The 121,664-nt window shown below is 46.8% G+C and overlaps 1 protein-coding gene, 2 long non-coding RNA genes and 1 other non-coding gene across 5 annotated transcripts; 3 read left to right on the forward strand and 1 right to left on the reverse strand.

Annotated features, from left to right (window-relative positions):
- The first annotated feature begins 32,304 nt into the window (after nt 1-32,304).
- Nucleotides 32,305-111,525, forward strand: LOC1273196 (dendritic arbor reduction protein 1). Of its 2 annotated transcripts, XM_061642922.1 has the most exons (6): nt 32,305-33,500; nt 39,557-40,657; nt 40,764-41,201; nt 48,811-48,927; nt 99,000-99,734; nt 103,389-111,525. In XM_061642922.1, the coding sequence occupies exons 2-6, from the start codon at nt 40,195-40,197 to the stop codon at nt 105,080-105,082; spliced, it is 3,447 nt and encodes a 1,148-aa protein (XP_061498906.1). In that variant the 5' UTR covers nt 32,305-33,500; nt 39,557-40,194; the 3' UTR covers nt 105,083-111,525. The 2 variants fall into 2 exon arrangements, with proteins under 2 accessions (XP_061498906.1, XP_061498907.1); XM_061642923.1 differs by lacking the exon at nt 48,811-48,927.
- Nucleotides 81,127-82,036, forward strand: LOC133391190 (uncharacterized). Its single transcript, XR_009764671.1, has 3 exons — nt 81,127-81,406; nt 81,503-81,568; nt 81,639-82,036. It is a non-coding gene; the product is annotated as an uncharacterized LOC133391190 (long non-coding RNA).
- LOC133391191 (uncharacterized) lies at nt 82,368-83,281 on the reverse strand. Its single transcript, XR_009764672.1, has 3 exons — nt 82,998-83,281; nt 82,836-82,901; nt 82,368-82,765 (listed from the first exon to the last, which is right to left on the reverse strand). It is a non-coding gene; the product is annotated as an uncharacterized LOC133391191 (long non-coding RNA).
- Nucleotides 111,526-119,056: 7,531 nt separating the features above from the next.
- Trnag-ucc (transfer RNA glycine (anticodon UCC)) lies at nt 119,057-119,128 on the forward strand. Its single transcript has one exon. It is a non-coding gene; the product is annotated as a tRNA-Gly (tRNA).
- Nucleotides 119,129-121,664: the final 2,536 nt, after the last annotated feature.

A 121,664-nucleotide genomic window follows, 5' to 3' on the forward strand; every position in this document is an offset into this window, starting at 1 on the left:
GACCGTATATAAATCCTACCTGCTGGGGTGTTGCCGCAGGGTGACTTTTGCGTGATTGGTACCGGGACACGTGTTGGGGCGCGTCGTTGTGTTTTTTTCTTCTTCTCAGCTTTGCCCGGCAGCAAAATTTTCGGCTGTGACTGTCAATCGGTTTTCTATGCTTCGGTGTCAAGCTTTTATGTTCCGTGGCGGCGAACGTGACGATGCTGCCGAAGGATTAATTAGTGAATTTGAAAACTCGTGTGCTTTCAGTGTTATTTTGATGCTTCTCGTTTCTTTTTTTAATGATGAATTTGACCATTTTTTCTACTCATTTACCCGCCCGCTTATGCATATTCAAGCTGGGAGAAGCTGACAGCGATGGACGCTGCGTTGTTGTTTTGCTACCAGTGCGCTAAAGCCTACAAAATACGCGTGAAACTGTTGGAAATGGCGCGAGCGGGGAAGACGCAAACACACAGGGAGCTTGTGCGATTAATTATCACCACCGTACCGATAAATGGTACGAGATTAAAAACTCTTTTAACCGATAAATTTGAACACGGGATGCAACTGGTCCGGCCGTTTACCAGGCCTTTGAGCTAAATCGATCCCGAAGAGCGAACATAAAGCCTATCAATAGAGGTTTATTTGATGCTTAAACATTGTTATGAGTTTGGATCGTAGTACATTGAAGCTCCAAATTCGAGATCTCGTAAAAGTTGGACGATGGTTTCGATAAGAAAATGAAAATGACGATGCTCGGCAATGCTGAAAGCTCGCCGCCGTGCTTAGTCCGGCTGTCGATGGGTTATTTATAGTTTTTCGCTTAATTCGATTACTTTGTAGTTTGAACCGGGTTGGAGTAGATAAAAGAAGGGTAAATTAGGTGATCTAGGATCTTTGATGAGGGATTGGAAACTGAAGTACACAAAAAGAGCTCTACGGTTTGATGAAACATTGTTTTTAGCGGAGGTTTATTCCTAGAAAATTTCATATCATAGCTGCTTGGAGAAGTGCTTCGCGAGTCATCAACAAAGGATGATTTATCCCAAGGGTCTGGTAGAAAGAATAAAACGATGGCTGAAATGATTTGAAATGATCATAAAATTATCGATCTTTTCTATGATTGGCAACATTGTGACACAAAATATAACACATAAATCAAATTCAGAAGAAAGGGACGAACGATAATATTCTTGTGTGACATCAAACAATAAATGATAATATTTGATCGCCACCAAAACAATATGGGAATCGCTGCAGAGATCGATTTTTGCCAACCCGGTAATGCTACACGCCACCAATCAGCTTCCATTGGAAGAGCTGTCACCAATCAGGTTCGAGCGAAGGGAAAACAATCTTCTCCAGCATGTTTGGCGTGTAAAGTGTCACACACTGCAGCAATCACCGATCCGTAGCGGGTCCGGTCGATTCAACGCACTCGATCGAGTGGAGTGCAAAATGGCTAACACGGGACGCACGCTGAACATTGGCACGGGGACTAAGGGGGCTAAGTGCCATTCAATGATGTATGTTGTTGTCGGTTTGTTTTTGTCTTGTTATTGCTTCCTGATGATTGGTGGTAGCCCTCGTTTGGAGGGCCTAGTACATCTGTCAAGCAGTCGCGCCAGTACGTTCTGGCTCGATCGGTCGTCTTCGTTGCTTGGTCGTTGTTGCGACTGCTGCACTGTCGCTTCCTCGCTTGACCATGGACGGTGCACGCTGGTGCGACAGACGTGGCCACAGACTGCGGTGCCGTTTGCTGGACATTTATCTTTCGTTCGACGAGAAGTTGGCAATCGGTCTAGTTGCCGTTGCCGTGTAAGCGACGCGACGAGAGTTTTGCACATGATCGTCGCTCGCTCTCGCGAGGGAAGTGTTGAAAGGAACGAAGCGGAATGTTCTTTTTTATGCTCAGAATACACTCGTGCGATGGGACTGATTTAGATCGTACTAGGTTGATTCATTGGAATTGAAGAATGTGTAAGATAGGATTAATTTATTGCATTAGGATTCCTTGGCTAAGACAAACGATCTTACTTAGAGAGAACGCAAAAACGATAGTTCAATTGATAGCTAAAACTAAAAATTGTGAAGCTCTGAAAGCAGTTTTCCTCCTCACTTTCTAAATTTCATTACATTTCCCTCGTTATAGCATTAGAATCAATTGAGAATGTTGTAGCTTCATCTACTGCCGTTAAAGAGGTATCTGCTTCCGCACCAACAAAGCCAACTCCAGTGGGCAGTATGAAACGGAAAAAAGGGCAACAGAGAGTGCGAGCGAGAAAGAGCAGAGCAAGAAGACCAACCTCTTGGCGTGGTACTTGAGCGTACAACTATCAACTTGATCGGTCCGTGCCCCGTTGTAGACCACCGGTTCGGTAGCAGCGATAGCCTGACGTAGTGCTGTAGCAGCCCAAGCATCAGCCACCGGCCCTCATCAACATCATCAACATCGTCATCATCGCCCTCTTCATGGCCGGCAACATCCGTGCCCAGCCCTTTTTGTCATCCGTCACTTCCATAATACACATGCAGCGGCCCGAACCATCCACCAGCCGCTCAGCGTCCAGCATTGGCCAGCGATCGGTGCCTTAGTTCGGTAGCTTATGTAAACAGAACGGTGTACGCGGGCCTCCCCCCCATGCCGCACAATGTGGTAAAAGCCGCATCGTAGCTAAACGATGACTTGGCCGCTTTTTATTTTGGAAAACACTCTCCTGAACCGCCAGCTCAACAAGCCAGCAAACGGATGAACGTGCTAGACTTCATGACGATGCAGTTGTCCACCGTCCATATCCTCCTGCGGCATCTCGTGCTCCAGTGCTGTACGGGTCATTGGCGGACCGCACCCACCGTAAGAAGAAGAATGCAGGAGGAGTTAAGGGAGGATGGGGGCAAACTCACGATGTCTACGTTGAACCGTTCTTCTCCTACAACGGCAGCAACAAAACAAAACAAAACAAAAAAAGGCGCATAACATCATCCGTCATCGCGCGAACAGCCCATTCCTGCACCCTATCGTTTATGCTTCGCCTTTCCCCCCTCCCGTACCATGACACCGTGTTGCATTTTGGGGGTTGCTGCGGGCCTTGTCGCGTAACACTCGAGCTGAAGAATTTCGAATGTAAACACGGGACGCAGCGCGTTTTAACGATATTTTTGTTCTCCTGGATGATTTCGGTTTCGCTTATATACGTATATTTCAGTTTTTCGGAAGCTTCTCAGTTAGGTAGAGTGCATGTCAGTGGGATTATTTCGCCGCGACGTGACGTACCCTGTATTTAGTGTCCCGCGAGCTCACCCCACCCGGGTAGCGGGCGCCAAGAAGGAAAGGGATGCAATTTCGGTATCAGCACGGTGATGCGCGTGATATTTGGTAGCGCTCGGTGAGTTTATTGTACACGCGAACCGCTTGGCCGTCCACTAATGCGATGGACTCGCAGCGCTGGGGAGCTTGTTTGTGTTTTGGCTGCATTTCTTTGACATTGCCTGCTGTCAAATGTTGCTGGCGGCAGCTGCTCGCGCCATGGGCTGCTCGGGAGAAGGTGGCTGAAAAATACGGTACAATGCATTAGATCCGCTAAAGATAGCTTGAAGGTGGCTGGCGGGAGTCAGATTTCATAAGGTATGGCTGGCGGGAGCTGACTTGTCGGTATGATTTATAACCATTTGCATTCAGTTTAATTTATTTTAAACTTTGTTTCGGTAAAGTTTGACCCTTTACTTGAAAACATGTAACAAGCATACACTAAACATAGCTGCGCTAAGGGTAGCATAAAATAATCTTTATTTATAAAACGACAACTCGAAATCATTAAACGATTACACCACAATTCCAGCCAGTTGTTGTTGCTGATTGAACCATTTAAACGCTTTCTGCCATGATGAGAGATGTAGTTTTCATCGCAACTCACCCATTTAATTTCCGATTACCGATTCCGGGTGGTGCAGTCGAACGGGTTGAAATACGGCACCCGAGGCACGCCGCCTTCGCCATTGCAGCGTTCGGGCGAGCGAGTATTTATATCTCCGGCCGGGTTCGACGATATTATTAGACCTCTAATGTGACGTGACAAGGGGACATAATTCATCTTCTTCGCGCGATGCCTTCCGGAAATAAATCAATTCATCTCCCTCGGTCCATCCATTCCCCTTTTCCTTTTCTTTTTCATTCGATTGCAATCTTTCAATGCATCTGGATTGCTTCATTCTACTATTTGCTACAGTTTTTGCGTTTGCTGTCCTGCTGCCAAACGAAGATCGTACTTTCATCCGGAGGCAGCATCAGAAGCCTGTACGCTCAGATGCTCAGAATACGAATATTCATAATTCTGTTCGCTGGAAGCTGTATAGTTTCGTCCAGCAAACAAATCATCTTTCTGATGGCCACTGATACCTCAGTACCCTTCCGGGTGGCTACGATTCATTTGCCCGGACCCACGGCAATACCCTCCCCAGATGCGCAGTGCAATTATTTCCGCTGCCAAGCTGCCCTGCTTGAGCGGGAGAGATTGGACTTCATTTTGCCTGCTCCCTACTGCTGACTCATTACAGGTACACGGTGAAATGCTTTTCAGGTTGTCATTAAATAAAGAAAATAATTCAAAAAGTTCTATCATAATCATAACTTACGCAAAGTACGATGCCACTCCCGGGAGTGCAGCGGGAGCGATCCACTCGATCGCTCGCCGAAACGGTGCAAAGCAGGTACGCTGCCCCGCTTATTGCTTACTTCCAGCAGGGCGAACTAAAAAGTGCCGACAAAACGTAACGAACCTCGGAACCCGATCCTCGGAACCGTAAATCGAGATCAAAAAAACACACACACACACAGCGCGAGACAAACGAGGCTGCAATGATCAGCAGAGTCGTCCCCCCCGGTTGGGACGTGATGTCTTTACGGTAAGCATCGCTCCAACCGGGTCCCAAGCGGGTTTAGACGAGAGCGTTTTCCAGACTCCGCTGCCGCTGGCTTAAATCTACACCCAAAGCTTTTAATTAATTTAAAATAAATAAGAGCATTATTAAAAATCATTTAATTTATTTATCTCCCGCAGACGATCGTACGATCGGGGCAGTTGCGTTTGCGATGCTGAGCCTCCAAAACTCATAACACGGATCCACGCTGACAGATTGGAGAGAAGCGTTCGGTCCGACCGGAAAGCTTTATTTCAAAAGATCATTCTCAATCGAGGCGAGGCGAGGGATGCCACTGCTGGACGATAAGAACATAACGACACAAGGCTAGCAGAGAGCTACCAGCCGATTCCAGCATCGTAGTAGCACGAAACGCACGGCATTTGCGTGATACGGGTGACCAATTTAATGGATGACTTTAATTGCTTCATTTTAACCAAATTCCATTGACACTCCACCTGCGAAACCTGGTATCGAGCGTCTCTCGTGTCAGCCTCAGAAACACTCCTTTCGAGAAGGGGCATCACTTTGAGCGGACTCGTTCCATATTTCTAGTCACGCGGTACCGATGTACAGACGATTATTCGATCATTCTAGGGCACACACACACACGGCAAGGTGGATGGCAGGGTCTCAGGAGCTACTGATAGACGCGCTGCCCCCCGGGGGTGACACATAGCTCGAAATGGTAGACCGATACCGATAAGCAGTTAATTGTTTTAATCTGTAACTTTATTGATAATGAATGCGTCTAAGTGATTCTTCTGCCTCACCGGACCACCTCCACCTCTGTTCTACTTTCGTCCCCAGTGCTTTTCAACATTGCCGACAAAGAAACCTCCCCCCGGTCCCAATAAAAAAAAAAAAAAAACAAAACCAATCCAAAACTAATCGTGCTCAAATTAGTGCTTGGTCTCAGTTTGAGCTGCGATCGGCTTTCCTTCTCTTTGCTTTTTTTTTGGACTTTTTGTATGCAAGCATCCGCATACACACAAACGACCAGACACCTGGACACACAACGGTACGACATTCCGATGCAAAATCACATTAAGTGAAGCGCTACCGGCCGGCTACCGGCAGGCAGGCTTAAACACAGGCGGCTTCCTAATCGGTTTGTGGCGCCTTAGCACTAATAAAGTCATTGAATTTTCTTCCCATTCTTTCTTTCGAAACACTCCTGGGCGGATTGTTTGGCTCGCTCCACTGCACCGGAATGGCGTAAAATTAAAGATTATTGGGGTACGGTAAACATGAAAATAACTCAAAGGCGATTATGTTTGCTGAAAGGAATTTAATATTTCATGCATATTACGTCATCATGGAAATGTTTATTGATTTGGGCCGATAGAGTGTATTGCAGTGTGCTATCCTAGTAAATATTTGATTTTAAAAGATAAAATACAATATTTAAAACACAACAATTTTGACTTTTGATAATGATTCTTCAAAATATGCATTAAATTTCAAATGAGGGCATGTTTGTGAATATTAACGACAACCCTCTGTTGTATACATTTAATGCTTGATTATGGTTGCTTTTACTTCGGCTAACCAACAATGCTTCATTTTTCGTCCCTGAACAAAGCGATGATTCATCAGTCACCGGTTACGGGTGACTTTGCTCGTTCCCTGCATCCGTATCCTGCACGTTTCGGTTGCTGTGATCAGAAACGAAAAAACGTGTTTCACTTCTTGATCGTTACTTTCCTTCACGCAATTTACGCAACGTCCATAGTCCCAAACAAACGCACATACATTGCTGAACAAACCCCTTTTGAGAGGTATCAGCCTGGTAAGACCAATAACTGCGGCTCCCAATCCCGTTCCATCGAGGGTAACGAATCTGACAGCTCGTGTAAAGTGTCACCATCGCTCCACAACCTTCCTGCCCGAAACTCGAAACTAAAAGTGCATCCGCAATGCCAGCGTGGCACGACGGATCGACGGAATCGACGCTCCTGGACGCTGCTAACGAACCGGAAACTGGGCAGGGCAATGCGGACGGTGGCAGATTTTTGCTACCACTTCAGCGTCATTCAAGACCACTGCAGGATAACAGAACAAGAAGCTGCAATCGTACCGCCAGTTGTTGGTACGTGCTTCACGCGGTCCAGGCTGAGCGACGAATCGCAGAACGTGCTGATAGTACGAGAGCGACAGGAGATCTCCTTCTTTTTAAAATAAGGCATCTTATGCCACCGGTTCCGTTGGGCAAAGTACGCGTACACGGGAAACCTGCGTGTGGCTTCTGCTTGACGAGGGCGAGGCAGCGAAACTGGCAGTATAAATTGCGTGTGATGACAAACGACATCTCGTTGCGTTCCGGTGCTACGTGCTGGTTAGCCGATTGTTAGCCACCAGATTGCGTTTTGTAGCGGGGCTTACAGTCCGCACTCATCGTCACCTTTCGTCACAGACACGAACACACACACACAGCCACATGCACACAGACAGAAGCGAGGTAACGTTCGTTCCGGACAGCATTAATCATGAAGGGATGTTTCACAGATCGCGAACCGAACACAATGCATGAAAGCGTATTGAAAGACATGTAATCTCGAACTATCCAACCTGACTGCTGCACAGCTGGCTTTTGTGGAAAAGACATTATACAAAAATAAGTCCCATTTAAGTCAATATTTTAAACAAACGTTGCTTATTAGATCATTAATACAATGTGAACAAATCGAATCATACCCATACCTGTTCATATATTACGAAAAGCAAGTGGTATTTATTCTTTCCTTGCCCAACCCCTGTCCCGTTCCCGGGGAGAAGATTGGCCGACTAGACCTCTTCCACCATCACGAGATCCTAATGTATCGCCCACGCGAAAAGCCAATCGCCAGGGCGATGTGTGGCGATCGACCCAAACTCCCAATGCCGGGGACAACACCTGGCGCACTGGGGGCAGGAATAGTTTACGTGTCCGTTGACGTGTGGCACCACATGACAAATAGTACATGTCTGTGCGTTCGGTACGGCGTCCTGCCTTACACGTAAGTACGGGCCTTGCACCCAAAAGGGCTATCAATTAACTAATAACAAATTACACATTAACCATCAATACGCGGCCGGGTGACGTGATCGAAATTTACCAATCGTAGGAGAGCAGGAATAACAGCAACAAAAAAGAGTCGAACCCGTCTAGGCAACGTTACTCCATGTTTACACTACTCTAGCCGACAGCACGGGGTGGAAAATGGCTAATGCAAAATACCTGCTCGGTGTCTGGGTGCCTTTGCTTCAGCAGTCACGCAGGTTCAATTCACTTCGCTCGAAGTTAAAACGTCGATTAGACAAGTAACATTGGATTACAATTAAGTGGGCATGCGAACGGAGAATTTATTGCAAGTGCTTTAAGAATTGTATACATTCTTATCTTTCAACTATTTCATAGTGAAAAAAATACAGAAAATGCCACTTCCGGTTGTATAACGCTTTAGAAGAATTGCTCCGACTTTAACGGATGATCACAGCGTAATCGATTAATGCGCATGAAGTGAGGTGAAAACCTCTTTCAGCTTTATATTAAAAAAACATACATACTGTCCAAAAGCGTATCCACTGCCATCCCCAATGTCCCACTGTCAGTCGCTGTCCAAGATAGGGAAATACCCCGAGCCGATTCTGATAAATGGACCAAATTCATCTTCATTTGGGCAATCTTTCCGTATGCTCGTGTTAGTGGCACGCACACACATTCACTTTCCACTGTCTTTTCCTTCCTCCCGCCAGAGCAGCTAGGTCGGTATCTTGGCATTCACTTTGTGTCGCCCCAAATTCCAACTCCGAAATGCGCGAAGAGCCAATGCGAGAAAGATGCCATCCATGCCTTTCAGTCGTCGTTCTCGGTCGATCGGTCGGTCTCGGCAACTCTGCTCGCTTATCTAAGAGCGAAGCGTACGGCTTTTTGGGATCATTTTTCTTTGCATAAAAAAACACACACCGAAACATTCATTCCCATTCACCCCTTGCTCGGTCGATGGAAACTACGCATAGTTGGTCGTATCTTAAGCGCTGACCAGTTTAAAGTAAGAGATCTTCTTTTGATGGTGATGAGGGCTATAAAGGCAAAATAGTACGGCGATAGTGTTGAAAGTAGACTGGCCGAATGGGTTGTAAAATTATTAAACCGTTTATTGCACAGGTGACGTAAAAGGTCTTAAATTGTCTGATGTGTTTATTGCAATCCGGGTGTAAAATGAAGCAACATATGATGAATATTTAAATCTCAATGAAGTTAACAATTCTTATAATGGTTTGCTTGCTTTGACTAACTCAATTCACAAACATGATTAACGTTGTTAAAATAGAGTTTTCTATTAGCTCGTGTTGAAGATTTTAAACAAACATCAAGCTAAAAAACAACAACCGTTGATCGAACCACCCAATTAACGATCCCGCGAGCTCAATTGCGCAAATGTGCCGATAACGCGTGTCTAAACACAACATAACAAATGAGCCTCCGGGCAGCCGTATACGCATTTATGACACGTTGCGATCGGATCGGATACGACACGCGTAACGCGCCCGTGTAAATCGTGCAACGCTGAGATTGAGGCAAAAAATGCTAACCATCCCGCCTCCTTCTGCGAACGTAACCCCATACACGACATGTCTTCTTGTTCCTGGAAATCGGACGCTTCAATCGGAAAAGGTTGTTGTTTCTTTTCTTCTTCTTTTTTCAAGCTCACATGAGCCATTGCCAACATGAACGGGCCAGGGTTGGGACTTGAAGGATTGCCGACGTCCGCCTGACGTCCGTTGCGGTGCGGACAAATCTCCCCCGGAGGGCCGCATAACGATCGGACCACATGTGATAGCCGAACGGTGAAGCGTGTAGCCATCAATTATTCGTGATTAAATATCAATTTATCATTATTTTTACCTACGCTTTGCCGGCCACATCACTCACATACACACACACACACACACACGCTCAGATCGGTCGATGGTGGAGCGATCCCTAATGAACAGCACATAATCCACGATCCACGCAGTTTGAGCTGTGCGTCAGATTTCAGCCGCTAGTTGAGTGAGCGGAGCGAAAATCTGCCGTTTGCCCATCAAACTTCCCTGCAGACACACATACGCATACTTGGGAATGGCCTTCATCTACGTACAGCCCCGTACAGCATTTAGGGCGGGTGACGAAAGGCAAATTATACGCGCTAATGCAGGGAGCGATCCCCTGCATTAACAGGCACTGGCGCGTGCTACTGGTGCCGTGGTGCAAAATGGGAACGCGTAATCGATGCTCGGTAAGGCAGCCTGCGGTGGGATTTCCTTTTGCGGGTTTGCTCTGGTCATTATTATTTGGTCCAACCTTAACGGCAGAAGCCAACTGACCGTCCCTACCGATGGGCGGATTGAAGTGTGCGCGAACTTTTGACGCTTCACGGCTCACCAATGCAGTGTACGCACCGGGTTAGGTCTGCTGGAAGAAGGTGTTAAACACTTTATTAAATCGTCCGCGAGAGTTGATAATCAGTTCCAGCTTAGCTCGCAACGCTCAACAGAACCACCTTTGTTACAGTCGATTGGAGTGGTACAGGTTGTGAGGATTAAGGCAAATATGGTTTAAAAAAAAAAAACCATCCTTGGGTCGTGTCTGCCTTTCTGTGGAGTACTTGGTGCGTTCATCTCACAGGACAATAGTCCACATAAAGCTTCTATTTCTATCGACTATCACTCTAACAGTCTGCATTGGATATTCCCATTCCGCGCGTTGAATATTGATCAAGTAGGGTTAATAAAATCCACCATTTAATATTGCTCGTAAACATCGCTGCCGTCTTCTTTCGCTAGTAACCGGTAAGTAATGGTACGATCAGAGCCAAGGACGTATAGATTAGCATATTTTTTGCGGCCTTCTGCCCGGTAACGATACTTTTACGATCATCTGGGCAGCACAAATTTACGATCAAGTAATGAACTTACCGTATCCGGATGTGTAGTGGAATGATTTTTTTAACGATATGCTTCTGTTTTATTAAAATTTCTTGAATTTTCATTTTATTCTAAAATAGTCTATGCCTTACAGCGGCTCAGGAAACGGATTTTATTTCGGATCGATCGACTGCTTCACCTGTGATCTTACGCTTCTTGATCGATAACGTACGCCAAACAGCCTTTAGCATGCTGCAATCACCAAACAGCGCTACCAAAACGATACACGTTTAAATTAACTACACAGCACCAGAATGAAAGCAAAGCGGGGCAATCGAATGCAAACAGTTGCATACACAAATAACGGCCCGATAGCATCGCAGTACCGGGTAAAACTAACCCGGCAGCAGTACTGGTTCGGCTCGCGCTCGCGATTGGAAGCATAAAACCGGTCGGCAGCGGGAAAGCATGGTTAGAACCGTTTAATCGACGATCATCTGCCGAGGGGCAGTTTTGTGTAACACATTAGCGTTTAATCATCGGGCCAGGTTTGCATGCAATAAAACTCTCCGGGCGTTCGATTGAACGTCGCAAACGGTGAGTAAATGCCACCCAGTTAGAGTCGGCGTAAAAAAACGAGGCAACTAAAAGGAGTTACCCAAAATGTGTGCTATTGCCGAGAGAGATTTTCTTATCAGTTTGTATTTAGGACTTTTTTAGTTTTTACTGACCGAGTTGCTAATACTCATAAAATTCACTGCACCGGTGTTGCAGGTTCTAAGGTTGTAGGGTTTTAAACGGCAATTCAAAACACCCCAAACGTGGCTTCCGTGTTGGTTTGTGATTCACTTTTTTCACTCTCCATCGGTTTTGTACCACCATCACTAACACTGAGACTACAGAAAGATCGAGAAGCAAATAAATTGCTCAATTTCCTAAAAACAAGCCAAAACATGCCGATAAATCATATGGAAGGTAATTTTTCACTAATTTACTGCCACCACCGTGACGTGAACTGGCCGAACTTGGACGTTTTAAACCAGGGTAGGACAGGAACTGCTACCATCCGCTGCTACCATGTTATAAGTTACGCATTTGAATTTATTTTTGTCAACGTATTTAATTTTGCTTCTTCGGCTTCGGATCGTACTCATCCTGTTCTGTCGTGGTCGGAAGTGGAATCGGGACAGATCAACGACTTTTCCGGCCACAGGTCAGAGCAAGCTTGTAGAAATTGAAACGGAGAACCGTCTTTTTTTTTCATTCCTAAATTTCCACATTGATCGTAGCGATCTTTCACTTTGATTCCCTTTACTGAACGCACGTGCGCGCAGCTCCGAGGCAAACTGTGTCGAAAACAAAAAATTACGAAACATTTCAAATCAGATAATTGGGTGACTTTTCTGACTGATCTTTAGGGAGTGCGCGCTAGTTTGGTTGATCCCCGAGCCCGAGTGTTTGTGTGCATGATAAATGGCAAACCTATTCCCAAACAAACAAACCAACAGCAACGACAACGAAAAAAAACTCCCCCCTCGACCGTGAAGAGCACACGGGGTACACAAAGTCAACGAAACATACGTGAAATAAAAATAAATAATAAGACAGGTTCCAACAAGTGGCCCTTCGCGCTGGGACGCGTCGCAGTCAATCCGTCATCCGAAATCCCTCTCCCTTTGGCAACACGCGACAACACGCGACACCGTGGCACGTGCTAGCCGGGGGTTGTCGTGGTGCCAATGAATACCGTAGGAAGCGTTCAGCAATCCTCGCCATCATTGCCAACGGTACCTAAGCAGCTCCAACGGGCAGCAAACGGGACAACAAATTGAGACGCGTCAAACACGCGGCGTCAAGCTCGCAAACTCCAACTCGGCTCGAGAGCCAACCGCGAAAGGGCTTCTGCTCCGTTTTGTTGTTCGGCGCACACCACACGGATTGGAGCAGAAGAGCGACTGACTTTCATCATCAATCAACTGTCACGGAGGAAATTAGAATACAATGCACATTATTTCCCCGGGCACAGCGTAATGCATCCAGCATCCCGGACAGGAGGGGATCGGTACGAGTGCGACATCACCTGGCCATGTTCCATGCATCATGTTCCGGGGCGAGCCAGCTTAACTTCTAAAGCACGGTGCTGACAGTTTAGGGCCAACGGAAGACAACGGCCGACGGGGCTTGCAAGGAGTGAATGAAAAAAGAAACAGGAATCCAAAGTAAATGGGCAAATGTAAAGCAAAGCTAATTGGTTGTGTGATTAATTTGTGTAGCATGACCCTCCCGTGCCCGACTGGGCGAGGCGCGATGCCCGTACCGAACCGGTACGCAGTAGGTGCTCCAGAAGATGCGCACCAATTGTTGAGAATGGGACATTGTGTCTCCTGCTGGTCTGCGTGTGCCCTTAGGACTAACAATGGGTGAACGACATGCAATGGGTGCACGAGCGTTTTTTTTTCGATGCCCCGTAAGGCACAAAAGGTAACTCACTATTTTTAGTGCTGCTTGGTTTTGTTGGCGTAAAAGATTGTAAGCTTTAAATCGCTCGGTACGGTGCGATGATAAATTGGAAGTTTCTTTGGTTTGCAATCAGCGTTTTGTGTTGCTTTAGAAATTCGGGATACCGTAAAAGACGTCAGCTTGGCCCACAATGAGGCTGCTAGTTGGTAAGTGCTTGCAGATGACGTAAATCACATCAGTTCATTCCCAACAGAAACCGAAGCAGTGATGCAAAATAAACGCATTATTTACACAATGAGTTATTGAGACTACAGTTTGGTTAAATTATGTTATACTTCAACAACGTATGGAGTTTTCAAATATAAATTTGTTCGAAGGTCTCTCACATAAGTCATACAACAACAAAATACACAAATGAAGCTGAAAAGATGAGTTTGAATGAATTCGAAAACCGAAACAAAACAAAAACAACAAGAGTAAGAACATACAACAAAAAAACAAGCAAAACCAAAATCAAACAAAACGATCCAACAAGTTTGTGGTACATTACCGTAAGGACAACCGCATGTTAAACCATTGCGGCAGACGAGCCGGATGTGCACGTACATACTTCAACCAACAAGCTGGTTGATGGAGGAAAGGTATTTCACTCCACTCGCAGTGCCTCGCTTGTTGCTGCACGTGCCCATGTGAAAGATCCCCTGCAATAAGGCAGAGCACAGGGCATAGGAACCTCACATTCAACGCATCATCTGCAGCTACGATCGCGATCGGAACGCTGGAGCGTTAAAGAACTGCATTCGCAGAACCACGGCAGAACAACGGCTCCGGCAGCAACATGGAAAGCGGCAAACTGGCAGATAAATCTTCTGATTGACTGATTGCACGGTATGTTTACCATATTATGGGTCCTTTCTTTTGCCGTATAAGATCGCGAATGGGCGAAATGATCGCACTTGGGGGTAGGGGAAGCCCACAAAACACAAGACAAACACGAGGGAAGGAATGAGGGCTCTGCTCGTGTGTTTCATGCTTTTCAAAATTTATAATTCATAATAACAATAATTGTTTTCCAAGTGTAATGTACATGGCGGAAGATGGTTTGCGTGGCAGGGTGTGCACAAACACTGTAGCAGCTTTCGTCGTGGAAGACATGGTGGCACAATACCGGAACGGGCTTTAAGCTGTGTGTCTAGTGCGCACTGTAAGGGAACAGACGGCGCAATGAGACTTGCGGTGCAATGGCGAACGATTAACGGTTGGGAAAATTGAATTAAAGTATGTAAGTGAGCGAGGAAGTATGGGATGGCAGTGTCTTGGAGAGTGTCATCATAATGTACCATAATGGAAGATGTACAAAATAAAGAATGAAAGACAGTAATTTATTTCTGAAATGATGCTTTAAACTAGTTAGCTTTGATTTTTTCTGTTAAAAACCATTTCATGTATCTAGTTATATTTACATAACGCATATTTCTAAACTGATATTTTTCAAAAAAACATCAATTTTAAGCATTTGATTGTACTTTTAACAATGTGCATTGGAAATCACTAACGTTTCTGTCTCATACAACCATTATCCGTATCCGTTTCATATGGCATTAGGATAATCCATAGTGTTCGTTTCCCTTGATGTCTATCTCTCTCTATCTCTTTCTCTCTCTCTCTCTGTGTTTAACACTCTTTTTTGCTCTATCTTTTCACCCGAACACTCAGCACCGTAACCACAAACCTGCAAGGGAAGTATAAAATTAAATTAAATAGCGCTATTACCTTAAATGAACTTCAACCCGACCGCGCGTGTCGGTGTGGGTCGGTCACCTACTGGCGGGGGAAGCAAAAAAAACACTTACGGATGCCGCCCTTTCACAGATCACAGATCTGCACCGGCGCGCAATGGGTTGGCGCGTATCGCGGCGGCTTCATCGCTTCTGCAGGCGGCCGGGATTTCCTTTCAAGTGACCCATACTGACCATTACGGTTCGAGTTCGGGATGAGAGAAAGAGAACTGGTGAACGAGAGTGCTAGCAAAAGCGAGCCCGTGCGAACGGGGACCATTAATAGAGCGCGGACAATTTTAAATTGCAGCCGATGGTACCGATATCATCCGGCCCGGTGGATGTACCCCTTGCGACTTTGTATGGCGGCGAGCTTAGTTTTCCTTCCCCTTTCTGCAGGTGTTTTGCATGGCTACCAGTGCCAGATGCAATGATTGTTTGTATTCATTTGCTGCGTTGAAGGACCGTTTCTTTCAGATACCTTATCGGCACGCATTGAGCGGTATTCTGGAGCGCGCCGTCTTCCTGGGTAGTGAATAGTGGGTGCCGTTCTGTGATGCGGGGTGTAAGGAAATTGCACACATAGCCCCACATGCCACCCTCGGTCCCTATCCGAAACAAATGATGCCGCCAGTGTGAGTGGTGTCTTATTGTGTTAGGTCCCTAGACTAACTGCCCGGCTGGATAGACAAGGGAGCCTTTGCCTTTGCCGGTACCGTATCGCGGGAGTGAATTATCTGGCCGCTTTTGGAGTAAGACAAAACCCTTTTCCATCCTTCCGTAACTGGAGCACCAGCAGCACACACAATGGGACATTATTTTCGTGCCCGCTAGCAGCGCAGCCCACAGTGACAGTGTTTCTGCCGAGGCCGCGCCGTTCGGCGTAGATTAAGTCAGTTGCATCGGTGAAGTGCATTCATTTCCCAGGCGGTGTGGACAATGTCACGGGGAAAAAATGGGCGTAAAAGCGTGGCGGTGATGCCTGGCAAGTGTGTGAAAGGAAATGAGATGAGGTTGGTGGGACAGCTGTTCCATCGGTAGAATTTCAATGGACACCGATCGGACGCGTTGCGTTAATTGAGCACCGTAATGAGTGCTAATGCAAGTGCGTTTGTGGCGCTGGCTGCTTAGAGCCAATTAGGGTGGAGCTGGCTGATAATCATGTGTTTGTTTCTTTATGATAGCTCGGCCGAGAGGAAATTGTAAGGCGGCGTTAGCAAAGTAGGACAACCACATTTCTACTGTCAATGTGTTGGATTATCTCACGGTCCCAGAGGGTATCGCATCTATAGGGATATTGTCCATTGGGGCTGACTTAAAACTTTCTCTATCGAAAACCAATTAGCTCTTTCAACCGTTTTCTATAGCACTATGTTAGAAACGCTTTTTTGTTGTACTGTTTGTATTCTTAACGAAAACTTCCGTTTCAGAAATGCAGAACATAATCACATTGCGTCATAATTATTGCTCTTCCCATATTTGAATAAATCTTAAATCAAAGCGCATTGGTATTGAGTAGATTGCACGTCCAACTTAAAAATAATGGCTGTTGAGTCTTAAAACCTCTAATTCCCTACGACATCACATTGACGCTGAACGTAACAAACGAAAATGAAAGAAAAAGAAGAGAAAAAAAACAGAGCCACCGTGTAATCACGCTGGCGCCATCTCCGTGCAGCCTTTGCCACCAGCTCGAAGAACTCGTTCCCAATTCAGTACCCTCGTGGCAAGTGTCAGGTGTCGTGCGACCGCACGACAGGTGTCAAAGTGTCCCGGGGGCCACCGTTTACCCCATCTGGAGAGAGACTGGCGCCGGTGGCCCACACTGTGCAGGCGCTCAAGATCTGATACAATCCGGCGGCTCGCAGCGAGTGCACGGAAAGTCAACGAATTTGTAAAGTGTCACCAGGGCGCTAGCGGAATGGTTAAATGAGAGCCGAAGCGGGCTCCATCTCGCTGGTAGTACCGGTTGTGTAGAAGTCTGCACTGCACCCTCCCGGGACCTCGGGTGATTGGTCTGGGCGCATGGGAGAAAGCTTTTAAGCCGCAAATTAATCATTCTCCCTGTTCGGTTTGGGTTACACAGTGGCTAATGCACGGTGGCAAATGGTCAGTGTAAAACAAGGCCATGTTATGCAAATGCAAAGCACCGGACGGCATAGGATTACGAGCGCTAAACATCGGGCATTGGAGGTCTCTGCGGTTTGCCAGAGGGGGAGTGTAGTCAGTCCAATTGCAGCCAAAGTTCAAAACTTCTCCAATAAGTTTTTATTCCTGAAATGACTTCCCAGTACCAGCTGCATCTTGGTGAAACTTGGTGTCCGGGTCATCCCGAGAAATTCGTTGATCTAATCCATTACACAGATAATGGCATCACTTTACGACAGCCCATTCCCCACTCGGCATGGTAGCATGAACATTATTTGCTGGACGAAAATGAACAACAACAAAAACATTCCTTAAGAAGTCACGCCAAGGCATTTCCCCTTTCGGTCTATTCTCTCCTCACACAAGCCACACAAGTCAGCGTACGAACACATCCCTGCATCGCTTGTCGGCCCCATCTCATCCATCATCAAATCAAAGTTATTCGCTATTTAACACTTTTACGTCTACGTCCCCCTATTCGTCACTGGCCGCTCGAAAGGCACCGCCGAGAGCTGCCATCATCTTAAGGCTTCCCCCTGCGGTCTCCGTTTAATAGACTGTCAAAATGTGTGAGTCAAGACGCTTGGCGTCAGCATTAACGCTGACCCGAACACCACGGCACCAAGACTTGAAGGAGCCCAAATATGAAGTGCGTACGGCGTGCGCTGTTTCCTCACTCCAGCTCAAGAGTGAGAAAACCAAAAGCGAGATTGAAGATTCTGCGAAAGTGTAATAAAACCGCGGTATCGTCAAACGGTTTTGCCTTAGGGAAATAAAAGCAATCCAGTCCAAGCACTCCGTTTTGAAGGGCGGGGAGATGGAGAGGAATAGATTTTTGGGCCGTCCGTACCCGGAAGGGTTGCGGACTGGAAGGTCGAGCCCTACTTCGGCCGGCATGAGTCGTCACAGTAGGGTGTGCGCAGTAGCAGTGTGGACCGCCACTCGTAGCCGGAGCGTCTATAAATAAGCTTCTTGTGTTGCTCATTACACGAGGGAGGCATTTAAGGGCCTTAGATTTCATCCCCTTTCGGGTCACTACCGCGGCCTAAGGGTGACGATTATAAAGCCTCGACAGTAGGTGGGATTGTTTGAGCGAGCGGGTTTTACGATGCGTCAAAAAATTTGCCACCTAAACGATTTCTAGGGGGGCAAACGGGCGATAAGAATGGGGAAGTGAGGGTTGCTGCTGTTCATTTCGATTAACAGCTACCTTGGGCTTAAAGTTACGGTTAGCTCTCGCTATTCCTATTATTGGCTGTGATGTTGTGCTGAAGTAAATAAATTACAAAGACATTTAAAAGTAAGTACTTCAAATAACAATAAATCTGGTACAAGAAGTACGGTGAGCATTCTAAAGTTCAAGTTAATTAAAAACTGCAATGCATCTCTAAGCTAAGCATTGGATTGACGACAATGTATCGTCGTTTGCATACTGCATTTCAAAACATTTTAGAAAAAACTTCTTGAAAAAAAAAATTATGTCTTTGCGTTCAGATAGCTTTGTTGAATTGTTTTGCTATTGGACCAATACTAAGCGTAAAAAATTACAGCTTATGTCATTTAATTAGAAAATCAGTAGGCTTATATTTGCTAAATTATATCCATCGATGAGTGTAAACATTTTCTTAATTTAATTTCCTTTCATATTACACGCTGGTTTTTCCCATTCTGCCATCCGGTGAACGTTAAACTTCCTTCTAGTGAAGTCTTGTCAGCCTTCGTGCATGCCACTTTCATACCCTTTTTTCTTCTTTCTCGTACGTTCTGGTTGAAGAGCACCGAAATTTATGGGTAAACATCATAAACGCTATAAATCTCAATTGATGTCGATTAAGGCACACATGTACATCCGATTTGGATTAAGCGTTGCGCGTGTCTCGTTTAGACAAAGAAGAACAATGGAAGTAAAAAAAAACATACAGACACTTATACAAAGGCGTCTCGCTCCGTATGTACCAAAGAGGAACACGTTCAAATCATTGAAACCGAAACACCAGAAACAATGAGACAGAATGTGCGCGTGCGAGCGGACGGGCGCATCCCCGCCGATTGTTTTTAACTCAATCCTTCCGTTTTCCGCTTCCGGACCCGGCGAGGAGACCGATCTGTTGCTCGTGCGCAGAAGTACGCGCGCTGGGCACGAGCCACACCGGCACGGCACGGCCGATGGCTCTGCACATCATTTGTGCACTCGAGTGATCCGGTTCGCTCATGATCGTTTACGCTTGTTTTTATTGCCCTCTGTCCTCTTACTTTCTCGCGCGTTGGGTGGATGGATGCTGTCAAGAAGACAGGACCGTGTGCCCAGTGTGTGTGTGTTAGTTGAGCAGGGTGAAAGTGAGTGAGAAAATTAATATTTATGGGTTCACTTATCGTTCGACGTTGAGGACGTTTAATAGACAACTGCGCGGCCGCAAGGTGGCTGATTGTGTCAATTGTGCACTCGGTGCGCTCAATGGCAATAGGCAGCCATTTGGTATTGGTTGAATTGTCGTTTTTTTAAAGAATGACAGCAACAAAATAACGATACAAAGAGACAAAAGAAACCGATGGAACGATCTGAGGTGGAATTGGAACAGCCACGAAAGCTCACATGTTGCCATGCTGTTCTGATAATTTTATGCTTAATATCTTGTTAATGAGATTATTATTTAAGATAAAGTCAACGATAATGAAGCTAGCAGGGCAACAGAGACAGAGCGAAAGGAACAGCAAGTCTGAGCCAGCGTAAAACAACGGGGTAAAGAATTTCAAAAAAGGGCTAATGAATATTATGAACATTTTATTGCGGTCTTCGCGGTGCAGCGGCGTTCGCGTGCATGTGCACCGATCAGCAAATGAACGCTCATTACCCACCCCTTAATGAGCATATGTCAATGTGCGCCTCAGCCCTCCTTGCCAACGGTGCATTGTTGCACGGCCAGAGTCGCTTAGGATGTTCCAATTCTGCGACTAAAGAGCAGAGGGCAGAAAGTGAAGCATCGTAGCGGTGTGCGTAAACATTGGCACGATTATATTGGCCAGGTGTGTTGTTGGTGTTGCTGGCCAGGAAAATGCTGCCCTTTAATCATCCACGCGTTGGCCCCCACGGTCGCTCGGGCTCAGCGAGAGCATAAAACGAATCTCGGCAACAAAGCTCGGCAGATGTCTTTTGCGTCCAGTGGGGCCGTGCGCTTGTGAGTGTGTGTGTAAGCTGCGGGGAGGATCGTACGCTTTCATCTCGACCGCTCGAAGCCGAAGTTGTTCGCCGTCCCCGAATATCTATTTATGGTTTCGATAACATTTTAATTGGGACGAATTAATGTCCCACCAACGCCACCAGCCCAGACATTTATCGATTAGCGTCCGAGAAGCGTGCCCATACGCATAATTCCCCTGCGCGATGGCACGTGCATCGTGTTGCATCCCTTAAAACGCTCGGGCTCGGTTGCCTGGGTAGTTTTGTGCTGTGAGCGCACCCCTCCGGTACAAGCGTGTTCATCTGCATACTGATCGACCCGAGAGCGGTTCCTTTTATGCGTGCGGCGTTCCGTTTTGATGGGGACGGTTGGCGTTGTTTCGCTGTCCCGGAATTGTTTGCATTTCTGTCAAACATCAAACTTCGGCGATGACAGGTTAAAGATTTATGCAAAAATGATCTTCCCCGATGAGTGCGTTTTCGTAAAACTGTGCCCGACGGTGCTCTTCACTGGTTAGTGCGGGCGGTCGGCATTTCAAACAAAGTTTCCCTTTTAAAAGGCGACCCTCCATCCCCCCGCTAAAAAAAAAACATTTTGTTCGAATTTGGAACACTGTCGGTCAATTCACATTGATTACCTTTTTTTCATTTCAGAAATGTTTTAGCACGTGAAAGAAAAACGCTTCCATAGGAAAAGCCATAAACCAGTCGCAGTCGCTGCGGAAAGCTACTGAAATGCGCACAAAAAGCTTTAGTATGGGGAGATTGTATGAGTTTGTGATTGTCCAAACCGTACGGTATTGATGGCTCCCGTTGGGTTTATGGCCGCGGGTGCGCTACGGGTTCGGCTCGGGCTTCGGCTCTGCCCTCCCCGGCTTAAGCCCAGTGGGGAGTGTTGAATTTCGCATCTTGCGATCGGGTGCGATTCGGTCCACAATTTGGCATCGATTGTGGCCAATTAAGCGATGATGCGGGCCTTCAGATGGCCACCCCGCCGAGGTGTGCTACTGGAATTTCGCCGTGGCGCTGTTGCATCGGCGCGGAACTTTGGCCAGGTAAGCAGTGGTGGAAGAATTCGATGAATGTGATTTATTGAGCTGCGATCGGGCGAGGGAGCTTTTTGCGAGCGAAATGCTAACCGTCGCGCCCGGAGGGTTCGTTGTGTGGTAGGTTTTTTTTATTTATTTAAATACGACTTCTAACAGAGCTTTCAAGATCGTTGATTAAAATATTTCACCGACGGTAAAAGACACCACGCCGCCATTACGCGTGCCCTGTCCAAACATACAAATCGGTGATTGGGGAGGAGGCGAAAAAGGCTGGACCGGCTTTACCCGTCTGTACGCCTTCCCCCAAAGGGTCGAGCAGAGCGGTCGATTCACTCGATTAGTTGTTGAAACTGGAAATTACCGTACCGATCGAGCGTATCGAGCGTCTGGCTCTTTGCTTCACGGGGGCAAGCGATTAAGGTGGTTGAGTCCTTTCGTAGGGGATGTTCTATTGCAAAGCAAATTATGCTATTTTGTGCATGTATTACTCAGAATGAGACTGCGCAAATAAAGATTTAATAAGATCTGTTCATCTCTATTAGAAATTTTATACCAATTTGTTCACACAAAATAAATTAAATATAGCCAATCAGCACAAATTTGTTCATATATTTAAACGTTAGGTTTTTATATAAAACATATAGTCAAAGTTGAATTCAACTAGTTTCTAACCTAGCGCTTTTAGAACAAAGTTTAATCGTTTTTTGGTTCGTAGATAGTGCACTAGTTAGTATTTAATTTCCATTGAAAAGACAACATGGGTTCAACATAAATAACTGAAAACTTTACTGATTCTAGAACAGTGTAAAACTAACAAACAAATTCATTCAAACATCAGTAGAATCATCCCTTTGCCGTCGTGCGAGTCGCTCCCGAATCACCCGACTTCACAAATCTGCCGATCGATTCAACTGCAAAACTGCACCTACGGTCGCGACGGGACACCGTGCGGTCAATTGGTTCGCTTGGGGTTTTGAGTAATTGCTTAGCCACATGGGACCAGCGGGCGTGCGCGCGCTCGCTCGCACTTACCCGCCCGATCAACTTCGCTGTACCGGGGAGCACGGGACAACGGGAGCAAATTAACGTTCACTTTACTGCTGCCCGCCACTCCAACAGGGCAGCAGGGTCAGTGTTGTGCTAACAAATAGTGCAACATAAGACCTGTACGCGACAGTCAAATATGCAAACCAAGCCTCCCCGTATGGAGTGCAATTGCACTGCCGGGCGAGAGAACAATGTTCTGGGCCGTAACTCCGCCACAGGCCACCCGGCCAAGTGGAATTAAATCGGGAAAAAGTAATGATTTAATCGACGGTAAACTAACGGCGTTGGAGTCATTTTTGGAGACGCAAAAGGTTGGAGAGCAAACAGTGTGGCCCGGGGACGTTGCCCTCCTGTGGAATGGAGCGTATGATTGATGGTATTAATTATCATTGAAATTAAACGGTTTTCAAGAGCAGCAGTGTTTATTGAAATCGGCTGATTTATGCTGCTCAACACTCAATTAACATTCCTGTTATTGTAGACAGGTCGCGATGTATAGCGATTGTTTGAAATATCTATTAGGCACTTTCAAATAGATCAATGCGTTCCAATAACGGTGATTATTTTGATCTGTTCTGAAGACGAACTGTTTGTTGATACGTTCGACTCAAGACAAGTTTGTTGATGCCTTCAATTAGGACAAAACTGTGTTGTCTATCTCACATCGAAACAATAACATCAGTGGGCTTGATAAAACAACCATTCTAATGTGAAACAAGTCTGAGTGAATGGTTGCCTTGATACGAAAGCTTGCAATGAATGAAAATGGTTCAAAATAGGTGTGTTCCTACTTCAAATTTCATTAACTATTCTTCGTGCGACATCAACAACGTTGGCTGCAAAGTACACACTGCTTATTTTTGGTAAAGTGAATGTAAACATCTCGTGCATAATCGAGACAGGCAATTAAGCACATCTTAGAATAATATAAAGCCATACAAAACGATCAGAAAAAGAACTATTTCAAAGAATTACAAGCTTTCGCTAAATCACGCCTAAATTCATTCACCCGTGAGCTATCTATTTCGTTCTTATCACTTTTCCAAGCTTTCCAGGATAAAAAAAAACGATATAAACAGCAAGCCTTTGCAAAGACGAACCAATCACTGTTCGGGACTGTCTCTTAATCACACCTATCGGATTCATCCCTGTCGCCCTGTCAACGGCTGCATCACCTTTACGCTTGCACAATACCTTGGTGCGGATGTTTGCTGGTCGTTGATAGGATCAAAGCGGATGCTGTGCTTATGTTGCTCCGCCGATTTTACTTTGGATTTGTTTTATTTTTCACACCACACACACACACACACACTGAGTGAAGTGATTTGTCGCAAAGCATGCGATGCGAAAGAGAGATGTGGCTAACAAATTCTTTGAATACTTTCGGAAGGGTGGCGCGGCAGGCAAGGTGGTTTGGTTTGTCTTGGACGCAAAGGAAGCCCTCCGCCCATGAAGGCGAATGGAATGGTTTGACGGCGATGCTGAATGGTGTGTAAAAATAAATCAATTCGTAAATGGAGTTTCGATTGGACGATATCCCGTCGGTAATTGAACGATGGTGTGCGATTCGAGCTATTTTCGATTCTTGACATCTACATGGATTGTGAATGTGAATTATTGTGCAGTACAAAAGTTGTTCGTTAGGTAATAAGTTTTAAACTGATATTTGAATATATTTTAGCTAATATTAATCTATTAAACGTTTTGTAGGAAGAGCAGCACTGCAATTTTTTAATGTTTGTATCTATTGAACTACCTAAATTAGATCTTTTGCTCAGGCGATGAGTATTTTTACCACTTGCACTACCTAAGCCAAAAGCGCATATCCTGCAGTCGGCTCACCCTAAAGCGATTCGTTTATTTGTGCCCTACGCTCGAAACGGTGTCACCGGGAGCACCGCAACATATGCAGCGGCGCAATCGCGTGCAACGCATGTTAATTTCGTGCCATATGTTCGCGTACGATCATTCCCGTCGCGCCAAACCCGGAACGTTCCTGGTAACCTGGCCGCGATAGCATTGCGTTGAATAGGTGCTAAGGGGGCATTCTTCAGCACCAGGCACCATCGGATCTTTCGAAACATTTACCATTTACACAGTGACCGTATGCGAACTGGCCGGTCGGGCCACAGTTTGGCAAAAGGGTACAGGAAGCGAGTGTACCGGGTGTCCGCGTACTGCCCCGAAGCTTGTGCGCACCGAGCCGACCGATTGTTGTCTGTTGCAAACAGCACAGCACACCTATCCTCTTGCGGCACTATCCATCGGTGCATCGGTGTGCATTTTTCATCATCTTTCAGCCCGATTTACGCCCCGCGGGTGGGGAGGAATTATAAAGGATAAAAATAGAAGAAAACAAAAAATTGCGCCCTTCCAAAACGCTGGTGTCAAGACAGTGTGTGTCTGTGTGTGTGCTGGGCCTGTCCTGGCCTCGGTGGACAGGCTAGAAAAGCAGTCTGGCACTTACACGTTCATTATTGATTTAGTGCCCTCGAGCGAAATTATGCAAATTATTAAAGATTTTATTACGGCTCTTTCTGTTTCATCTCTTTCCTGTTATGTGCAGCAGCTGCCCCCCGTCCCTACCCTGGCAACTGGCTCCATCAAACCGGTAGAGCTTTTGCCCTCTCCTCTCTCTCTCTCTTTCTCTCTCCGTGCCCAGCGTACACAACTTCTATCGAGCTCGGGTGAAAACTGTTATCTGATTTTGAGTCTAATAACTTACTCCCCCTCCCTCCTAGCTGCTCCACCACAAACTGGGAATGGACGCGGACACGATGCGCGCACATGTAAACAACGACCCTGTGTTCTACGAACGCTGCTTTGACAGTCAGGAAGGAGCGAGAAAGAAATCGGACTAAACCATTGGCCGACGTTGGCCGATGACCGGCACATGCACACATGATCACCGTGATAGACGCTTGGAACCTTGCCAAGACTCTATTCCCCAGGCTGTGCATGCTTCCTCGACCGAAAATTTGCGCTCCGCACATGGGGCCCTTAACAACGGCCGACCCTGCTGGAAGTGGTCTGTGCCGCTACCGGCCTTGGGATTTGTTGCCGTACGGTAGCGCGTTGTCTGCAAGATTGTCGACAATTTCCAGCCAGTGTTTGTGCGTGTGTGTATGTGTGTGTGTGTTTGTTGTGCAAAGCTCGGCCCGGCGGTTGGATTGGCCCAGCGCAGGAAGGCTGGACAATGTTGATTGCAATTTGCATGCAGTGGCTGATTTCGTGGAATTTAATTGCTTGTAATGGACATGTTGGTCGATCCATTTGCTGCTGTGCGGTCGAACGGTGGTTGGATTGCTTGGGCAGGATGGAACTGGGAGAGCATCCGATGAGGAGAGCACAATCATTCGCAGTGCGTTTTCGACTTCACTTTCTCTTCTTATTCTTACCCTGCAGATACTATTTTAATATCGTTTGAATTATGTTGTAAAATGCTTGGTAAAAAAATTATTATTATTAAAGTATTTTATTGTAACTTATTTTTTCCCATACTGAACGGGCAGATGCTTCCCTAGGAATGAGGCATTAATCGTGCTCGTGTACCGCAACACAAATCAAAAACCAAAAACAAAACAGACATGACCTCCCCCGTAGCTGGTCAAAGTGCGTTTCGGGCTCGATTTTGGCGGGATCTGCCGAACACACACACACACACATACACACAGAATGGGGCCGAACCAAAGGGGACTGGCCCGCATTTCACACCCTTGTCGAGAGGGTTTTGCACCGTGCCCCGAACGGGAAGGTTATCGCGTTGCACAATTTCAGCCCGCATTCGTCCCTTCTACCTACTGCCGTGTGTCCTGTTTCTACCGCTGGAAGCTCACGACAAACACTCACCCGCCTAATGTGTGTGCGCACCTGAAGAGTTGAACGTGCGAGCAACGGCGAAAAAGGGGCAACTACCACAACAACAACAACAACAACAGCAACAACATCAACAAAACTATCTCAAGAAATCTCCGCTCTAAAGTGTTGTATGCACGCGTGTAACAACTATGTAATTATTTATAAATTTACCTGTCATTTCGAGTTTTATTGAAAACCAACCATGCAAAGAAGTCATGAAATGTGCACCCGGACGGAAAAGGGGGGTGAGATCGACACTGTCGGGGCGCTGTGGTGCGGTGTGTTTTCGCAGCAATTGCACCAGCAAATTCGCTTGGAACGGAGCAAGAAGAAAACAGAAACAGCCACAGCTATAAACGCTGAAACGGCTTCTGCTGGTGCTGCTGCTGCCGCCTGTGCTGGGAGCTCTGTGGCTCTGTTGCGGCACAAGCTCGTTGACTGTCAAAACCGTTCGCACACTGGGTACTGCTGGGAGGTTGGGAAGGTGGCCGTGCCGGTGACTGGTGGACTGGAGGGTAGGAAGCAGAACGGGTCGATCGAATAAAAAGTCATAAATCATAATGATTTATTAATCAATGATTAATTTATTGGCAAGAAAGCTTTTGTAATATTTAGTTTCATTAAACTCCTTTTTCGTTTCCGATCAAGAGTTTCTGTTGTTGTTGTTATTGCTGCTGTAGTAAAGTGGTGCTAAAAGGGGAGGTGTGGGCTGGATGGGTGGAATCATTATTACGCCTGCTTTCCATTGACACCTAGCAAAACTGGCTGTGTGAATGGGTTTTGTGAGACCTTTTTGGGAAAGTGATTTCAGGAACCATTTTGGCTTCATCCAACATTACAAACAGTTTAATTGTACCATTTAATAGTGTACTCATTTAAACCAAAATTGCTATACATTTTGCTTTTGTCACAATGTGGGGTCTCATTAATTTTGCACCAAAAACCTTCACTGATGCACTGAATTTAACTTCAACCGCAAAAATGCACTCAAACAACACACAGTAATGTTGTTGTAATGCTGCACCCTCTCCTGGGTGTGCAAACAGATTTATAGACCATTTTTGCTGTCGCTGAGTCCTCTAACGTTGTTCTTTTCTGTGATGTTTGTCTCAACAGATCGATGAAGCGCACCTATACGCGCGCTGCAAACACTTCCCTCTGCTTGGCCGGCATGCCGATCAAATAACTTTGTAGCCACCCACAGCAAAATCCTCCCTCCCCGGCCCATTCAATGCTCCTGCGCGGGCCCATGTAAACACACAATACACACACACGCACACATCGACATGGGTACGCATTATCATCGACGTCCCGTGGGTGGAATCGATCTGGGGCCGATAATTAGTTCGATCGACCGAAAAAGGGAAAATCCTGTTTCTCTCGCTAGCGTGGTTGGTAGTGATGGGGCGAGGGGGGGGATAAGTGGGATGGGGACTGGTTGCTTTGCCTAAAATGGATTTTTGTCGGATGAGTGCTGTTTGTGTTAGCTCCACCATTTGCCAGATCGGGTAGGTGTTGTGTGTGAGAGCGAATTCAGTGATTTGTTATGATTTTTTTTCTGCTTTGTTACTTCTACTGCTAGGGCTCGCCAAAGAGCGCCAGAGAGCACGTACACAGTCCCTCTGTTTTGTGAGATTAGTTCAATTGAGATCGATTTAATCGGATTTATTGGAAGGGCGAGTAAACGAATCGCGCGCGTGCTCTACCTCTAGAACGGTCTGTGTGTGTTTTGTCCTGCTTTTCCCAGCTTCCAGCTAGATCGAACGGTTCATCCACCTGCGATTGCTATTGCCAGCGGACCAGGCGGCTAGCAAGCGTTTGCTATTTGCCATTACATCGATCCTTTTGATTGCAGCTGAGTGGGAGGTTCCGAACTGGGCATGTGGGATGCAACCAGGTGGAATAGCTAATAGTGGTGCCGGGTTGAGGATTGATTCGTTTCCGACACATCACTTACTTTGCCACTGTCGTTTTGTTTCTATTTGCGTAAATGGTGGCGTGTTTTAGCCGAGAGGACACTGCGGGTGATCGTTAGACTCCTCCCTTTTTGTGTATTTTTTTCATTCGATTAAATGGTTCTCTGATGTGGGATTGCACAAACAACGAGCGTTTTGAATGGGAGATACTGAAGGGTCGTTTTTACTCTATGCAAGCAAAGCATCAATAACGTAATGCTTAAAAGATCATTGTAAAATTTGTAGAAACCTTAAAAATAACAGTAATGTTATATTTGTACATTGTTTGTTTATTTTTGAACTTTGTTAAAATATTTGAGAAATCTTCTTCTTTGGCTTAACAACCGATGTCGGTCAAGACCTGCCTGTACCCACTTGTGGGCTTGGCTTTCAGTGACTAATTGATTTCCCCCCATAGCAGGATAGTCAGTTCTACGTATGGCGGCGCGGTCTATTTGGGGATTGAACCCATGACGGGCATGTTGTTAAGTCGTACGAGTTGACGACTGTACTACGAGACCGGCTAAAGAATTTGAGAAATACTCCACCATTATTAATAGCTAGTAGATGGTAAAAGCTAACAACTGGAAAAGAACTTTTGATAGAAGAAAAAATACTTATCATTGTTTGAAAGTAGGCTACTCGTAGAAACTAAAACTTCTACATTATCTTTTTAATTTTCACAATAAAACACAGTCTTTAAACCAAACATGTTAACTCAATCTCTAAGGTTGGACATCATTTTAGAGCCATGATGGTAATTTTAATCATTTTTGACATAGTCAGAACTCAAAAGTATAATAATCTTGGTAGTCGTTGAAGGCTGGAAATAACAAAATTGGTAGCATGTCTTTGAACTTTTTTTTGTTTGTTTATTAAATGATTAGTGATTAATCTATCAGTTAATCTACTTTCGAAAAAGTTATACACGCATTTAAATGTTTGATTCAATTATCATAAGCAAAAATCATGTATTTTGAATCGTTTGTAAAAACGTTAAAATTCCAAATGATCATTCCTCTAACTCAGGCTCTTCACAATCAACTGTAAATACAGTGAACCCTCTCTTATTTGACACCTCTCCAATTTGAAAAATCTCTCTTATTTGAACATTTTGCACAGTCCCTTGATTTCCAGTACATTTTTGTTCCTCTAATTTGGAAAACCTCTGAAATCTGTGTCCCTCTTATGTGTGTATGGTGTTGCCATGGTTATTGAATGATGTATGCTCAAATTGGCAATCGTATGCACAGTTTCCTATAGCAACAGTTAAGGCTGCATACTAAATGTTCTGTCTCTTTCTTGTTTGAATGGACCTTTCATTCACTTTCAACCTCTGTAATTTGTAAACCCCTCTTATTCGACAGTCCCATCGCCTCTCAAATAAGAGAGGGTTCACTGTATGACAAGGGGCCGGTAGACACAAGATAACAGGTTGGCTGATAAGTCCCCGGTCTGACGCATAGATGGCGCCGCTAGTATTAAATGCATATTATTTTTATATAATACCAACCTTCAAATGATTTGTGTCAAAATTTGACGTCTGTATGTCAATTAGTTTGTGAGACAGAGCGTCTTTTGTCAAGCAACTTTTGTTATTTTGTTGTTTCACCAAGACAACGCACCGTGCCACAAGTCATTGAGAACGATGGCAAAAAATCATGAATTGGGTTTCGAATTGCTTCCCCACCCACCGTATTCTCCAGATCTGGCCCCCAGCGACTTTTTCTTGTTCTCAGACCTCAAAAGGATGCTCGCAGGGAAAAAATTTGGCTGCAATGAAGAGGTGGTCGCCGAAACTGAGACCTATTTTGAGGCAAAACCGAAGGAGTACTACCAAAATGGTATCAAAAAATTGGAAGGTCGTTATAATCGTTGTATCGCTCTTGCAGGGAACTATGTTGAATAATAAAAACGAATTTTGACAAAAAAATGTGTTTTTCTTTGTTAGACCGGGGACTTATCTGCCAATCTGTTAATCCGACAAAATCTGATGCAAGATGAAAATACTTGTTGTACAAATCCTTGTCAAATCTTGAAATTCCATTGCTAATGTTCTCGAATCTCATTGGTAAAGTAAAGTGCACCTGATACATTACTTTGCAAAGATAACCGATACTTGTATGGCAAAGCATGTTGTACACAGAAAACGATAAATCTTGTTATATTTATCATTCCCAAAACGGAAAAGCCCAACGTCACCGCACCCGTATCCTAAAATGGTTCCCGTTGCTTTTTTAAAAATAGAAACCATACACTATTGTCGGCCAGCGAGGTGCGCAAAGTGCAAGTAATGTTTCACGTGCTGAAAACTCCTAATGTAACGGTAGAGGTATTTATAATTCCTAATTCACCAAATGCGTTCCGCAGCACATGCCGGCCCAGACGCGGCACTCCTGTAATGACGTCAAACAGGTGAATTTCATTCCGATTTACAAAAAGCTTCCGCAAGCGTGCTGGTTGCTATTAAAAGCCGCTCATTCATGCCCGGAAAAGCGCATGGTGGATGGTGCGCGAAGCAACGGCAAAGAGAAGGGGAGAGAGCAACACACAAAAAAGGCACGAGCGAAACATCCATCTTGTGTACCATCAGGCACCGCGCGAACTGTGGAAACGCACCCCGGAGAATACACCTTGCCTGTCACGTGTTGCTCAACCGACCACTTGTTGCCGGTGGCGAAAGCGAAAAAGGCCCTCTCCGAAAGCAACCCGGGTATAAGGGGCTATTTTTAGTCCTTCGGTGGCGGAACTGGAAAAGCGCCACTATTATTTCCAGACACTCCTTCGCGAGCGAACCGTACCGAACGCGTATCAAGGACAGCGCGTCCCCAAGCAAAGTTCCCCGTTGATGACGTTCGCAGCAAAGGGCAGTCACGCAAAACGAACAAACAAAAGGACTCCCGTTCATGGCGCGAGTCGATGGAAACCGCGTGGCAATCGGTGGTTCGGCCCGGGCGAAAGCCATGTGCGTTCCCTCGGCAGTGAGAGGGAAAGTTTAACGTGGTTTGCCCGCGTCGCATGCATCGCATGGGAATCGCGCGTGGAAGCGCGAATTCCAACAGAAGCCGCGTTTGTGTTGGAGCGCGTCAAAGCACGCCGGTTAGCACAACGTGTGGCTTTTTCCCGGTGCAGTCAATGGAGCAGATGCGAGACATGTGACGCGAACGTTTATTCTGTGTGAAATTGCGTTTAAAAATACACTCGCGGTCGGAATTGATGTTATTAGTGAGGTGTGTTGGAAAGACGGGCATGAATCGATGATTATTTCTTTATTTCCAAGGAACCATCCCTACAGGTGTAATAGCTGCCGTTCTTCAAAACCTCAAAATCAAACAACTTTATCGCGCGATATTCTACAAAATGGGCCAAACAGGAAGGTTTCATTCGAATTTGTCAATACTTCCTATTTGAAGTCGACCGCACACAGATACATCTACCGAGCAGGTTGTGTAGCTTACCATGCGTCCTAAAGTCCACTGATGACCTCCTGATGGCGCACCGTTACTATTCTCGGATATCAGACCCATTTACACCCACCCAAGCTCGATGCGACACCCTCCATTCCCAAGTCGCCACGAGTTTGTGACAAATTTTGCGCGCACCTCGGCCGGCATTAGCGTCCTCGGGTGTTTTGAAGGTTTCCCGGACAACTTGCCCCCCCCCCCTTGGATAATCGCCCCACAGTTGACAAAAACGAAGAAGAAGAATGAACCGCTCACACACTCGATAGCGTGTGGCGGTGTCAAACGCTTTGCATCCCACCGTAGGCCGGGACCCGGACCCTGGGCGTGGACAGTGTAGGCCGCTAACATGACCGAAAAAAAAAAGATACCGCAAGGGGACCGCTCCGTGTGGGCCACCAGCCGGGTGAGAGCGTTTCCATCCATCCATCCATCCATCCGCCCGCGTGGACGGGTTGATCAAATTTGGTGCGTCCGGCGTGGCGTAGTGCGGAGGATTTGGTGTGTCTTTGCTCCGGTTTCCCGCGCACGGTACGCTGTCTTCACACTTTCGCTAGGCGCGTCAGTACGGTGCGGCACTGCGCCAGTAGACGCGGCCAAACCGAGCGGCACGGATCGCATCCAGCGGACAGCGTGACATCCAGCAGCTCCACCACTGGCGATGGTTGTAATTGGCGTAATCACGCGCAAGCACACGCATACATCTAGCGCGCGTCGGTCAGCTGTTTCACCGCGGTTTCACGATATCGGACCGGCAATTAATCGTACACTGCCGCACCACACCACAGTGAGCGAGGCGCGAGTGATAAGAACGGATGGAAAGAAAGTGTGTTAGAAGTTGAGTGAATCAATTCCTGGGCGCAGTCTGGGTATACACGCGGTTCGAAATGGGGTCTCGGTTAAGCGATGGAAAATGTGCCGTTTGGATATCAGTGCAGTGCTTGTGTCTGTTTTGAAGCGAGTGGCCTCTAATCCTTTAGTTCATGCTGAGATCACATAATATTGATCGATCAATCGCAGCAGCTAGTGAAATGCTCAGTTTGTCACCTGCTAAGGATGCAGCACAAAACCCTTGCAGCAGCCCTAGTGGGATGAAAAGGTGGTTTTTTAAAATAAGAACCATTTCCCAGTGCAACTCTTCTCACACGATTAAACCCACCGAAAAGCACAAGTAAGCCATGAGTTAGTTCGTTTGGTGTCACCGTATTCGTGTCCGTAGGTTTTGTCAGACCGTCGCGTATTACCCTCCCCGTTCTCGTAAGGGTAGCAGTTAATCATAGCCGCACATCCGGTCGTTGTGTGCTCGCTCGCTGACGCGTTTCTCGCCTTGTGAGATGCGATTATTCGCCAGCTAACAGCGTTCTAAGCACATGCAGTTTTGATGGCGGAGCGATCAGAAAGCTGGCTGCGTGTTTGTTTAGCAACCAAGTATGTGCTGGGTGTGTGTGTTGGCACCAATCCGTGTTTAGTTTGTCTTAGAGAAGTGCATGCATGTAAGTGAAGAATTGAAGTGTCTGTATGCTTGTTTGCGTTTTTTTATTGCGTTAGCGCCGCAAGTGTGTTAGGCATCCGTCAATTATACAAATGTGTGAAAATGTGTTTTTACCGTAGTTGATTCTTTGTGATTAAATATTCTCTAAAATATAGAGCTTAGAGGATAGAGTTATTTTAAGCTAAAACATATCATGCTGTGAGGATAAATCAATAACAACAAAAGTGAAGAAAAACAGAATTAAATATACTCCTTGGAAGAATCGCAACCGTCAATTGTGGTAAGTCAAGATGAAGAGCTAATGTTATTAAAATTCTACCTCTAGCGATGACATTCCCTTTTCACTCACGCTTCGCGTAACACAAATTCTAACCTAGGTACCGTAGGTTTGTACCAAAAATAAATTCACTATAGGTTGCGATCAATGCCTAGAAAAACATGTCTTACAACTCTTTTCCCGTACGTGATCCAAGAATAGGAGTTGTGGCAAACATGTCCCTCACGACGTTGGACACCTTCCGTGTGTGTATGTTTGCACCGGCACATGGTCACCGTTGCTGCACATCCTACACACCACGCCACCTTCCGTTAGGGTAAGCGTAAAAAGGCTCACACCTACGGTTTAAAAATCTACGCCTCTCCACCCAGCAGTGTGCAGGGCAGCAACGGAATCAGCAGTCCATTAGCTTTGATTGGACGAGTAGGAGTAGTACTTTCCGGAAAGTACAAAAAAGTAACAGAAAAAACAGCATATTCTTCCTTCTAATGCATCTTTGGTGTAAGCTTCTTTTTAAACATTCACCCTTAATATCAGCACAGCGCACGCGAAATCAGATACCTCAAGCAGATGGGCTATACGGTGTGAGGGCTTGCTTGTGAGGGTGTATTAAACAATAACGTTCTATCTCATTCTATCCCTCGTAGCGCATCGATTTCGTTCTTTGCGATTATTATGCTAAAGCGCATCAGCACAGCTTCTGCAAACACACTCCCCCAGCTTCTTCTGTTGCTTGCTCAATCGGTTCGATCACTCGAACTTAATTACCCGACTAATACCATAATTCTTTCACCAAACCGTTCATGCTGCCTTCCCCACCTCGTTCGGGCAGGCGCCATCAGGCGTTTTGTGTAATCTGCACTGCAAACTGCACTAATGTGACACCGAGCCCGGGCAGGAGATCAACCTGCGAGGCTGCGAAAGTAAACACACACGCACAAACAAAAACACGACACCCACACGGTGCGGGCAGCACGCGTGCCTACGGTGGCCCACGCATCTTCGTGTACCGAAAATTTGGCGCCCACACAGTGTGTGTGTGTGTGCCACCGTTCGAGATGGAACGGGGAAATGGGGCAAGCAATCGTTTGGGCCCGAAAGGCATCCAGAAAAAAACAAGAATTGGAACCACTATAATAACACCCCAAATAATCGCATCCAACGCGATCCTATCGAAATTGCAGCAGCGTGTGTACAGAGTGCGGGGGGGAAAAGGTGATAAGGATGCGTGACAATGGGTGGGTTGCACCGGCAACACTTTCAGCATTTCTTCGAGCACAATACTAGCAGGCTAGGTGAGTGTGCTTTTAAAAAGGACAGATGGTTTACGGTTGCGTTTAAAAATTCTCTAGAATGAAATACAATAAACTGTTTACGTGTTTATGCTTCTGGAACATCTCTGCCCCCCCTTTCTAGTGTATGTTACCCTTTGTTTGATCCTGTTTGTCTTGTGTTTCCTTATCCTTTTCTACTTCCCTTCACACACAGCCATACTGCACAAGGTGTTTTGCCTTCGTAGCCCTTGCATCGTCTCTTACCATCTAGTAGCCCTGTACCGCTTAGTAAAGGCTGCCGTAGTGCATGCGTGTCCATGTGTGTGTGCGTGTGTGTGTACATGGAGCGTGTAGGCTTTTTGGAAATACGACCGGGGTACTACGAAACACGCTGACAGTGTGCGTGGGCCGCTATTGCCGGAACGTACGTGTGCCCTGTGTTTGCGACGAAGGCGACGACGACTACGACCCACCTAATATCGTCCCACTTGCGTGCTGTACGGTCTCCCACCTAGTGCCCACCCACCAGCGCGCAACCAGAGCGCAAACCGAAAACGCTGGCCCGACGATCTTTTGTCGCCCGTTCTTTACTTCATTTTATGAACAGCGGATTTTCTTCTGGCAGGGGCGTTTGTTTTCGCTCTCTCTCTCCCTTATTGGCCTTTTCCTCTCTTTCTCTCTCTTCATCTCCGGCAGGCACCTTTCAATTGCACCTTTCGCTCACTCGCACACCGCGTTGCGTATTGTTCGCACTGCTCTCGCCAGCTTCTTCACCTTCCCACCATGGACTACCTTTTTTTGTATCCACCACCCACACAGCCCATTGCACGCGGCCCACCCACTCGAAGGCAACTTTGTGCGCTCGTTCGCTCTCGTTCTAACTGCCGCGCGTAGTGGTATGCTCTGACTCTCTCGGTACGTGATTTTAGTAGTGTATACATTTCATGGCAGGGCGCAATTCCGAGCCCCGGTTCCGGGTCCTGGCATCTTCCTTCTATCTTCACACACACTCACACACGCGCATACACATACGCCTCGTATGCGCTACACTACCTACTCAGTATCAGCATGCCGCTTGAGATGTCTTCCCTACCCAGTAGTTAGTTTCTCTCTCTCTCTCTCTATCTATCTCTCTGTCTCTTTCTCTCGCTTCCATGCCGGCCTGCTTCTCGCTTCACACTTTCTTCACGCACTCGCGGCATCCGGTGCCGGTTGCAGCGCGTAAAGAGCGGCACGTTTTCCATCGGCACGCGCTGCTTCATTCACAAGTTTTTGCGCCCATTCGCTCGACGCTCGGAAGGGACGCTCTCTCGCGCGCTACAGGTCCTGCAGGCCTTCCGCACTGCCAGCGAGGCTGCCACCGTAAGGGCTTCCCAAGCTTTACCACCGCACACCGGTTTACTACGCCTAGCTACAAGCTACCGATCGGCCGGTTAGTGGAATGGAATAGTTTTCCACGAGTTTGCCACGAGAAGCAATAGTGTGCACGAGATAGTCGTTGTGTTTGTGCCGTGCCGTGGATGATTGCTGGAGAAGGATTGGTAGTTTTTTGGCGCGTGAAAGTGTCCAGCACGTGGTGATTGGGTTACACAGTGAAAGGTGAAAATAAAAATGTTTGTTTTGTTGCAGTGTCACATTAGTTTGGTTGTGGTTAGGTGTAGCAATCTAAATTAAAATGACGAGTCAAAGTTTATTTGAGGTTGTGAAAAAAATACCCAAAACAAAATTCAAATCAAACAAATTTTAAAATTAAGTCATTGATTAATGCTTACCAATTCTGAACAAGTAACCAAACAAAAAACACTACAAATCATCGGTTAGTCATCTAACATAATTAATCCACTTACAAGATGCCATATCTTTACCGCTACATAGTTATTGTTGCAGGTTTGACAACTTGTACTTTCCTTCCCTTTATACGAAAACGACCAATCTAGAATTTTGATGGCAAAACGGCAAACAAGTTCAACCACCGGGCGCTGCCTACGCACGGGCTTCATTCATAAACTGTTCATCGCTTCTTCGAACCTCCGTTTTGCTCGCACCGTACAGGGGACCAGGCGCCTCCAGCAGCCTCGCACCAGTGGGCTCTGGCCGGTAGCTTGCGAAGAAAGGGGGCTACGGTTAAAAAGCTAAACCCAACCCTCCCAAACCTTCCTACACACAGTGGTGACTAGAAATTTCGAGCCTACTCTAGAGTACGCTAACTCGACCGGCTGCGCACTACTGCCTCAAAATTGGCCCTTAGCTGTTGAGTTGCTTAGGGTTTTTGCTGTACCTCGCCCACGTGTGCTCCTTACCCATTTGCCACCCCATCGAAAGTCCTCGAACGGTTCCACGGATCCACTATTTGGAACACAAAACACACACTGCCTCACTCTCGTATGAAACATTCTGAGTGTAATGCTTGCAAGTACCTTTTTTTTCTCTCTCGTAGCGACCCGTTTGCCACTGCACGTGGAGACTCCTGCCGAAAAATTCCACAACACATACAACAACAAAAATTCTTTTTCTCTTGCTCACACACGCGTCTTAGTGTATAGCGTCTTGGCTGGTTCGGTGCTGCCGAGACGCGCACCTGTTGCTCACTTTCTCCCGCTTTGCTCTAACGCTCGCTAGCCGTCAGTCGTTCGTTGCTCTCAGATTGCCTTCGAAGTCTTACGCTCAGCACAGAGCGTTTCCACGTTTTCCACTTCCCACACTCGCACACATACTACCTGCCTGCTCGGGCTCATGCGGGGCCCCATCTGGTCCCGCGTTTGGCCGCTCCTTATCGGCCGCGACCCTACGCTGCTCTCTTTCGTGCATCGGGCTTGCTCGCTCGGGCCCCAAATCAGTGGCGGCCCTTTCGGTACCGTTATGGGTCGGCCAAATCGTTGCGCATCGATAATACACACGATCTGCACGATAGCGCGTGCCGCATTCCGGCCGCATCAATGGCGAATAGTTCGAACCTCATTCATTAATCGTTCGATTGCCTTCCCGCCGACAGGACACACGGGTCACAATGGGCTTGGGCGTTTGTGTGTGTGAGTGCCTGTGGCCGCGTGGCGGTAAAACAAATAGATTCATCTGGTGAAGGTTAGTGCAGCATTGTTGAAACGTAGGCAAATTGAGTGTATTTAATTATTTATGTACGTGTTTGGTTTTAATCAAATATTAGGTAAAAAAACATATCAAATGAAAAAAAAAACAGTACCCTTGGACGGAAGTGCGTAAATTTGTGATGTTATATTGTGCCAGTGACACGTTTGCCCTCGGCTAACCGAACCAGCCAGTGAAGATCAAGCAGACAGCGTTTGCTTCCGTATGGGTGGGTGAACTTGAACACCATCGCAGTACCGCGTTTGCAAAAGAAAATGATGCTATTTGGTGACGAAATTAGATCGTCCGCACAAACACAACGTACCGCACGGAGCGAATCATCTGGCCCGATGTGCTTGGAGTGCCGTTGCAACAGACGTCACCATCAACAGTGCTGAACAAACAAGTGTCTGTGGTTGTTTTTGAGCCGGATGTTTGTGTGTGTGTGTGTGGTTCGAAGATCAGTAGCGGTCGTACGTGTGTGTTGAGTACATGCTTTGCTGGGTTAATAGCATCGTGAACACACACAGCGAACCCATCCCCTGCCCGTCTTTGGAGCGTCGTGAACCGGGAACCATACTGTTCTTGTTTTCTTTATCTTCTCTTGTCCCGTTCTTCACCACCCACTCCACTCGATCCTTCGCGTTTGACATTTTAAGTTTGGCAGCTTGTGTCGGTTGTGTCGTAACGACGTGTCGCTGTATTTGTTTGCACGATCATCATCATCATCATCATCACCAGCTCATCGTCGCCGTTGCCATCGCACCCGCATACGGATACGAAGCCGTCTACTAAACTACCCCTCCCGCACACAAACACACACACACACACACATCCCAACCGCAATCAGGAAAATTCGTCATCGTCTGAGGTGGCCCTCACATCGCACACACCGAGTTTCCCGCCTGTGCCGCCGCGGCTGTGTGTGAGCTGTGCGGCTGTGAGGGTGTTTTCCTTCCTGCCTGTTCATCTTTCCACCGTTCGCCTTATCCATTTCCTGTAACGCCGATCGCCACCTACCTGATGCGCAAACGGTGCGCAGCTGCTTTCGCGCGGCCAAACGCGGTCCGGAAAGTGTCGGCTACACTGTCGTGGCGAGTCGTGCGGTCGAGATCTCGCGCCCCGGTTCAGTTTGCGAAACGATCCGATTCGGGAACACACCTGAGCCCTGGTTGCTGGTTGCAGCGCTCACCGTCAACGCCGGCAAGCAATACGCGGGCGGAGTGTACAGTGCGATAGGAAGGAAAACACGGCAGAGGGGGTTGCTTTTCCGTGCGATTTTTTTTTTTTTACGAAACAGTCACCATTTTTTCGAACATTCGAACCGACCTGCACCGACAGTTGGCGAAATACTTCATTAAGGCGAGCTACCGTGACGAACGATTCGATTCGAGTGTTGAAATGTTTTATCCGTTGTAAAATGTAGTTTCGTGTTTTATAACGAAAAGAAAACCGATAATTAGAACTAACGAACAAAAAATCAAAGTGAAAAGTGCAAAATAATGTAAAACAGTTTTCAGTCCTTGTAAAGATATTATGAGTGATCTTATTATTTGCTACAACCATCTTCAGTTTCATTTTGTGTTGGTACCGACGGCATTGTAAAACTCACAATGTAAATCATTGATCTTTCAATTGTATCTGCAAAGATCTTAAATACTAAAGGTTCTGATAATCGTTTTGTTTCTCTTTTCGTTACAGACTTATTCTTCTCCCGCCAAATTGCTAGATCGCAGGCCGCCTTTGACAAATATTTTACAAGTGCTTCGAATCCCAGGCGTTAAATTGTGTTCACTGCTGTTCACCTCATTACAATTGCGCCAACCGTTGCCGTTCATACATCAGCCTTAGGCTTATTGAATTCAATGTTCCTCAACGTGATTGAGTACGAAGTGTGTGAAGTGTGTGTTGGTGACTAGGAGCGATTAAAACAGTTATTGTTTGTGGAAAAAGAAAATATCATTTATTCAAGTGCAACAAGTGTGGTGTTGAATATATTGAGAGTAATTATAAAATAGAAAAAAGTGTATACAATTGTATCAAACTAAGCAGAAAAAAAGCTTTGTCATGCCTGCGTAGTTCCAATTACGGTGTATATTGATTAGAATTATCTGCTCAAAGCGTGCTGCTGCGCGTATGTGTTTCCGAGTTCGACATGGTGCGCGTGTGTGTAGTGCCGTCTAGTGTAAGCGTGTAATTGTTCATCGCGCTAATGGAGTGTTTATCATTTTTCGTTGCCTTGTTTTGTCCTTGTTTTGTTTCGTTTTGTTTTTCCGTCGCCCGTTCGATCCGTCCCGTCGCCCCGTGCCGTGCGTGTCAGTGCATCGACGGCAGAGAAAATGTTAGCTATGCGTCGTGAAAGTGAACCCATCTATGGTAGTGCCAGTGCAACGACCAACTACAACAATCTGCTGCATCACCACGGGCAACACCATAACGGTCACCATCTGCAGGCGGTACAGTCGCCGTCAGGACAGTCAGGACATCCCACCAACGGTACTGCGGCCGAACCATCGGTCAGAGCTCATCCAGCCGAGAACGGCACACTCGGGGAGACCGATCCCGGTGGGCTGGGTGCGTTCCAGGGACATCACCAGCAGCAGCACCAACAGCACCAGCAGCAGCAACTGTTGCAGCAACAGCAACAGCTAGCAGATCATCAGCAAACGTTGTCTCATCAACACCATCACCATAGCCACCGGTCAGCGTTGTCCCCAGCAACGACGGTCAGCTTTGGCGGATTGCCCGGCCTCTGCAACGGGTCGTCATCGTACGCCGGGTACACCAGCTTCGGATTGAACTGTACGTTTCCCAATGCCAAGCGTTACCTCCCTACCGCTCAAAGGCCAGTTCTCACCTTCTTCATCCTCCCCTAAAACCCACCCGCTTGTCTCTCTGCTACCAACAGCTTCCAGTTCCGGACGGTCCACACACCCGGCGGCATCCAGTCTCGACGAGTACGTGGACATCCTGCAGGTCCAGCAGCTGCTGCTGGAGAACTCTTCCACTCCGTCCGGCTCCACGAGCAGCTCGACGGTGGCGAGCATAACAACGGCATCCGGTACCTCCACCACCACCACCACCTCCTCCTCCTCATCCTCCAACCCCTCCTCCTCCTCCTCCTCCTCCACCTCCACCTCATCCACAACCATCCCTTCGACGGCGTCCCAACACATCCCGCCCGTGTCCACCGTACCCTTCTTTGCACCCTCGTCCGCTCCCTCCACCTCGACGGCGGCACTTCACGCAAAAAACCGTCCAAAAGTGAATCTTCAGAAAGCGGCCGACTTCTCTGCAGCAGCGGCAGCGGCGGCGGCAGCAGCAGCGGCAGCGAACCAACTGCAAGGTAAGTGTCGCTCGAATCACAGCATCGCGTGCCCGGGCCCATTCTCGGGCACCTCAGGCACATTGGCGGTGCCCACAAAACCAGCCCAGACACGTGTGTTTCCGTCCCGGCAAAGATCGGCGTCACTACTCTGACCGCTTCGGGTTCACGAATGTACCGCGCAAATTGTTGTTTTACGCACGCAACATACCAACTTACCAGCAGTCTTGGAGTGTTTGTCGAGACTTTGCTTACCCCGCACCACTCAACCAAGGCGAGTGTCGGGAAGGCCGGTACGCGGTGGAAGCTGCAGTCCCACCAAGACGCGAGCTCGCCATCGCTTCAGTCACGTCAATTTGTGCTAAATTTATTAATAAAACTAGACACTTTTATCATTAAGTCCATTAGCGTTATCGTTTAATTAAAGCTGTCGTCTTGGTCACTGCGTGTTGCTGCGGCCAAAGTTTTCAGCTGTGTGGCTACAGTTCTTGCCTGTCCGGGGAGGAGCCCCCAAACCCCCAACGCTACCACCAGCGGACGTTCGAGTTGATCTTGTTGGTGTGTGTGTGTGTGTTTTTTTTTCGTTCTTCCTCTTCTCGTCTTTCTTTATCGGACGTGTGACGCGGAGAGCAATTTTTCGCCGATTTGTTACACTCCGGATCAGCCGTACCTAACGCAACTGGGTCGTTGATCGCCACGGCCCGTGATGAACTACACGACAGCGCGCACGACAGGATTGACGAGGGGACGAGGGCTGACTGGGCCACGCTGTCCCGGGCCCGAGGTGTTGCAACATAACTCTATCGGACCGTGCAGCTTGCAGCAGCAGCAGCTGACCGGGGCGATGTAGTGCCTTTCGAGTGCAATTGATCGGAAACATTAGCGTTCGCGCGACAAACGCTCGGTGTGCTGTCTAGTTGTATTTGCGGCCAAATTCTGCCGGTGAGCCACCTTAATTGAGCGGCGTGATTCGTGTGCGATGGCCACAAAGTGTTACTAAGTGATTTGTCTATCAGCGCGTCATGCGCGTGCTTGCGTGCGCCGCGTATCTTCCCGTAGATCGTACCGTGGCGTACATTTGGACCGGGCCGGAATGTTGATCGATCCATTCCATTTGAAAGTTTGCCATTACTACTTGGGATCGAGAGGCGATTCAATTCTTGTTTTTGTTTATTTTTTTTTGCATCCTCCGCAGCATCACTTGCAACACACACACACACACATTATCTAGGCAACCGCAACCGTCTTCCCTGAGATACCTAGAGTGTGACGTTGTGACGGAGTGTTTTGCACACTGAAGAAATGCATTATCGCTGCCCACGAGTTTGTCTATATAATTTAATGTAGTTTCAATGTTTTTGGACTCCGCTGGACTTCGCCGTGCACTTCCAGAGGTTTGTCTGGGTTGAGATTTTTGTCCCGTCCGCACGGTGCACTGGCTTCTTCTGGCCACCATGACTGCCTTGCCTGACCCTGCTGCAGACTGGCCGTCCGTTGAGCAAGCGGGAGACAGCATGCGGGACCTGCCGCCAGGGGACGCCAGACACTCGTCACCTGTTGAATGCGTTGGCATCCTTGGCGCTGATTGCATGTCGCGTGGAATGTTTTATTTCTCCGCTGCTGCACCGTCTGTGTGCCAATGTGTGTGTGTGTACAGTTGTTGTTGCTGTTAATGTTTGCTTAAAATACACACTCTCTTCGCCTAACTGCGGTTGGGTAGAGCGTTGTTGGTTTTTTTTCCTTCTCCTCACTCACTCGCTCGCTTCTTTTCACGCCGAAGGTGCGCAGGCTGCACTTTGCTCCTTTCCGGGCAACTTGCCGTGCCGGGTGGCATCGTCGTGTAGCCACCGTAACCATAGCCCAAAAGATTGCTCGACCGGTGGTTGGTGTTCGATTTTTATTATTTATTAGCAATCTGCAGACAGCCACAGCGCTTTTGGCACGGGACACTCCGAGATCGAAGTGCACAAGCGTCGTCGTGGGCATGATGTGCGAGGTTGCTTGGCAGTGCTCGGTACACCCGTTAGGGCCACGCTCGATATCAGAGTGAGAGAGAATTGCTCATAGATGGGTTTTGATTTATTACCCATGGGCAGCGGAGAGGCTGCCAGCCTGCCAGCCAACCAACCTTGCGAGCGTCACATTTATGCGTGTGTGTAGGATCACTGTCCGATAACCGGAACGCTCGTGGTGAACGAGCGGCTGCAGATGGTCCTTTTTATTGCATAAGCTAACTGGAAAATATCTGTATGGCTAGACATTTTATTCGTCAAATAGTTCAGAATGGCTAAATTACTTTTAAGAGAAGCATAGAATGGTTGAATACTTGATTGAATAATCTTATTTTGGAGTTGGTTTGCAAATGAAGCTTGTATGAAATTTTGACTTTAAGATTGCATTCAATAACAAGCGGCAATGAAAACTCAATCAAAAATGATCGAAGAATTTCATACCAACCAGTCGATCGATATGCTTTCCATTCAAAAATATGTTATTGTTATTATTCACATTTGTGGGTAAGAGTAACATTGACGGAGATTAAATTTCATTCCATTTGAAGCACAAAATTGAATATTTCTGATGTTAGTATTTTAAAATTGGTAATAAAATCAAAATATAGTTACACATTTCAGCTAGTAACTATTTACAACAGAACTCTATTTTAAAGTGTTTAATTTCCTCGAATTACTCAATCCTCAAGCTACTCTTAAAACCTATCTTAGGGCCAATAACACCCTTTCATCATCATCTGATGCTTCGTTTTCGATTCTGTTGCAACCCAAAGTGCATTATTCGCATCCGATGGCACTTGCGTTACCGTGTCACCTCTTTCGCTCTGGTGAACGATCTGCTACGCAACCATAAATTATGCAAACGATCCAAAAATCACCGCACTAAAAATATACTTCCTTACGAGGCAGCGTAGCAAAAAAAACTGCAGTAAAATCAAGAGTGACAAATTAAACACTCAAAGCAGCGTAAAAAAAGAAGATAGGACATTGGGTGGATTGCATTTTTGTCTCCATCTTTTATTTCGCTCATTTACACGCTCCCCTTTCAAAGTGTGTGTGTGTGTCTTGAGTAGCAAAGTGCAACAAAAACGATAAATACGTGTTTCCTGCTCCGTCCTACTTCCTGTCCCCAATCATGAACACGATTGGCACGAAAATGGCATTTCGCGAGCGCCCTGGCCCAAGCACCACGACACACGTCAGCCGAAAACGATGCTGTAGTAATTTATTTTCACGCACGTTAAACTGTCTTCCGCCGTTTGCGAATTGGTCTCGTAAAACGGCAGCAGTTTTAAAACACTATGAGCGTATAAATTGATGCAATGCCGGGCGAAAAAAAACGATCAAATCCTCACCAACAAACAAAGGTGAGCGGGTGATGTTTCGCATCGCCACAGTGTTTGAAGTAAACGCAATTCTTCAAGCTTCGCTCACCGTGGTAATAATCGGGCTGGTACCGTCGGATGCAGGTTTGTTTTAAAGTGTTCAGGAAGTGGAGTCGATTGATGCAACCAGAGGACACATTCCTATCGCGAAATGGCTTCCGTGCGAAGCCATATAAAAACGAAAGCAGGCCATTACAAACGGACGTATAATGAACGATCGTTCGAATAAAATGTTTAACGACCAGCAATTAATCATTCTGTAACACGACCGTGATTCACCAACTCTTTAGGGTAAGCTGCGGTAGCGTCATTGTTGTTATTAATATCGTTTTAAAATCAACTGAAAGCCCATGTAAAAGAAATTTAATGGACTTTGCAAATTCAGTTACTACGATTGCGTATCGTTTTGTTTTATCTGACGTTTTCTGATTGGATCTGATTGGATGCAGAATGTATCCGGTGTCAAAAAGAGATTCTCTGTGTAAATGTTACATACATATGTAAGTAGTCTATGATGCCGTCGGAAAATCAATCATTTCAATTGGTTTCACGCTATTTATTTAAAAGTGATTTTATTTTTTAGATGTACTTACTGCTACTTGTTCGACGATATTCTAAATTTCGTATTACATACGATCGTATCAATTCGATCAGTCAGTCATGAACAAATTCAAACTGCATTTAATTCAATTGCGTTTTTCATACGATGTGCGATTTCCAATAATTATAAAATGTAAGTTATGAAATAAAGAAGCTAAAAAATTGCAAATGTTATTACGTTATTAAATTCAAATCATTGTGATAGTACGCCCAAGAATGCTTCTCAATAATACTTACATTCGCCTTCTACCAACTAACATAGGTGTGATATTTTGATTGTAAAGAAACAAACGACACCAGCTTAAGATAGGAATAAAGTTGAGAGAATCTCTGCCACAGAAGAAACAGGAGCCAAACGCAACGGAAGCAGAACCAGCTTAAATAGCGTTGCGTGTCAGCCCTTTTCCTGTTCTGCATAACGCAAGCACAAGGGCGATTGCATTTTCGACGTCCACCTAAAGGCTAACCTGCAGCGAAAAAAAAATCCAAAGCTTCTAGAGCAAACCATGCTGGAAACGTGGTGTCTCCATTCCCGTGATTTTAAATTATTGGCGACAACGCACGACAACAGCATTGACTCGCGCGACGACAAGAAAAGTGACAAATAAATGTTAATAAATTTTAAATACAAATAACGTGGCGTGCCGCTGGCATGTGCCGGCCTGTCATGCGGCTTACCAGGCCCCGCATGGCTCACGGTTTCTTTTTTTTTATCCACACCCGTGGCGGAACGTAGCGATGGATTTCGAATTGCTCGAACTTGCTTTCCATCGCAGCCCGTGCCCCGACCGATCCTGATCGATCCTGTGGCTGCGTAACGACGACTGCAGCCACGACAGAGCAACGACGGTGGCGATGAAGCACACAGGCGGTTGGTTAAGCGTCTGCAAATCTTTTCCTTTCTTTTTTTGTTGTTGTATCTGCGTGCTGCCTTCGGCCATCTTCTTCGCCCAATGATCAGTGACGAACCGTGTGGAGCGTCGGGGAGCGTGCGGCGGGTCGGTGGATTCTGCTCCGATTTTGATTGCCTGTCGTCTGGCGTTTTCGCCAACTTCGCGACAGTTGGCGATGGGTTTCGCCATCATTACAACCACACCACTTAATGCGGTCGGGGCGACGATTTGGCTTCGGTGCGCACTGCAACCAGACCGTCGCGTCCTTCGCACACCAACCACGACCACACGACCTGGTCGCGACGCTAACCGCGATAATGCGGCGTGAACGCGCAGCTCTTGCACAAAGCTGGCTGCTCGGACATAAGTAAATGAAAATTTGAAACACACTTCGATCAGCGCTTGGAAAATGGTTACGTTACCCGGGCTGGAACCCTTCACGCCAATCGGACGGCTGGTGGGCTTACCGTCGCCTTGCGCTGGCGACAAGTGTGTGGTCAGTCGCTGTTATCCCCTGCGTCGTGTCGATTTGTTGCTGCAAGGTGTCAACCTTCGGGTTGGGATGATGATGATGACGGCCGTCGTGGTTGCAATTCGAGGCTGAGGGCGAGGTGCCACCTCGTCGCGGTCGTCGTCGAAAATGTGCTGATAAGGGGAATGGGATTTCCATCATATCGCTGGATGCATTGACCGCGCGTTGAGCAGACAGGCCGTGGTGGATCGAAGGGCTGAAGACTATACAACGACTTCAGCCTGCCAGCGAGAGAACCCAAAAACTGCTGCCCCCCTCCCCCTACCGGGGCCAGGGAACACGAGCGCACCATTAAGCTGACGGCAATCAGCATGATGGCACTAATAAATTAATACAGCGAACAAGTGTATTAATTAGGATAATCACTGCGGGGCCGCGGGAAGGACCGAGCCGGTGCCGATTGCTTAAGTGTGTTTTAATTTATTTATTACGAATTATCGGTGCGCCGAGAGCTGACCTTGCCGCCTTTTTGAGTGTGTGGAATGGCTTCGTTGGCATACACTGCACCGAGCATGCATCCACGGGGTAGGAAAGATTGGTCTAAAGGCGCCAAAGAATGTTGCTGGTGTCGCTTAAATGTTTCAATTTGCTTTTAGGATGCTTTTGGGATGCCTGTGTTGTCTCATATTTTGTTTTTAAATGGCGAGGGCAACGCTTTTGGCTACTTAAAAGAGTTGAAAATTAGTTGCTTAATAAGGATTGATTACTATAATATGTGTTACTTTTACTTAAATTTTAGTTCCGTCGTAGCAATCAGACGGACGCTTTTAGAAAAATTCACGTTATTTCAATATGATTTGTTGTATTATCACTGACATCTTTGATTGTCATAGCAAGGTGGATAATCATACAAATGATCGCTTAGAGAGTGTACATCACATGATATAGTATGGATTTTTACAACTCGAACTATGTTTCACTATTTTTAATCTAAAGCTCATTACTTATTTCATCATTAGACATTATTCAGTATTAGAAGAAGTTATTCTATCCATTTGATTCAAGTATAATGCACATTTAATGTTGCTCAGGATCTTCCAGAGGATTTATGTGTAAGGGTTTTTTTTTTCATTGCTCTCAAAGACCATCAAAAAACCTCCAATGTGCTTGAGAATTAGTGTCCACTTAAGTGGGTATCGGACGCCATCCGGTCGGGCAGAATAGAATAAATCCATCATCCCAGCTAAGCTACGAGCGATCCCACAGGCAGCAAACAAGCTGGAAATAGCACTAAATAGAATTAGTGTTGAATATTATTAGCGACCAAGCTTCCCTAAATGGAAAACCAACCAAATGGAGCTACACATAACAGCAGCAGCCGAGCAAACAAAATACAGACGGAACCAAACAACAACCAAAACACGTATACCAGTCCACGAGTGATCCCAGCATTTAGTCTCACTCGCTTCAACCGATAGCACTAGGGACAAGAAGAAATGATTCTGCCTGTCAAAAATAAAGCAACAGAAATGGTTTCGTTACAATACCACAAACCAAAATCTCAAAAACATCATGAAAAACCCACGCCATTCGGACGGGGGCTGCTGTATTAGGAAAAACAGGTATTTTAGCTTGAAATTTACCTCCAGCCTTAACGTAGGGACAACCGTTTGCCTCCCGTTTGATCGGTAGGATCGATTCCAAAGTTGATTTCAGAAGCGCCGAATTTGGGATTCGGCCTCACGGAACCTGGAGGCCAATGGCTCTTAATACCCGGACACACAATTCTTAATGACGTGCAAAAGAGGGAGCCGGGGAACTTTCACAGGTTCTGATTGGCTGGGAATTATATTCCTGCGGTTAGGTTACTAACCCTGCGTACAACATTAAAATCTCGAAACGAGTTGAACGAACCCGCTGGCTCAGATCATCCGATCTGATGCCGCTTGCAAATTACGAACACTTGCTGGGATGGAAACAAAATGAAAGAACCCTTGAAAGGCGCCATTTTTATTCTCTCGTGATTACTTCGCTTGAGCTCAGCGGTTTCCTGCTAATGTGCTTCTTCTTACCTTCCACGACCGCAAGCAGTCATCAACTGACCAAAACTTGTACTGTAAAAATACGACGCAGCACGGACCAGCCCAGGCCACTTCCCGCACCCTCTGCTCCGTTGCGCTCATTCGCCTCCAGCTGAAACAGTATCGCAAACCATCAGTTTCATCACTCCAATCTCCCGTTTTCCTCTCTATCTCTCTTTTCTTCCAGGCGATTCACCCTCCAAAAGACTGCTCTTTGATTACCCGAGCCCATATTTGTATGGTAATTATCATCCGTCGCCGAGTGACGATCTGGTCGCTTTATGGTTCGGAAGTAACGGAACAGGTTAGTGCGAATCCATTACACTTTGCGGGCGCCATTTTGTTGGAATCGAACCACCCGATAATAGCACGACTTAGTTGTCTCGTTACGCGACACAGCGTGCGGTAGAGCAATTGATGGAGGAGGGGTATGGAGGGTGGGGTTTTTGAGACGATGGCGAATGCCACGTGTTGTTGGGTCACACTTTTGCGAAACTTTGTTGAAATTTCAATCGTCCGTAATGATGTCTTAGAAATGATTTGATTAGGAGTTAATCTTGGGTCAAGCATAATGCGCCTCCATTGAATGTACTTTCTCGTAAGTAAGTTGTTTACTTAACAAATTTAACAAGTTCAAAGAACTATAACAAGAACCTCAATTCATCTGAAGAAGAACTTTTTGCAGGATAGGTACGCTGTTTATCAATCTATGAAAAGAAATACGACATTAAAATGTAATTGAATCTAGTCAAGTTATCATCATATGATGTTGGCGCAGAATGTTGAATGTGGTTATATATTAATCTGAAGACGCTACGTCTTCTTTATTTTAGTGAATTTAGGTCGGACGAAATTGCGTCTAGATCCTTTGATGGTCCATTATAAAAGAGTGCTAATAGCTTTAAAGCTTTACAAGATAATGCAACAAATCAATTGTTACTCAATTTGTAAGCATTCCTGATTGCTCAGAAACTGAATTTCAAAAAACAATTTCAAATATTTTCTAACAAAATTTCTCGAAAAATTCATTTAAAAATGTTGCACACATTTAGCGAAGAATGTCTTCTAAGACTCTACTCGAAGCAAAATAACACAAGATCCGGTACACTCGATCGTAATTAGCTGATATTCGCTGTCCATCCGCCAGCGAACCATAAAAACTGTACACCTTGCCCAGTGGATGATGAATTTTCATTTGATATGCTAATTAAACGCCATCGTCAAACACCCGATACCAACCCGGCACAGACGGGTGCAATCCGCCCAGGGCCCACTGGTCCGCAATTGGCGGGACCAGGTAAGCTGAACCGTTGGACCATCACCCTTGTTGACATAGTTACCAGCAGGTTCCCGCCCGAAAAACGCAGCGACAGTTTGCCACGTAAACAGTGGAGTAGCGCACACCGTCGTGTGCACTAACTGCATAGTAAACCTGCGCAAAATGGCGCAACCGTTCCCGCCGGAACGATAAAAAGCGTCGTGTTTGAGCCACCACGACGCGGATATTCGCGCCAAAGCGTTCTAATATTCTTGACCCGCATGCTACCATAGCGCGAACGGTGTGCATCCCGCGTAACCGGATGCCAAAACAATCCCAGCTCCAATTACGAGCGTTTGGAGCGCATCTGCAGCGCTATATTTTACTCAAGCCCATACACGCGAAAGCGATGAGACGATCGTCTCGCTGTGGCCAGCGTCAGTGGAAAGGGGAGATTTATGAATGGATAAATCTTATGCTACGACGTACGTTGTCGTCGCCAAGTCGCGCAAATGACGCGGGAAAACCGATGCAAACATGGGTCCTGGTACCGCCCGACGTTGTTGACGTTCAGCCAAGTGTCTTCCGCGCCAAGCGCCAAACTATCGAAAAAACTGGGCGCGCTACTTCCGGCCGTTTCCAGACGGCGCAACCGCACCCGTCCTGCCACTGTCCCTCGTTTGCACTGCCATAATGGCGCGTTATGTTACAGCTCGTTAGCAAGCTGTACCGGGAGCACGGCCCAGGAGCATCGGAAAGTTTTCTTGATTGCATCGAAAAGCGTACCTAAAATCATACCCGCCAATGCGTCCTCGCCTCGCTCAAGACGACGTCGGCAACGACGTCGGCAACGACGACGATGACGGCGAATGGCGCGAAATGATAACACGAAAAGTCGTCGTCCCATAATGAGCTCTCCGGTGGGTCTGGTCCGGGTGGGTTTTGTGTTGCAAAATAGCAATTCCGCCCCGTGCCGTCCGTGCGCGTTCTGCCAATTCACTTGGGCCCCGCGGGGCTCGCCTGATGCCAGAGACTGTGAAGGAAGCGCTGCGTTGGCGTCACGGCCACAGCGTTCGTGCCATGGCTACCGCGCTTGGTTCTAATTTCGCGCCCAAACGGTAGCGTCCGTAGCGTGTCCGTCACCACGGCGTCCAGCAATGCCTTGTGTGCATCCGCGTGGATCTGTTTTGGTTTGTCGGTGCGAGGCAAAGATCGAGGTATTATGTACGTGCTCTCTTGTTCGCCGTGCGTGGTGCGGCTGACGCGTTGCGGACGCTTTCTGCACCGGTGGAAGTAAAGCACGGAACGACACACGGTGAAACATAAAACCATTCTGTCCTGGCGGTGTTCTGGATGGGTGAGTGTCTTAAGGTGCTTTCGCTAGCCCGTGCAAGATTTCTGTTTGGGCGATTCCGGTTTCGTCAAGCAAAAGTGTACACAATTTGATCCGTCTCGCGTGACATAGGACAAAGGTGGAGCTTTGGCGGTGTGTTTACGGAATTGTTTGTTGTGGTTGGTGCGCTTTCGTAGAAAGCTTTGATTGAATGTTTGAATTTTTCTCTACAAGTCTGTTACGTTTGTTTCTTTCGCCTCTTGCAACTAACGGCAACAGAATGATTCATTCTCGGCATAAAAGCCCAATAAAATAATACTATGTTCCAACGGGCCAAAAGTCGCTACAATTCATGACGACCCGCTATAAGCCCCGCTTGAAACTGATGCCCATTTTATGAATGAAATAATAAACCAATAGGCTGACTTTATTGGCCCGGACGAGTGAGTGATAATGATCATGTCTTATTAAAAATTCAACGTTTCATTTTGGAACCAGAGCCACGATCCGATGGGAATCGAAATGAATAATTCCTTCGCTCAAGTTTAGCACATCATCATCATCATCATCATGATTGTCGTCGTTGTCGTCGTCGCTGACTTCGCTGGGCTGTGTTGGGCTTAATCTTTCGTCGTAGAAACAATCAAACTGAAACAAATGGATGAAATCTTAGCCGCATTGATTTATGCACATATTGCACACGATCGGGGCGCGGCAATATTTTGGGACGGTTTTGTCTGACAGTTTTCCCACAGTTTGACGCCAGCTGACCTAGCTGGAAAGGAATTTGTTGGAGATTTTTTAGCTCTAAACATAATCATTCCTTTTCAATTTATTTCATTTGATACACCTGTACGGAATTTCATTCTTACTCGACAACTTCAACTGTCATACCGTTTGTACCAGTCGTAGTCTTACCGTCATGAGACTGAGAAACTTAACCAGCTTCCCAGCGCAACGGATGTGTTCGACCAGTGAGATCAAACTGGCAGAGATTATGCTTGAGCCACGATGCGAAGAAGAGGAAGAAGAAGCGCCACAGTATCAAGCGGATTATCTATTCCGATTTTCGAAGCCGACATCGAACAAATTTGAAGGCAAATGTCAACGACCATAAATTAAAATGGGAATAAATTTTCTCCTCCACCGCACACACTGACGACGCAGGCCTACGAGCTGCGTTCAGTTCCATTCGCACATCAGCGGTGGTGGCTAGTTTTCTTCCAACGCGAGCGCTATTTGCCTCCCCGCTTCCCATAAAGCGCGCAAGCTAACGCGTGTTAGATGCTGTAAATTGTATGCAGCGCAGCAAAATCTAACAATAATCGCACATTCCCAGTACTTGGCAAGCTTAGTTCTGGGTAATCTGTCTGCTTTCAGCTTAGCCACACAAGATGAGCCCAAATTTTGGGAAAAATTATTAACGCTATGCGGGGAAAATGTAAGACAACAGCACAGATGCAACGCGAGTGAAATCTGCTCGCGCGAGAAGAAAGTGACAGCGACCCAGCGATTCCCGCGGCGAGCCAAACGAAACCGAGCGTCAGAAAAGATGAGCCTTTGAGCGCTAAGGTCTTGCGTTCCCGTCCCCTCAATGTTTGTTGTCTCATTAATGCCGTACCGGTCCGTTCGCTGCTTTATTTTCGCTGTCATTTTTAGTCGTTGTTATTCCATGTTATTCGCGTTACATATTCAGACACGTTTCTTCCGGCTACGGCAAGCAAGTCAAAACAATCCCCATACCAACCCCTCCTGCATTCCTCCAACAGCGACGCATTGAAACCAAATTTGTCCCAAAATCTAGCTGCCCTCGGGTGCGTAGGTTTTTAGTCTCTATAAATGTGTCCAATGTTTCATCATTACAAGGATTTTTACAAACTCGCATATAAGTCACAAATCCGACCATTCCGCTTAAGTGGATCATATTATTCATCTCTCCAAATATGGAGCATTGTGGCGATCTGCCGAAACGGTCCTACTCACCACCCCTTTTTTCCTGTTGCTGTACCACTCATCTTGCTTAACATGCTGCCCCGATCAGGGACGGATAAAACCGTAATAATCAGCTCCACTTTTATTGCACAAACATTTTAGCCTTACGTTTTTCATCAACCGCCAAGTTACAGAGATGTAGAGAGTGAGAGAGCGGGCTTTGATGCGGGAAGGAAACACTCCTAAAGTGTCAAAACTTTATGCGATCGACATTTTTATGATGGATTGTAAAAGTGATCCTCACGTGATGATAAGCATCGATCGATGCTAAGGACAATCATACATTAAATAGCGTTTCCAGGGAAGTTTTAGCATAAAAGGAAACTAAAACACAAATCTTTTCCGCATTTTTAGTTCTTCGATTTGTCTTACTTTAATTCGTATGAAAAAAAAATCAAAACAGTTTTATTAACGAAAACCATCTCCTCTGTATAAAGCCAAACATTCTGTTCTGCTGTTTGAAAGCATAAAACAATCGCATACACACATCGGTGCGTGGTTCATCGTGCACAGCATCCGACGGCCGACGGGATATGGCGCATGGCACGGCACGGCAGGTCGTAAAGCAGGAAACTACGTATTAATCGCATTATAAAACCGATAAAGTCCTCTAGATTATGCTAATGATACATTATGTTTATGGGCGGCTGATTGAAAAACTAAACAAAGCGAGAGGGATTGTTTCTTTTATAGATTAATTATCCACGTCGTTGAGGCTGCGCAGGCGAACACCGTCAAAGACAGCGGTAAGAGGTTTATGGCACCAGAACGTGCGTACACTCGCAATGTGCGTACAAACTTGTGAGCCCGAAGTGCTCACACTTGACTAATGAAGATGACTGGTCTTTAGGCTCCAAGTGCTGCTTTTTTCTACATTTCCACTGGGTCGGCTGGTCGACGGTGGCATGATTTCATACCTAGCAAGCAGGGTTGCTTTGAAGAGGGGTTCATTTGAATAAGGATGTGGTTAAAATCAGAAGATTGTTTTACAACGCTTGGCTGTCGGTTGCAGCGCGTGACATCATTCGTACAGGCTTTCGAGAGCGATGTTGCGAAAGTCTCACCATTTGCGCGCAGTTTCAAGATAACGAAGATTTTTAGCTATCTTGGTTATAAATTTCCCCACTATTGATTTTGGCTCAGATGCGCTATTTCAATCGATATCATCTTTATATTAAATCTTATGTCTATTTAGGCATAAAAATAGATAAATTACTCAGTGCTTAACATCACATATAAAAAAAAACCATTCACCGCCACATATATTCAATTATCACACAGCCATATATTTCCATTTATCCAACAAATAGAACGCTTCAAAGCAGAATGAAGTTTTTGAAGCGGTTCAATAAATTAGAATACATTTAACCTACGCTTGCTTACACAAATGTTTCAATAAGCATCTGTAAACTGAGCAGAAAGGGGAAGCAATTAAATCACACCTTTGCTCTCGATGCATGTCCTGCACGAGCTCTTGGGTCTGTTGTTTCGCAAGCAATAACAAACAAAAATAACTTTTTCAAAACAAACCGTACAAACCTTACACTCCGGCAACAATTTATTTAAATACGCTACAAATCTTACATTTATACGGTGCATACGGTGTACTGCGCTGGTTCAGGTCAAGAGAGGCACCTATAGGGGAAACATTTTAATTTTGATTCAATTAATTTCAATACAAAACCACCATATACGCTGGCAGAATACGCGCGACTCAGCGCCGAGCGTAAGGTTATCTGAAACGAGGAAAGGAAGGGGGATATTAATTTCCGATCATTCGATCGGTCAGATAGCTACACGACTGTTGGCGGTCGTGTAAGTACACATGTTTTATTTCTCCTTTTTGTCTGTCGTTGGTCTCGGTCCACTAGACTCACCCCGGGGATGCATGAATGCAAACGCGCGGCAGTATCGGTTGCGATGGCACTGCTCGATGCAATCCGATACGTACGTAGGGGATTAACTTTAGTCATATTGCAAATCTCATTAAAACTGCATCACTAAAAGAGCGCGTGGTTTGTTTTTTCCCTGCCTTATGCCTTCGATACAAGTCATTCAACGTTAAAAGGTGGAATCGTGACCCATTTAAAATACGTTTTAAAGCGCAAAACGTTGCGGTACGAATTTTTGAGCTTTTTAAGCAGTTTTGATGTCGTAGAAAGCTGTCCATTACTTTACTTTTGTTTTATGCGAAGGAAATGGAGAGGTTTATTACAAAAATAAACCAAATCAAGAACACAGATTAAATAGAATATTGAATTGTATTATGGCGATTTATCGTTAAATTAAACAGTTTCCAATGTGAATACCATTATTCAACACGGGAAAGATGTTTTTCAACAGCTGTCATGTTTCAATAAAATATCACTAATAATTGCTGATAATTTGAAACAGCAATATTGAGTATAGAAATTCATGAATAATATTAAATTCATTTAACATCGTGGCGTTTCTCTAACAAATATGTTTTGCAACAAATAAAATTAATTTTATTCCTAGCCTAGCATAGAATCTACCATCAGCCTACATTTGGACTTAAAAAAACAGCAACTAAATTATAGTTAGACGACATATTTTGCTCTTTTCTCAGGCACGCTATCCGCGCTGCTCTTCTACGTTACGTAAACTTCTGTCGTCCACAAATCAAACCAACCGTTGATCGCTAGCATCCGATTGATTCGGGTTCGACCGGAAATGCGTGGGATTTGTCATTTAACGTCAGCCCGTGCCGTGGTAGCACCAACGGTCGAAAACAAGCTAAAAGCTTCCGACCCTGCCAAGATGCAAACTGTTGTTTCCTACCACGATCAGCATCAAACACAGACAACAACAAACACGAACCTCGATGCGTAGGCTGGGGACCTCGATTGTTTGAAGGGACGCCGCCATTGTTGCGCCACGCGCCCATACACCCTTGGAAGCTGTAGTTCAATCGAACGGAGCGGCCAGCAACACATTGGCCCGCGAAGCGTTCGCGTTGAGCAATCGCGAGTGAAAATGGTTGCCTTTTATTTTCCCACAAAACTGTTGCCATTGCTTCTGTTGCCTGCTCGGTTGTCTGCCCGGCAGCAAAAAGCAAATGGCTGCCATGGCCCCCAGATCAGCACCGATGGCTAAAGGCACGCGTCTGCCCGACGCCAGCGACCGGATTCACCGGACGCGAAAAAAGCATCATCCGCCCGCGCAAACTTTGTCAACGTGGTTCCGAAAGTGGTTCCATCCAAAAACAGCGATCCGCTCGGATCATCCGGACCATTTTCGGCAGCGGTTGAACTTCTTTCCCAAATTACTTGAAACACGCTGGAGAGCACTGATGTGTTTCGCTCGCCCGGCCAGAATGGCAGAAACCTCTTTGGAAAACGGCCGCGAAAACGCGTTATGACGGCCATAACATGTTTCGTCATCACGGCATTCATGCGTCCAAATGTGGTTGTTTTTCAACAAAACAGGAATGTAAAGTTTATTGTTTCGCCTTTGTTTGCAAATTTTATTTCTTGTTGATTTGGCGCTTTAGCGGACACATAATTGCGCGCAAGTTTAGCGAGATGGATTGTTTGCAGCTAAAATTAATTGTGAGGATTAAAGTCAATTCACAATTCAGTAAGGACATTCATGTTGAACTAACATGTAGCTTTTATATTGAGATGAAATTTGTATACAAAATTCATATTAAAATAGCCCAAGGACTTCAGTTTATCTATTTCAGTATAGTATATGTACATACATTTACTGTAAGTATATGCTACAGCAAAGAGGATTTTTTTTTATTTTAGCTCTTGCCTCATTAGCGTACCTTCCAATCGGCGAACTAACAAAATTTATGTAATTTGTGATACATTTTTTCCATTCGTATTAGCAATGTCCATAAATTGTACACATCATACCTAAAGAAACTTAAGCACGAATTGAAAATCCTTTCAGTTCAACGTCAAACAACAAACGTTTTTATCGCAAAGAAATTAACTATCGACGCGATTATCGTGCGAGTAGTTTGATTCAGTTTAATAATGCAGATAAAAATGTCAAGCCAAATGTCTTCATATCTTGCACCCATCAATAGGATCGATCGGATTACTTCCACGATTAATTATTCCCGCACGCTCATTTGCAATTGAACGCTGCAAAGCACTGGCCCCAGCCCGTAGCCTGCACTCGTTAAGAATGGTTGACAAATGAAGGCCTCTCACCAATCGCCTTTACCAGTACCTGGACCCTTAACAGGTCCACCGTCAACTTCCTTCATTAGTGTGTGCGAACGCTTAGGCGAAGATTTATTATTCCATTGCTCAATCGCGGTTTTGGGGCGCGCGCACACCATGCACGGTTGCCCGGCCGAACCAGTCCCCAGCACTGCTGCTCCGTGCAAATGAGTGTGCAATGCACTAAGATTTCTGCCAGCACGGCAATGCGCTCGTTCTTGTTCCGTCTAAGTCGAACCTAAGCGACCGGGCCATTAATAAATTGCCATTGGGTTTTAGTAAAAGCCTCCGAGTGCGCCGAGTTTGCCCGCGTGACAGTTTGGAAAATTTGCTGCGTAGGTGTAGCTCGGAAGCCAAGGACACGGCGTTGCGAGTTCGGTGTTGGTTCGAATGGTGTATCAAACAGGTAAACGTACACACACAAACGTTCACGTTCATTGATTAAATTTCCGTTGGGTTGCAACGTCAAGCGTCAGGTGGGTCCATCAATCGGCCCTAAAACAAGCCCTTCATGGCGCCCGTGTGTATTTATCCGCTACGCGTTCGCTGGTAGGCGTCACATTAAGGTCGCACTTCGGTTGGCTGGCAAAACCTTTACGCATCGCCCACACACTGCGGACCATCGGACGCGCCACGATTTTATGAATGAAACCACCAATACGCAACATTATGCGCTGCGTAAGGTTGCGTAACACCACGCCTCACCCTTCTGTCCGTTAATGGGACAAACTGTTGGGGGGAGGGGGAGTGGATGATAGGCACGTGAAGCCTCGACCTCCCTCCATCAGTCACCGCATCAATCGGTGGACATCGGAGCCACGCAGTCAATGAAACCGAACGCCACGAGCCATGGTGCCTCATTTGCATCATCAACCCATCGAGCCGGACCGTGTGCCGTAGCTCGTCGAGTCGTTCGCTTTATGAATGAAACGGCGGGCTCGTCCGTCAGGCTGTCTGGTGGACAAGGATTTAAGTGTCCGGCCGCGTCGCACTGGCCGCTGTTTTGTAGTCGGGCTGCCACCAGCACTGTCGGCCTGCCAGCTTGCAGCAGCGGCAACAGCAGCGTTTTAAGACGAAACTGTACCATTTGAGCGCTCAAATCTGCATACGCCTGGGTGCAGGGGACCCGAAAGCCACGCTTCGAAACAACCACGTTCACCTTCGGACCTCGTTGCAGTGAGCGCAACGAGAGCGCAACACTACGCTGTGCGGGGATTGGCAGCTTGCCCGTGTACGGCAGGGACAGGAAATTCAGGGCATCGGAGTAACAGCTAGCTCTGATCCGTCCCTCGTTACAGTGCAGCTTTGTCGCAAAACCCTTTGACCGAGCTGGCACCCACGCTTCCGACCGCCGGCTTGAAGGTCTTGCCAGAGCCCTACACGTACTGAAGCGTGTCACCTTTTGAAAGCTTCGGCTCCCTACCATTCGGAGGTCCTCAGTCGCTCGGCCTGCCTAATACCAATGAAATCGCACTGGCGATGGGGATTTCATCTGTCCCCGCGCGCTCCTGATCCGCCAACCGATTAAGGTACCGTTGTATAATTTATTAAATCACCTCTCACCTCTCCTCCACCTGCAGCATCCTTACGCTGCACCGCCAGGTTCCGGGCACTACACTGCCTGGTTGCATCGTTAGACCACCTACGTACCACCCTCCAGCCTCATGAATAGACACACAGTTTGCCAGTGAAGCTGGGCTGATTTTCATTCATGAAAAATATTCATTCATCAGTATCAAATCTTCGATCGTTGTCGGAGTGCGCAGCACGGAAATGAGACGCGGACCGCTACGCGACAACAAATGGCAGTCCTGCACCGTATGGGCCCAGGCCCTGGTTTGTGCCCGCTGCACCGGCATTTTTATTGTCCGCCCGCCGCGCTCGCTGCTGAATGAAATGTATTCAAATTCAACTTTTAAGATGGCGAGGAAGGCGACGACGACGACGAGGACGGTTTCACGTTTCTAAAGTTTGGCTTTCGCGCCCATAAAACACACTGCCATGGGGACTGATTCGAAGGGTAGTTGGAGTGGGAAAGGGTATGAAAGTAATAGTTCGCTAGATCAGCATTTGCTGTTTGAAAATTAAACTGCTTGGAGAGCGACTCGTTGAGCCGTATCACTGCGACTACGATCAAGCATTGAAAAGGTCATATGATAGGATTCTACCAACGTTGACAGGCTGTTGAAAGTATAGAATATTGATGTAGTACATTATCATTAATCTTAACGTTACAATGTAATAAAAAGAATGTTCGCTATTTGGTATATTTAATCGTAAGAACGTTGTTGAACGTTCAAATTCATAATCAAAGTTATTGAACGTTCAAATCGTAATCAAAGTTATTGAACGTTTTGTACAAATATCTAAACTACAAAATTATCAAGCCTCCCAAGGCTCTGATTTTTACAACTTTTGAATATTGAACAGGATTTAAGTCTTATTTACGTTATCTGCACTGATTAGTTCTACCACCACGATTACAAAGCTTCCAAATTAGCGTGCTTATTCAAATTTCCCATCCACCAGCACCCTAGAGATCCGGGGCCTCTAGGGAGCTACAGGTCCAGCCCGGTCGTGCTAGGCACGGCTGGGTTAGGCCACCATCACCCAGCTTACCCTAAATGGGCCGATCGTTTGTCAAATCCGCCCTGCCGAAGTACTGAAAACTGAAAACACCTCCGCAAAGTATCGATCACGATCATCAGTTTCCCATTACGTACGTTACTCTACGGGACCAACGAGTGGTGGAGAGAATGGTGATGATGATGGTGATGATTTCCTCATAACCTGATTCAACCGAGCACCGGAAATGGATGCCGTCATCTCCAGGCAGAGCTAACGGCATTGTTAGCTTCAACTATGTTATGTCTTGGGAAACAGAACATAGTAGAAAAATTAAAAATTGTCTAAGTGAAGAGGAATTGACACTGAACTTATTCTTTGCTTTTTCTGGACTTGGCTGTATTTAGTACTTGACTTCATTTTTATATGTTTTCAGAATGCTACAGATTTGCTTAATAATGTTCTTTCTTGGTACAGAATACAGCATCGATCCTGCCTTTTAACATCTCTTTTTTAAATACTGAAAAGTAAATAACGTCTCTTTCGACAGCTCCGTCCCACCTGTCCTGTAGCGCTAATGTTTTAATTACCGTTCACGTATTCAAAACGTGGCGCAACAGATTGACACTGTTGGTGACCCCGAACGTGGATGGTTTCGCTCTCGCCACCCCTTCCTCACACAAACCAGTGGAAGGATTAAGTCGCACCAAACGCGGTACGACAAAATCGCTCCATTGGCTCACCGATATACCAATTCCAAGCGCCATCTACTGTTGCTCCTACGCACCACTTACCAGGCTGCTCTTCGTGCGTGCCCGCCACACTACCAAGCGCCCGTACACCCCCGTATACTGGCAGCACCTGGTTTAGTCCTCCGGTTGCGGAACTCAGGGAGCCACTCAGCGAGATGGGTTTATGGTTGTATTTGTGCCTTGCTGCGTGCGCCTGCGTACGTGTCCGGTGCCACAGTGTGCCTGTGATGGTGCCAGTGCTTGACAAATGCGCGTGTAGGTGTACACGTGTCTAGTTGTTTGTGAGCTTGAGAGCTTTTCTTGCCCGATGCGACCTGTTTACTACAACCATTGACGACGGCAGCGATGGAGCGAACCAAGCGGAGAGGTAAGGTACCGCGGGTGGTGTGGCTGGGAAGGGGAAGGGTAGCATGGGAGGGTTGGGTTTCATTCACAAATTCACCGAGCGCCGTCCGTCGTCTCCACCATGTCCCTCACTCGTGTTCCGGCGCACTGGAACTGGTGGTGTTCAGGCAGTCTTCCGCCTACACGGAACGGAACAAACGAGCGCCAGGTTTGGTGGTAATCGGGCAGTACGGGTGGCACCGCCGAGCATGGCTGTGGCGAGATGAAGTTGTACTAATGTTAGTCTATCGGAGTGAGTTAGAAGCAGCTTCGGAGCTGAATGGAGTGTGGAGCAAGCGAGACCAAACTCGCTAGGTGTTTATGAATGAAACCCACCGCCATCGAGGCAGCTTGCGAAGGATGGTGGCTTTCGCCGGAACGAGCCAGCGTTCGTGCTGGGTTTGCTGTTCCACCCAGCCTGCTGTGTGTTTGTGTTGCTAGATGCTGTTAGGTTGCTTGTGAAATAAATAATAAAAAAATACACACACATTCACAAACACATTTAAAAGTGAGGTTTCGTGCGTGGGATGACCGGATCTAAGCGCAGCGTTAGAAACGGAACAGCAGTACCAACAGTGATGCTGAGGAGGTTTATTAAATTGACGAGAAACAATCTCGATGGCGTCCAAACTTGCGACAGGCTTGTTGGTTTGGCGGAAACAAGGGGGTAACAGAAAAACACCGGGAGCCATTGTAGATGGACCGAAAGCCTATCCAGCACGCACTTGAAACGTAGGACGTGAGCCATCGCCAACCGATCCGAATGACAGCTAGTTGATTGTCTTTTCTCTCAGCGTCTACAAGTCTTCTTGTAAATTGGATAGATTTCCAATGAAAAAGGGAAAAGAACATCTCCAACCAACTAAACACAAAAACAACGCCAGACCTCTGAACCTTAACATTAAACGTACACCCCGTGCTGGACTATCAGCACCAGAAGCACTTTAAGGTCACAGGGCACCGAATGGCTGAAAATCGCGGCAAGTCCTGCGGTGTCGCTTTGATGTAGCTTTCCGTTCGTAGCACAAATCCTGTGCACCGACAGTTTGATGTTACCCCAACCCCACGGTCTCGGCTAGGGAGATGAGTTCGTGGAAAACTGTGCCAAGGCAAGAGCTTTCCGTACTTTGACCTTTGTTTGACAGGCAGCCGGGGCACGATAGAACCACCGCAGCAGATTGAGGCGGATGTTTGAATTGAAATTTATCATCATTTTCCGGACGTCCAGAAGGCTTCTCGGTGGATACGCTTAGGTGAAGTAGGGGAAATTCAGTAGGCCATTCATGCTATTTAACTTCTGCATCTTTCTACTGGCTTTACCGTCAACAACATAACACCCACAAGAGTTTTCCGAACACACCGACCCACCATCCGGGAGGGCGTATGTTCTGCTGGAAGAAATGATTATCCTCCTGCAACATTGTGTGCCGCATAAAGAGCTCTAAAAAGGAAATCCCCTCGGTGATAATATTTTACCTGTGCGCATAATTTCCCTACAACCTTGCAAAGCCAAGCCCCGCACAAGTTTATGTGTGCGTGGGTGGACAAAAAGCTTCCGAAAATTCGGTGGACTATAGGCAGAAAAAACACTGCTTCATTGGCACAGTGCAGTAGTCTCTGGTTCAAGCAAACAGTGTGCCATGCCCGCTAGTAGTCAGCTGGGGTTTTGTTTTAATTATCGTTTCGATCCCCACGCAAAATGGGATTTCATTCACAACTTTATTCTAATCACGCCTCCCCAAACTAGTTCCCATAGGGGAGGGGGGAAGGTATATTAGCTTCATCAACATCACAGACCTGATGCGAAACAGGCTTGGTCGGCGATTCAAACATTAAATATGGTGCGTAGGTCGATCAAATGAAGGTCCTCCTCATTCAAAGCTCGAGCCTCCCAGAAAGCTACTACTCGAATGATGTAGAAACTCTCGAATAGATGTCCATTTTCCCATTTATGCACATTTAGCTAAGTGAACTAAACTCCGGACATGTTTGCTGGTAAGGTTTTTTTACCGATGGGAATGACTTAGTTGTTTCAAAGCAGTTGAACTGATAATTATCAGAACGCTTCATGTTTATTAAAAATATCCATTAAGTGTCTCAAAAGTTGTAGAAATGGTCGAAAAAAGCAGATCAGCAGATTGAGCAATACAACTGTGCAATGAGCAAAATGGCTCCACGCAGCGCCTGACGGTTATGTGAATCCGTACAACGAGACTCATTTAGTGCAATGCTTGAAAAAAGAAAACCGATTGCTTTGAAGCTAAACAGTGCCATTAGCAATTCATTAATGAACTGATTTAATGTGCATTAGCTAAGCGTTGCCTTTTGCAGTGATCATGTTGCACTAACATGTACTTCAAGAGCCAGCTATCCTTGACAGTGGAACGAAAAAACTTATTTCGTATGGATGCTGTCAATGCGGACATTATTTTTTAGCGACGTGCTTGCCAGCCCTCGTCAGATGGTGGACATTTTCTCAAGTGAAAATTAAAAAAAATCTTTGCCAAACCCAACCGGCGAGTGCATTTTTGCTCCATACCTGTAACATATGGTACAGCTCAATGCAACAAATGTTGCTAGGCCCCGTTACTGCTAATAAACTTTTGCCACGGATCAATCGTAACCGTTGTGCATACATACGTGCAAGAAAAGTGCATAAAACTCGGCCATCGTTTCTATCGCGTTTTTTTTTCTTCTTCTTCTTTCGATCAGCGTGTTCCATCGTACGCAATCGTTGCAGCCATTTTATGCGTTACAGTACCTTGGCAAGTGCACCGAGTCGTATGGCCATGCTAATGAAGTATAAATTACACTGCCCGCAAGGTGATGCCCTCAAAACTAGCGTTTCATAGTTTGTCGTAAAGAACTATTTATGTAAGCTAGTTAAACTAGCAGTCGTTTTGCTTTGGTTGAACTTCTTAAACTGCAGTAAAATTGAGCTATTGCTGACGAAACGTTCCGCTTTCGTTCTGTGTTTCCTTTCGATTTCAGCTTCATGCCTTCCCAAAGCGCTCAAACATTCCAACCCGCCAGCCAGCCCAGTTGCATCAACTACCTTGTTTTTTTTTTGTTTGAGTTGCGCGTATCACAAACCGAAGTGATACTTGACACTAATGGCACGGCTCGCAAGTCGATTACTGCCCCGGTTCCGCGTACCCTCAACAGGTTCGCTGGCTCGGGCTGAGTGAGAACTAATTTTTGTGTAACTGATTTCACTGCGCACACTTTCTCGCACTGTGTCTCCTGCTGTCTCCCGCATTATTCTTTATCGCCTCCAAACAACACCTGAGCCGCGTATCATTCCGAAACCAGTTCGGTGTGTCATGGGCCCGTCCGCTGGCCACTAAACGGCGCAAATTATCTTAAGCGGCTGCGTCACGAGCCCGAAGCGCAGAGCGCAGAGAAAGGACGCCTGGGCGCACATGTGCAAACACACATTTGAATAATTAAAACGCCACCTTGTGCTCTCTCCCTTCCCTTCCCCCTGCCAGCGTCAAAAGTGAATGGCCAGAAGAAGCGACGCTGAAGGTTGAAACACATAAGCTAGATATGACAAATACCGTTGACGACCAATACACCAGCACCAGCCATTCGCGAACGGTTTTATCGGGCGGTTAAGCGCAACTCCACGATCTTTTTTGGTGCAGGGGAAGGAAGCGCACCGAATGTTGGCATTTTAATGCATCTCGGAACCTTAGCGGAAGCGTGAGGTGCGAGGGGGGAGGGGGGGTAACCTTCAACCGAGAGTTTGTTTTGGCCTTCCATAGCAGCTTAAGACGTGAGGTCCGATTAGGTTCGGCGGTCCACCAAAAAAGGGGAATCGAAACCAACCGAAAGAAAATCAAACTCCTCCGAGGCCACTAACGTGGCAAACTGCTTAATTTCAATCTTTGCATGCACAGCGTGCTTGATAAGAACGGCACGACTAATGGCACGACAACCGAGCCGTAGTGCCGTTTTGGCTGTGACTATTCGATCGATTTCTACCCAACGAACCCATACGCTGGTCGGTGGAATTGAAAGCGAAAGCCTGTGAAGTTGCTGATCCACACCGGTTGCCGGAGTTATTAGGTCGTTAGCGGTACAGCTGCATCTGTCTGTACCGCGATATCGCCGGCTTAGGCTGCGATACGAGCGGTATGAATCGTCGAGCTTTTAAATCATCCTCACTAATGCTTGCCACCGGTTGACGTTTAGCCTGAAAGCCCTGAGAGCCAGTAGGTTTGCCTCCCGACGGCGGTATAATGAGCTATTAGTGGCTGATCGAATGGCAACAACCAACAACTCAATCAAGTGCTGGGAGAGGCCCAAACAAAACTGTTTGACCGATAGTTTATTTTATGCCTTTCAAAATTCTTCTTTTTTTATAAATAACAATCATTAAAAACATTTTTCTCTTTTCATAGCTTCTATGAATCAATAATCTCCCTCAAGCAGTTACTTATACACTGAATTGAACTGGACAAAACCCATCTGTTCAATTGTGACATATCTACGATCGTTTGAGCATGATTCTAGACGAGTGGACACAACCTGACCATTGAAGCTCGAGCTTCCCTTTCCCTTGGGCTATCCGGTTCTATCCGATTTTGCGACTCACTGTCCATTGCCTGTGTTCGTTCAACGTTCTGATCGTTTGATCTTCGAATGACAATTAATTATGATTAATGAAGTGCCCGGTGAACGGGGTTGTGGCCCTAAGCTCCAAGGTTTGTGTGAGTAGCAATAGAGAGTCGCACCTCCGGTGCTTTGGCGTATTGAATGCCTGATTTTTAACTGTATCATTCTAGGACCATTTCAACCAGAACGCTAGTACGCTGCGTTGAAATGGTTACGATGCGTTCGTCCCCGTTCTGCCCAGAGCAACCGTCGATCATTCCCCAAAGCACACACATGCGCCGGCCGTTAATTAATGCTCGAAGTAGTGCGCTCGTACGATCTCGATTTCTTTTTACGATTCAGCAGTAATGATGGTGTCAGTGAAAAAGCGGGCCTCCAGCGTGTCAGCTTTGTGCCAGTGATATAATTGCATCCAGTCTAGGCCGGTTCGCTTCCGGCAGATCGCTACCTTTTTATTTCCAAATCTAGTTCCCTTCCCAGCTGGGGGTGAACGAGGGATTGGCTGCCCATTTGCCCAATATAGCATACTGTATCACAGTCGAGCAAATGTGATCCCAGGACAGCTCATCTGTTGTTCTAACTGCCAGTGGATTAATTAGTCATCCATAAGACGTGCTGGCACCCGAGCAGGCAACGCGCCGCTGACATCCATCCAAGCAAACAAAAACAGGGTGCGCATCTTTGGGAATGTTCAGGCGCAACGCCCCACGTCAGGCCTAAGAGATCGGAACGGTGTTGGATCGGTGAGAAAATGGGGACAATCTTTCACAAGTACTACCACCCTCGACAACTCTCCTGAACATAAGACCAAGGGAGTGAGGGAGGGAGAAAGACGCAGATTACATGCTGGCAGAGTCCATAAACAGAAGTCTCCAAATGCAGCTGAGCAACGCACCGGCCATAAATCACAAAGCACCAGCACCGGATGGTTCCGGTACGGAGGGTACGCAACACGTTACCTGCAAAATTGTGTGTATTGGGATCACTGCATGGGCTAGCCGACTTTGCAAAACGGCTCTCTCGCAGATTCATGGCGCACGGGCTGACAATTTCTAAACAAGATGCATCTTGCCAGTAGCTATAGTTAGAGCTATCGATTCCACACTGCTGCACCCTGCCTGCTGCTCTACGTTCCAGCTAATCCGGTGAAAACAGGGCAACAGTAAAAGTAGCGTTCGCTGCATTCGCCAGTGCCCGAAAAACGGAGCGCACCCATGCACGACCAGCGCAAATGACCGCCGGTTAATGACAAGCTGTTCGTCCTGTCACCCTGTTCGGACGGCGCCGTCGCATACATCCCAAGCCGGAGGGGCACATCGAAAACATCACTTCGAGTAAAAATGGCCGATGGCTGCTGTTTAATGCTCTTTTTTATGCCTCCGTGCATACTGCGCAAACCTTTCCCAGCACGGCAGTGTTTGTGCTTATCTTACACGGTCGCAGTGCGTCTCAGAATGTTTCTAACGTCCTCGGGGACGGGGGAGTAGCCATTAAAATAAATTCAACCATCCATCGTGTGGCAGCGACAGCAAGGACAACGGCTGCGTAAGCCGTTTCGCTGACAAATCGGGCTGGGGTCAAAATTTATGATCATTGGCACGCGTGCTATTAGCGAAAAGGGAGTCGGCCGGCCCATGCGGCACCGGTGTACGCGTGTCACTGCAATAGATATCGTCTACATCGGGCCAGAAGGAGGGAAGACACGACACAGCAAAATGTAATCAGAAGATGGTCTTACCATCATGTAATTTTCTATTAAAGCAAATTAAAAGCTAACGATACAGGCGATAAATGAGTCATGTGACATTGAGATTTAATTGTTTCTTTTCAGATGTGCGCACTCATGAACATCGATAGTTGTCGGTTATGGTTATAGCAATACTTTTGCAAAAAACGTACAAAAGGGCCCTGAAATTACAATAAAAATCCTACACCCATATATTTTGCACAAAAAAAAACGATCCGACTGCATTCTATGTGTGTGACCTCAATCCCTCGGATGTGTAAAATCACTCCACGATCGGTGCACCCACACACACGCGATCGTCCGCTAAGCAGATCCTAATGAAGTCTTTATAGATGTTCGATAGGTTTGACACTTCATAAATTCGTTTCGGCCGTGCGACGGTGGTGGGAGCACGGGACTAATTGCTGAATTATGGCACCATCCCCCGCGCGTGACAGTACCATAACGGGATGCGGCAACACAAAACCCTGCAACCCCTATGTCGCACTGCGCCGCGAAAAGTGAGGTTCGCGGTGGCAACGCTTAGAAACTGTCCCGAAACGGGGTCGCCCAGGTATAATTGGTATGTCAAAAATAGGAACATACATGCTAACACTTTCGCACAGCCCGGCACCGGGAGGGGGGAGTGATCATCGCCCCAGGATCGGCTGTCTGCTGCGCCGCGTCCGGCGTACGTCTGTTACCGGCTGGGACGTTCCATCGATACCTGTCCTATCTGTTCATCAATCGGCAGCGTGGTGTGGCTGTTTTTCAATTTTGGGTTTTTCTTTCGACCCGGCCGGGCCCAGTAGAACCAGACAAAACTCAGGCCGCCGCTTCCGAACCACTAATTTATCACCATTTGACAGTTGTTTTGATGTCATCAGTCAACGCACTCGCGGGGCCCGCCACACTTCGCATGGGATTGCCGCATGATGCGATGGATGCGGTCAGTTTGTATTACTTCACTCGTGTCCATGAGCGTGGAGTAGCAATTTGGCCGTCCGAGCCGTACCGAACCGCTTTCCGAGTGCACACAGCGCCTGTCTCACCTGTTGTACGGGCGGGCGCTATTTTTGTTACCCCATTTCGGGGAGAAAAACGGCCTCAAAGCGGGTCGCCTGTTTTTTTTTTGCTTCCAGAACGCGAACGGTGCGTGTGTCTGTGAGTCAGACAACCATCCCGGTGCAAGACATACCTCCGGAAAAATACGCTCCAACGTCACAGGCTACACGCTAGCCAGTGTTTACAGATGTCGATCATATGATGGAAGCGGCTTATTTTTAACCCTGAAAATATAGATTCGCAAACACAAACAGCTCGCCCCCTGTCTATCTGCCTGCCTGCCCGTCTCTGTTTACTTCGCCACTGACGAGACAACCGGTCGCTCCCCTTTCAGCTAGCCGGGCAGAACGAAGCTTACTAATTACAAACACGCAACCATACAGAGCGTACGTACGTCTTCAGCCGGCCAAGTCCTAAAATATACCTTTGGCACGAGCGCGCGCGCGCTTCTTCTACACTACACCCAAGCAACCGCCCAAAAATGGACACCGGAATCGGACTCGGAACGTGTGTGTGTGTGTGTGTGCACTGTTTCGGAAGCGGCCAAATCGTAAACATACACTAATTCCAACACACTCACACTCTCGTTTGCGCTGTGCTTATAAACCATTACGCAATTGCTGGCCATTTCTCCCGAAGGTGATCCCGGAGAGAAAACGGAGCGTTTTTGCTCAAGACGTCACGACCACGGTACGGGAAGGGGGGGGGGGGGGGGATTCGTTTATTTATTCCCGCGCAGCGTCACGATAACGAGCGGGACCCAACACTGCCGGCTTGGTCGGTACTAGCTGGCCAACGGTTTGAGCATGCCCGCGGCCCATCCCTCGGCGCAGAACGATCCCTCGGCTGGCAGAACCGGGGCTGGCATCAGCGTGCTATAATTAGGGCAGTGACAGCAGGCAATCCATCGATGCCAAAAAGCGTTACCGCTTGCAATCGGGAAAATGTCAGCCATCTTTCGTCACCGTGACCGTGACGCTATAAAGTGTACTGGCTGGTAGGCCAGCGTACCCGTAACCGGACAGGCAGGCAGGCAGACAGCTTTCGCTGCAGTGGGGTTTTTGGAGGAATGTTTACGATGGCCCGAAAATACCGCCAGCCCGTGCCCCCATCGCGGACTAGCTCATTACCGCACCAGTCTATTATTTTCGAATTAATCATCCATGTATCCGGTATACCACCGGGGAGTGGTTTATGCAGGGAGCGATCAGCGAGGCAACAGCCAATGCAATGCACCAAGAATGTGCATCGATCGTGAAGCAGCCGCGTGCAACAGGTTGAACACGGGCTAGTGAACGATTTGCTTGTACGTACTTAAGGATCGATCGACCGATCGGGCGAAAGCCAAAATTGTTTCCGGGAGGCGTACGGAAATATAAACACAGCACTAGGTTAATTCGACTGGCCAGCTCATCCCGCGTGACGTCGCGCATAAAAACGGCACGCCGCACGTGCAGCCACCGACCGTCTGCGCTCTCCGCCGAACCGTTGTTTATAAATATTGCACAAAAATAGAAGTGAAATTTGACGGGTATAATTTCTAGACGATAAAAATACAATCCATCGTCAGTGCATTTTGGTGGCCCCATCCCGTTTGCATACGGAAGTGTGTTGGGGGAGATGGCGTGAAGTGGAGCAGTGTGAGAGAGCATGGTTTGGAATTTAGAAAAAAGCGTTTTATATAGGCTGTTGTTGTGTAGCTGTGGAATTTAGCGCCTTAACAGTTTTGGGGGGGGGGGGGGGTTCTTCGTAGGAGTGCGTTAAGCATCACTATTCTGTTCTGCCGCTGCGAGACGGTTGGCACGTGAGTCACCGGTCATGCTTTTGCTTTCGGTTGAAAGGTGAAGAGGATCAGTCGAATAAATTAGGATTTTATGTGTTATGCGGTAGCTCACGGGGACCATGCCCCCACCGGTCGGCCAGCGGGCAAGTACAGTGCAGCAGTGAGTTATGCTGACAAATTGAATCCTGATGAAGCCGTCCGGGATGGTGGAATAAATTAGAGCAGGGTGCTTTTAAGGTGACATAAAATCTAATCCCTTTGCTGCCGTATTAATTGGACGGCTTAAGACGGTAAACTCTACAACATTTGCCCGCCAGTGCTTAAACTCTCTGCACTCCCAGAGCAGTAGAATTGGAGTGAAAGATCAAACACTTCGGGCGAGGAGATTATTAAATGTCTCTATACTCATGGTCAGCCTAAGGAGCCGCACGGAGTAAATGGGCATAATAAAAATAGCCCACAATGTTGCAGAACCTTAGCTCCTTCGCAGCTCACACTTTGTTTCTGCACTCAATGAAAATCAACAAGTGTTGCGGAACATTAATCTTGCCTGCTATGCGGTGCGATCAACAAGTGAAGTTTACTACGCACCGATTCACTTCGCTGGCAGATGGCATGCTGTGTGGCAAATGACGATGGATGCAGCATGTCATCGGAGGGTACAGCATGCGAGGGGGAAATAATCTTCTACTGCAATTGCAGTGCGTATCCCTCTTCTCCATTTGATTTCTTGTTTGCTGGGTAACTTGTGTAACATTAAATGATTAAAACTAATTGTAGCTAGCATGAAATGTTTGTAAAAGGTGTTGAGCTGGTCGCAAGATCTTATCCATTTCCAGGACAATACCGTTCCACTCGGCTAATAACTCAACCGTGTGTTAAGTGTCCCTTTATCGCACACATTTATTAATCCATCAAAGAGTCGCTTGTTCGTCTCTCCCTTTGCGCCCGCGCCACTCATCCCAACGCACAGGAATACACGCGACCGAACGCGTCCCTCCCAGTCCCGTCACCCATGCATGGGTACGGGTGCGGGTTCGCAGTGATGACTAAAATTAGAAAATCATTTAATTTTAGAAATTTATTACACGGCCAGCTGAGAAACGGTCCGTCGGCGTCCAACGTGTCGCGATGGAAGTGTTGATGATCGGCTTGCCGCGCTCGCCCCGGAGACGGATAGGAGATGAGGAAATGAAAAATTATTGCTACGATGAAACATTTCCACCAAGGACGACAACCGGTGGCTAAAGTGGTTACCCCCCCTACCCCTACCTTTTTGTATTGTTTTTGAATAGGTGTGTCTGTGTTTAATACGTTTTATAAAATGCAGTTAAGAAAAATTAAGATAACAAACGTATTCCACCATCTACCAACTTCTAAACACGGAAACGCGAACGCAAAGCATAAGTTGATACATTTCGAACGAAGACGAGTAGCGAGAGTAGAATGGGGATGAAACGCCTGCCCGTGATTGACATTTATGAGTTCAGTTACAAACTCCCCGCGGTCCGAAGCAGGTCCCGAGGATGGCCCGGGTGCGGACCATGTGGTCCGGTGCGTTTGAGGGTGTCAGTGATGATTTCTTTCCCGCTCGTATGTCAACCATCTGACAGGTTGCTGTCAGAGCGTCAGGTTCCGTTGCATCGATCGCAGCAGCACGCACGCGGGCCTAGGCACGCGCCACTGGGGGAGCTGGGAGTTAGGCCGTCAGGAAAATGTGACGCTCCGTCTCTCTCACAAACGCCAAACTGATAGCGGATGGTGATGGAAAAATTTAAAAATTAAATTTTCCACACCATCACCACCAGCTGCATGGCAGTGGCGGTTGATGAAAGTGTGTGTTTTTTTATACTTCTCCCAAACGTACAACTGACTCCCCTTGTGCGAAACCTACAGGTTATGAAACAGGGAGGGGAAATATCTTGAACCACACGTAATTGACACGTCTATCAACGGGATGTGGTGCCGTTGGGAGAAACACTTTCCCTCTGGTGAGAGGGGGTCAGTTGGTGAGAACTCGTGGAAGATGCATTCTTGCCTGTCGAGCCTACCGTGTTGCGATGTTGCTACATTGCAACAAACACACCGAAATGAAGCAGTGGCAATAGTGGTGGCATAAAAATAGGATCACCCAGTTTTGCCGCCTGGCACACCACACGCTCCTTCGGCGAGGATAGATCACGCGCCGAGTCGGTGGGGCGGGTGTGTTATTTAATTAAGAAATTTTAATGTGTGAAATTGTTAATTTTCTGTAACGGATGACGCGCACGACAAACACAACGGTGCGATCGTGCCGTCGAAGGTGATCTTTATGCTACATTATGGGGTTTCTCCCGTTCGGTTGGCTGCACTGAATGCAGTCGTTGTGAAAGGCAGCATAATTAGTATCATTTATCATGCGTTTTACTTTACCAAAACGTAATTTAAACCAATTTAAATTATCTCTAACCGTTTTCTTTTTCTCTCCCGTTTGTCTGCTCCATCTCTTTGCAGGTAAGGACATGTTTTTCGCCCTTCGTGTTAGCTATGTAAGTATTGAGCCACTGGATACATTATCCTCAACCACATAAATATAAACAGTAACTAAGCAAACGCTGCCGTCGTAAAACTCCTTCCACACCGGCACCGGTGCACAATCGGAGAAAAAGAATTGGAACGCTGTGTTATATATTTCCCCATACAAAATTGCTCTAATTGATATGCGGTTCCTAAAAGATTTACGACTACACGGTGTTAGATTATTAACGTTTCACCAGCTAGGCCGGTGTAAAGCAATAAACAAACCACAAAATCGGCTCACTCTCGCGTCCCCCGCCAGCGTCGGACGCAATCGCCAGTCTTAAGGCACCGAATACCGCAACCGATCAGGGAAATGATTAAGCATGTAGCAACAATTTATGCTCCCGTAGCGCCCGTGCCCTAGCGAAACCGTATTCTGTCACCTTGCCGTAGTGTGTGTCAGGTCTCGGTCACAGCAAGCAAACGGCCAGAAGATGAAAGTGTTAGCACGATGCAGCACGAAAGATGGGTTTGATCTGCTGAAACCTGCGCCTGTGTTGACATTGGAATATAGCGGCGAACACTGAAGCAAAGTTTTAATCTTATTTTTTAGAGATAGCATTATTTTTCGCTTCGTAGTTTAGCATTATTTGAGCTAAAAATAAAACCACCAAATTATGAGAGTTTTAAACAGACCAAGACAAAAAAAAACCATTCACACTCCTATTGCTACCGCGACTGCCAGTAAATCAGCTGCCGAAAGTTTGAGGAAATGGCGCGTGAGTCAGTATAATTAGTGGCGGGCGAAATGGAACGATTAAAACCAATAATCGGCCCATAACTTACCCGCCGCTCGGTTGTTTGTTGTCGGTCGACAGAAGCAACGGCGCCCGGGAAGCCAACCGGGCCACCTAACCCCTAATGTCAGGCACGTGTCGCGCCAAACAACAATGAGGAAATTCGAGGGGCCACGACACCTTGCACCGCAAGGCGACCAGCAAACCTTTCCGCCCGTTCCCACCGAACGGACAGAATAACCCCCATTGGGAGTCTAAGACTGTTTGGTGGCTTTAGTGGCGGTTATGTCGCAAATAAATTTCAAAACACACACACAGCAATAGACAATCGCAGCCGGCTGTCGTGGTGCGTTGATCGACGGTCTTCACAAAACGCGTCTAAGCAAACCGTTCGCATCGGAATGCTGCCTGGTGTAGCGGGTGGCTGTGGACAGCCCTCCAGAATTTAGAGCTTTCAAACAATAAACAAAATCCTTTAAAATATGACTCCTGCAAGGCCTTTGGCGACCGGTCTAATCGCAAGCCAGGCCAAGGAGAAGGAGAGTGTCTTTTTTTGTGTTTCTCACCGATCGTACAATAATAAACTCGTGACATCTCGCCCTAGACAGGGTGAGTATTGTCTGTCCGATCGGTTGCTGCTCCCGCGCGGCAGAAGTAAATATCTTGAAAAATTTATGTGCGATAAAGGCATCTGTCATGGAGTGGTGGTGGCGGTGGTGGTGGTGATGATGATGATCCGCCACGCTGCTGTTCCCTTTCATCTAACACGCACGGGGGCGCGCACGGTGCCCGCTGAACCTGCGGGTACTTCATCTTCCTGTTGGCCGCTTTTCCCATTCCCCTCGCTGGTTGCTGCACACCCCGCTGCTGCCTTGCCGGTGCTATGCGCGAAATGAAAACAACAACTAATTTATGACGCGTCGACGACTGATGCGCGCACGACGCCGCGCGTAATCGAGAGCCGGCCTCGTGTGAAATATAATAGGATTTGCTTTTTTTAATTCCTTCCACTGCTACCCTGTCTGTGGTTCTTGGTCTGGAGGGGGGTAGCCGAGAGTGAATGTGTGTGTGTATGCCCGTGTTTGAGGACACGAATGTCTCCAGTTACGGCCCCGACGCTCATATGCATGTCATAACAGGCCGCATAAAAAGGACCAATTAATTATCCGCTTGGATTAAGGGCGGTGCGGCACCGGGAAGGCGCTTTGGCTAGCCTAGGGCTTACGGTTCGAAATGAGCAACACTTTCCATTTGGAAAGTAGGAAAACTTTAGTCTGGTTGTATGTTTTTTTTGGGTCTTTTGATAGGTGCTCTTTTTCAACAGGCAATTCAAAGCACTTTCATGCATAGATTTTAAAATATTTATTGTAAATTTTAATATGAGATCATGCCGTCCCTCGTGATTTGCAAAAGAAGGCTAGAATAATTAACCAAGCTTATAATCTATTTTAAAATCAATAGAAGTTGCTTCCCACTTCAATGAAAATCAAAAATGTCTGAAGAAATATTTTGTTTAATGTTCAAACGCAGTCCTCTGTACGAGGGCGCATCAAAAATTTTCATCCGACCACCATCGGCGTAGTGCATTCTTGCGTACACTTTATTTTTAAAAGAATCTTCATCCGCTTTAATACCACCATCTCGGCGAGGTTTGTTTTCCCGAACCATTTCCCCACATCAAAGCCATCAATGTGTGACCAAGAGTAAACCCCTTCAACCCACAGTTGCACGAACAATTTGCCGTCAAACAGACGGTCCGACCGAGACCCGACCCACCATGCCACGACCTACCGCAAACGCAACGGATGCAAATCTCGGCATTGTTTTGATAGTTCTACCACCACACACATCCGAGCACTTGCTGCCTTCGGTTGATCGGTCAAAGCATCCCAACAGAAACGGGTTGCTGCGTGCAGGCGGACCGAAAACTGGAACAACCAACAGTAGACGGACCGCCAGCAATGTAACCCACCTGATGAAACTGCAGCGAAGCAGTAGGTCTATTTTGTTAAGAAAGGGAAACACGTTGGGTGGCAAATGTACGACTCGAATCTGAGTCATCGCGCCCAAAACTCCGACACTATTGCGCCCGAATCAACATGTGTGTAGCATACATTCGGTAACGCTTCTTTCGTCTGTTCGTTCCATTCTACCTACCTACCAGCGCAAATCGCGATGAAATCGGTCGGCTTACCTTCCTACGCGGTCAACGCATTTCATTTCCTTCATCCGAACACAATTTACCGCTGAAGCTGAACTCATCCTTTCAGAAGAACTGGTTCAAACCCTTCACTTAGAGCGGGTGGTATAAATTCCAAGCGACACCCACCGAACCCGCCCCATCCGCGTACAAAGGTTTCCGGTCCGGTCGAGGACTATACTGTTTGCTTACCACCCAACATAAATATGGTTCGATTCTTCCGCTCCTGCGAAGGGTTGCGATTCCCACCCGTGTGTACTGTGTGGTCCCGTGCGAGAAGAGGTTCTTGCCCTGCTCAACATCCCGACACGCTCAGTTTGCAGCGATAACAACCGACGACTCCGTTGAAGTGTGTAAAATTTCCATTGACTGCGAATTTTCCATTCAATCCCCATTCCCACGCAACGATCGCTTCCTCCTCTTTATCCTTTCCATTCCCACGCTAGCAGGGTCGGAGAGCGTAACCACAGTGATACCAGGGATACGAACTAGCAGAATTAAGCGCGGTTCGATAGAATCGCCGCTCTAAACCCCTTTTGCTAAATCGTTGCTGGGCATTATCACGCCAATGTTTTTCGTTCAGCTCAATGGGCAGGAAAAATTCAATTCGACTGATTTCCATCAATGCCGCAGGTCCGCCGTTTCTTGAAATCATTTTCATTGATAACAATTTGCTCGTTCTACCTACGCGCTGGTTGTAAAAAAAAAGGCTCTCATGAGCAGTAGAACATAAGGTTGCCCTATGCTGGCAGATACACACATTTCACATTATCATGTAAATCTACCTTCATTTTCTAGAATCTTCTGCGGATTGTCACTAGAAGGTCCTTCAAATGCACGTTTGAGAAGCTTCCATATCGTACAAGAAGTTAACGTGCAAACTCGAGTCACATACAGTCATGATGATGGCCATTACTCTCCACAATGCGTCTATGTATAGGTATGTTTTATATAGTGCTCCGGCATGGAAAGTTTTATTCTTATCGCTGTGAACCACCACTACAACCGAGCTGGTGTAGCATAAAAGCTCAACATGCGAAGGGGAAGGTTCGGTTCGAAATTATGAATGAATTTGTTTTTATGAACGTAGCAACCCTTGCTGTATCTGTTGCTCTGTACCCTGGTTGCCAAGGGGTCGTACTGTTAACTTGATTTTCTCACTGCCACTGTATGTTGTTGAATACCATCTACAACTTAAGGGTTTATCCAACAACAACAACAATAACTAAGCTCCAGTACTTACTTACTTTTGAGTGTACATGAAATCCATAAATTGGTAGGCTTTTTGGCTCTTACAACCTGCCACGCCCCAACTGGCAGCACTGTGGCTACGGCCCCCTGTCCTACGCTAGCCCACTTGCGTGTCCCTTTCGCTTTCCGCCAAGGACCAGCAACAGATACCCGATAGCGTACTCATGCGCACTTGCAACCATCGGTGCGAACACCCAACCCCTCGATCCAGCCACTACACTTCCAAGAACCTTATCGCTTCCCTCAACCTCCTCCCCTCCTTCAGTTCGACGTTGTTGCTTTAGGCGTAAAAATTTTATGAATGAAATGACGTCAATCGGAAAAGCGCTGGCGCATTTCCGTCGCACGCAGAGTGAAGTGGTGGCGGGGCGGTGGGACTGTGTCGGACCGTTAATGTTTGCCGGAGAAAAATCAATAATTTACCTCTTTCCAGCACCGGCACCGGTCGCCCCTGGTTGTGATCAAATCCTGACCTGCCATGCGACGCTTGGTGCGTTCGTTGAGCGGTTCTGCAGAGCACCTCATGGTCATTGGCATAGTGTCGCAGTGGGGTGTCGCCGACGTGACGGGGTCATTATGTGACGTTGCGATTCAAGCACATTGGGCATTCATGCAAATGGTGTGTTGTATCGATTTTTTTTTTACCGAAACCCCGGGCACCAGGCAGACTGATTGCCCCGGAGCAAAGTATCTTATCGATTGTTCTTTCCCCTTCTCCCGTGCCAGCGGAGTTTCAGGTACGATTGTATGCATACAACAACATTACATCGAATACGGCAATTTGTCACTTTCCGAAAGCTGCTTACGTCAGTCTATGTGTGGTACTCATGATTTTGTAATCTTATCTCACCCGCCAAGCTGAGATCCGATATGGTTGACCATCAGTGTCTGCCGGAAGTGTCGCCATTTTATTGTGCCCGTTACGTAAGAGACCGGCCAACTGATAATTGTACTCCTTTATCCCCAAACCGTATTTCGGTAGCTAATGTTAGCCAGCTGTTCGATAGGAATACTGTAGACCGAGTTGTGTATGATTCTCCAGAACTACCATAGAACTGCTCAAAATGTCTCACCTGTTGATCGTTTAATTCGCGAAGAAATTGGACATAGGTTCGAGCAGTAGGCAGAATAGTCTGGCTTGCGTGCACAAATACATTGAATGTTTCGTTGTGTGGTATGAGTTCTCTTTGCAGAATTAGAAGCTTCCCTAAGTAAGCGTACCGTGCCAGAAATACTCCTTATATCCATCGAGAGGGGAAGTTTGCTTTAGTGGCATTGGTCTGAAGCAACCAAGTTGTAGTATTACGTAGGTCACAGTATAGTAGACAATTCGTAGAAATGGAGCAGCATCAAACGAATGGAACAGACAACTCAACATCGCGTTGAATTACGCAGCCCTTCCAGACATTTATACGAAAACGATCCACCACTAATGAGTTTAATAATTCGCTTCTGTTTGTAGTGGTGTCTTGTTCATAGCCTCATCGTTGCTTTGATCTGTCTTTCAAACGCAAACCCACCGCGTCCCGAGGCAAAAATCATTGACCTTCCGTTGGCCAACCCAACCAGACAAACCTTCGGGGCGGACCGGTGTGGAACAAATTTGGAACACGCGGCCATAAAACAGATGCCTGTGACACAACAACAAACAAACCGGCACCACAATTCATCCGATAACGAGACGCGCCAATGTTTCGCGGGAATATGCAAACCGAAGAATGGAGCGTTGTTGAATTCGCGCAGCTTGCACGGACGAAACCAAGAACCAAGAGCAACAACAAAAAGTGTGCCTTTACGTTTGTCAAATGCACTTTTAATCGGCGCGTGTTTCACGGAGGGAAAAGTTATTAAAGAAATACGCAACGCAGCACGCAGCGCTTGACAGGGATGGTCGTCGTCGTAAAGTGGCTTGAATTTAATTCGCACCCACCGAAACCGCTACCGCACCGTGTGCTGCTGGGGTACTACACAGGACACAACGCCACCGACACTCGGAACCGGCGCAGTGGTACGGTGTGACCGCGCCACTCTCTGCTACTTGTGCGCTAATGTCATTTGATTGCACCGTTTTGGAGCGCGGACTGCTCCAAACGACACTACCGTTTGTCTTGATGGGTCGTGAAAACTAAGGGGTGAAAAACCTTCACAAGAACGCTAGGTATCATTGGCCCCCGGCTCGGTATAGGCCGGGCGCTCCTCCATACCACCACCGGTAGGCAATTACATGAAACATTAAAATCTTTATTCACCGCATTAATAATTTTTAACAGAGCATCGGGCCGCGTAAGTGAGTATGCCAACGGTTGGTAAGGGTGTCATGTTGTGACTGTACACTGGGTGGGAACTCCCGCCGGTAAGGCAGAACCGTTTGGAGCGATATAGACAGAAAGAGAGAGAGGGAGGTGAAAAATGAACAGTGCAGTGTTGTGACAGTTTTTTTAAGTACTCTTTTGTGTCCTTCATATTCAACGATCGGGCAAACGGGGTGGGAAAAAACGAGCTATGGTAAGACATGTAGACCCGGTTTCATTGCTCTGTGTCTTTACGACTGTTAAACGAGCTGAGAACGATGAGCAAATGCTATATTAGAATGAAGCATTAGTTTTGCTTACTCACTTTACCGTTTGATGCTCACGACACAATGCTTGGAATAGACTATTCCTTCGCAGAATAATACGTTACTTGCTATTAACGATAAAAAATGTATACTAAGAACCATTCTTCCTTCCTTCCTATTATAACAACCAAGAGGAACGACTGCAAACCGAACCGCTTCACAGTTCATTTCACTCGCCAACACATCATCAATTAATAGGACTATGCGTTCAACACGGCCCGCTGAATCCATCAGCAAACTGTCCCCGGGTACCCAGGGCCAGTACGACACAGCCAGCTAGCTTAGGCGCCATTTTTCATCACACCATCACACGTCCCGCGCCAGTGCGCTATCCGTGTCTTTACAAGCTGCAAACTGTACCGATCTGTCTCTGCTCTGTAGGAGGAAAAAGCGACAAGAACGTCGTCCCTGTCAACCCAAGTGGTGAAGCAACGGACAAAAAGACAACAGTCGGTGGGGAAAGAATTTGTACTTCCCAATGCCCTCCGTGGCCCCTTTTTACTCCCCACTTTCCTCCCACCTCCTCCACTCAAGAGTGGCCGATTGTTTTGCGCACTCACAACAAAACACATTAAGGTGTGTTTGCCTAAGCAGGACAAAAACTAAACCAAAAACAAAAAATGGATTACGGAAAACCCCCCCATTGTTGCGTTCAGCTACGACACCTTGTTGGTGGTGTTTGTGTTTTTGTAGCATACTAGAACGAAAATAAACAAAGCACACCAATGAGACAAATCCGTACCATCCAGAGAGAGAGTGAGTGAAATCAAGATCGGACGATGTAATCTTCACCCGCCGCTAGAACAACAATGCGAGAAAGTGTCCTTTTTCCCCGCTTTCGCTTGCATCCCCGCCGTGAAATGGGATCGAGACACGAGGCACGGCCAACAAATCATCGTTACATCGCTGGCCGCGTTTCCACAAGCGGCAACGCAATGCGGCAAGGTTTTAAATGCGAAGAAAAACCCAACCAGCATTATCGCGCGATTTTTATGTGTATCTATCATTTTTCTCATTCTAACATTCACAAAATTTTTCATTCTGCCTCGCTCTTCTGTGTGTTGGTCTGTATTTGCTTGCGACTTGGCTGTGTCGCATCAACGATTCGCATGTTTCATTTAGCTCATCCCTTTCCATCGTTGGAGAGAAACTCTTGCGTCTCGCTTTTCTGGGACTTGTCCAAATTCGCTTGCTACACCAATCGTTCACGCAAGCGTTCTCCTCTCGCCCGCTCTTTGTATCATTGTACAGGTACTCCCCGAAATACGCTATCAATGCGTACCGGAGGCAATAGCGTATCTCGAATATTCAATAGCGAAAGTCGAATTTCGAGGTTTTCAGTCAAATTATAACTAATATCCGTATAACTTTGCATGAAGTGGTAGGTTTTAGCCACTTAATAAGTTATTTGATCTAATTTCAACTGAATTTTTCAATTTTATACCATTTGAAATGGTTTTTAATATTCAACCAAAAGGGAATTTATTTTGCATTTGATATTCGATTTCTAAAATTAGTACTACTTGTTCAAAGAACCGTCAAATTTAGAAAAAAAGCGTATAGCGAAATCGTGTATATCGAGTATGGCGTATATCGGGGAATACCTGTATAGCCACACGAGGAAGGCGCTGCTTCGCGTTCACATGAAAATGTGATAGTGTGAAATCAAGTTTGCAAGCGGTAGGACGCGTCGGTGTGTGTCCGTTTTTTCTCTCGTGAAACCAGTACGGAAAAACTATTTGGTAAGTACAGTTTTTAATAAAGGGTTATATCAATCTTTATCAAACTGAATTGTATTGATAATTGTGATATAAAATCAATTTCGTTTTTTTTTAAAGAAATCGTAACACACGCACGAACGGAAGTGAGCACGGACCACAACAGAAGCAATATTCAATTGGTTGGTAAGTATTGTGCTTGACGTTAAATTGAACAGCTGTTGGCAAAATAGTTAATATTTCCTTCTATCCCTAGGAGTGCCGAAAACAGAACAGGAGAGGAAAGAAGGCAGGAACGATCCGATCCTCCAACGTGCTAGCGCCTGGTAGAGGAGAAGCGGCAGGAAGGTAGAGACGAACATCCAGCTCGCTAGTGCAGCACGTGGGAGCAGCAAGAGGGAAGCAAGCAGGACGCGTACACACCATTCGACGAAGGCAAAGCTGGAGGAAAGGAAGAACGAGGAGAGAAGGCAGGCAAGACGGGTACGTGTGTATCCCGCACCGGTTTTTGGCAGTGTGAAATGTGAGTATTGAAAAGTGTATGTGTGAGTAGAAGTAAAGAGGTAAAATAAAGAGCGAATGTGTGGAATGGGAAAATGAAAGAGAGTCTGTGTTTGTTTTGGGAGAGAGGAGAGAATGAAAGAAATTGAACAATAATGTAGCATACAGAAACCACATGTATGATACACGCTGTCGCACCGTTGCAGAAACGTGCTCTTTAGTGCTGCTAATGAGCACAATTTGAGAACGTTTTGAGCCCGTTTTTTCTCATACAAAATTGGAAATTGTCGCGCGATAATGCCGGTTGGGAATGAACGCACCGTCCCCTCCCAACCGGCATTATCGCGCGACAATTTCCAATTTTGTATGAGAAAAAACGGGCTCAAAACGTTCTCAAATCGTGCTCATTAGCAGCACTAAAGAGCACGTTTCTGCAACGGTGCGACAGCGTGTATCATACATGTGGTTTCTGTATGCTACATTATTGTTCAATTTCTTTCATTCTCTCCTCTCTCCCAAAACAAACACAGACTCTCTTTCATTTTCCCATTCCACACATTCGCTCTTTATTTTACCTCTTTACTTCTACTCACACATACACTTTTCAATACTCACATTTCACACTGCCAAAAACCGGTGCGGGATACACACGTACCCGTCTTGCCTGCCTTCTCTCCTCGTTCTTCCTTTCCTCCAGCTTTGCCTTCGTCGAATGGTGTGTACGCGTCCTGCTTGCTTCCCTCTTGCTGCTCCCACGTGCTGCACTAGCGAGCTGGATGTTCGTCTCTACCTTCCTGCCGCTTCTCCTCTACCAGGCGCTAGCACGTTGGAGGATCGGATCGTTCCTGCCTTCTTTCCTCTCCTGTTCTGTTTTCGGCACTCCTAGGGATAGAAGGAAATATTAACTATTTTGCCAACAGCTGTTCAATTTAACGTCAAGCACAATACTTACCAACCAATTGAATATTGCTTCTGTTGTGGTCCGTGCTCACTTCCGTTCGTGCGTGTGTTACGATTTCTTTAAAAAAAAACGAAATTGATTTTATATCACAATTATCAATACAATTCAGTTTGATAAAGATTGATATAACCCTTTATTAAAAACTGTACTTACCAAATAGTTTTTCCGTACTGGTTTCACGAGAGAAAAAACGGACACACACCGACGCGTCCTACCGCTTGCAAACTTGATTTCACACTATCACATTTTCATGTGAACGCGAAGCAGCGCCTTCCTCGTGTGGCTATACAGGTATTCCCCGATATACGCCATACTCGATATACACGATTTCGCTATACGCTTTTTTTCTAAATTTGACGGTTCTTTGAACAAGTAGTACTAATTTTAGAAATCGAATATCAAATGCAAAATAAATTCCCTTTTGGTTGAATATTAAAAACCATTTCAAATGGTATAAAATTGAAAAATTCAGTTGAAATTAGATCAAATAACTTATTAAGTGGCTAAAACCTACCACTTCATGCAAAGTTATACGGATATTAGTTATAATTTGACTGAAAACCTCGAAATTCGACTTTCGCTATTGAATATTCGAGATACGCTATTGCCTCCGGTACGCATTGATAGCGTATTTCGGGGAGTACCTGTACAATGATACAAAGAGCGGGCGAGAGGAGAACGCTTGCGTGAACGATTGGTGTAGCAAGCGAATTTGGACAAGTCCCAGAAAAGCGAGACGCAAGAGTTTCTCTCCAACGATGGAAAGGGATGAGCTAAATGAAACATGCGAATCGTTGATGCGACACAGCCAAGTCGCAAGCAAATACAGACCAACACACAGAAGAGCGAGGCAGAATGAAAAATTTTGTGAATGTTAGAATGAGAAAAATGATAGATACACATAAAAATCGCGCGATAATGCTGGTTGGGCTTCGAGCTGTTCGGCAGGCGGTTGCGTCGCGCCTTCTGGATGCAAATGCAATTCACGTACGCAGGAGCGCAACATATCGTCACGCACGCACGCACGCATGCACGGTGTCTCTACTGGCTTTCCCTTTTTCCCTGCGCTCCAGCCGAGCGGCTGAATGTTTCAATAACATTCTGTAGCGGGTGCAGTCTTGTGGGTCTTGCTGCTGGCAGTGCCAAGATTGAAACAACAGCTGATCAATTTAGATTAATTCTTTTCAACCGCACTTGCCAGCGTGAGCACAGGCACGGCTACATAAGCAGTGTGGAATGCATCAAACAGAGTGAAAGTGACACACACACACACACACACACACACACACACACACACACACACACACACACACACACACACACACACACACACACACACACACACACACACACACACACACACACACACAAATGCAACAGACGGTGTTGTTATTTATGTTTAGATAGATAATGCTTTCTTCGCTAGTGTTGTCCTAGATTGAGTTGTAAAGAAGTTAATTGTGAAATAAGGTGAAATTGTTGGGAGCCGTTTTTGGAAAGGGTAGTTAATTTAAATTTAAATAAATCGTAAAATTCATTCAAAATACGACATAAACGTCCCTCCAACATAGAACTCTTGGTACAATGCTCTTTTCCCTGTGAATGTGTAGGAGAAGATCTAAATCGGTGGCATGTTACCGACATTCAGTTGCTTCATTAATCACTTCTATTAGAGGAACGCGTACATAGCGATCGCGGTAGAAATATTGCTAAATTCCTAGCACCGGTGTTAAGATAGCTTTTGACCAAATTTGGCAACAAAACACGATCTCACTGCATCATCGTATCATGCAGTCTGTTAAAAATAAAACAATAAACGCGTTCGCTAGAATCATCCCCATGCTTACATTTCCTTGAGGTGCACGAGTTTCCCAACCTCGTACGTCATACCAGTGCGGGCAAGCGTCAGCGATAGCGAAATTAAACCTTTCCAAACCTGTTTGGTGTCCATTTTCGGCACCGTCAGCGTCACTGAATTGGTTGTATGGCTGCCTAAATAAAACACAAACACACACACATAGTAAAGCTGCTTGTACACAAATTTACCCCACAATAGGACGCCACGGGTACAGTTCGGCACTGCGTGACTAAGGCACATTAAAGGATACATATTAGTGAGCGAAAGGAGGGTTTTTCGGGCGTTGTCGCTTTTCCATGCCGGTCTATTTTTACCAACACGGGCACCACGGCATTTGCTGACCGCTGGTCGACGTAATTGTTATTTCATGGTGAGTGATAAACAAAAATTAACCACCGCACCACCTAGCTGCTGCCAACAACAACAAACACCCGACTTATGATTCACTTGCGCAGATGTTCCATTATTTCTCATTATCGTAGTTCGGCTAGTTTAACAACAGACAGGTTGTTGAAGCTGCTCGTTTCAATCGGACTGCCTATCGACTAGAGCTATTTTGTTACGATTTTATCACATGCTGCTCTGCTCGTACACACACACACATACAACACCCAGTCGGGGATTAGGAAAACACGCAACCATGCTTTTCGCAAGCGCGTCATAGCGCGTGCCGTGCCCGCTTAGCCAAGTGACGTCCGCTAAGTAGGAAGTGGCTAATTGTGGAAAATTACTGCTTTTGTTTGTTTTGCTTTGCATTTTTGTTTTATTTTGTTTTGCTTTGTGACGTCCAACATGGGTTGGCAGGCTTTCGGGTCACACTGTGTTTGTGTTATGCCGGAGTCTGCTGGAGGGTAAAGGGTGAGGGTCAGTGCTCTTTTAATTTCGGAACACCCGTTGCACCATGCACCATCATCTATGGGTTGGTCGTGTGACCAGTCCAGAGCGGCGCAGAAAACTTCCTTCCTCCTTGGCACAATTGGTGCTGATGACGGTGATTAACTGCAACCAGCAATGGCCACAACAACAACAACAACGACAACAGCAACTGTTGCTTCTACAACATTAAGCACAACGCTTTGCACATGAAATGTATTTTTAGCGTGCCGCGGAACGTATCCACTACGTCGGAAGGCTATTTTTAGCGAACCACCGCCTCCATCACCACCGGGCGGCATTCCATGCCAGCGGGAAGGGGAATGTAAGGAGGGAATGAATGTTTGTTTAGTGACCGGACGCATACATTCCCGTTTTGGGGTCGTTACTGCATAATGCGTACTTACCGTTGACACTGGTGCCAGGGTGGATTAGTAGGGAAAGTGGGATCTTTCAGGCTGGAAGTGACTTTCATTTCCCAAGCAAGCGTTTTAAATTGTTATTTCAATATTTAGACGAATAAATAATCCTTTATATTGCTTTAAACATTTTGCTCCAACCCGTTTCAATGCTATTTCACGTGCTTAGAGATTCTCCATCGCAACTGGTCACTTTTTGTTGGAGACAATTGACCAAATAATAAGCGTAAATGGTCATATTATTCTACTAAATTACCACTTTCTCGCAAACATAACATGAACCCATTAATACGCAACTCTTCACCAGCTCATGTTCTCGAATTCCAGTTTCGACCGCAAACCGTAACGCCACCGATCATGTGATCCTCTACCGCTTGACAGCTAAATAATGTTCTCCATCTGTCGCACGGCTGATAGACAGACTGAGAAATCGTTTCGAGTTATGATAACATCAACACCATCACCTTCTCGCGTGTGTTATGGCAGTGCCAAGGCGCCGATTTTCGAAAACCTGCCAATGATAATATCTCCTTCTCCGGCTCCGCTTTCCTCCGGCGGGCCGGAATTGATCGGAAACGGGGGCGCGAAACGAAAGCCGCGCGATATGCACACATTAAAATATCGAACTCTACTGTCAGCATAATTAATGCATTGTGTCAAAAGTAAACATAGTTATTTACAACCGACCGATGAAAGAAGGAAAACGACATTGCCAATAAGGCGATATCACGTCCCCCACTAAAACACACACAGAGCAAATTATTCATTCACACGATCGTTTCGATCCTGTAGCCTTAAGCCGTTCATTTTGCTATCGCTGAAGCTCTGGAGCGAAATCCATGGCAGATAAAAGAAAGCCTCCCGCGATATGCCCCAAAACTACGAAACAATACCGTTTTCGGTGCCAAGTGGCCAGTCGAAGCTTGTCTTTTTTTTCTTCTTCTTCTTCTGACAAGCCCGTCTGGTAGATCGCGCGATGAAAACCCGCTGGCGCAACGCGCTGTACGCAAATGTGTTAAAAGATTTATCAATCGTTGTCATTCGAGGAAGGAAACGATCAATAAGCTCGGGTGATCGGGCAGGATAGGGCACCGTACGAAACGCCAAGGGGAAACAAACCTAACAAAACAAACAACCAATTTTATCACCTCATAATCCTGTCGGCCTGTGTGCCCCGTTTGGTGTGTCCCCGGCACAAGACCGGGCGAGAGGAAGGAAATTTAAAGCAAGCGCGAAAGAAGGGACACAGTTCGATCGTTTCTTCACTCTCTTTTCAAAATTTCCACCCAGCCCGCTTCGGGCAGGCGGAGTTCGGGGAAGCACGATCGGCGCAGAGCGGCAAAGATCATTAAATCTATTATCGCACAAATATTTTAAAGCACCAACAATTACGGTAATGATATTACTATCCTCAATAAATATCGAACCACACTACCCATATCTCACCGGCCGCGTACGGGCACGGCCCATTCAAGGTTCGGTCCCACTGTATCTTGCGGCTCGATCGCGCGAATGCCTTTTGGGAGGAGATGCCTCCTCCAACGGGAGATCTCGCGCGCTTTATCGATATCGACACACACACACGTGCTGGATGGGCGCGTGGCTTCACAAGTTGCAGTTCCTCTCTGACCACGGGTACTGGTGTGGCTGGTGCAATTTATACATTATGTCGTGCCCCGTGGCTCGGATGGTACACGGCGCGGGCCGACACTGTTGCAGCGAGCCAGAGCATTGGAACTGACGTTGCCGAGCCCAATAACTTCCACCCGCAATATCCGCGGAGGGATGTTTTATGCCGCCCAGTACGCCCGTCCGAGCCCCGGCTACAAGATATGTGACGGGATAAAAATCAACTGTAATCGCGGAATGGGTTGCAGTAGAAATTGTCAGCTCTCTATCTCTCCAAGGTAGGGAACTGCAAGTTCTCGCAACCGGCGGTATCTCGTACCAGAGCTGCCCGGTTTAGCCGAACAGTTTCTTGGCTCACAAACATTTAGGATGGAGAAACATTAGCTTTTATTGTGTCTGTTTTGTTTGTTTATGGTCATTACATTGAGGTGCATCTTGGCGTTTGATGGTCTATTAACGAACAAGACTTTCAATTCCACTTATGTTTCATTGTTATATTAAGGTCTCAAACACAATCCCTTACTCCGAAGGATTCCTTGCGAAGATAGCATACAGTGCCAAGTTAAAGCAACCCTAGAAATAGAAACTACCGTCAAACGCAACGCAGCGCCACGGTCACTAATCCAATCGCGCTTTTTTTGCTATTCGATTGCCGTTCTGAAAAGCTGTAAAGCCCCTAACGGTCCGAGCCGACCATATGTTTCGCCACGGCCCAAGCGTGCCACACTCATATGCATGCTGCACCACAACCCCCGGCCGGGCCTGTTTTGCACCCCACCCTGTGATCGGTTTTCCATGCATGATAAAAAGCAATATCACCGTCCACCCGTCGGATGGAAGAGCCGGGCTGGGAAGACCGAAAGCCAATCTACATAACAGCGAACCATTTTTCTCCGGACCGTGGCATAAATCCACACACACACACACACACATTCGCCGTCCACCCCTCATTCACCCTCGCCAGGCTGGGCACATGGTGGTTGACAGCATCCGGCCGTGTGCCCGGGCCCCGACGCATCGCACTGCACTGCATTCGGATGTCCTTTTGACCGGGCCCGGCCAGCCCGATCAGCGCCAACCGGCCCAGGATCCATTGTTTACCGCGTGCGCCATCAATTGGGCCGGTCGCCACGGACGGCAGCCGACGGGAAGGATCCAATTTGCCACTTTTTGGTACCATCTGGTACCATCGGGGTAGCGCAAGCAAGCGCCCGAGCCATGGTTGCGACCGTGCGAGCGAAACGTTCGCAGCGAAGGGAAAAAGAGAAGCATACGCGAAGCCAGCGTCCGATGAGTGTGCGAGAGCGCGCGTGTGGGGACGCTCCTGGGGTCTCTGATTGCTAAGCCGGTCCCCACAAGATCGCTGTCCCTATCGCACACGTCCGCAGTGGTTGCTGCTTGTGGTCGGCTCTCGTTCTCCTCCGAACGCACAATTTTCTGTCGGTTCAGTTCCGCGTACGTTTCGCAGCAGTGGGGTTTGTTGCGTTGTTGGTAGTTTTTATTTTTTATTGCAATACATTGCGGAAAACTGCATCGAATTTGGAAGCGATGTAAGTTGAAAGACTGTTAAGAAAAGGTTCTGAAAAATTATGAATACTACAAGGACTTACTTTCACTCTCAAAAGTAAATTTGACATGTATGTTTACTCCTTTGAAGCATCTTCAATTTTCTTAAATACATTAACTCGACAGTAGTTTTGATTTTCCAATGGCTAAGATAAGCGTCAATCACTTTCTTCTCCTACAACATTGTCTCTCTCTCTTCTGCTGTCCTCTTGATGCAATTAAACCCATCAAGACATGGTCCCTGTCGCGTCACAAGCGTGGCACAAGTAATTTAAATTATCTTTCCCATCAATGATCGATACAAAACCGCTCAGGGTTCACTTTACCAGGGAACGACTTGTTGTTGATTATGCCATGAAGCGAACGGGAACTTTTAAGCTCGTCCCTGCTTTGATCAATTCTTGCCGCTACAACAACAGCCGCCGCCGTCGGTAGGTTGCTTTTGATCACTTTCTTCCAGCGACCGTTCTGACATTCATCGTGCCAGAGTACACGTCACACAGATTGTGTTCCTTCCAATGTGTACGTTTTACCCAACGAGCTTACAGGTGTTCATTTGCATATTACACTTCGCTAGGAAACTAGGTATTAAGTATTTGAAGTTGATTTATTTCCTATTGTAAGGATTCGGGGGTTTCTCACGCAAGGCAAATTTTCACCGAAAACCATTCGAAAAAAATCATACAATAAAATAAAATGAAATACAAAATTCAAACGCTCGATATTTACTTTCAAGATTATTCCCAAGTTTTTTAAACCGCTTTTTTGCGAAACAACTTAAGAACCCTGGTTTGAACATGAAACAACCTTCCCAAAATCATAAAGCAGTTAAACAAACAACTTTGCAAAACGAAACAAAAACAGTTCCCGTCATAAAAGCAACAGGCTGCTGCTGTTACTTTGCAAATCAGCAGCAGCCCAGGCAAGCGCTGTACCATGTTTTTTTTTTAATTTTCATTTTCCTCGCCATACTTTCCCCGACCCTGCAGAAAAGGGAGGATAGAAAATTTTGCAAAAAGAAGCACCAAAAAAAGGCGTTCAAGAATCGGAGAGAAAAAGCACACACGAAGCGTCAAAAGAAAAGGGAAATAATCAACAAAACACAACAACGCACAGCACACAAAAAGGAGACGCGTGCCGAGTGTCATTGCTGCGTTGACGATGATGACCTCAAACGTATGCGGCCGGAGCGCGCTTGGTGTACGAGCGGAGAAGCGCTACGGAGTACAAGAGAGTGAGAAAGAGAGAGAGAGGACGTGTGAGAGAAAGAGAGATAGCGCACAGCGCGATGAGGAGCTCCAAGGAAAGCAATGTTTGCTACGGACTCGGTGGATACATGAAACTGCCACGGGCGCGAACATGCGGCAAGGGAGCAAGCGACGGTGCTAAACCACCCTTCAAACATCATTCCACCCCCTCAAACACACTGATGATGATGTGTGAGTGTGTGTGCTTGGTGGAAATGTTCCCCAACACAGCTACACCGTACGCACCGATACACAGATTTCATCCCCCCAAAGCAGACGGCTGCAGCAAGCGAAAGCGAATCCAACCGAGAGAAGAAGAAAAAAGTCTCCACACAACTCTCCAACGCGATTGGGGCGCTGTTCAGTGTGTGCGTGTAGCGCACGCTCACAATTTCCCCTCCCGAGATGGCGTGCAGCGAACGTATCGCAGCAACCCAACCGCTCGGCATCCGCGCCACCATCGGGCGTCCACAAGCCCGCGTCGAGCTTCATTCACAACCGTGTCGACCAATTGCGAGCCGGCGCAGTAGCGAGCGCCCCAAAAGCTCGCCATCGATTGGTGCGCTCACCGAACCGCGCACCCTCGGCAGCGAGCCCCAGCGCACCCCCTTGGCGCACTGCACCCGCTTCCCATCCGCTAGGCACCTTGCGCGTGTGTGCGTGACGGCGAGTAGCGCGAGATGCATTTCATTCATAAAACTGAACCGCCGCGACCGAGCGCGCTTCAATACATTTCGATCGTTCCGCGCGTTCAGACACGCAGCTGCCGGTCTCGCGTTCTCCTGCTTCGCACAACCACAACCGCCAACACACAGTCAGTCGAGATTCAGTGTTCGCTTGTCCAGCACACGGGTACGGGGTGGAAAATTGTCCGCTCACGGGTGAGCACAGGAAAAGAAAAGCGCGTTCCACCTGAAAGGAAAAGGCAGTGTGTCGCGTTCGTGATTTTCTTCATTCCGGTACACTTCAACCAGTTGGCCGAGTTGCTGGCGAGTGAAACAGAGGAAAATCAGTGCATCAGTGAAGCAGCAGTGAAACAGTAGCTGTTTACAGTGGAAAAGTGAAGGGCAGAATTGCCAACCGCGTGCCAGCACACGGAACACGACCCAAGCGAGTGTTTCATTTCCGATCCTGTGCGTGTGTGTGTGTATGTGAGTTTCAGAGTGAAAAATCCCGTCGGCAGATTCACAGCGAGCGGCAGTAACGTTGTGGTTTGATGCTTCAGCTTCACCACTAAACAATAACTATCGATGCAAGTTGATGCAAGTGTGTGAAACAATATTAAATAATCAACTCGAAATCAACTCAAATCCCTTCGCCCACCAAAACGAAGCGATATCGTGCAAAGTACAAAGTGACAAAGTGTTGTGCAAGTTATATTACGCTATTCTATTTACCTAACATTTTCCAAAGCGCCTACAAAGTGACAAGTGGTTGTATGAGCTGTGCAAGTAGTACCTGGTAGAAGGATACATGTTCAAAAACAAAACCGAATCAAAGTTCAAAACTCCTGCAGCAAGTGACGACCGTCGTGTTTGAACGACTATTTACTTGTTTCGCGTGTTGTAAAGGTAAAGTTGGTAAAACAAAATACGTTGAAAATGGTTCAACGCCACGTTACACGAAACAGTTCCAAACCGTGCGAATCGTTTAATTGCTGTGCCATGCATCTGTTGTGCGTTTAAGTGCCGTGCAAAATTGACAAAATCAAGTAAGACAAAACCCACAAGCCAAAGGGCAAAGTTCAGTGAAGTGATATAAGGGCGAACCATCCTTTTTGAAGGAAAAGAAAAAGCGCCCGAAGAAATCTTACCCGGAAGCACCGAGTTGCTTCCAAGCTGAAACGTATCGTCGTTTCAAACTACCTTCTCGTTCCGGATCCGTCTCCAGGTAATGGCGTGATGCATACAATTGATTTTAATTTTCTTTGTGCGTGATTTGGTAGCAGCATAACGGCGTCCAATGTTAAGGGTTCTTGGTGTGAAGTGATAGATAACATTATTTTGACTGAAGTTTTGAGTTGGCTAAAAATTTGTTTCACTCATTTAAATGTGCTTGAAATGTCGTCGCTTTACTTAAAGCCCGTTGGCCTCAAAAAGCGAACGGCAAATTATGATTTTTTTTTATAAGAAACTTGCATGCCAAATCGATTGCCGTTTTTCCACCGAAAACGTGCACATTTCCACACCACACCCATTTTGGGACGCGGAGGCAAATGAAGATATATGAAGCTAGGCAGAATCAATCCCTCCCACCTCCCACCGTGCAATGAAAAAGCCCATTCCACTGTGGCCTCCTTCAGCCGCGCGAGCGTGGGAGAAAAAATGGGTGTTCTTAACGGAGCTGTTGCTAGGACGAGAGCGAGAACAGGCAGCGAGCAGCCAGGTTGCCCTTAGCAACCAGCAAAACCGTTACGGCAGGGGTGCTACAGCCCCAGAGCGCTCATCCAACGGGGGGAGGTGTTCGGACGATGAATGAAAGCCGAACTTATGAATGAAATTGAGCCGAGTTGGCGAACCGCGAAGACGCCCATCCCTGATACCGCCCCGATGCTTTCCCAAGCTTCCGCTCCAACCTCCACCCCGCCCCAAAAACCGCTCGCCGTTTGCGCGGTGCGATTTTTCCAGCACGTCCGGGCGCAAAAGTACGCAGCCGCAGCAAACACGGCACAGGAAGGTGAAGACGCTTCACAAGGGCCGGGGTGAAAATTTTGCAGTTGTCCCCCGGCGACGTGGGGAATGGCGGGGTACCGTGACATAACCTCAAGGTCGACCGTACTGCGCATTCACGCGATTTTTCGCAACAGACACACACACACAGCGAAACATATGCGGAACGCTTGGCGCCCCGGAAATTTCTCTCTCGCCTGCCTGGAGCGTCCGTGCAGTCCATTCGCTTTGCGCTGGAAAGGGCATCCAAGGGCTTGCTCTGCCGGGGGCATCTTTCTATGTATTAGCTGTGCATTGAATGGCGAAAAAACGGAGTATCCTTAGGAGGATGATAAATTTTCATTTTCCAAGTACTGGTAGGAAAACTGTAATTCCTTATCGTTTTTCTTTCCCAGCCTTTTGTGCCGTATCACGCCACACTCTTCCAAATTTCCACGGTATTGCGCAAATCCCATCAACCTTATCAGGATGCCTTTTAACCTGCTTTTCCACTTTCGCTTCCTCCTGCGCATGGAAAAAGGCTGTGCTGGGAAAGAAAACGAAGCCAACATTTTCATTCATGAACCGGCGGCACGGTCTGAAGCCTTTTTTCTGTTGATTTCCCGTGCATGTTTTCACCACTGACGTCACGGATGGTTTGAATAGGATGCTTTTTTGTTTATTTTTCTTTGCGGTGCTTATTGTGTTTTCAATTTTCATTTTCAATGATGACGGAGTACAAATTATTTTGCTTATGGGAAAAGAATAATCATTTCTTGCTCGCGTAAACCAATGTGATTACGTTACTCAGCGACAATGATTTGCTTGATCAAAACCACTGCACTGGATGGAATCGAGACAAGATATAGCAACCGTTTTGGTGCATCGTTTACTAAAAATATCCACCCATTTTTGACTTTCTGACAACCTGCTGCAGCGAGGAAGCCGAGGAAAGTCCCTAAATGTCCTTTTGCCTACCCCAGCAGCGCTAGCAACTGGAATGGAATGCGCCCCGGCCATAAACGTTGAATGTGCCGTTTTGGCAGCTCATTAGACGGTTGTTTTACGCCCGAGAGAGCGTTCTACCGCACCATAGTGCGTTCTACCTCTGCCCCCTACTTCCCAAACATGGTCCGGAGTAACGAACCAGAGTGCGTGGAGTGTGGTGCCAGTTGTTTGTTTTGTAGCAGAAATGTCACGACACTCGATCGTACGGGCCCCGAGCAGCTCGAGTGCGTCCACGATTGTGGAGGAAAACTACGGAACCGCACATATCACACCTCGTTTCGTGCGGAAAATTCCCTCACCCTCCCACATTCACACATGTGCGCGAGCGGCCGTTTAAGGGGGTAAATGAAGCGTCAGACAAAGATTAAGTTTCTCGAACTGTTATTGCCGCTCGTTTCACGGTTCGTTTCCCGGCCGCGGCGCAACGTCATCGTTTGCCGAATCCGGAGCGAACTCATCCGAGAATAGAACACGTCTCTCACGCGCAGCTCGGGTCCCGCGTACTGGGTCAGCATTTCCAACCCAACCTCTGACCCCCGGGTGGCAAAATTTCCCTACACACCCGCTGGTTTTCCCTCCCCAGCGGTGCAACATAAACATAAACTCACACCGCAACGAAACAAACAGCGCACAACGCAAAATAAATCACTAGCAAAGCCGCGTTCTGCGAGCTGCCCCACTGCTCCGCCGTCGTCTTCGTTGTGCGATGAATCATGTTGCCGATTAAACGGCAAAATACACGCGATTTGTGATAATCGCTGCTACGGACACTTTCTACTGGATTCAGCATCCACCACACTCCGTCGCGCCACGCACTTGGGGTAGTTTGGGGCAGAAGTTATGCCGTCGCTAATCGAATGTATTCTCGCTCGCGGGTGGACTATTATCGAATTAGAGGCCGGTCGAAGGAAAACGGGGATTCTTTTGAGTTTGAAGATTATTTTTAACAATTTTATTGCCTTTTTTTAACTGCCCAGCGTGCAAATGAGATTCGAGCTGGGTAAGACCATAATCGTTAAGAGGTTTATTTTATGCGAGTCAGATGGAAAATGGCTCTATCTAACATAGTTCAGGAGAGATAAATTATTCCCTTAGAAGCATGAATATAGTTGCAAATAAGTGTTATCAAATAAAAATTTTTATTTTTTTTTTACGAAAAATGATATAGCTTACAACACCAATATAGTATGCTAACAAACGCTTAAAGAACAAAAAAGTCTTTAAAATATAAAGAAGCATACAATAAAACAGCCTTTAAAGGTATAAATGTTTACCATCAAAACGTTCGCAAATTGAACATCTTTCAAAAGCTGTTTATGGTCGTTTACTTCCAATTTCCAACCTACACTACCTCCACCGCTACGTGCAACCCTCGTGTGCCGTTTTCTCACGCCTACCATCGATTGGGTCGGGCTAGACCAGCGGAAGCCGTCATCGGAAGCCGCTACGCCCGAATGTGTTAATGATAATTAACAAACACTAACGATCATCATCGGCGGCGGTGCCCGACCAACAACAAACGTGACACACACACATGTTTACCGACCGTTTGCAAAGTGGGAGGAGGGTCTGTGTGGAAGCGAAAGAAAAGCCCTCGAACCGTTCGATGTTTGCACTTTCAATTCCCAGCCGGCAGCGTCAATCACTAGCTGAGAGAGAATGGGTTGAATTGATAGGGAGCAACTCGTCGTTTGTGGACTTGGTTTCGTTTTTTTCCTTCCTTTCTTGTATTTTCCAGATTTCAAACGTCCCGAACATAGATTTGGTTGATTCGGAGTTTCCTTCCGGTAAGCAACAGGTTCGCTATAAGACCTTACTGTATAGCAGTGTGTGGAATGGTCTAAAGCGAGGACCAGATTTCTGATGCTTTCGCATCCGCCCACACCGGACACCATGGAGACTCTATTATCCGTATGCTCTGCTTATCATCCCCAAGCCCTTACCCATCCCATCTGTTTGCGAGCTACATTTGCGCATGTTCACCGCCGAAAGCTGCCCTTAATGGTAATGTCTAGGATTTTTACATCCAGCGCTGAAGAGTACGGCTTCAGAGATTTCTCCAGAGCTTTGGGCGATTTATGCATACTCTGAGTGTCTTTATTTTATGGTCACGTGCTTTCGAGGCACGGCATTCACAAAGGTTACTTTGTAGCCCTCAAAGCGTACATTAGTAACCATCAATTATGCAAGGATTGAACAGATTCGACCATCATAATGATTCAGCAGAAGTTAATTCTAATGAAACCAATTTGACACACGCGCACCCGCTTCAATGCAATACATCACGCAGTTACTTCTTCAGTTGCCGACCGTCTCAGTATTCACTCATCAGACGGGGTGGACTCTCCAGACGATCAGATAAGCTTAGCTGTTCACCCTTTTTTCACATTCCCCCTGTTGAATAGAGCAAAGGAAGAAAGAATTTCTCACTCACAGTTGGTGAGCCTCCCTGATGTGTGAATATTGATTGTAACCTGTGGCTAAAAATGTCCTCCTGCTTCCTCCATGCTGTCCACAGCGCGTTGCTGACTCGCTGGCGATTCAACACTAACAACACCATCAACAATAACAAATAATAGCAGCAAAAAGAGAGTCAATCTGTTTCACTTAAATCTTATCTTAATCTTGGGTCGAAAATCTCATCCATAACCCTCGGGGTCGCGTTTGGGGAGGTGCACAATCCGTACGAGCAAGGCAGCAGGGTCCCGCGTCCCGACGGCTTAAGCACACTCCGCGTCGACTGTCACATATTATTAAACAATCATACAATGCAGGAAGAACGCAACTCGGAAGAACCGGGCACAAACACACACACAGACACAGATACACCAAACAGCCAACGACATGTTGATGATTTCATTTGGCCAGCATTGGTGATTGTGGCCGACATTTCGAAGCCCGTTTTCTTTCCTGTTTGATTCGCGTTTGGGCTCTGCGCGCGCTTAATCTTTCCCTGCCGCGTGAAGAATGTGTATAGGGAGTGAGAAAAAAACGAAGGTGTAAAAAACGCCGAAACAAGAACACCTCCGGGTGGGGTGCGGAGACTGAACTGGAAATGCCGAGGCTCCGAGCCGGACGGTAAGGAACCTAGGATAGGCGCGACCCGGGTGACCGATAATAACTAACAACAAAAAAAAAGCCCCGAACAAGACACTCAAGCGGGAGGACACACGCACAGCCGCGTTGTAAGCTGGCAAGAGTCTGGCCGTACCCTTCGTCATCAACAGCGTCATCAGCGCGTTGTCCTCCACGGGCGGGTGGAATAAAATCTATAAATTTAATACGTTTATTTTGACACTTCTATGGAGTGCGCGCGCGCGCCCGCACTCTTGCACACCCTGCGGAGGTCTGTTCTTTCGCTGTTGTTCTTGTTTCTAGCCTGTAGTCGACAGCACCACCACCACCTCCACCATCACTGCCAACTTCATCCCTTGTGCCCAGGAAGCGACAACCTCTTGTCCTGTCTGTTATCCATTCTTTTTCTGAACTGAGAGATTTCAGAAACCACACCGTAGCGCTATTCACAATGGTGCGTCCGGGCTCGGGAACTATTAGCCGTCTTCTTCGTACTCTGCGTAATCTTCCTGTGGGTCCTTTCCCCTTCACCGCCGTCTCAATGACTTCTTCGTTCGCCCATTTGGGCCACCTTCGCGCTCAATCGTTCGTATTGATGTTTTATTTTTATTGTAAAACATTTTCTTTATGCTCGATAAATTTTACTGCCGATCACAAATGCTCTTCCCTTTTCGACCGTGACGCTTCTGGTGCCCGGTCGATCACAAGCATCTACCGAATGCACCGCGGAAGTACACTATGCGCAACGGTTCGCACACAAACTCTGGTGTAAAACTCTTTCCCAACAGCTGAAAACATGCTTGCCCTACACAAAGCAGCGTCGGTCTGGTTTATCAATTCCATCGCGACATGAAGGCCACTTAAACCGCCTCCCCCACCGTAGCCCAAAACCAAACCAAACCAAATCATGTCGATTAGCGCAACGTCAAATGAACCCAGTGATCTCTTGCGCTCTTGTACCAACCACTTGCCGACAGCTGTAATGGTGATTTAGAAAACACAACCTCATTCCGTTAATGCTCGATCACGGAGCGGATTAGGCGACGAACGACACAGTTCGACCACTTTCCCAGCCTTCAAGTACCAAGATCACGAGTGTCATCCTTTTTGACAGTGTTGAATTATTTACCAGTGCTGGAGCTAATGGTCGACTGTTTTAGTGGCACAATATCTCAGCCGAGCGAGCATAACTACTCGTACAGCAAACGCCGTAGGGTGCAGCGTATCTAACAGATGATGAACAAAACAAATGTTGCGCTTCCTTCTCTTATCGGGTCGTTTTCTCTCTGCCCGCGCCCGTCACAACACTTGCTAATGGTCGCCCATTTATGGGGTTTTGGCTGCGTCGTGCGGAATCATAATGCTTGCCCCGACCATATGTGTTGGTGGTACGAGCGTGTTGTGCGCCTGTAAAAGGGCACAAGTGCAGCGGCCAGTACAGCAGACAGTATAGACAGTGTGGCCGCGGCAGAATTAGTTGCTCGCTGTGTCACGGTGTCAATTGTTTAATGACATTTAATTAATTAATTTTCCCTCCCTAAGCGAACACTGATACGAAGGGGGTAGGTAAGGGAGGGACGGGATTGTTTGAGTTCTATTTTGAGTGTACGCGGCGCGGTGCTGAAGTCCGAAGACCGAAGCTCAAGCTACACGGGAGAGGGGGATCGAGTGTCAGCATGCCTGGTTGAGGTCAGGCATGATCATATTCAGCACCGCAGATGGATGTTTGCAAACTAATTTTACCCGCCACCGATGAAGATCGATTGCATCGTTGATAGATCGAGAATGCTCACCTTTCTCTTTGCTTTGTCCAATTTCATTCTCCCAACTAGGTGGCGTTGCCCCTGGACCACCAGCAGCTGCCATGATCATGGAAGGGCTAGAAACGTTGGTTGCGCCATCGCATCACACATTCCTGCTGACCGAGTCGGCGGCCGCAGCACACTTCAACGTGCTGAGCTTCGATACGTGCGGTCTGTTCAAGACCGGCACCACCACCACCTCGCTCGGGCTGAACAACAACAGCACGACGACACCGAACAACAATCACCATCACCACCTGTACCATCCGTACCATCACCAGACGGCCGTCAGCACTGCGACCGCACTCGCCCATCATCAGCCCCATCATCATCATCATCAGCATCATTCGACAACCCAGCATCAGCAGCAGCAGCAGCAGCAGCAACATCAGCACAATTCATCCGCCAGCACGATCGTGTCATCGTCGGCCGTCTCGTCGGCGATCGCCAGCGCGGCCAGCTCGACCGCGATCACTACGCACACGACCGCGACGACGAGTGTGACCGCGGCGTCCCATACGTCGCACGGCCACAGCCACCATCATCCTAACCATCCGCACCTGAGCCTGCTGAGTACGGGCGGCGGCGGTAGCACCAGCCACCACTCGAACGACAGCTCCACCCTGCACTCCGGCACCGGTGACGATCATTCGCAATCGCAAACCGACGCTCAGGCCGGCGATCTCAACACACCCGTCACCACCTCCGGCGATATTCCGTCGTTCTTCGGACCGTCGACGGTTGTGGAGCCACCACCGATTACCGGTAAGTTCACACATGACAACCCCATCTGGGCACCCCAATCAGCACGCAAACCTTCCATGAAATGTAGGAATCGTTGGATTGGAAATCATATCTAGTGCACTTTACGTTTCAAACCTCAACGTTCCTAGAATTGCCTTCTAATGCTACGAAGGCGCTTTTTAAGACGATGAAGCCTATCCCCGTCCAGGGTAGGGAGGGCCAGGAAAAACCTGTTCCGCCAAACCGCCATTCTCTTTCCGAAGCGCGTGGTTTTTACACTTTGACAAGCACGAGCACCCAGAAAACTCAAAGCCCATCCATTATTCGTCAGCATCACACCCTTGCTGGTCGGGCAGCCGCACACCTCGGCACACGCTGTGTGCGGTCCTTCGATCACTTCGGGCCCCGGGACCGGAGGCTCATTAACAGCCCAAGATTAATCAGCGGACGTTTATATAAATGTTCGAACTACCGAAAACGGTAGTGACCGATTCCGCACCGATTCTCCAAATCAGCTTCATTTGTTGCTGTGCGTTCTCTCGTGTGCTGCTCTTGGCTGCGGTGGCCCCGCCTGTGCACCCAGAATTAATGGAGCCTATCGGGGGGGGGGGGGGGGGGGGTTTGACCGAGCTCAGTGAGTTTAGTCGATCGAATGAATTGCGAGAGGCTTGGCCTGAACCAACCGCACCGAACCACCGTAATCCGGCAATCACGAGCCTACCCGTACCTCCTCCGCTTTCTAGCGATTCTCTGGCAGTGCCGACACACACACACCCAGAGTCACAGTCCCGATGAGCCATTCGAGCCGATAAATAATAATCCGCCGGAAACGAAACAACTGGGCTGGGAGCCGAAATAGGAAGGGGCATCGCTACGATAGCACTCGCTTCGGTAGGCTGCGCGACATTCGAAGATGTGGTAGCATAAATCAGCATTATGTCGGATCACTATGCTGCCTGTTGGCAGCGCACTGCAATAACGGTGGACATACATTCCCGACGAACCACCGTCTCCGGTCTGCTCCGTCATATGGCACACTAACACGCTGTACTGGTAGCTCTTGTGTAACAGTAGAATTGGCATCTTTCACCACGCTCCTTTAAATATTGTTCGTTCCATTACTGCTTCGTTTTGAGATAGAAAAGACATAGAATAATGTTCCCAATATTTTGCCTACCATAGACGCTTGCAGCCCGTAGCGACCGGAACGACGATTAAATCTTACCACTCGCAAGAATCAAACGCACAAAGAATCGTTGACAGCAGTTAGAATTAATGTTTGTATCCGTATCGTTCATCAACCGATGGAGCGAACGCTATGACATTGACATTCGAATGAGATACTCGATGGTTCGCGTCAAATAGGAAGGTGTTACGGTCCCATTTGCCAGGAACGCTCAACGTGTTGCGTCACACACACACACACACACAAACATACATGCGGCACATAAGTTTCATGGGGAATGAACGAAAAAGAAACTGAAGTACACAGCCTCGACAGATCCAATCACTCCGTACGATACGATACACCACGCCTTGACAGGGCAAACGATGAGCATGTCAGCGGTGCTAAGCATCACCCCCAGGGTTTGACACTAATGCTATCTAGCATGCTCGCGCTCCACTGCCTGTCGCTTGCCAGTCTGCCCCGGCTCACACCTTAACTCGCACGCCCCTTGATGAGGGTGACTCGGATGGTAAGAGATTTCAAACCCGAAACTCCCTTCTGCTTCAAACGGAGCCAGCGGCCCAAAAAAAAAAACCCAAAACCTGCCAACATAATCGAACCTGCCGAGCCCGGTTCAAAGGTGTTCAACGATCAAAAAAAGGAGAAAACTCCCTCCCTCCCCAATCCACCGCGCTAATCACTATTTCCGGTCATTGTCGACCATCGGGCGAAGGAGACACCATGCGTGCGTGCGTGCGTGCGTTAAATCGACATCATCATCACAATATTGACTTATGCACCGTCTTGCAGCCGGGCAACCCCTGGCAGCCGCCGAGGTGCGTCCGCGTGCTGCCTCGATTCAGCCAGTCCAGCGGGAGATCTACCGCCCGGCGATCAGCGCCAGCGAAAAGCCTTCCCCGCTGCGGACCGATCGAACGTTGCGGAGCGAAAGTATCGAAAACATAAATTACGCTATCAGCATAAATTAAGCCCGTCGCCGGTCGAATGGGACGATGCGGAGCTGATTGCAGGATCACGGCAGGCCGCACCGCTGCGGCCTGTAGATCAAAACCGGGTTTTGGGTTGTACAACTGGACCATCCGAGTCAGCCCGCGCGTTGTACAAGCGCGTTTCGTCATCATCTCGTTTTCGTTGGCGAAAGATCGGAAGGGTCATATTTTACGTTCCTCAAAACGGCGGGATAAAACAACCGAGCAGAACGCCGGGGATAAAAAAGGGGGATTCACAGAATGGATTTTCGCAAGCTGCAGCTAAACCAATTTCCCCCAAAAGCGTCTCGCAAACACACGCCAACAAGTATTAATTAGAACCTTCCAGCGTTAATTAGCAATTTCTGCTGATTTATGTTAATACGGTAGCTGCCAAATAAGCGCGAACCAATCCTCGCCGGCCGGTTGATCGTTTGGTAGACACTCTTTGTTGGCTACCGTAGGGGCAGGACAACCAATACACCCGTGTATGATCGTAAAGCTCTCGCGGAACCAGTGCGTAATAAACTTCGCAACGTTTTATGCTTGTAAAAGAGAATTATCCAGATAAAAAATGCGATAAACTTAACTTGTACTACAATTTTGTCATTAAGATTTTTTTGTGATTTTCACATTCTACTGCTATTAAAATTTTAAATGAAAAAAAACAATCAACCTGAAGAAAGCATCAAAAGTCTTAATATTGAATCATTTCCGTTGTTATTGGTACCCCTTTGCTCGATAGCTTTTGGTGCAAAGAATGCAAAACATTTCCAGCAAAACTGCCAGCATTGGTCACCACAGAAAGAGGCCAAACGATTCCCCTTAGAAATCATAACCCTTAAAAAGCTTCAGAAACAAAGAACAAAATCCCAAAAATACAAACATCTTCAAAAGGGAAGGACCACCGGTAAAACAGCGAGAAACGCCAGCAACACCAATAACGATCGCGGGTGCGATTAAAATTTATGGTTAATTTATGCAAACCACTGATAGGAATAGTAGAGAGAGAGAGAGAGAGAAAAGGAGAGTACAAGGAGAGTTGGGCAGCGAGTCGGCGATGTTGAGACGATGCGACTGATGAGCTGGATGAGCTACAGTAACGCTAAGGACCGATCGCGCAAAGCCCTCTAACAACCGAAACACGTGATCGGAAGGTGATTTATTTTGTTTTCGGAACAGTTCCGCTTTGATTTGTTTTTAAAATATCTTTGCGTAGATTTCATATTGAATATATGCTTAATTTGAAGCTTGAGTCTTACATGTTTAAGCAAGTTTTCATCGCTATGCTCATAGAAAGATAAAATAGTTCTGTGGTTGACAAATTTAAGTTAAAACTCCTTCTACACATCGTAAAACTGTGCACACGTTAACTGTAGGACCACCATGAATAATTGCCTGCATCCGATTGACCTTCCCGATTATTCGCCCTGGGGCACTTGGGCAGCAAATGCGAAATGATTCACTGTTAATGTATTTCCCCCCCTTTCTTTCGTTTCCATCCCTCACCCCAAACAGGATCAATCGAATCGGACGATCTCTCGCTGGAACCCCAGACGGTGTCCAGCCCGTGCGTTAGCCTGTGCAGTCCCACCAAGCAGGAGCGCAGCACACCGCAATCGATCGTCAACGAGGAAGAGGCTAGCAATACCAGCAGCACCAACACCATGTACCCGTCGTCCGGTGCTCAGCAGCAGCAGCAGCAACAACAACAGCAGCAACAACAGCAGCAACAACAGCAACATTCACTTCACGGCCAGATACGTGTTGCCGGGCTGGCCAGCGTCACGGGTGGCGCCGACATGCAGCACGGCAGCAACGACGGTGTCCAGTCGTCCGATGCGATCGAGAACAAGATCGCCTACCGGGGCATCTTCACGTCGAGCGGCAGCCCGAGCATGGGCCTGCAGGCGGGCAACGTGATGGCGGGCGCGGGTCAGATGTCACCGACCGCCGGACTGGGCGGCTGGGGTTTGCCCAGCCCCGACAAGACCCTCTTCCAGGCGCCCATGTTCGGGCTGCTCGGACCGCAGGCGACCAGCGCGTCCCAGGGTGTGTCGGCCACCTCGCCCTCGATCGGGCAGCACCATCAGCACCACTACGGGGGGGACGAGCGGGGGCACACCGGGGCCGGCCACGGCGGCGGTCACGGTGCCGAACTGCTCGGCCTCAACATGGACTGTGCGAGCATCATCCTGAAGCAGCCGCCGAGCTACAGCAGCTGCGTCGGTTCGCTCGACATGCAGCAGGGCCAGGATATGCACGGGTACGGGCGGCCGGGTCAGGGCGCCGGGCTGGGACAGCAGATGAGCCAGAAGTACCAGTGGCTGGACTCGCCGGTCGACCCGTACGTCGGCAGCCCGCAGCACGGTTCGGTCGTCCTGCCCGGACCCTCGTCCACGCCCATCTCGGTGGGGCCGATCATTCCGAAGCAGGAGCCGTACTCGACGCCGAACGCCTGCACGTCCGACTCGAGCCAGCTCGGGGGGCTGACACCGGCCCAGGCCGCCCAGCAGGCCCAGTATGCCGTCCAGCTGGCCGAGTACAATCAGGCCACCAGCAAGGGCCACGAGATCCTGTCCCAGGTCTACCAGCAGAGCACGATGCCGCTCAAGCTGGTGCCGGTGAAGCCGCGCAAGTACCCGAACCGGCCGAGCAAGACGCCCGTGCACGAGCGCCCCTACGCCTGCCCGGTGGAGAACTGTGACCGACGGTTCTCGCGCTCGGACGAGCTGACCCGCCACATCCGGATCCACACCGGCCAGAAACCGTTCCAGTGTCGGATCTGCATGCGCTCGTTCAGCCGCTCCGACCACCTGACGACGCACATCCGCACGCACACCGGGGAGAAGCCGTTCTCGTGCGACATCTGCGGCCGCAAGTTTGCCCGCTCGGACGAGAAGAAGCGCCACGCCAAGGTGCATCTGAAGCAGCGCATCAAGAAGGAGAAAAACTCGAGCAGCGGAGGCAACAGTGCCAACAGCAACAACAGTAGTGCGTCCGCCGCCCACCATACCCACCACGCTCAGCAGCAGCAGCAGCAGCAGCAGCAGCAACAACACCACCATCAGCAGCAGCAACAACACCATCAGCAGCTCGGCCACCATCCGGGACATCCGGGGCTGCACGCGCACCACCTACTTACGCACGACGACCTCACCGGTATTCCGATCGTGTCGTCCTCGTCGAACCCGGCCAACAGCAGCTTGTAGACCGAGCTTTCGTCGATCGATATTATGCGATTGAATGATCCCCAGATCGAGCTAGTCCACGACGATCCCTTCATGGGCTACATCAACGAAGATACCACCGCCGATGCCGATGGTGACGAAGAGCAACCGCAACAACTGATGGACACCGACATCAATGATCTGGACGAGGAGGAGCTAGATGTGGGCGAAAACAGTCGAACGGAGGCTATTTCTAGTATTCAAAAAGTGCCCACCGCTCCCTCGGCCCGAACAGTGACGGTTCATGCGTCGGTGGAGCAGTCCACTACCGCCACCACCACCGGCAGACAACCGTATGTGATTGTTTTACTGATGGAGTAAGGTACAGGTACACCTTCAGCCACAGCCAGTATACGAGATGCAGCATCCACTTCCGCTTTACTGCAGTGCCATAGGTCGTGGTCGTCCGCCATCTACCGCCATCATCGCCGCATCTTTGCCAAGCTCAAGGATCGCAGCCACTTCACCGGAACAAAAAATGCAAGTGAGAACACTTCCAAACCGCACAATACCGTTTGACGAAATAGTAACTCAACATCCGTACGCTCGTACGCAAATGCAATAGCGCAGTATGAATTAGCTGAATTAGAACAACAGACAAAACTTTCCACATAGAACATTTTTTATACATCTCTACGTAGTTCAACGTAAGCGTTCAGAAGATTGCCGTTTGCACCACAATCTCACACACTCACAGCAGTATTTAAATGTCAATGCAACACTCTTGCACCTTCAATGTCTCTCCACACGGCACCAAAACAAACTCCGATCACTTCGATTCTAACTCTGTCCGCAAAACGCCAAAACCGCCAATGATCGCATGCGAATTGCAATGCCTTGTGCCGGTTCTTCGCGTTCCCGGGCTATGTGTATGTGTGATTGAGAGTGTTAAGTGTTTTTCGCTCATCACCAACAGCACCTCGTTGTAATGAATCTTACTTTCGTCAGTTGTGTGCGGTTCCTCCAAAGGGTATCATCATCCATGATTAAACGCAAATCGCGGCAGCATCGGGCCGCAGGGAACGAAAGGGGTCGTTGTAGTAGCCCTGTTTTGTTTTCTTATCTCCTTATATCTCTTAGAATACTGTGATCTCATTTTTTGCGTGCATAGAAGCCACAACGAAACAAAAGTAACAGAAGAGAAACAAAACACGAAAAACTCAAATCGAACATCCTGACGGCAAAGGGGAGACAAAAAAATATAAGAAAACTACACACAAAAAAAATCTATTTAAAAAGAAAAAAAAGTAAAACACGGAGCGGCCTCAGAGAGCAGAATGGTAAAGGAAAAACAAACACACGAAGGGAACGAAAAATCGAGCTAAGCTGCATACTATAAGTATTGCCTTTCAGTAGGTAATCTAACAAATTGATTAAAATTTACATACAACCTAAGGTCAACATGGTGGTGTAGTCGTAAGCACACCGTTACGTTAGTAGGTAACATGACGTTACAAACCTATCAGTGTAATTCCTCCCCTTTCTCCCCTCTGTTCCCCTTAAGCGCACCTAACATGTGTCAGCGCGCGCGTGTGTGTGAGTGTATGAATGAATGTGTCTCACTTGAATCTTTCACAATCGCACCCATTTTTTCCACCGGTTTAGATGCATGTCAAAAGGGTGATGTTTAGCATCTCCCTTCTTTCTTTCGTGTTTGAGCTAAGGAAATTCCCGTCAGGAAATTTACACATACAAAAAAAAAAATAATCATTTTTTAGATGTTGAATTGCTGTACCATCATTATCAAATCTTAGGCATCTGGCTTGGGAAATGATTCTGAAAGAGGAGGTGCGCGTGTAACAATTACAATTTGCTCGTAGCACGAACTCTCCTTCAAGCACCGTTCCCAGGCAAGTCAAACAGGGAGAATTTGTGAGAGGAATGATAAGTGAATGATCACACAGAGCGATACCACTAGGTAGGGAAGTAAGTGTAAGTGAAATTTATTTGTTAAGGCGTAAGGCAGAAATCAGATTTTAGACGTAATAGAAGTGCAACATGTTAAGATAAGAAAATTACTTGTGCGCAGATCAGCAAGTAACTGAAGCTGAAAATCAATGTAGCTAGGATGCATTTGTTTTTCTTGTTATCTATAATACGAAAAGGGGAAAGAATATGATTCTCATAACTAAGCAGATGAAGGAGCGGAAAACAATTCTAGCGTGTAGTATTTAACAACAACAAAAAAAACAAATCTAAACGAAATTGGGCTACAGAAAACAGGCAATTGAAATGTAACTAAAACCACTAGATTATGGAACTGAAAGATACAAAACACACGAACAGAAAATTATATGCTTCCTGCTTCTTTCAGTAATATTGGTTTACACAACAAAAAAGGATTCCCATTGACTGTTAGACATCAGTTGGATCATTTTCGGAAGTGCGTTCCTTTTATGTTTCGTTAATTTGATTAAGTTTAGCTTTATGCTTTCTGTATAGTGTGTATAGTGTGTGCTGCTACTCGTCGCATTTCGTGCATCATGTCGTTAACATTACTAATGATTGTGTTTACTCATCGCAACACATACACACACACACGTGTAAACTAACGGATCAGCAACCTACTGGAACACAATCGCGCTGATGTAAAACAAATAGTGCTACTGTAGAACTCCATAAACCGTGCAACTGTGCTGCCATATTAAGATACCCTTTACCACCAACAGAGTCCCAGTGTATCTGTGTTCGGTGTGTTTTTTGTTACATTTTCCTTTGATATTCCTCTACTTATCCCACCTTTTTTCTGTACTTTAAATAGCTCAAGTTCTTTGTTTCCTTTTCTCAATACCATTTTCTACGAAACTTTTATTCTTTTCTGTCCAGTGAATGTACATACCTGTGTAGCTTGTTAATGTCATATGTGTGTCTGTTTTATATGTGTATTTTTTTTATTTGTTTGCTGTATATAACAGTTTAATTGTATTTGCCGTGTTGTCCGCCCAACAAATGTATGTTGCACCCTGTTTCTGACAGTGCCATCCGTACCGATCAAAGCCACGTGCGTTTGCGATAAGGTGTAATCGTGATGCGTTTATCCTATCCATCATACGCCGTGCTTTGAGCTTAAGTCATTAGGAGTCAGCACGCCACGCTGCATAAACTAAATCATGCACTGTTATGCAGTCAGCAATGCTGGTCTATCGTGAAAGTATTTTGTTCTTGTCTCTCCTATTCCGGACATTATGGAGCTAGTCGCTAATACACGCTTGTTTTTCATTCATTTGTTTGCATTTATAATACCTGGGGGTACAATGCAACGCGAAGACTCAACTAGCACAGCAAGCTTTAGGTACTGATTTTTTTTTGTTCTGTCTGTAGTGTACGCAAAGGCGCCTCTTTACTAATCTGTGGTAACGTTTGCACAAATACACAAACAAATACAAGCAAAGATGATACTAAGCGTAATATTAGTGGTATATTTTGAAAACAATTTTATTAATTGCTTTAATAAATTAAACATACATCCTAGGATTCATAACGGCCATGTAGCATCAACATAACTGTTGTATCTTTTGTTTTCCGTCTTCCTCTTTCGATCTATCCATTACTAAACGATGCTAATGAAAAAAAGGTTTGTTTTGCATTTTTGTGAACGGCTCTAGGCAGTAACGGTTCAAACTATGAGTTGCTCTTTTTTACGTGATTCGTGTCAAATTTGTCTGTATCTGTACGCTTTTCATATCAGTTTTGCTGATTTCCATCCCATCGGATTGTTGTGTAGAATGTCAATGCGTGGCATAAACAAAAAACATTTATCTGTAGTACTTTTTTATAATTTATAATACTTACTCCGGCGGGGGTATCGAACGTATAAGCGGAAGCGAAACTCAACAAACGAGTACGAATGAAAACTAGCAAAGGAAAGAGCAAACACATATTTCTAATAAATAAAAAAAGAATAAAAATAAGAATACATTCCACAACTTGGGTTTTTTTATTTTGATTGAGTTATATGTTCCTTTCATTTACTATATTTATGTATTATTTAAGTATGATTTAAAAGGTTTGTATATGTTTCTTTCATTTTATTTGTTTTGTCATCATTTTTGTCATTATTTTTGTAACATCCACCAGCACCATACATGTTTACCAATTAGTAAACACTTACTAAAATCCAAAAAAGCAAACTATCAAGAATCAGAAACAAACAAGATCAAACTAAACCGAGTGGCTTGTAGCATCCTTGCGTATTGTGTCTCGTAGTAGAGAACGATAAATTTACAGGTGAAAATGGCCTTAAATTATATAAAATGCAGCTGTTTGGATAGGCTAAGCCGGATGTGCCGGAGAGAAGGAAGTAAACAAGACAAAAGCCAAACAAGCATTTACCAAAATCAAAACAAAAACCTCTCAAAAATTCACATGAAACCGAGATTCGATTGCCAAATGAGAGGAGGAAATGATCAATACTTACTTAGCTACTTTAAAGAATACAAAAATCTAGACGATAGGTGTTTGAAATGTCTTGAGAAGAAATTGGCCTATCGGGTTTAGGAGTATCTGAGTAAACAACTATACTTTTTTAATAGATTAAATAATGGTTTACAAAATAGCTACAGCAACAAAAGAGAAGAACTAAAACCAGTTGTCAATTGTGAGGAGTTTATGTCGAAGCGAAACAAGCGTCCCATTTTCCATGGAGACGCAATGGATCGAACGACATACTAGAAGCAAAGTATTAATCGTGTAAGACTCTTTCTATTTCACTTTTTTATCTCTGTAAGACACTTCATATTCTGCCAACCGATATAATCTCCCCTTACTAGCACGCTCCTTTCACACACTCCAACGGTAGTGAACGATATGTGAAACATCGTCTTATGCAGAAAAGCATCAAACCACAGACGAGAAAGCTACCATCTAGCGTTAAGACAATTTAATATCGTGTATTTCCATTAGGATCCATCGTGCACCCCTTTTTCTAAGCAAAGCCTCCATTTACCATTGCGAGTGTAAGTGTTATTTGTGAGATCAACTGTTTACTGTATTAGATAGTAAGTCCGAATTCCGATTATTACGCAATGTCTGGCAAAACCAATGTCGGATTGAAGATCGATAGTTCTGGGACTGCAAGATTGTGGACTGTTTTTATTAACCACCAAATTAGGTAGCGCTGCTATTAAGGTCATTTTGCGAGCAGTATGATGTAGCAGGGGACGGATAGCCTTTAGGCTCCAAAATATTTTGCTCTTTTTAGATAGAACATACAACAGTCCTAACGGGGGGAAATTCGGTAAAAATGATAGTGCAGGTTGGAAGGTTAAATGTCACATTGGTCACACAGGAGATAAAGCAGGACCAGTCCTTACGGAAAAGCACAGGACAACTGAAATGGGGAAGTAATTTCGAAAACAGAGAGCCAACATTAACGTGAGTCAAAATTTCCAATTCGTACTTGATGGTTTCAAAAATAAACGGGGCTAAACTAATGAGACTTAAAAAAGGAAGAAAGAAAAGAAAACAAGTTAAATGCAAAGGCACTGGTCCTGGTTGGTGTGGCGTCAATGAAACTAAAACACATTTTCGGTAAAGTAAAACAAACAAAAACAAACAAGATAAATTGTAATTGTCAGACTGGTAGGAAAGCATAACGATAACAGTACAAACAAGTTTGCAGCATATACAAGAAGAGGACACAGCACAGAAGAAATCATTTCTTTAGCAAAAACTTATTTACCACAAGAACATTGATGTTGATCGTGTCGAGCGATCACGATACTTATCACTATACATAGACAGTATACAACAAATAAATAAATGAAACACATTTCAAAACATCTTTTCGTTTAGCATAATGGACGTTATTTTGTGCTATTAGCGATAACATAACATAGACAGTCTCAAAGAGTCACTTTCTTAGGGCAGGCGGCAGATGTAGAAGATCATACCAGATCTGCGTGGTGTTCCTTTCACCGCCTAACTCCCTATCATTGATGCAGAGACAGCTCGATAGAGAGAAAGAGAGAAAGAGAGAGAGAGAGAGAGAGAGAGAGAGAGAGAGAGAGAAAAAAAAAAGAGAGGAAGAGTATCAGTATCTTTCCCATACTTACCTTTAAGCAAGTTAGATGTGAAGAAACATAGAGAGATATCCATGAACCATTACACAAAATCTCTCCTATTTACTACAATTTACTGGCATGCTCTTTCGCCTCCCACTAAGAATAATGTTTAAGAGACGCAGTAGGATAGGGAGCGACAAAATCAATCTGCAAATTGTATTAGCTACCACGCTGCGCACGGTACGCGTGCAGTGTGGTGCGTACGAGTACAGAAACGAATTCTGAATCCGTGGGAGATAAACATTGATAGAGAAGTCCAAAACTTGGAGATGAATGGAACAAAGTTCATTGTATCGTGGTTGTAAGCTCTTGCTCTTAAAAAGAAAACGAAAAAGTATTACGAATAAATCACTCAAAGAGAAACATTCGCAGCGCGTTATTGTGTATTATTTCCCTGAAGACTTATATCACATCAGTATTTAATATAAACCAAAATATCCGAATCGGTAAGATGGAATCAGAAAATAGTTTCTCTTCTACAAAACAAATGCAGTAAACTAAAATTGAAGCGTGATCTCGTTCCATCCCGTACGGAAACCGTCTAGCCAGCACGTTCCCGGTCAATTGGCACCTTCGGGTTTGGGGTCACAAAAAATGCGCTGCCCATGTGTTCGCGTACCCATCCCGCACACTTCACGGATTGCACCATGCACCACTGCTGCGGTCGGTTTGCAGTTTTACGATCTCCGCTGCAGTTCACACCGTAAAAACAAATGGGCCAAACCTATCCCCTAGGGGGAAGCTTTGCGCGGGTAAGATTCGTTCGGTTCGTTTTAAAAGGAAAATCTCCCCCTTCATTTAGCTGGTCATAAACACACGGGCAAAACAAAACATAAAAAAACCCAAAAGCGAATGGTTTGGTGGAGGTCAAATGAAGGGTTATTTTGAAGGGGGGAATTATTAAAACGTGTTTTACTTCCTCAGTGTGGGATTGTTTTTGTTTGCACAGTTTCGAGGTACGATTGGACGGTAGAAACCGAAGGGCAAAAGAAGCGTTAGATCCATAATCAGATGAGCAGACATTACTACATTAGACTAATAAAATATCCGATATGGATGATGATTTTAGCGACTCATGAACGACAAACTCACAACGGGAATGTATTCCCACTCGATCGTACATCACGCTCAAACACTTCCTTGTAGGGGGGGATCGGAATTAGCCTGCGATCGTTATGACCATCCCTTCATAACTGCTTTCGCCAACACTCCAAAGAAGCTTCAGTTATACATTTTCCTGACTCAGACCGGTCTGTCGGTGTCCGGTCGATAACGTTCGATTGTTGGTAATGATAATTTATGTGTTCATAATTGAAACTGACCCTTCTGGACCGCAAAAAAAAACCCGCGCACACGCATACGATCTCCGACGTCCGCGGTGCACCACGAGGTGAAGAATAATGTGTCAATATTTTGTACCCTTCATTACCGCAACCGTGAAGTTCGTTATCCTTTCCGTAAGGCACATTACAAGCGAGTGCGGGAATCTACGTGAACTACATTGTCGACCGAAATAAACAGTCGCCGACATGTTCCCAGCTTCTTCGAGTATGATCTTTCCATAAAATCAGCGCGCTTCTCACTCATTTCCGTCCATTTCTAAGCAGCTCACTAACGCTACCGAAATAAACATTCCAGCATGGCCCTCCCCATCGGACGGTCGGGTCAGCTACCAGGTTCAGAAACGTGACCAGCCGGTTATGTTAAGCCGGATTGGATTACCTGCCCCGGAGGGCTACCGGTTAAAACATAACGCTTTGTGGAAGTGTCTCCCCCCAAAAAAAAAACAGAAAAGAAAACACCCAAATTGTGTTTGGCTGTCCAGAAACCACAAACACCACATGCGCAGCAGATCACAACCCGCACAATCGCATCTGATAAGGCCACGGCGACAACACAATCACAACCGGCGCCAGCATAAAGTGCCCCAACAACTTACTCATGCCCATCACAGCCCCGGGTACAAACCGAACCGGGCACCGAACCACCGAAGGTGGTTGAAAGCATCGTTCGGGCACGATCGTTTGGGGATCTGCTTTGGTGGAATGGATACTGGAAGCGGTAATACAGAGGCCAAGCTTTGGCCGAAACGCTCACCGTCGGAACGCTTTATCCTTGATGGTGTGCTTTATATTTTATGCACGGTTCATCTCTCTTTTTTTGCGATATGTGAACCATTTGGTGGGAATTGCGTGATGATCATGGTGGTTTTGGACCGCATGCAGCAGCAGCAACAGCAGACGTAAACGTGAGATAAAGTGGCCAATGTATCTTCCACAAAAAAGAGGTTTCAAGAGCTCACATCAAATTGTGGTTAAATAGTAATTTAAAACTCTTTAATTTAGTACGCAAATTAGTAATGTCTCTAGTAGACTCACAATCACAAGGTGAAACATGAGAGCATACTTAGCATACGTTGTGCTAGGTATTACGCACACTGTAAGCATACTTTGCCTTTTAAGAAGCTCCTAAAGACTATTCTAGCCTCCTCCAAAACCATTCATCCCGAAGGTTGATCGGTTTCAATTGGACGTCCCTGCCAATCTTCCTTATCCGTAACGAATCCGTACACTGCAGTACACTGCATACTTCCTACAGTGTGTCATAATAGCAAGTACAACTACTTCAGCCACACACTGTGTAACACACCGTTTAAGGGAACGGGCAAACCCATCCCCAGTTCGGCTCCATTACACGGCAATGATTTACGCCATGGGAGAATCATCCGACAATCAGCGAAGCACCTGCTACCGATACGTTTAAATGTCAATGTCGGCAAAGGTGTCGGTGTGCTCTTCGGACAAATCTCAGCTGATCGTTTGGCACACGATCGTTTTCACACAGTTTAATTTCGAACCACTGGTAGCTTCGAGTTAGCTGGGTTAGTTTCTCACCTTCAACACCTTCAAAGCCGCGAGCCATAACTTTTCATCATAATGATTGATGATGGAGGCATGTTTTAATTGTAGTTAAATTTTACGCTTTAAAAGGGTAACCCTAGACCCTAGGGGACATTGTAGTTGCTCAGCAATTGTGTTTCTGTAAAGTTTTGTAAATTAACATGCCCTTCCATAGTAACGGTTTTGCCTTCTTTTTGAGTTGATTAATAAAATTTGACTTAATTTCTCACTCCCTCCGTCGCTGCCATCGCTCGAATGGCCAACATTCTAGCAATGAATAAAGTTGTAGCAAACGATTGTCGATACTTATCGGGCTACCGGGGTAAAACTTGCGGTTTTATAAATGGCCCCTGCATGGATAAAAAATCGCCTCCCACCCTCCAGTACGCCACACTCATTTGCGTACGGCAGCAGGCACCATAATTCTCATCCACCGCGGTTTTCGCTTTCGCTCATTCGCACCAAGTACACGCGGAGTTTTGCCGAGCAAACCGTGTAGATTGCGCAGTTCATTTGTGATCCTGCTGACACCTATTTACAGTGGATCAAACCATTTGTTGGACCGTTGTGCGGAACTGCAGCCCTGCCCGGCACGCAAGCCACTGTGGCCGCTAACCTTAACCTTAAGCTGCTGGAGAACGGTTGACCCCCCATTGTGGCTACTGGAAACTCCTGGAAACCTTGTTGTCAACCGGAGAGAGAGAGAGAGAAAGAGAAAGAGAGACAAGCCCTTAAACAATTCCACAAATGACATACGGGTACATTGCGTCTCCTTTCCGGTGAGTGATGCATCCGTTTCGCATCCAGCCAGGCGATCCTCGGCTTCTTTGCTTACGTACGGCCACACCACGGTAAGGGCTACCGGGGTAGAACGGGATGGAACGGGATGGTACCGGTACAGTGGAAAATTAATTATCCCTGATGAGATATCGCCACCGATTAATCTTCACATTGAGGGGCAACACACACACAAACACACAAAGAGAGAATGCAATCGGAGAGAAAGAAAGAGATACAAATCCGAGAAAGAGAAAACATCCCAACAAGCACAACCACGGTTACGATTTCGATTACAGACGCTGTATGGTTGGAGGGATACAATGTTTCGTTATCTGGCTGCGTTATCCCGCGCATCACACTGTGCCAGGGCGAGCAATTCCAGCCAGTCAAGCAGCGCCACAGCCCAGACAGGGATTCGGCCAGAAAAGGAAAGCCGAGGGAACACACAGCTACTGTAACAGCTAGTACTGTAAATCTGACCACTTGACAGGTTGTGGCGTTACGCTTGCAGCAAGTGGTGGAAGACTGCAATGCTAGTTGCACTTGTTGATTACCACGATCAAGGAGCGCTCCAAAGAAGCTCCAGTTGTGTGGCGCCTCGACCTCGATCAAGTTAAACAATTTACCCCGAACATATTCTCACTGCTCCCTTGTTTTTGTCAGTAAAATCAACATCGTTTCCATCGCTTGTACGCTTGTTGCATTCAGCATTCACTACTCTCCCACTTCCCACCATTCTAATTGTTTGCCCAACTGTGTTAAAGCACCTTGTTAATTTCATCTTTCATTAACTTAAATGATGTAAAATGCAAATTCGCACGGCGAAGAAACCCATCGCACAGCCAGCCAAAGCTGCACGGAAGCTACCTGAAAGGCGCCAAAAAGCGCGTAGCTTCCGAAATGTGCCCGCCCGGCTCTAAGCGAAACTGTCGAACGAAACAAATAAAAAAAAATCCAACAAACAAACATACAACTGTTGCCCGATCCATAAGACACGAGCAATTAATTAACGACCGTATGATGGGGCTGGCGGGGTAAGCCAATACGACCTTTCGGCTTGTTGCCTTGCATTTCGCGGCCAAAGTTTGATAACGACACTTTCGGACGCTCGATCAGGTATCGTATTAGCGGTGCAAGCGGTTGATAAAATGTGGTAAAACAGCTCAAAACACTATTTATGTTGCAGCTTGGCGTTCGTGTCCGGGGCCCTGACACAAGCCACCATAAACAAGCGGGACCCAGGCACCGCGGCAGCAAGTTGCAGTTGAGTCGGCCCGTTCATTCGCGCACGCTGAAAATGCAAAACGAGAACCTCCTTTTTCCCCCACACACCTTTGTATTCACCCAAGGCGCCCGCAGCGTGGTCACTTCCCCTCCCCCGCCATTAAACTGGTGGCCCCAAACCATCGGATTGATTTCGATCATTAGCGTGTGACATCCGATTAAAATTGTGTCATTAGCAATCGAGACGAAACGAGCCCCTTACCGACAGGACTCAACGCAGCGAGTCAACGTTTTAAGTTCCCACTCCCACTATGCGCCCATGCTCCTCTCGCTTCGGTTGATTTGGTTTTCGTTTGCTTCATTTTGGAAATATATTTCACAAATTAAATTCCAGTTTATCCTGCACCGTAACGCGCATTTATTGTTTCTGTCCCCTCACGGAGCCTGTGTGTGTGTGTGTGTCTGGGTGTGTTGTGCCGTTCGCCTTCGGGCTGCTCATTTTAATATTGCTTTGACATTCGTGCAGTTTTTCGAAGGGAAATTGCCCCGCTACTGCGCGCTTTCCTTCGGGTGCGTAAACGATTTTTTTCTTTAAATAACAGAGCCGAAGAAGCAGAAAGAAAAACAAGCTACCCCTCCGAAAACAATCAAACACCGCTTCAAGCATAATGAAGTGAGGTGGCATTCCCGCTCTGAAGCGTCTGGCGAAAACTGGTGGCAGTGGTCATTTCGAACCGGAATGGCACCGCGTCCCCCCGTGCGGAGAAAAATAATGGTCCCAATTTGCTATTTCATTCGATCATTGGCTGGCGGAGGAGGTGAAGAATGATAGGGGCCTGGAGAGGGGATGGGGAATGATAAGGTTCAGCCTAAAACTACTCTCCCAATTTGTGACCAAAGATGTAGGTGATTTACATTTTTGCCCAAGCCCTGAAGTGTTGCCGTTCGTTAGCGTGATCGGTAGCGGTGTCTATTAACCGATCGTTCGGGGGAGCGTGTGTTGTGTGATGGATAATTAGACGTGCTAGTGAGGAAACCCAGGCAAGAGGGCAAGGAGCACAGACGGAGGAAAACTTGATCGAAACTAGCCCAAAAACAACGATATCCACATTCAAATCCAATCCGGTACGATCGATTAACAACCGTTTATCGATCACGATTTCCGTTGAGCTACCGAGAAAACGAATGGCCAACACATTAGCCGCCGTTTGGTTCGCGGGCCGGTTGGTTCGTTAATTTTTGATTGCACTAACACCCGAGCAAATTGGCAGGACGGTTGTTTGGTGTGAAATATGTGTGTTGTGTGTAGACGATCACGTTAAAGATGTTCCGATTTGCATTTGAATGGAAGTTGAGAGTTTGAAGCCTGGGGACAACAGAAACACTTGGGTTTGTTTCCCAATATTGACTACATTAGGTCATAATTTAAAAACTTGTATCAATTGTATAACAATAAGTAAATAATCCTCAAAATATCAGGATTAAAATTTCGTTAAACTCAAGTACCAGAAATCATTCGTTCTAACTCAGAACCTTCCAAAAACCTCCCAACAACAAAAAAAAACGCGGATCGTGGTTATAATTAATTGCCCTCACTTCTACGACAGGAAATGTCACATTTTAAGCCACTTCGCTCCCCCTCCCCGAACACCTTCACCGGCGCTGTTGCGAGCTGTTCTGTTCTTTTCTGCGCTCGTCGAAAGAAGAATAGCTGATGGAATGGGGCTGATTTCGATGGGGCGAATTTCTCGATATCGCTGGACAACCGGCCCTTGTCTATCTCCCTCCCAACCTTCCACCGGCACGTAGATCACGAAACGATCGGTCGTGGACCGTGCTGGGTTTGGTTCGACCGAGACCAAACACCCAAAAAAAAAAAAACCAAGAGCAGATTATCCGTCGTCAACGAATGTCTGACGCGGGGGGCGCGAAAGCGTACACTTGAATAAATTATAAAACACAACCATCAATGAGCGAATCAATGAATGAACGAGTGAAGGGTAACAATAATGCAAAGAAGACTAGTAAACTCACAGACACACACACACACGTACACACAATCTGGAGGAAAAATTGAAAGAGAAGACAAAAAAAAGACACCCCGATGAAAATCTCTCCCCAGCGTGGATAGCAAACGGCTATCAGATCTTACGGTCCGGTTAATTTCGGTTCCGTTTTTTTTTTCTTTCCTTGGGTCCCTACTCGACGGTCCATTCGATGGACTACCGAATCGGGGTTTGATTTCATGTCCAGAGTGTTTTATTCTTTACGTACCATTTATGCTGTTCCGATGACTCGATTCGGAAAGGAGTCTGCCCAAAGGGAGCCTACAGTTGCGAGAATGAAAACAAAGTGTGTCCAACGAAGACACACCGAACGAGCTGAAGCCAAGGACTTCGTCACTGCGCGATCGCAAACACCAAGCGTCCCTTGGGACACCCCCCCGGGACCGGGGAGTACGTCTAGTTTGTATCGCGGGCAGTAGTTATCTTTAGTATTAATCACTATCAAGCCAAAGGGGGAGCGCAAACGCTGCGAACCGAAGGCGAATAAAAGACACCGGGCAAAGAGGTGGTGGAAGAGCTCCAACAACAAAAAAATGAGCAACACTTTATCTCTTTACACCTTTCGTTTCATTTTCGGGCTTTTCATTAATTGATTATTACCGGTCGGTGAAGCAGTAGCAGCAGCAGCAGCAGAGTTAAAGTGGGTGAAGTTGTATAAAATCTCCTGCCCAGAAAAGGTGGTGGAGAGGGTTTGAAGAATGGAGCACAACAAATTGTGACAGATTTTTGTTTTGTTTTTTTTTTGAATATAAATTCGGGAAAATATGAATCGATTTCAAAGAAAGGAACATTTCCTGAACGCCGGTTGAGGTTCAAATTGAGAACTACAGAAGGATGTAGTTAATAAACTTATGGAACTATACCCAATTCATGGAATGATGGCTAAAACACCAAACTAACTATAAGCATCTATTAATTCATCGTGCGTCGGTGGTGTAATGGTCAGCATAGTTGCCTTCCAAGCAGTTGATCCGGGTTCGATTCCCGGCCGACGCATAGACTTTTTTAAGAGGCGAAAGAGGCCAAATAGTTCAAATCTCTATAAAAAAAATCCATCCCGATCATCATCATCTGCAAGACAGCTCCCCAATGCTTCTTTTCCAATTTATTCATCTGTCAACCTTTCCCACCTGCACGGCGGTACATTTGAAACTAATCAGTCTAATCGGCCAGATCTACACAAATCGACCACTATTTACATCAAAACCTTCCTTTTTCTCGTTCAATCCTCCCAGATTTCGCACCAAACATCCCGCCCGGCTTGATCTTACACGTCCGATAACCGGTGCCACGATGCCTCCGTACGAAAGAATCCACGAAATTAAACCCCGTAACAGCCCGTAGCTGCCACTGCTGCCGGATGCTATCAATTTCAAGCGCGTCTCGCAAACGCATCGCTTCCACTGTTCCACACATCGTCGTTAGCATTATCAGCACCCGATCTTCGATCTCCGAGATGTTCAATCGAAAATCGCATCGGATCGCGATTAATGTATTTTTGATCGTTTTTTGTTCTCCTCAATCTCCCCGTGTACGGAAGCGATCGTATCGCGAGATTCGATCGATCGGCGTGCTGCTGGCCACACAGGGGAAAACACTTCAGCCAGTGGGCAAAACACTCGCCTCGGCTTTATAAAAACACACACACTGAAGAAGCTGCTCGCTTCAAATATCGTGTGATCGTGTGTGGTTTCCCGGCCTGCGACGCTGACGCGCGGAACACCCGGCAGCGAACGGATGGCCTCACCTCGACAGAAGCTCACACCACACCACAATCGTGTGCTGCTTCTGTGCATGCAAAAGATCGCTTTGAGAGACGGGGGGTCTTCCCCCAACATATTGGGGAGGTTTTATTTGCTGCATCAAAGACGTTCAAAGACGACCATTGTGTGGTTCTGTATTGAGTGGAAAAAGGGAGAAAAGTATCGAGGACCCGAGTCCCCGCTCTCGATCCGCCGCGGAGCGATCGTGCACGTGTGCCGTGCGTTATTTATTTTCCTACTGCCCCGTTTGATCCGATTGCAATGATCGCGAGCTACACGGTGGCGATGGCCGGGTCCACTTGACATGTTGGCCCCGCCGGGATATTGCCGTACTCTAAACACTTCACGGCAGGAACTTCCAACGCAGTTCGGCCAGTGGGCGAAAAATAGGGCGTTTTGGGGAGGGAAGCAAACAATAATCGAGAGCTTTTCGGGAAGGGCTGTCGGTTCTAGCTGGGATTGATGTATATATTGGAAGCCGTGCCACACGTCTCGCCCCACCCGCAGTGCTACCGGTTAGGGGCCGGTGTTTGATTTCGCCTGTCCGCGTTGTTCACAACGTAGGTGCTGGTGTGCTTCATCGAGAAGAATGCGATGCTATACATGCTTTCTATTCACAACATATCTCCCGTTCCCGGGTGCGAATGATCAGCGACGATCGATCAACCCTTTTCTCCCTCCCCTCCCGGGGATAGGGCATTGAGAGTGAAGCGGTGGCAAATTGAAATACTTTGATTGGATTGAGCTTTTAACAACATTGTAGACGGTGCCACGGTGTACGGTAAGGTCGGTATTTCCGGCACCGGGTACACATCGCATCGCCCGTTAATAAGATTATGAATGCCCGTCCGCTAGAGTCTGCCGGATTGCGCCGTCTTGATGTCTTGATGTACCGGGAGTACCACACAAAAGGGGAATTCGGGGGCTCGATTTCTTGTTACCGAAATTCCTTCCAGTCATGCTGAGGCTGGAGGGCTGTTTTTCTTATTGATCTCGCATTGTTGTGCCTCGTTAATGTTTGAGGCGGTGTGGTATCAATCTTGCTAAAGGATTGCTTTAAGCCAAATGGATTTTAGACAAATGTACTGAACGCCGAAACGGCGATTGAATATTGAATGCATGCTGTTTAGATGCTCCCATGTTAGTTCTTGGGGAAGAGAGGGCAGCGATGGATTTAAATTTTAATACTTACATAACGATCGTCTCCCGATCACATCTCCCACCACGCATATCACACTCAAACTGTTAGTGTTTTGTGATGATTTGCACCCTCCGTAACAATTTGCCACCCTCCCCTTTATAATGCTAGTCACCGGTGCAACCCTTATGCAATGCGCACACGCGCTGCGCTGCCCCGAAGTGCAACGTGCACCAGTATCTGCGCGTCCGATCGCGGTTCGCACATTCGCCACGCGGGGCCCCGTTAGTTGCGCGAAAATCGGCTGCAGTGCATCCATCAGCTGCGTACATCAGCTGACATCAACACTCGACCCCAAAAAGAAGGAAAACAAGGCAAACCGGGCAAACCGGGCAAACAAGCAGCAAGAAGCAAGGGCAAAGCGGCCCTTCCATCTATGATTTACTGGGGCACACGCACACGCTAATGTTGGATCGCAAGAGAGAGACAGACAACGCGGGGAACGCATCGATCGCATCGATTGGTGACGGGCAATAAATTTCACGCGCACGGCATCAACACCGCACAAAGGGAGCCGCGATCGTACCCTCAACGGATTGACCGGGGACAACGGCGACAGCGATTGGCAGCA

Source organism: Anopheles gambiae, chromosome 2 (assembly GCF_943734735.2).
Source record: "Anopheles gambiae chromosome 2, idAnoGambNW_F1_1, whole genome shotgun sequence".
Lineage (NCBI taxonomy): Eukaryota > Metazoa > Arthropoda > Insecta > Diptera > Culicidae > Anopheles > Anopheles gambiae.

Bases quoted from the DNA above. Each gene is read 5' to 3' on its own strand.
- LOC1273196 (XM_061642922.1), top strand. From the start codon at position 40,195: ATGTTAGCTATGCGTCGTGAAAGTGAACCCATCTATGGTAGTGCCAGT. The intron at 41,202-48,810 runs GTAAGTGTCGCT...CTTTTCTTCCAG, and splicing joins GGCAGCGAACCAACTGCAAG to GCGATTCACCCTCCAAAAGA. The intron at 99,735-103,388 runs GTAAGTTCACAC...CACCCCAAACAG, and splicing joins GGAGCCACCACCGATTACCG to GATCAATCGAATCGGACGAT.